The sequence below is a fragment of the Podarcis melisellensis genome, assembly GCF_964234715.1.
Source record: "Podarcis melisellensis genome assembly, chromosome: 5".
NCBI classification, from domain to species: domain Eukaryota; kingdom Metazoa; phylum Chordata; class Lepidosauria; order Squamata; family Lacertidae; genus Podarcis; species Podarcis melisellensis.
In genome coordinates, this window is record NC_138537.1 from 393,050 (window position 1) to 501,315 (window position 108,266).

Sequence of the window (108,266 nt, forward strand, 5' to 3'; positions counted from 1 at the left end):
GCATAAGTTTTCATGGCCTATTTTCAGAGCCCCCTTTGCCAGGTGCACAAAGTGTTCTTCTCGCTTGGTGGCAGCATGTAAATGAACCCGCCCAGAGATACAGCCAGTGCTGGATTTACATATAAGCTAAACAAGCTCTAGCTTAGGGCCCCACTCTCCTGGGGGCCCAAAAAACAACTAGATGTACATTTCCAAAATATAAGATAAAAAAATGAAATAAAACCTACATCCAGCAACAGTGTTTTGTATTGTGTAGGCTCCTCTGATGTAAGTCATGGGCCCCGCCTGCTAGCCTGTTCCCTCAAATATCCCTGCTTTGCTCATTTCTATATATAGGGTGCCTACATTCTGCATGGCCTTTGCATTCTGCATGGACTTCTCAACAATTACTTTGATAAAATACATATTTTGTTATGTGCAAATGGCTTTAGATACCTATTATGTCCATAAATTACCATAGAGCATATATTCAACACAAAAAACCAGCAACAATTTGTTGTTGACAAAGGACAGCTGGACATATAAATGGCCCCATTACCTTTAGTAGCTTAGGATCTTATCAAACCTAAATTTGGCCCTGGAAGCAGCCCTGGCGAGGGGGCTCTGCATTATGTCCCTTTCTGTTGCCTTGAGACGCTGCGCATCACTGAGCTGCTCTGTAGTGTGCTCAAGGCCAAACAACACGTGTCACTGAGAAGTTGTACAAAACTTTTTGCAGCTGCAAACAGAAGTTGTGTGTGTCTGTTACCAAGACTGGAGCCACTGTGTGAGAGAAGGGGTATGGGCATTTATTTCCTCCTCCATCCTGAAGAAAATCTGTCTGTAATTCTTGCTCAAAAAAAAAAAGGAAGGCACATTCATTGAAGTAATTTACTAAACCCACATGCAATGCTCTGACACATGATGTGGTTCTGTGCTAGAATCTCAGTCTTTGGCCCGAGGTCAATATGGCTTTGGAAACTTTAATAATAATAATAATGATAATAATTATTATTTATATGCCACCTGTCTGACTGGGTTGTCCCAGCAACTGTGGGCAGCTCCCCACAAAAAAATAGTAAAAACGCACTACATCAGACACTAAAAACTTCCCTGGGCAGGGCTGCCTTCAAATGTCTTTTAAAAAACACAATGTTTATCTGTTGACATCTGCTGGGAGGGCGTTCCACGGCACGACTACAGAAATTGGTATTTACAGGTGTTGATGTTGTACTGAGTTATTCACCCATCTTTTAGAACCTGGCAGAGGAACAATTTGACTGGCTTCTAAGGAAACACAGTGGCTACACTTCTCAATTCATTGGTTCTCAAAGTGGGTGGTTTTGCCCCCTGAGGGTTGTGGTGGCATCACCGGGGGGGTGGGGGGGTGGGTGCTGCTGAGGTAGGGGTGTGTGTGCAGGAGAGCACTGGAGGTATAAATAACTACCAGACTTTGAAAAGCTCATATTACTGGATCAAGATCATCAGTTTTGTTGAACTAATTGAATAGAACTGAATAGTTTAAACTGGATTTTTTTTTGGGGGGGGAGTGCAATTAATTGTTACTGTTCTGACTTTTACTTAGTGGCCATGCAAACCACTATTCTGGATAATGCTTTCTATAGGGTGGGGGCACTTTAATAACCGGATGCACAAATATAGGATGGGGGACACCTGGCCTACTAGCAAGATATATGAAAAGGATCTCAGAATCTTCGTAGACCACAAACTGAACATGAGTCCACAGTGTTATGCAGCAGCAAAAAAAGATAATGCTATTCTAGGCTACATCAGCAGTCTAGCTGCCCAGAGTGGCTGGGGAAACCCAACCAGATGGGCAGGGAACAGATAATAATAAAAATAATTAATAATTATAATAATTATAATTATAGTGTCTAGATCAAGGGAAGTCATAGTCCCACTCTATTCTGCCTTGGCCAGACCATACTTTAAACACTGTTCAGTTCTGGGCACCACAATTTAAGAAGGATGTTCATAAACTGGAACATGTTCCGAGGAGGGCAAACAACATGATCCAGGGTCTGGAAACTTTTATGAAGAATGATTGAAGGACCTGGATATGTTTAGCCTGAAAAAGAGGAGACTGAGAGGAGATAAGATATCCATCTTCAAATATCTCAAGGGCTGCTACATGGAGGAGGGAGCAAGCTTTTCTCCTGCTCTAGAGTAAAAGTAAAGGTACCCCTGGACAGTTAAGGCCAGTCACAGACAACTCTGGGGTTGCGGCGCTCATCTCGCTTTACTGGCCGAGGGAGCCGGCGTACAGTTTCCGGGCCATGTGGCCAGCATGACTAAGCCGCTTCTGGTGAACCAGAGCAGTGCACGGAAACGCTGTTTACCTTCCCGCCAGAGTGGTACCTATTTATCTACTTGCACTTTGACGTGCTTTTGAACTGCTAGGTTGGCAGGAGCAGGGACAGAGCAACGGGAGCTCACCCTGTCATGGGGATTCGAACCGCCGCCCTTTCAGTCAGCAACCCCAAGAGCAGGGGTGGGCAACCTTAGGCCCGGGGGCCGGATGCGGCCCAATCACCTTCTAAATCCGTCCCGTAGATGGTCCAGGAATCAGCGTGTTTTTCCATGAGTAGAATGTGTGCTTTGATTGAAACTGCATCTCTGGGTTCTTTGTGGGGCACAGGAATTCGCTCATATTTCCCCCCTTCAAAATCTCGTCCGGCCCCCGCAAGGCCTGAGGGACGGTGGACCGGCCCCCGGCTGGAAAAGAGGCTGAGTGGCCTAGTGGGAGGCGGGTGGTGCTGGGGGGGGGACAGGGGAGGGGCTGGACTCTCCTTCCTGGGCTGGCCCCCTGTCCTGCCTCGCAGGGGTTGGACTAGATGCCCTCGGGGACCCCTTCCCCTCCCACTGGGCGACTCGGCCACGTGCGCGGCCCCGACCAGGCCCGGGAGGAGGTCACGTGGCCCCTGGCCCTCCCCGCCGCCGCCTTTTCCCCGCGGCTCGGACGCCCCCTGGCGGCGCGCGGAATAAGCCGCCCGGAACCGCAGGTGGCCGCCAGAGGTTCCCGCCGGAGCCTCCTCCGCGACGCGCCCGGCCGCGCCCTCCTACTGGCTCAGCCCGGCCACGTGACGCGGAAGGAGTCCCGCCAATCGCAGTCCCCTTCCGGTTGGTGGCCGAGGGGCCCCGAGCACAGGCGGCATCATGGGGAAGAAGAAGGCGGCGGCGGGGCTGGGCCGGGCGCTCATGCGGGAGCGCAGCGGGGGCCGCGGGGGCCGCCGGGCGGCAGAGGGATGGGTGAGTGGCGGGAGGGAGGGAGCTCGACTAGATGGCTCTGGGGGACCCTTTCCAGCTCAAGAGGGTCTGGGACTCCCGGCGAGGTGGGCTGAGGCTGCCCTGGGTCGGGCAGGGAGGCTCCGCTGGGTGTGCCCGCCCACCTCCCCGGAAGCTCCCCTGCACTAGGAGCCTCTACAAAGTCTGTCTAAAAGAACCTTGTCAAAACGTGAATCGGTTGGCAGGTATTGATTGAGCTGCTGTATGCAAATAGGATAATTTTATAAGACATGAAGTTATATAATATGGAGAAAATAAAGTGAGGTGCGTATTCAAGAAATCCAATTTGAGAACATAATGGGAAGATCGGAGGTCATGTCAGAAATAGCTGCAAAATGATGTACAAAGCAAATACAGTATCAATTTAGGAACAAATGATTCTTTATTTGGTATTCTTTATTTTGTTTTTAACAATTACTGCTTATTTCTTTTATACAATGTTTCAACTAATAAAGCATGAAAAAGAGATAGTCTTTCTCTCCCCCCCCCTTCCCTTCACTTACTCTGCTCCCTGCAGCTCAGCCATGAAGAGTGGAGGCTTGAGGAGGTGGTGGTGGGAATGCCAGCCCTGTTTGCCCCCCTCACCCCCTGCCACTCCCAGACCCCCCTTCTCTGCTCCTGGGCCACGTGGGCTTCCAAGGCTCTGCATGCAGACAACCCTAGGCTCAGCCCCCGGCAGCATCTCCAGGCAGGGTGGGGAATCACCTGCCCCCCCATCTGAAACACTGGAGAGCTGCTGCTGCTGCCAGCCCTTCTCAGTGGGGGGCAGCTTCCCGTGTCAGGAAAGCAGCTAAAGCAGAACCTCCTTGTGCCAAGGCAGTCAGCCATTGGCTACCCAGCACTGGAGAACAGGTGGAGGTAGCCGTCTTGCCTTGCCCAGAAGCTTCCTGGAAACATCTGGCCAGGTGCTTCTGGAAACATGATGCTGGCCTAGGTGGGCCCTGCAGCTGGCCTGGTGAGGGGGTTCAAATGCTCTGCTCTTCCCTCACAGCTGCACACCAGCGAATTGAACGACGGGTATGACTGGGGACGGCTAAACCTTCAGTCCGTCACCGAGCAGAACTCGCTGGAGGAGTTCTTGGCTACTGCTGAGCTGGCAGGAACTGAATTTGTGGCAGGTGAGTCCTTGGCGAGGATGTTCCTGTGTTCCATATCCTGACACTTTTGCTGCTCTTGACAGCTTCTGTTGCTCTGCAGAGAAGCTGAACATCAAGATTGTTCCTCCTGAGGCTCGGACTGGTTTGTTGACAAAGGAAGAGACCCGGAAGATCCAAGAGTTGCATGAGCAGAACAAGCACTTCTTGTGCATCCCGAGAAGGTGAGTGTTGCAGAGTTCAGGGTGCTGGTGACCTTTCACATTCTGTGCTGCCACCCACATCCCCTGTGTTATTTGCAGCCTGAGGGTGCTGCCGGTTTAGTAGCATTTCTGTGCCACATAAAGCATGAGAGTGGAAAGAGAGACACAACCTGTAGTGTGGCTGTAATGGCAAGAGATCTCTCTAGTTTGAAAATGGTGTTTGCGGTCAAAGCTGTAAAAGAGAACATAATATTCATAGCTTTTGATATTTCTGTGTTAATGAGTAAAATGTAGCTTGCTAAGCTAAGCTCAGACTTGGTGGGATGACTCCTGTGATTGGGATGTAGGAATTGAATCCTGTGACTTGATCAAAAAGAATGAATGCAATAGAAAGGGAAACAAGGAAAGAGTGACTTAATTATCATTTGTTTGTTTATTACCAACCCATCACTCTTCGGTTGCAGGGTGGGATACAGCTTTATAAACAATATTAAAAATCTTAAAACAATAGAAATAAGTTGTGTCCTGAAAACATGGACCTGTACAGACTTCTGAGAGAGTGAACATGGTAGTTCTGTGGAGAGCAGTTGGCTAAATATAGAAGCAAAAGTGTGTCTGTTCTGAAACAAACTGCAGGTGCTTTAGGGAAGCAAGAATTTATGGTAACGTGGAATTCCACTATCCTGATATCCGCTGGGAGGCAAGTTCTGCAAAGCATGAAATCTCTATCCCTCCACCACCCCATACTAATAAAACCCCATAATCTGCCTTTGCTGATGGCTTCCTCTGTGTCTGGCGAGAGCAGGCCACGTTGGGACAAGCGGACCAGTCCTGAGATGCTGAACCAAGCAGAAAGAGACAGCTTCCTGGAGTGGAGGAGGCGGCTCGCCAGGTAAGTGCCCCCTGCTGCTGCTTCCTCTTGCGGGGCCTGGGCCTCTGGGGGCTTGCATTTCCCCTGACGCCACCTGGGAGCACAACATCTCAGGTTTCTTTCTGTGGAGGATTCTCACAGGGTGGAGCCATGAGCCAGTGTGGGCAGGGATCAAGAAGCCCACCGGAGCAGCAGCATTATTCAACAGGCGGTTCAGTACGCCTCCCTCTCAAATGCTGTTGCCTCAGTTAGAAAGCTGTTAGTCCAGATCAGAAGCCTCTGACCTGGGGAATCATCCTGGCCTCTAACACTCTCCTGCTTCCTCCTTTCCCGCCTTCCATTCCAGTCTGGAGGAAGAACAGAAACTCCTTTTGACCCCCTTTGAGCGGAACTTGGATTTTTGGCGCCAGCTGTGGCGAGTCCTTGAAAGAAGGTAAATCTGGTCCTTGCCCTGTGGCTCTCCCTTGCTTGGAAGCTGCTTGCTGGTGCTGGTGGTAGGAACGGGTTGGAATCCTGTTCCAGAGACATGGGAAAAGCTTAAAGAATATTAGGAAATGATTTATAATGAGTTGCAAAGCATGTTTAAAACAACATTCCTAAAAGGTCCATAGGCCTTTCTGTTATGAATAGTTCAGACTGAAGTTCCCAGATGTCAGAAAAAATTATTTATGTATGCAACAATGGCAGCTCGAGTTTTGTTAGCCCAAAGATGGAAAGTGAGGGAGATCCCAAGTATGGAGGACCGGCAGCTTAAGATGATAGAATTTGCAGAATGAGCAGGTTTAAAATATAGAATAAGAGAGCAAGAAGAGAATCTCTTTAAAGAAGAGTGGCAAATCTTTGCTGAGTACTTGGAAAATAACTGTGCACAGCTAAAGATGATGGCAGCATTAAGATAAATTCAACAGTGTGGTTAATGTTCGAATAAAGTAAGTTGCAGAATTGACTAAAATGGTTACAGTAAAATATGCAGGAATGATAGATAAGTAAAATGAACCATGGAAGGAGGAGGAGATAAGTCATTGGATATATGGTATTTTGTAAAATGTTTAGTTTGAGATGTATAAATTGAAAATTTAATTTTAAAAAACTATGAAAAAGAAAAAGATTCCCGTTCCAGAGGCCTCAGTGTGAAGGCAGCCAAGATGCCTTCTGGCCGCAAAAGCCCTTGCCAGGGGCTGCTGTGTGAAAGTGCCTGAATTGCTGGAGCTGGGATTCCCCCATCTGAATAGCTACATGCTATTGCTATGGTTGTCTCTCCAACCTGGGCTGCTCCTCCCTGACTGAGGCGAGGGGGGAGCTAGCGGCCAGTGAAGCAGCCACCCCTTCCCTTTCCTCTTGCAGTGATATTGTGGTTCAGATTGTGGATGCCAGAAACCCCCTTCTCTTCCGATGCCGCGATCTGGTAGGTGAAGCGAGCCGGGGAGCGGGATTTACTGGGCAGCTGTGGGGGGTGGGGGGTTGTCCTGTTCCCTGCTCAGTTGGGTCCTTGCTCTGTGCTGCAGCTCCCAGGTTAGGTGGCCGATGGCATCTTCCAGGAGGGCTGGGAGAGAGTCCCTTGCCTGGAAGCCTGGAGAGCCGCTGCTGCCAGTCAGTGCGGGCAATACTGAGTTAGATGGACCAGGGGTGTGACTCAGGATAAGGCAGCTTCCTGTGTTGCTGTGTGCCAAGCAAACCCAGACTCTGCCCAGACTCTTCAGGAGCACAGGAGGCTGTTTTATCCTGGGCGAGACCCTTGGTCCATCTAGTGTCTACACTGGCTGGCAGCAGCGGCTCTCCAGGCTTCCAGTCAGGGCAGTCCCAGTCCTTATACTGAAGTTGGGACCTGGGAACTCCTGGTTGCAAAGCCAGTGCTCTGCCTCTGAGCTCCTGTCCTTCCCCAGCATCTGGGGGAAGGGGAAGGGGAGCATTCTGGACCTGAGAAGCCCATCTAGTCCAGCCCCTCCCCCACCCAGGAAAGGAGAGTCTTCCAAACACCCTTAAATAGCGCAAAGCACCCTCCAGGGAGGACAGAGGGGCCCGCCTGTCAATCGCCGCACGTCCCAAGGATGCCCAGCCAGCCGCTTTGGCCTGCCACTGCATGGGCACTCCCTGCATCTCTCCCATGGGCCCAGTTGTTGTGGAGTGTGGGGTGGGTGGGGCTTGGCCATGCAGGGAGGCCTCAGGAGGACTCTGGGACGGAGGTCGCCCCTTGCAGGGAGAGAGGGCCCTCCCCCCCACAGGGCTCTTCTCCCTCTGCTTTTCTTCCCTGAGTCTGGAGGGTGATTCTGCTGCCTCCCCGCCTTGCCTCTCCTCCCAGGAATGCTACGCCAAAGAGATCAGCCCCGAGAAGGAGAACCTTCTCCTGCTCAACAAGGCCGACCTGCTGAGCGAGGAGCAGCGCTGCGCCTGGGCCCGCTTCTTCCAGGACGAAGGGGTCCGCGTGGTCTTCTGGTCTGCCCTGGAGGAGGCCAGGCGCCTGGCAGAGGACAGCTCTCAGGTAACAGACGCCTCGGGGGCAGGCAGCTGGGGCGGAGGGAGCAGCTTCCACAGGGGCAGCGCTCAAGGCTTTGGCTTTTCAGAACGCTCCTTTTTCTAAAGAACCTCCCTCCCGCTGGGCACGCAGGATCCTTTCCTTGCAAATACTCCCAGGATCAAAACACTTTCTGTGGAAGAGAAGTGCTCAGGCTCTTAGAAAACTCCCCAGACACCCTGCAGCACAAGAGAAGCCTTCCATGGGGTGTAAGCAGAGGGGCTCCACTTTAACCTCCATGGGGCATAAGCAGTGAGCCGGTTCTGTCAGAGTCGGCCTCCAGCCCAGCAGCCAGAAGATCTGGAGGGCACCAGGATGGGGAGGTGGCTCTGTAGCCCCCCGCTCTTCTCCCTTCCAAATTGGGCTTCATGTACCTGTGGATTTTCTTTTGGCCTCCCGAGGGAGGTGATCAGGCAGGCATTAGTTGGTATTTCATAGAATCCTAGAGTTAGAAGAGAGGGATCCCAGGAACCATCCTGTCCAGCCCCCTGCAATGCAGAAATCTCAGCTGAAGCCCCCCTGACAGGTGGGCACCTCAGCTCTGCTTAAAAACCTCCAAAGGAGGAAAGTCCGCCCCCTCCCCAGGGAGACTGTTCCACTGTCAAACGGCTCTTACGACCAGAAAGTTCTTCCTGATGTTGAGTCGGAATCTCCTTTTTGGCCGCTTGAATCCATTGATTTGGATCCCACCCTCTGGATCCGCAGGAAACAAGCTAGCTCCACCTTCCAGGTAACAGCCATTCTGTGTTTCGTGCTTCTACATTCTAAGTGTTTAATTCTGGTAGCCAGCCTCTTTGTTGCCGCTGCAAGAGGTGCGGTTCTAGACTTGTTTAATGAAAACCAGCGTCAGGGGTGTTCTGCTGAGCCTGCAGGCAGAGGCACCTGCCCTGAATTCTGTCCCATTTGCTCAGGGGTCAGAAGCTGCGCAAGAGCCAGGCCTGGACGAGGACCATTCCAGTGAGGAGGAGGTGCAGACCTCAAGTCGCCACGTGGAAAGGGGACCTGGCGCTCTCTCGTGGCCTCTTGGGAACAAAGAGCCCAGCAGCAGCGAAGAGGAAGACAGCGACGTCTATGAGGACTGTGCGGAAGAGGAGGAGGAGGACGCCTGGCTGACCTGCTCTGAAGACGAGGAGAGCAGAGCCCCTGTTGGGTCCGTGGGGCAAAGCAGGACTGATTCCCCCCAGGGCCAGAGGGCAGCAGGACCCCCTCAGGGCCTGCCGCTCAGGAACAGCAGCCGCTTAGTGCAAAAGGAGGAACTCCTGGAGATCCTGAGGACGCTTCACTCTGGGAGGAAGGTCAGGGAAGGCGAAGTCACTGTTGGGCTGGTGAGTTGGGGGACCGACTTGGAGCAGGGCTGCTTGTCCCTCCTCTGGTGCTGCGGGGAGGAGCCGGTGTGCCAGGCCTGCCTCTGTGCCAGCCGCTTCCTCCCTTCCTCTCCCTAGGTGGGCTACCCCAACGTTGGGAAGAGTTCGACCATCAACACCATCCTGGGCAAGAAGAAGGTCTCTGTGTCGGCCACACCGGGTCACACCAAGCACTTCCAGGTACTGCCTGGCTGACCGGCTGTGGAGGGTATGGCTGCTGCTGCTGCCAGGCCGGGAGGGGCAGGGGTGAGGGCTGGACCCGCTTCCATGGGAGGAAGTTCTCTGCACCTGCCAGGCAGCTCCCTCGCCTTCGGGGAAATTCCAGCTGTGGCAGAGTGGACGTGGCCCCAGCCCCAGCCCCATAGACCTCCCCATCTCCTAGGAGCAGGTTAGGAGGGCAGTGGGTGGGGGTGGGGTGGGCCCCAGAGTCTCTACTCTTGCCTTCTTCCTGGACTCCTGCCCTTGTGCCCCCTCCTGCAAGGAGTCCGGAGTCCTGCCGGCCTCTCATCCTGGCCTTGCCCTCCTCCTTGCTTGCTGCCAAGGCGCCTTCCAGTTTTTGATTTTACCTTAAGAAGCGGAGCTGGAGGGGAGGCCAAGGAGAGCCTCCAGGGAGCAGGGCCAGGAGCTTCCGGCAGCCCCAGCTGCTCTCGCCCTGCTTGGTGCTGGTCCTCCAGAGCTGCCTTCTCTGCTCAGCAGAGGCTACTTGGGCTCTAGGGGGCTGGTATCTGAGCGCCTCTGCTGCTCCCGCCCCCCTGTAGACGCTGTACGTGGATCCGGCCCTCTGCCTCTGCGACTGCCCTGGCCTGGTGATGCCCTCCTTCGTCTCCACCAAGGCGGAAATGATCTGCAGCGGGATCTTGCCCATCGACCAGATGAGGGACCACGTTCCCCCCGTCTCTCTCATATCCTTTGCTTTTTTCTGGGGGGTGGGTGGGAATAAACTCAGTCAGTTCTCCATCTGCAGAGCAGCCAAGTCTGGCCAGGGGTCCTCAGCTTCAGCCCTGCCTCAGACAGGAGTTGGCTGTTTTGGGGTGGGGGCTTTCTAGTCGCCTTGAGTTCCCCTCAGTTGCCTTTGGGTAGCTTGGCCGGGAAGGGCAGTTGTTCAAACTGAGATGGGCAGGAGATGGGCAGCTGCACCTGCTCCACTTCACAAAGACAGGGCATCTCCTGATTCGCTGCTGTTTCAGGAAAATGCCCCTCCAGATGCAGCAGAGGGGCAGGGCAGAGAGAGGCAGCCTCGATTGCAAGGGAAAGAGCTGTTTTGGGGGGTGAGGAGGGCAGCTGCCGAGGTGGGGGGCCTGGTCTCGCTTTGGGCACCCTTCTCCCCCCTCCCCACCGCTTGCTCCTTCACTGGCCCACGTCTGCCAGCGCATCCCCCGGCCGGTCCTGGAGGCCACCTACGGGATCAACATCATCCGGCCTCGAGAGGACGAGCCGCCCGATCGGCCGCCCACGTCCGAGGAGCTGCTGACGGCCTACGGATGTGAGTTGCCGCCCTGCGAGGGGCTGCGCGCTGGGGTTTGGCTCCCTCCGAGGGGCTGCTCCTCCTCTGGCCCAGGATGGCCTGACTTGATTGTGGATTTAGAAAAGTAACTTCTCTATAGCTTTGTCTCCACAAAACATAAAACAGAACACTAAAGATCCTGTCTGTCTGTCTCATGGGACCAGGGCCCTGCAGGATCTGATTTTTTTCCGCAGGGCCTGTAAGACAGAGTTGTTCCGCCTGGCCTTTGGCTTGGAATCAATTTGATTCCCTCCCCCTCTTTCTTTTTTCCTTTCTCCTTCTGTGTTGGAACTCCTTTTTGGGGACTTCCCTGGCTTTTTTCTGGCTCATGTAGGACCAGTCTGGAAAGTTAGCCTTGGTGAAGACTAGACGTTTTTATCCCCAAAAAAGTTTTTGAGTTTCCACTGAAATGAGGCTGCATTTTAATGTTTTAATGTTGTATTTTAATCTTGTTTTCTAAGCTGTATTTCATTCAATTGTTTTTATATTTGGTGTTAGCTGCCCTGAGCCCAGTCTTGGCTGGGAAGGGCGGGGTATAAATTATTATTATTATTATTATTATTATTACAAAGTTAAAAGTGGACAACGGGACGTCTTAGCCGCCTGCACAGGCCTGGTGGAAGAGAACCCTTTTCAGCAGCGCTTAGGCGTTGGCCCAGAATCCCCTGGCGCAGAGAGCCCTTCTTCTGCCAGAGCTGCTCCGGCTCATTTCTGTGGCAGCCTGCCCTGTCCCCTCCATACAAACATCAGAAGAGCCTGCAGCTGGATCAGGCCCAAGGGAACCCGTCTCTCCCAGCAGCCTCTTCTCCCAGGGGCCACCCAGATGCCCACAGTGGGGAGCCAGGGAGCAGAACGTGAGCACAAGAGTAGCAGCAGCAGCAGCAGCAGCTGGTATTCAGAAGCATGGCTGCCTTCAGCCGTGGACGTGGCACATTACGGCCGTGGCTGGGAGCCTTCAATAGGCATCTCCTCCATGAATTCATGGAATCCTCTTGTAAAGCTGTCCAAGGGGGTGGTCATCGCTGCCTCCTGCAGCAGGGAGTTCCAGGGTTTCACTCTGCGCTGTGTGAAGAAGGAGATTGTCTTATCGGTCCTGAACGGTCCTTTCAGTTTCATGGGATGCCCCTGAGTTCTCGTGTCAGGAGAGAGGGAGAACACCTTTTCTCTGTCTGTGTTCTGCATGCCATGCCTCATTTTACAGAGTTCTACCATGTTGCCTGATACTTGCCCTTTCTCTAAGCTAAAAGGTTCCTTGTCTCTTTCCTCCCTTCCTTCCGCCTGGCCCAAGACATGAGAGGCTTCATGACGGATCATGGGCAGCCTGATCAGCCCCGCTCGGCCCGCTATGTGCTGAAGGACTACGTCAGTGTAAGTGCTGGGGACTCCTGAGCCCCCGCCTCAAGGCTCTCGGGAGGAAGGGGGGCGTGCTGGAAATGGAGTAAATAAATGTGTTATGGGGGGGCTGGAATCCTTACCTTCTCATGTCTTGACTTTCATTTCTCCCTCTCCTGCTGCCTGCCTCTCCCCCCGCCCCCCATTTTCTCACAGGGCAAGCTGCTCTACTGCCACCCGCCTCCTGGCACTGACCCCCAGGACTTCCAGTTGCATCACGAAAGATGCCCCTTGCAGAGCAAGGCCGGGCAGCGTGAGGCCGGGGGGCTGCCTGGCAGGAGCCCCAGAGCAAAGCAGATCGAGAATGTGGTGGATTCAGCCTTCTTCCACCAGGTCAGGGGCTGTATGCATGCATGTGGGGGGGGGGGACACACCAGGCACCCGCTCCGCTCCGACGCCTGCTTGTGTGAAATATAGTGCACCTGGTCAAATCCTGCTTGGCCTCTTGGGCTGCCCCCTGCCTTCCTCTTTGCCCACACAACTTGGCCTCTTGGCTCCCCAGGTGGGCTTGTGCCCCTCTGGACATTGCTTGTCCGTCCGTCCGCCCCCCCCCCCCCGACACCTGGAGGCTCCCCCTTGACATGGCCTGCCTCTTTCTCCCAGGAGAACGTCCGGGCCCTGACCAGAGGCAGCCAGTGCCTGATGGGCAACCGAGCGGGAGGCCCCTCTTCCGCGACCGGCGCTGAGGACGCCCGAGGCAAACCCTGGAAGAAGCACGGCAACAGGAACAAGAAGGAGAAGATCCGCCGCATCACGAAACACCTGGAGGCTTGACTCTGTGCGCCTCTGCCCCTCTCTGGGCAGGATCTCACCTCCACCAGAGAAGAGAGGCAAGAAGAGGCGCCCCGCCCCTGTGGCTGAGCCCACGGGCTGGACTCCCCCTTCCCCATGCAGGGGACTGTCCCTTGGTGCGCCTGACCAAGGAGAGGCGCTCCGGCCCTGTGAGGCTCTCTGGTCAAAGCCCCTGGAAGAAGAGGAGCTGCTGCTTGGCACCCACTTGGCCTCGTGGCCCAAGCCTGGAGCAGGAGGCCGTTCTCCTCTTGCTGGCAATAAATTTTTCTTACCTTTGCCATCATTGTCTTTCTGCAAGTGTGGCAGGTAGATCGAGATGCACCCCTGTCCTGTCCTGACCATTCAAGTGCACTTTCTGACACCTCCCCCCCCCCCCCGTGGCACCAGACCCCCTCGCAGCCGCTGTTTCCAAGGCTTCTTAGAGGGAAGCTCTGATTCTGCTTTGCCAGCCTGACAGGGCTCCTTTCTGGGCACTGCCCATTCCCGCCTGGCTTCCGGGCAGGACTTCATGTTCTTTCTTTTTGGCCTGTGAAAAGGGCCCCCTCTGCCATCCAGCCTTTCCCCCCAGGATGTTCTGCAACTGCCAGGGGTCCTGGGCCCTCCAGCTGGGAGAGGGGCACCTCCAGAGCCAGATGGTTTTCTCCCAATGGATTGCAATGGCAAAAAAGGAAATTCGCACTAAACACCCAGAAGCTATTTCTGGCGGTGAGAGCTGCTCAACGGGAGAGCAGTCTCTCTCAGGAGGGGGTGGGCTCTCCTTCCTCAGGGGTTTTAAAGCAGCAGTTGGATGGCCGTCTGTCAGGGATTCTTTAGCTGGGATTCCTACATTGCAGGGGGCTGGACTAGATGGCCGTTGGGGGTCCCATTCTGCAATTCTGGGGTGATGGGTGCTTTGGGTAGCAGCAAAGGAAGAGGAACGATGCATCTCTCTACGGCTCAAGGAGACTCAGCCCGTCTCCAGCAGGAGAGGGTGCTGAAGGCCGAGGCTTGTGCAGTGGGGGCTTTGGGCGCACAAACAATCCTTGCAGCCCTCCTTGAATTTGTGGGCATCAGGGCCCCACTGTCGATACTCAGGGGCCAGGAGGGCAGGAGCAGAGACCTGGCTCTCCTTTGCTTCCTCTCCTCCTTGCCAGCCCGGTTGTGACTTGCAAACCCGCCTTGGAAGCCCCCTTCCTTCTTTCCTTGCTGTGGGGGTCTTCTCCTTGGCTACCTGGCATGGGCATGGGATATGGAGGGGCATCAGGGCTTGTGGCAGCTGCTGCTGCTGCTGGCAGTTCCTTTCATTTTCAGCCTAGTGGGAATTTGTGGGGTGGTTGTGTTTTTCAAATGAGCAGGGGTTTTTTTTGGAACTGCTCCCAGTTGCCTTTGCAGGCAAGACTGGCAGGGGCCTTGTCCTGGGAAGCCGGAGGTTCAGTCTGGGTGGGAGTGGAGGAGGGAGCTGGTTCTGGGTCCCCCTCTCCAGGGGGTTACGTACGCCAGGCTATTTGGGGGGCAGTTTTAAGAAGCACTTTTCTGCAAGCGAGGGAGTGGCAGTGCAGAGGGTAGGGGGCCCAAGGAGATGGGGGACTGGGCAGCATTGCTCCCTTTTTAACATGTGCTGGGGGGAAACTGATGCTTCCATTTTTAAAAACAGAACAATCTAACAGCAACCTTGGGAATCTCTTCCAGTTTCTCGCTTGTGGGCAATTCTTTGCCTAAATCTGACTTACATTCCTGCTGCAAAAACTGTGGCTGCCCTATTTCAGCCACTGGGAAGCATCTGTGGTTGTTCCTTTTTCACCACACGGGGGCACCTTTATTTAGGTATTAATCAGGAGAGAACTTCAGCGATCTGCAGTGTTAGGGGAATGCTTTGTGAATGAGCCTCAAAGCTAACTTCTGTTAATCGATCTGGAGAAAAAAGATGGGGTTTTTTTTGTTAGCTTCCAGACCCACCCCCACTTTATGACTGTTAACAGACACCCAGAGCAGGAGGAGCACTTGACCAGAGCTGCTTCAGGGATCATTGAATAGTATCTTAGAATGGTAGAGTTGGAGGGGGTCCCAGGGGTCATCTAGTCCAACCCCCTGCAGTGCAAGAATCTCAGCTACCAGGATGACTCTGTGCTCCTTCCATGATGTGCCAGTGTGGACCGGCTTCTGGGAGTCGCCATCGCAGCCTGTTGTGCTCCAGTTCTGGGCTTTTCCTCTTGGGAGCGTCTGCCTGGACACTGTAACCGGAGGCTGGACTGGATGAGGTCCTGCTTGGCCCCATCCTGTTGCTGCTGGGCTCTTTTTGGAGGTCCGCTCCCTTCCTCCTCCGCCTCCTCTGCACCCACAGCAGCTGGGTGGGCGAGAAGCCCATTGATCCCTGCCGGATGCCCTCCTGGGAGACTGGGCTGATAAGAGGCCCCTCCAGTCGCACAGCAGAGATGGATGTCCCGACCAGCGCCTCCCGGCAGCAGCAGCAGCGAGGGCCAGTGGACAATGGAGCAGCCGGGAGCCTCTGGAGAGAGGAAGTTCTCCTCCTGAATTGGCTTTTCCTATTGCGATAAGGGAGCGCACAATCCAGCCTGCGTCTCCAGGCAAGGCAGCCTCTGTGGCAGAGCTGTGGGGGGGTCTCTGGAAGGGGCGCAGGTTGAGGGGTGGGGGGGGGAGGCCTTGGGGGAGGACTTTGCTTGCAGCTCAGCAGGATCATCACGTTGTGCTTCGCCTGGGGGCTGTGAAACGGACAGAGCAGCTTGGTGGGTGGCATCCATTTTGCTAGTCATACAATCATGGAGTTGGAAGGGACCCCCAAGGATCATCTAGTCCAACCCCCCGCAATGCAGGAATCTCGGCTCAAGCATCCAGGACAGATGGCCACCCAACCTCGGCTTAAACACCTCCAAGGAAGGAGAGTCCACCACCTCCAGAGGGAGACTATTTCACAGGTGAAGAGCTCTTGCTGTCAGAAAGTTGAAACAAATAAAAAAGTCCAGTAGCACCTTAAGAGACCAACTAAGTTTGTTCTGGGTATGAGCTTTTGGGGGCATGCATACTTCTTCAGATACGAAAGCTTATACAGTGGTACCTTGGGTTAAGAACTTATTTTTTCTGGAGGTCTGTTCTTAACCCGAAACTGTTCTTAACCTGAAGCACCACTTTAGCTAATGGCACCTCCTGCTGCTGCCATGCGATTTTTGTTCTCATCCTGAAGCAAAGTTCTTAACCCAAGGTACTACTTCTGGGTTAGCAGAGTCTGTAACCTGAAGCGTCTGTAACCCAAGGTTCCACTGTACCCAGAACAAACTAATTTGGTCTCTAAGGTGCTACTGGACAATTTTTTTATTTATTTCGTCTGTGTCAGACCAACACGGCCACCTACCTGTCAGAAAGTTCTTCCTGATGTTTAGTTGGAATCTTCTTGTAACTTGAAGCCATGGGTTCGAGTTCTACCCTCCGGAGCAGGAGAAAACAAGCTTGCTCCCTCTTCCATGTGACAGCTCTTGAGAGATTTGAAGATGCCTCTTCTATCTCCTCTCAGTTTCTTCTTTTCCAGACTAAACATACCCAGTTCCTAGATCACCTTGGTTGCCCTCCTATGCACACCTTCCAACTTGTCAACCTCCTGCCCAGAACTGGACACAATATTCCAGGTGTGGCCTCACCCCGCAGACTGTTAGTTTCCTTGATCTGGATACCAGAAGCCTGTGGGTGCCATCTCGGTCACGTGTTCGCTTTTTTGCTGCTGCTTGAATTTAACCACCTTGAAGAACAGGCCTCTGTGCCTCCTGGCTGACCTGGACTCTGAATGTTCCCACTGGAGATGGGAAGAAGTTTCTGAAGCCCCCTTCTGCAGATCCAGGGGCTCCACAATGAAGGCCTGCCCCTCGCGCTCCCCACTTCCTCCCTCTTCCAGCCGGGGCTCCCAGGCAGGCTCTGCCCCTGAATGGGGTGTGTGCATGTGCAGAAACTGGTTTGTTCCAGGGGAGCCTGGCTGGGGCAGAGCTCCACACCTGCGCAATGGCAAAACGGAGCTTTGCTGGGTGGGGGTTAGAGCTGGCCCAGCGTGTGCTGGTGCCTGTGATGTGCAATTGGGGAGGTGGACAAGTCAGCCAGCCGCTCTTGCAGGGGGAGGCCAGAAGGGGCCCTCTTCCCCTCCCCAGTCCAGAAGGGCCCCTTTTGATGCTGGACAGCCTGGAAGGATTACAATCTCTGATCTCACCGCTGGCCCAGCCACATCTCACACGGGTCTTATCAGCTCTGCAAGGCAGGTGATAACTCACCACCCCCCAAGCCTGTGGCCTCAGGCCATTGTGTCTGCCCACTGGACAATGGGGCCGAGGGAGCCAAGGGAGGGGTCCCTGGTTTGCCCTCTCTGAGAGTCCACACGGCTCCTGCCCAGGGGAGGGGATGCACATGGCCCAGGACAATAAGCAGTTCTTGGGGGGGGGGGCAGCTGCTGAGAAGTCACATGCTGTGCTGCCCTCCGTTTTGTCTCCCCTTTTGTCTCCCCTTTGTGGGGTGGTTTGTTTCCCTCCTGATAAGATACAGGCCTGGGAGCCAGATAATGTTTTCCATGAGACAATGCTCACCCCCCTCTTGTCTTTGCCCTTTGCAGAGTCCAGTGGGGACTTGAGGCTGTTGAGTCAGGGCTCCTGGGCTGGGGGGTCCCGGTGAGATCCCAGAAAAAAGGAAGGCAAGGAAGCAGCCGGGTGTTCCCCAATGCCCTGAGCAAGAGGAGACGAGGAATAGATGAGTCCCTGAAGTCCAGTGGCGCAAAAACAAATTGGGAGCTGGGGACAATCTAAGGAAAATACTTTATCAAATTCTCCTAACCCAAAGTTATCAGCAGAGTGTTGAATTTGGAGAAAGAGCTATAACTCTGTGTCTGTCAGCAGCCGGTTCCCCCATCGACTACTCCGCTATGGGGCGAGAGACCCCCCCCCCCAGCTCTGATATTTGCTCCACTGCAGGAGAAGCTGGCTCTGCATCAGGGCAAGGCAGCAAAGGGGAGGGATCCACCAGATCCTGGCAGATCCCTTTCGGCACTTGCTAAATGCAGAAACCGGCACTGTCATGCTCTCAAGGATACATGGACCTGTGTGTTATCAATGAGTGAAGCATGAATGGATACAGATTATTTTTAAAAAGGGGAATAAAAATACATTTCACATCCACCACCCTTAATTGAGAATGAGACCTGCCTTGGATGCAAGACCCTCACAGCCTTTGTCAGCTGGGACCCTGGAGGCTGTGGCAAGAGGGAGCCACCTTGGAAGCCCAGGGCTTGAGGGCATTGGCTTCTTCGCTTTGCCATGGCTTCCTCCTCTGCCTCCCCCTCCCTCCAGCTGCTGCTTCTTTGGGCAGGGGTCTGCTCAGACACAGCAGGCAGTTCCTCAACCAAGCCTGGATCCTGAACCGAGAGCTGCTTAGGAGGAACAATGGCAGAGCGTGTGTCTCTCGCCTGTTCCGGGATCCGTCTGTCGGCAGGTGGCCAGAAAAGACAGTGGGTGGGCAAGGCGGTGGGAGAACTCCGAGGTGCCATGGTCTGCCTCTCACCTCTGAGAGGAGGGCATCCTACCCTTGGCTGGGAAGTGGCATGGCCCTGAACACCTACAGCAAGGGGCCCAGAGGCAACCGGTGGGCCTGATCCAGCTGCTGCTGCTGTAGAGTCCTCCTTGTCCTCCGGAGCCTCTGGTGCCCCCACAGCTTCCATCCTTGTGCCACGGGGCAAGGGGGCAGCTGCTGTCCATCGGCACTGGCAGAAAACCGACCCACTGCTTGCTGTGGCTCCTTCTCCCTTTCCCTCTTGGGGCCAAACTGTGCAGGGTGCAGCCCAGTTGGTAGCTGGGCACAAGGGGCGGAAAAGTCCGCAGGGGGGAGTTTGCAGGCCACAGCGCAAGGGAACGTGCGTGAGATGCATCCCTGCTTGGAGTCGCCTTCATTGCAAAGACATTTCGAAGGAGATGTGGCTTAGAATAAGAAAGCCGCTGTTCGTTATTGGAAGTGCGTTCTCGGCTAGGCAAGAGGACCAGGCTGGCTAACGGGTTGGAGAAACAAAGGCCACTGTGTTTGCCCACTTCGTTCCCCGAGGGAAAGGGATCCAAGGTGACCTCCTTGCCACTGGTGCTCCAGAAGAGAGGATGCCCCTCAGCCCACCAGCCTCCACTTTGCAGGACAGGTCAGCGTGGAGACCAAAGGGACAGGAGAGGCAGCTGAGGAATCAGAGTTCCCTCCTCCAGCTGCTATTTCACCCAACCTTCCCCCCAAGCCGAGCTTGCTTCTCACTTTCAAGAGAAAACCCCTCTTGGGAGACGCAGCACCATTTTAATTCTGGAAGGTCGGGTGCAGAAGCACCACTTGTGGACCCAGTGAGAGATTTTCTTGTGTTCTGAGGTCCCTTTTTATTTCCCTATGAGAAAAAGACAGCATCAAGGAGCCCCTTCACAGAGAGCTTGGAACATCAATTAGCAGCCCAGCAACAAGGACGTCGTTTGTCCAATTCCTCTTTGCCGCTGAAAGACTTTGAGGGGAAGCAAAGAACAGTCCTGGAAAAGGAAATAAACAACCACCCTGGATTTGCTGGTTGTAACACGTCAATGGCCAGAACCATGTGAGTAAATATTGAAGCTCCCCATCGAAAGCAGGCCCTGCAGGGGGCTGGGGGGGCACTCACAGCGCACTTGGATGGCCCGGGGGGAATCCTTCCCGGGGCTTTTTAAAGGGTCCCTGGAGGGATGCCAGGCAAGAGGCCAGAGAGAAAACATGACTCTCCTGAAGACCCGGGGGGGGCGGGGGCGGGAGGAGCAGGCAGTGGCTGGAGGGTGGGGAGGTCTTGCTCCAGTGGACAAGAGTCCATCCCGGGAACTGCTGCAATGCTGCAGGCCAATTGGGAGGGATCCAGCCTTAAGCAGCTCAATAGGCAAATTGCCGTATTTTTCACTCTATAAGACGCACCAGACCATAAGATGCACCTAGTTTTTGGAGGAGGAAAATAAGAAAAAAAATATTCTGAATCTCAGAAGCCAGAATAATGAGGGATCGCTACACAGTGAAAGCAGCGATCCCTCTTGCTGTTCTGGCTTCTGGGATAGCTGTGCAGCCTGCATTCGCTCCATAAGATGCACACACATTTCCCCTTACTTTTTAGGAGGGAAAAAGTGAGTCTTATAGAGCAAAAAGTACGCTAATTCTCCACCGCTGCTTAACCTGCACATCAATTCCCTACACAGTTTTAATTGCACATTACCTTCTTTGCTCTCAGACTGATTGATTTAGGGATTTGTGTATTCTTTATTTAAAAGATTAAGATATCACCCTCTCCTATGCACAAGATTGCTTAAAACAATTACCATATTTTTCGCCCTATAGGACACACCGTCCCATAAGGCGCACCTAGTTTTTTGGAGGGGGAAAGAAAGGGGGAAAATTATTTTTCCCCCAGGCGCGGGGCTGGGGCGGGGAAAGCCCGAGCTTCCCCCGACCCTAGCCCCCATAACAGGCAACTCTCCGCAAGGCGTGGGAGCCCAGTGCCGGCTCCCGCTGCTTGCTGAGAGCTGCGCGAAGCCTGGACGCGCTGAGCTCAGTGCGCGCAGGCTTCAGCATGCAGGCAACACAAGCGCCGGGCTCCCGCTGCTTGCCGAGAGGTGCGCGAAGCCTGGAGAGTGAGAGGGGTCGGTGCGCACTGACCCCTCTCGCTCTCCAGGCTTCAGCGAAAGCCTGCATTCGCCCCATAGGATGCACACACATTTCCCCTTCATTTTTGGAGGGGGAAAAGTGCGTCCTATAGGGCGAAAAATACGGTAAGTTCACAACCAACAGCAGCACTCTCTGCCTTATGCTCATAGTAGCTTTACAGACCCCAGCATCACTTCTGGAGGGAGCATTTGCTGGGGGAAACAGAAAATGCCCAGATCTGCCAGGATATCTCTGGGCAAGTGTGAAGTTTGAATGGAGGCCTCCAGAGGCGAACGTGATCCCTGTCTCCTTGCCTGAATTCCCAGGACGAGAGAAGAAAGGAGGGCCTGTTGTCTCTTCTTGCTGGGCATCAGGTTCCCTGGAAGAGGAAGCCCCTGATCTTCAGCTGGTGTTCTTCCTGGTTTCAGTGCTTGGAAGTTAATCTGGAGCGAGTCCAGCATCCTGTTCTCACAGGCGCCTGTGGGAGACCAGCAAGCAGGATTTGAACTCAAGAGCAACCGTTTTTTGGAAGCCTTGCTGCCTCCAATTGGGCAGGCAGAGCAGAGCCCTCCTGGCTAGTAGCCCTCTCTTCCTCCAGGAATCTGTCTAATCCTCTTTTAATGCCATTCCAGTTGGTGCCCATCAATGCCGCCGGTGGGAGGGAGTTCCACAGTTAAACTATGTGCTGTGTGGAAAAGTTCTGTCTTTTATCCTCGCTGAATCTCCTGACATCCAGCTTCATTGGACGTCCACCAGGTCTCGTGTGTTGAGAGTGTGTGGTCCAAGATTTGAAGGTGGAGAGTGGGAATGGGACGGACCGCTTTGTCTTGGCTGCCCTCGGAATTGGCTTGCTGAACCCAACGGCTATTTTCACGGAGCCCCAGGAGCCTTGGCAGAAAGAAAGGCGGCCCTTGGGAGACAGGTGATGCCCTCCTTCTGACGCCAAGGACATCTGATTAACGGGAAGTGGCTCCCATTCATCGGGCCGGATTCTGTTTTCCCCAAGTAGAGATCTGAGAGCTAACCTGGTCAAGAGGGGCTGAACCGGGTGAGGAGGAGCCAGCGGTGGGAGAAGACGGAAAGCCTTTGAGACTGGTGCCCCCCATAAGATGGCCCCCCCCATAACAACCCAGGCTGCCCGATGAGGATGCAGTCAGGCGTCTCTTATAGTGTGGGTTTCTATTGTTAATGGAGAAATCCTTGGGCTCCCTTGAACAAAAAAGCAAGGACACCAACCAGGAAAACTAGAGCAAAACAGCAGCCAGTAGGCTTGGTCTTTATTGAAACTGTCGTGACAGGACTCCAACTCACTGCAAGACGAAGCAAGATGGAAGCCCCGAACAAAAGAGCCCCAAACTTTTATTTTTTAATCCCCACATTACACCCCCCCCCAAACTACATCACTAATACATCATGAAAGGGGAGGTCTGGTAGCAGTAATCTGAGCATCCTGGACCCTGCCCTGCCCCATGTTTCCCCTTGCCCTCCACCAAACACCCATCGAGTGTAACAAAAGAGATATTTACTGTATTTTTTGCTCTATAAGGCTCACTTTTTCCCTCCTAAAAAGTAAGTGGAAATCTGTGTGCGTCTTATGGAGCGAATGCAGGCTGCGCAGCTATCCCAGAAGCCAGAACAGCAAGAGGGATTGCTGCTTTCACTGCGCAGAGATCCCTCTTGCTGTTCTGGCTTTTGAGATTCAGAATTATTTTTTCTTGTTTTCCAAAAACTAGGTGCGTCTTGTGGTCTGGTGCGTCTTATAGAGCCAAAAATACGGTACATTTCCGTTTCCCAGCCAAGTTCATCACACCCTTTTGTCTTCATCTGGGTTTGTTATTTCTGGAATGGTTACCTGTCTGGTACTCAGGTATCAGGATGCCAGGGATTATCACTCAGGCAGAGGGGCTGCTGAGTAGCTGAGCTCACATGTCTATAGGAATTTCTGAAGTTTTCCCAGTGAGCCAGTACATAGGTACATTTATCAGTGAATTCTTACATTTGGTATCGTGACCAAGTGTTTTGTGGGGACAAATCACAAAAGTCACAAAAGCGATGGTGCTGATTTTGGTAGTGGGCTGCATGTGCATGATATCTGCTGTAGGGGCAATCCCCCCCCAACCTATAAATTCCTGCAGCACTATCCTGTCAGCTGAGCAAGGGACTGGGTGGGCCTTTGGGTGGGTTGGTGCAGATCTGCCGCTGGGTGATCCCTGGCAGAGCGAATGCCTGCCCACCCCCAGAGCCCAGAGATCCCCCCCAAGACTCTGTCATGGAGACAGGAGTTTGCAGCTGGCAGGAAGCTGGTTGGGCTCCATGACTCCGGGGTTGGCATCCATTATTCTGCAATTCTGCATACCATGGTTGCCGTTGTGCCAGCGAGAAAAGAAGCATTCCGTGATCCCTTTCCTCTACTCCATAAAACTGCTTATGCAAGGACCTGTTTATGTGACCTGCTTAGCACAAGGACAGTCCGTTCTTCTGGGTCAGACCACAGCAGGCCCTCCTAGCGCATTGTCCCGTTTCCAAGATTCCCGCCGGGCGTCCCAAATCTTCACCAGATGCTGCACATGGAGTTCCCTGTTTGGAGAGCACACGGAACCCGCATGGGATCAGACCTAGGCAGGTCCACCCAGCCGGGCAGCCTATCGCCTCCCGCCTGATGCTTCCAGGGAGCCTGCAGGGCGGACGAGGCCACAGCGCTTGCCCCGCACATGGCTGCTGTGCAGAGGGACAGGCCCTTCCTGAAGATGGAGGATGCACTGGCTCACGGCTGAGAGCTGCCACCTCTTCCTCCTTGGGGAGTTTGTAACATGCCCCTTCCAAGCCCTCCAGGGCATCCTTAGGCCAATATTGCGGGGGGGGGGGCAGTGGCATAGCGTGGGTTGCCAGGATCCTGGGGAGGCCAAGGGACAGGGCTCACGCGCCCCCAACTGCCGGACAATGACCGATTCACGCAGGAGGCAGCAGCCTTCATGGGAGAGGCCGCCTGTTGTCCGGAGAGGCCACTTCCTGCTTTGTGTGGAGAAGCTGTGGTTGTGTGGAGGCATCTTAAGGATGTAAAAAGGAGGACTTAAATTGTAAAACAGAAAATTTAATTGAGGAAGGTGGCCGTGTTGGTCTGACGCAGTTGAAATCAATAAAAAAATAAGAAAATTGTCTAGTAGCACCTTAGAGACCAACTAAGTTTGTTCTGGGTATGAGCTTTTGTGTGCATGCACACTTCCTCATCTGAAAGCTTATACAGTCATACCTCATGTTACGTTTGCTTCAGGTTGCGCATTTTCAGGTTGCGTCCTGCGGCAACCCAGAAGCACTGAAAAGGGTTACTTTTGGATTTCACCACTCGTGCATGTGCGGACGTGCAAAATGACGACACACACATGCGCAGAAGCCGTGAATAGTGACCCACATGTGTGCAGGCTGTCTTCTTTTCAGGTTGCGGACGGGCCTCCGGAACGGATCCCGTTCACAACCAGAGGTACTACTGTACCCAGAACAAACTTAGTTGGTCTCTATGGTGCTACTGGACAAATTTCTTATTATTTTTAGAATATTTAATAGAAATTACACACACACACACACACACACACACATAGACACAGTAATACCTCCATGAACATCCGCCTTGCCTAACATCCATTCTGGCGAACGTCCGGGGCAAACCTGGAAGTACCGGAATGGGTTACTTCTGGGTTTGCTGCTCATCCATGCACAGAAGCACAAATTGCTCCATGTTTGCGCACAGATGTGGCACTTTGCCCTGTGTCCTTTTCAGCTAGCGGCTGGGGCTCCAGAACGGATCCTGGTTGTAAAACAAGGTATGACTGTGTGTGAAAGAAACAGGACACGAAATTAATTTTGCAGATTCCAAATTGCTCTTTAACATGGAACATCACCACAAGAGAATAATCATGGAAGCCATCGAGATAGAGAAACACCCTCACAACATGAACAAGCGTGACGACACATCCCGCTTGCCAGACATCTGGAAATTAGCCCTCCCCACAAAAACTGACACCAGATCCAGAGGCACACAGAACGCCATCACCAATCAACCACACCAGACCCAAACCCAGACCCTCTCCACAGATAAATTACAGACACCATCCAGTAGCCAAACCATGGTGGCACCTCCGGATGCTGCACCCCCCTGCAATCCCTACACAGATCTGGCTGACACAGGCCACAAAACCACAGCTCGCCCCTATACACGAAGCCAAGCCAGAGCACAACTAAGTGCAGTACAGCCATCTTCTCAGAAAAACTCTTCACAAAGTTCAAGAGGTCAAGACACAAAGACTTTAGCAACTAATCCACACCTAATGACCCACCTAAGTGGTACTCAGGATATCACTCAAGAAATCACTCAAGATATCCCTCAAGTAATTAAGGAACAAAAGAAGAAAAGGCACACTAGCCTGGGAACTTCCTCTCTGCCCAGAACATTGGAGGCTATACACCACACCCCCTCAACAGTATTTATAGGAACTCAAACACTGAGATCCTGCTCTGTTCCAGTAACAAGAAGCCGAAAGCACCAGCCTGAAGATGACGAGTGAGACCTCGTCGAAACGTCGCCTAGACACCCCAACTTTTACACGGGAAGACACCCGAGGACACCAAAACCTGCATTCCTGTACCCGTGAAAATCTACGAAAGCAAATATATATATATATATATATACACATACACACACACGTATATTTACACACACACACACACACACACACACACACGTATATATATATTGTTGTTTAGTCGTGTCCGACTCTTTGTGACCCCCTGGACCAGAGCACGCCAGGCCCTCCTGTCATCCACTGCCTCCTGCAGTTTGGTCAAACTCATGCTGGTCCCTTCGAAAACACTGTCCCACCATCTCGCCCTCCGTCATCCCCTTCTCCTTGTGGCCTCCATCTTTCCCAACATCAGGGTCTTTTCCAGGGAGTCTTCTCTTCTCATGAGGTGGCCAAAGTCTTGGAGCCTCAGCTTCACAATCTGTCCTTCCAGTGAGCACTCAGGGCTGATTTCCTTCAGAATGGAGAGGTTTGATCTTCTTGCAGTCCATGGGACTCTCAAGAGTCTCCTCCAGCACCAGAATTCAAAAGCATCCATTCTTTGGTGATCAGCCTTCTTGATGGTCCAGCGCTCACTTCCATACATCACTACTGGGAAAACCATGGCTTTTACTATGCGGACCTTTGTTGGCAAGGGGATGTCTCTGCTTTTTTTTTTTTTTGCTTTCCCCCCTGCTTTTTAAGATCCTGTCTCTCTCTCTCTCTCTATATATATATACACACACACCCAGATATAGATATATAGTGCTAAAGGACCCCTGGCAGTTCAGTCCAGTCGCCTGTTCCCCTGGGGCCTGTTCCGCCCCTCCTTGCGGGGTCCGACTGGATGCCCCCGGGGTTCCCTTCCGGCTCCGCCATTCCGGGCGGGGCGGGCGTGGGCGTTGCCGGGCAACAGCGAGAGGCCGCGCTCCTCCCCCCCCGCCGGCCGGCGAGCGGAAGTGGGCGGGGCCGGGCGACGTCGCATCCGGCGCGGCGGGTTGAGGCGCTTCCGGCGGCCGGGGGCGCAGGCGGAGAGCTGAGGCGAGGCCCCCCCCCGGCCGGTCCCTCCGTCCGTCGCGAAGGGGAGCCAGGAGAGGCGGAGGCCCGGCAGGGAGGCGGCGGCGCCTGCGCAGAGGGGACCCGGCCGGCGGCGGGCGTCGCGTGGGGAGCGGCTGACACGTGGAGGCGCCTGGCTCCCCTCCGGGCGGAGGCCGCAGGTGGGTGTCCCGGGGCGGGGAGGGGGGAGCCGGGCGAGGGTCCCGCGGGGTCTCGGGCGCCGCCTCCGGGGTCCGGGACTTCCCTCCCAGCCCGCCCGCCTCGCACGTGGCCCCGCTCGGGGACCCGAGTTCGGGCGCCGCGCTTCCTTCCCTCGCCTCCTCGATGGCTGCCTTCCGAGGCCCCCGGGGGGAAGCGGCTTGGGCAGGCGCCCCTCGGCCTCTCCGGCTCGGCCGCCCCGCTCGCCTCCCGGCCGCGTCTCCCTTTGCCCCCCGTGCCCGAGCCGGCGAGGAATTCTAGCCGGAGGCCGGATCGGAAGATGGCTGCGTGTTCCAGTGCCCGGCCTCATCCGCTGTTCTCACGTTCAAGTGCAGCAGAGCAGCAGCTGAACGCGGGGTTTTCTTAGGCGACGACAGCTTGGCGCAGGTGGCAGGAAAATGAATAAATAGATAGATAGATGATGGAGAACCGGGGAGGGGGACCGTCGGAGAGTCTCTCCCGCACAGAGGACCTTTGAGGGGATGTTTGCCGAGACCTTTTGTGGGGTTTGGCGAGGTCGCCCTGCCCTGGTGTGTTTGCCCCCAGGGCTTTCCCAGAGAGGGCACGGAAGGATACACAACATTGCACAACTTAGCTGGCACAGGTCTGCTTCTTTCCCTAGATCTTGCCCTGTTGGGAACTCATAGATCTTCGTATGCAGAGTGGGCACAACGAAATTGCAATTGAACTGCATGATGGTGAGATGGGGGAGCACCAGTGGCTAGAAGCATCTGGGTAGAGAGCCCAGAGTTCTTGCTGCTGGTCCCCTTGAAGGGCCTGCATGGAGGGGGGAACTGTGGTGGCCCTTCAGACATGGCCAGAGGGCAGCTCCCATCATCCCTAGCCCTTGACCACCCTGGCTGGGAGTTGGGAATCCAGCCACACCTCTGAGCGACATATTTCTCTCCCCCCTTGGCTTCAGGGGGCAGAGCTCCTCCCTCCTCAAGGTGTGAAGGGCGCCAGGCTCCCCGGTATGGCGTGGGGAGACCCCCAGCTGAAAATCCAGGCACCCCAGAGGTAGCAGGACCAATATAGAAAGAAGGCTGTTTCCTTCTCTCCTTGTGTTTAGATGGGCAGCTGAGGAACCTAGCATGTTCCCCCCAAAGAGGGTCTTCCACACCCTGGGTGCCACCAGAGGTTGGCACCGATAATGAAGAGGGCAGTTCCAGAACCAAGGTGGGCACTGAAGAAGTCCAAATACTCTGTTTCATCCAGGAACACTTGTGCCCAGGGTGCCACAACAGGCTTGATCACCTTGATCTAAAGCAGCCTGTTTGGCACCAGACAACCAGAATTCACTGAGGTCCACCTGGAGCAATTCTGTTTCCCCCCACTGCAGGAGGGGGGGTCTTACTAGGATCCTTCCTGTGGTTTCAGGAAGTGCCCCTTCCCTTAGGGAGGTACTGTCTGCTCCCACCACCCACAAAAGCCAAGGGCACCCATGGCCAGCCTCTCACCCCCAAGGCTGCGCAAGAACCTTGACCAGAATCTGTGGTCTTGGTCAACGTGTGTTTGAGCTGCTTTATTTGCAGAGTGTTTGCAGTGGGTCGCAAAGGGGAAGGGCCCCCGCCTTGCACACGAAAGGTCCAGTGGTCAGGCCCCAGTGGCAGCATCCCCAGCAGGGCTGGGAAAAGACACCCTGGCTGAAATCCTAGACAGCTGCTGCCAGTCAGTGTAGGCAGTACTGAGCTAGATTGTCAGTGTAGCTGCCTGTGTTGATTTGCAAGAGATTCCAGAAGTATGGTGTGTTTATTTTGCTCTTTATGACACCGTGAGCTGCCTCTGGCAGGCCCTGTCCAAAAAGGTGGCAGCATAAATGATTTTGTACATATATAAAACGTTTCTATCAGTGGAGGTGCAGTTTGGATAGAATACCAAGATTCCTCGCAGCTTCGCATGTACGCCTTGGGTGGTTGTCTCAGCGCCAGAATAATCAGCACCAGCCCTCCAAGCAGCCGCTGTGGAAAAAGCTGCTCAGAGAGGCTGTGGAATCTCTTCCTTAACCCCTTCAGAGGCTGGGGGAGAGAGGCTTCAGGATCTTGGGGATTGTGTTCCTGAGCACACAGCTGGTCTAGGTGGGCTCTTGAGTCCCCACAAGAGAAGCGTCCCTCCCTTGGCTCCCAACCTCCCACCAGCCTTCTTTGCGCATGCACGATGGCACAGGGCTTTCCTTTTCGTTTGCTTTCTGCCAAAATGCACTTGCAGCAATTAGAGGTGCTTGATAGGGGCGGCCGCTGGGATCCTGTCCAACGGGCTCTACTGGGAGCTTGCAGATCCTTGCCAAACTCCCTGGAGATTTTCCTCATTATGGGAGTTAAATTTACAAGGAATGGCAAAATGCAGAGGGAGTGATGACATACTGGGAGCAGGGGCATTCCATTAGGCTCTGTGAGAACTCCCCCCCCCCCCGTTGCTAAAAGACCTGCTAGTTCTCAGGGTGGGGGTCAAGTTATTAAATAACTTCTGAAGCCGATCAAAGTTTACTGGATTTCTGTGACTCACAAGTGCTAAGTGCTGCTTGGCCTTGAGTTGAACCTGCCCAGGAATAACCAGGGGTAAAGTGCGGGCTGAGGGACGCTGGTGGCGCTGTGGTCTAAAACACAGAGCCTAGGGCTTGCCGATCAGAAGGTTGGCGGTTTAACTCCCCGCGAAGGGGTGAGCTCCCGTTGCTCGGTCCCTGCTCCTGCCCACCTTGCAGTTTGAAAGCACGTCAAAGTGCAAGTAGATAAATAGGTACTGCTCCGACGGGAAGGTAAACGCTGTTTCTGTGCGCTGCTCTGGTTCACCAGAAGTGGCTTAGTCATGCTGGCCACGTGACCCGGAGGCTGTCTGCGGACAAATGCTGGCTTCCTCGGCCTATAGAGCGAGATGAGTGCCACAACCCCAGAGTCGTCTGCGACTGGACCTAACGGGCAGGGATACCTTTACCTTTAAAATGCGGGCTGAGTGCAAAAGTTTGGGTTGCCTTCCTGTGGAGCATTCACAGTGCTGGACCACAAGTAGTGTTTTTTTTTTTTTAAAAAAGGACCATACAGATTCATGGAAGAGGAGCGATGTCTGGCCTAGTGTACGCCGTGATGTGATGCCTGCCAGACATCATTGTGGGTGAAGAGGATGTGGCAACATAAGAGCTTCCAGGGGCATCTGCTTGCTGAAGTTGGATCTGGGGCAGGATGGATGTCCTGGGTCTGTCCAGCAAGGCGGCTGTTGCACAGGTCAGCAAGGCAAGCGCTGGTGCGCTTGTGGGTCACGTGTGGCTAGCAGATGGGGCAGAGGACCCTTCCGTGGTCCCTGGTGTGTACGTAGTAGGGGGCATTGTGCTGTAGTTATAATTTGCGTGGGAAAACATGGTGAGGATGCCCTGTTAGGTTTGGGGGGCCTGCCGGGGCTGTCGACTCAAACCTTTAGCGGTAAGCAAAGAGGATCTCCTTCGCACATGAGCAATTCCATCCTTGGATGTGTCATTGTGCGGAAAAAGGTCCAGTCAAAATCTGTGTGTGTTTTTTCTTGGTGTGCCCGTTAGAAGTGAGCCCTGCCAAGTCCAAGGAGGACTTGCTCCCAAGTGTCTGCTGGACTGCAGCCGTAACGCGTGACCAAGGATCACAGATCTAGGCACCAGCAGTTCCTGGGATTGTCACAATCTTTGCTTTCAAATCCAGCTCGGTCAACCACCAAATGCGGCATGCTTTTCGCAACAGAACATATATTTATGTAAAGAATCCACTTTTTACGAATGTAAATACCATTTTGGTTTGGTGCTTACTAGATACAATGGTCTTCCTTAAGCCTAAACTCTGAAACAAAAGCCCGCATTATACCAGAAAGCCCAAGATGGGAAGTGATAAAATGGGCATTGAGAGGAGGGCTTTGTTGAACCGATCTGGTATGCTTGCAAGATTTCCAGGTATTCACTGAGCAGTGATGTCATGCTTATTGTACCAGGTTTGTTAGTGGAGTAAAGTGTGAAGCTTTGTTTGCTGTTCGGCAACTGAGCCATTCTAGCAGCAGAAGTAGTTTCTTGGGAGGAGGGGGGGGGGGCTTGTCTGTACCAAGGCACGGCAGAGAGTCAGGGAGTATAAAGTTGGACGGGGGTGGAGGTGGGATGGGGGCTGGAAGCGGCAGCAGCAGCAGCACCTCCAATTTGGCTAGCTAGACTCCAGCTGGAGGAGTCCAAGGCGCTGGGAGGTCACTTCCCCCAGGCATGAGCTCCTTTGCACCTTCTGTCCACAGGAGCCTCTTGCAAAGGGCACTGGAATTAATCTTTGTTTGCAGGTACAAATAGTAACTTTTCAAAGATGTGCTTGCGTGGAAATTCAGTAGTCTCTTTGTATATACTGTTCAGGAACAATATTTGACATTTCAGGCAAAGCAGAAATCCCGAACAGCAGCACCTGGAGGCATCATTTGGGTGATCTGCTTAAACTGGAAAGGTCCACCACCCTTTCCCCTCGTTCCTGCACTCTCAGCATCACAAGGCCTCCTGACGACCTGGGCAGGTGCCTGCTCAGGTGGCCAGGCGTCTTCCCAGGGGGTTTGTCCCCAAGCCTTCCAGCACTCTGGGTGGAGGTGGAGCCCTTGGTTCCTCCTGGAGCGTTCTTTTCGGAGAAGAACCGCAGGAAGAATAATATCAGTTATTACACAGCGAGATGGACAAAGCCTTTTGGGCCAACAGCTAGCATAGCAGAACGAGGGAGGAGGAGGAGAGGCACCAGCCGGGTAAAGGGGGGTTTATCCTGCAGCAAGCCCCATGGGGTGTTTCAGAAAGGCCATCTCCCTTGGTGGCACCGCGTCTCTTCTGTGAGCGGAGCATTGCTGCGTTGGAGCATGACTTGCACACGGATGAAACTTTAGTGGTGTTTAGGGAGCTTGGAGCCAAACTAGCTGTGGAAAAGCAGAACCGAAGATCTAGGCCATATTTCAACTCATCCCCAAACGGTTCTAGTTGTTTGGCTGGCTGACTGCAGTAGCAGAAAAAGTGCTTATGGAGTTAATCCGGGCTGGACTCTTGATGGAGTTGACCACCTGAGAGGGATCTGACCAGGGTGCCAGTGGCTGCTCAAGGAGGATAAGGAGATTGTAGAAAAGCTGCGTCTGTCTCCACAGCAGAAGATAAAGGGCAGCTCCCAGTTGTGAACTTGCTTTTGCAGGAAGGGAGTCTGAGGAACTGAAGCAGGTGGTGGTTCAGGCTAGTGGTGAGCTGGGGAGGACAGGTGTAAAAATTGAGTTTGTGTGTGTGTGGGAGAAGCCTGCTTCTTGTGTTATAATAACCCACTTGGTGTGTCATTCAGTGAAGCTGAATGTGGGGAGATTCAAAAGAATGGATGCATTCATGCATAGGACCTGGAAGATCACTTAGATCACCTGGGGAGAGTCTGCTTGCAGTACTGCACCCCACAAAAGGTCACAGGGTGGTGACCCCAAAACGGTCATTTTGTGCTCTTCCCCATTTTCCTTCCTCTTCCCCGTTGCTTCAAGTGCCTTGTAGAGACAGCTGTTTCCCCCAGGCCCTGTTTTTATCTGTAGGAATTCCCCGAATTCCTGTTTCTGTCTGCTTTTGCACAACCTCTTTACTGGTTTTGTGTTGTCTTTTTGTTTTATTGGTGATGCTTCCTACTTTTATACTATATACCCCTTAGAGATACTAAGCCATTTAGAAATGTTTTAAGTAAATAAATATAGCACGTAGCTGAACTACCAAGAAGTGTAATGATGTACACTAACTTTAAAGCGGCTTTCGCAGAAGTTTAGACAAGTTGAGGAGGAGGAGGCCATCCAGGACTGCCAGCTATGACGACTCCACCTGCCCCCTGCGCCAGAGCCGCTTTCTGGGGAGTGTGAACAGGATGGAGCTGTTGTTCGGATGTGTGGCCTTGCTGTGGCCTTGGCTTCTGGCTGGTTGTGGTGGGAGATGCAGCGCTGGACCAGTAGGGCCTCCTTGCGTCTGACCCCCTCGCCAGACTCTTCTTTCTTAATGTGCTTGTATCACATCCCTGTTTATGTGACTCCCCATAACAGTGAGGTCTAGAAAGATTGCAAATTCTAGAGATATTGCAAATGGAGACCCTGGAATCCTCGCGGCCCTCGGTTCAGGTTCCTTGCCTCCGTTGACTCTTGGCCTCTTCCAGGAGGGTTGGTTCTCCAGCACTGACCGTGCGGGGCTTCATATTTATTCCACAGAGCAAATGATAACGGACAGTCGGGCTGACTTCATCTGCGAAGTGCTGGCGCCCGTTTCACCATTTTTGCGTCTTGCATTGTGTGTTTACTCCGGTTCCGAGCACAAAGCTGCCCATTGTGTGAGCGAGGAAGGGTTTGGTCGGCTGCATAATATCCTCAATGCTTTTGGTGATGGAGATAACATCGGGGCGAATGTGCCTTGTGCCGGGGCCGGGGGCTTGGCCCCTCGCGGGCCGTTAGGGCACTTTGAATAGAGGGGGCTGTGCCGTCCGTCTGGGGGCCGCAGACACGTCCTCCACCCCAGCCCCAGACCGCCTTGCAATTGTTGTGGGGGATGTTTTCCTTTTTCCTTTTTCCAAACAACCCTCCAGGGCGAGGGGTGCCAAAAGCGCTCTTGATAAGGCAGCCCAAGCTGCCCTCTGGATGCTTTCTTATTGAAGGGTTGAGACAAAATAGTTCATTGGCGGGGCTTCCCTTGTAGATAGGGGGCTGGCTGTTAAGAAGGGCTTCACGCAAGCCCCACTGATAAAAGCAGCTGCAGCTCCAGTGAGCCAGTCCTGTCTCCTCTGGCTGCTGGTCCAGCGAGGTGCAGCCTGCCTGCCTGCCTGCCTCTGGCCCCTCTTCTTTCTCCCTGGCTGGTGCTGTCCAGATGCTGCCCAAGAGAGGAAGGGCCCAGCTAGTGGCAAGAGAGGCAGCCAGGTGTGTGTTGTGTCTTCTAGACCCGGAAGCAGCGGGAAGCGTACCAGCAAACTCGGGGGCTGCCCTGAAGGGGCTGGCCATGTGCTCTTGCTTCACCTGAAGGTCTCGTGAGGTTTCTCCTGCCTTGTTGTGCAAAGTGCCTGGCTGCTGGCCAACAGCGGCTCCTAGGTTTCTGAGGTCCAAGAGATGGTGGGATTGTCTTCATTTTTGGGGATGGACTGTTTTCTTCCAGAGCTCAGGCTTATAGGGAAACTGTTTTCATTTCTCCCCCTCAGCCTTTCAAGTTCACAATTTCAAAAGTTGGTGCTCTATTTATGAATACTCAGCAGTGAAGCCGTGTTGCTTATGGGGCAAGTGTAACGTTATTTCAGGAGGAGATTGAAGTATTATTAATTTCCAAGTATTTTCTCTCTTTTCTCTACCAGATGGTGATGATGATGATTTTTAACTTCCTTGTTGCTTTCTGACTTGTCCTCTGCTGGGAGCTTGTCGGTTCTCTTACCTTGGAGTGGATCTGGGGAAATGGCATTCTGGTTACGGGACAAAGCAGGGCTGGCAACAAGACCCTGTCTTATGGAATTTCCCTGTGCCAGCCAGTGAACTGCGCCCTCCCTCATTCCATTCCTTCTTTTCTGTTTCCCATCCGACAGTCAGCCAGAAATCTGTGGCTCAGTCTTCTTGGGCCGATTTGGGGGCGTTCTTAAAAATACCTTTTGTCCTTCTGCAAACCTTGGGGTTCTCTTACACTCGCTGGGGCCTCTTGCTATTCTAGATTCATAAGGCTCAGTTGGCACTTATGCCGGAGGCGGACATTGTTGGCCTCGTGTGGCCTGAGGTGGGAGCCTCTGTCTGTTCTTAAGCGCTTTGTCTTTCCTTTTCCGGTTCTCCCCTTTTAAGGGTCAGGTGAACTCATATTCTTCGTTCTCTGTTCCGTTAATGCTCTTGTCAGCCTTTGCAAACAGCTGTTCTGGCTGCGATTGGTGGAACTGCGGCCCAGAGCATCTCTGGCTGGGGGCACCAGGCGGGTGAAGGCTGCTTGGGGAATTCTCCGTCCTCCATGCAGTGGAGCTGCTGCTCTCTGGCTGGCTTTAGGGGAGACCTCTGCAGGGTGCAGAGTGAGGCCAGGAGTGCTGCTGCTGCTGCTGCTACCTGTCATTTGTGTGGTTGCAGCGCCGGTGGCTGTTGCTCTCCTGGAGCGGCTGGCATCCGTGAGAGATGCGGGCTCCTCTTGGGCTCACGATGCCCAAAAGCCTTTCCTCCTCTTTCTCCTAGCCAGTGTTAGAAATGAGCCAGATGCCAGGCACGTCTACTGACTGGCGCGGGTCCACTTGCTGCGCCCAGGTGGAGGTCTCTGGATGCCTGGTTGGCAACTGGGGAAGGCCAAAAGTCACTGAGAAATTTCCCTTAAAGCTTTGGAATGGTTGTCTTCTGGATCGTTTGGCTTGATGTTTTCATGTGCTGTAAACCGTTTTGAGATTTCTTCTTTAAAATTGTGCTATTGAAATGAAATGAATAATAATAATAACTCCATCATTCCACTGTGGTGACAGCAACCTGGGTTTAAGGTCATTTGGGGATTAGATTATATATCTGAGCTTCTAGCCCTGCTGCTCAGTCCCGTGGCCTCCCCTCGACTGCTGGAAAAGGAGCAGCCGAGCTGTGGCTGGGTGCAGAATAGTTGGTGGGTGAACACTTGGCAGCCGGGAGGGAGGGTGTCTGGTTGGGAGTTTGTGCCCCTCTGGAGGCCTTGCTCCCATTCTCTTGAAGAACTTCTGAGGGTGGGGATGTTCAAAGAGCTGTGGGCAACTTGTGAACGGAAGCGGAGATGTTCTCCTGCCAGCTCTGTGAGTCCTGCAGACGTACTGAGTGAGGTTTGCCCAGGAAGGCACGCAAAGATACCCGGGGATGGAATGGGTTGATTCTAGTGCCCTTCTCTCAGCCGGCTGCTGCAAACTTTGATGTCGCTCTTGATTCTTGAGGCATCTGAAGCCTTTGATTTGCAGAGTGAAGAGAGGGACATTTGCCTTGGCTGGGCGTTTGAGCCCAAAGGGCGGCAACGCACGCATCCTGTGCAAAAACCCCTTTCATAAATTTAGGGCACTCAGCAAGATTTATAGAGCTATTTCATCTGGTGGGGAGAGAGGACCGTGTGACCCTTTGATTCCAGTGCAAATGCCTGGTTACAAGATGACTTCACTCTCAAAAGGCAAAACCCATGTTGACTACAGAACATAGTGCACCCACCCTTTTATAGCGTCACCTGCAAAGAAACTGTTTGGAAGCTAACAGTTAAACTCTGGAGGGTTCCTTCAAGGGGGCGGCACCTTGGTCACTTGAAAACACTCAGCCACAGGTAAGTAAGCACAGGAGGCCAGCTATTTCCCATGGAGTCATTTTTTGCCGTTTGGATCAGCTTGTGGACGCTGTGCCAGGTTTCGTTCTGAAAACTCTTGTCTTTCGCAGGAGAGGAAGCTGTAGCCTAAAATGAAGGCATGGGTGGCCTTAGGCCTGTTCAGCATTTTGTACATGTTCTGAGCTTGGTTTTGTGGTGTAGCAGGGATTTCTGAATACCGATGGGGGCTGGTCTGATATATTCGTAAGATAGAAATTCAGCATGCAGTGTGGAAAAACTGTATGAAAGCAACTCTCTCTCTCTCTCTCCCCCTCCCCCCCACCCTACTTGCAGCTCCAAGTATATGTGGAGCCCAGCTGAGCTCTTGAGATGTTTCCAGAGGGGGGAGTGAGAACAGGGATTTGGCTGAGTGTCTCTCAAGGCAGTCTCAAGATCTTAATAACTTTATTATTTATAAAGCACCTGAGATTAGGATGCCCTATACAAGAAATTAAAATACAGCAGCCCCTGCCTGCAGGTTCCTCATTCCCCTCTTTCTGCTCTTCTGGAAGTGCTGTGCTGCTTAGTGTTAGCTGGTTAGTGATGGGGGTGCAAAGTTAAACTCTGGAATTCACTCCCCCAGGACCACCATCTCAGGTGGCTGGAAAAAGGATTTGGCAAATGCATGGAGGATAAGGCTGAGAGGCTTCCAGGCCTGGTGGCTGGGCTCTGGCTCCCTAGTCTGGGGCAGAGGACTCTTGTGCTCAGTCCTGCTTGCAGGTTTTGCGCACGGTTGGAGCAGGATGCTGGCCTAGGTGGACCACGGGCTTGATCCAGCCCCAGGGCTCTTCAGATGCTCTTGCGTATATTGCTCATGCAGTGGGGATGCAGAGCTATGCAACGTTTATGGACAGACTGAAAGTAATTCAAGAGGTTATAGGAAGTGTTTGCCACAGGTGGAAAGATTAAATGAGGTGTTGATGGGGAATTTGCTAGGCGAGCTGGAATCCACGGTGACAAGAAACAGGAAAAGTCCTGTGAAACCCTCAGCTGAAGAACTCATGCATTAAGATGTGGAGAGTCCGGGTTCTGCTGCATTAGCAGGGTGGTCAAGGCATGTGTGGGTCAAGAAGGAACATGCTGGCCACTCTTGTGAAACAGCTCTGGGTGGGTGGAGAGGAGGAGAGTTGGAGCTGCTTGGCCTCCTTGGAAACAGCGTTGGCTAATACTTCACCTCTTGGTGTATCTATATATCTATAGACAGATAAAGATTTATAGATATAGAAATATTTGAAGAAATGCTTGTAAGCATCATGAGCAAAGCATTACAAGAACACACAGAATTCAAGGTATGCTTAGGAGTTTCACGCTAAAATTCTGCTGCATCTGTTCTGTTGGGATCTAGCTATAAACCTCCAGTTCCCCTGCCATGATTTTTCTTCTGGGTCGGGGCTGCAGTTGGCAGCTGATATTTAAGCAGACTTGTGCACAGAGCTTTCCGCAGTGTGTCACACAAGTGTTCCTCCAGGGTCTGGAAAGGGGTTAGTTTAACCTCCGGTTTGCTCGTAAAACTGAATTACTGTGTCGTGAAATGATTCATGTCTGAAAAGTTTGGGAAGCTGTGCTTGTGCTTGGTGTGCGTCCTTTGGTCTGGGGGGGGGGCGTCCTTGGAGAAAGTGTCGGCAGTGGCTGCAGGCTCCCCAAATCTTGGTGACATGTTTCTTAAAGGCTTCTTTTTCCCTCTCTTTCTCAGCGCAGGTCCGCTGGTGTCTGATCCCGTCACGCTGAACATGGAGAATGAGGAAAAGCTGGTCAACAAAGGCGAGGAAGATGAGATGGTAATTGGCTTTATGGTTTAGTTGCTTCCTTTTCAAACAGGGAGCGGAGCCTTTCCTTGCTCTCTGGAGTCCTCCTTGTGAGGCTTCTCTGTCTGCAAGCCCAGGACCTCTGAGGATAGAAGGGCTTTTCTTCCTTGACTGAGAAGATGCCTGGAGCCCCCTGCACAGAAGACTGGCTGCCAAGCTGTGGTGTAGTGCTTAAGAGCGGTGGACTCGTAATCTGGTGAACAGGGTTCGCTTCCCTGCTCCTCCACCTGTAGCTGCTGGGTGACCTTGGGCCAGTCACACTTCTGTGAAGTCTCTCAGCCCCACTCACCTCACAGAGTGTTTGTTGTGGGGGAGGAAGGGAAAGGAGGTAGTGAGCCGCTTTGAGACTCCTTCGGGTAGTGTTAAAGTGGGATATCAATCCAAACTCTCCTTCTCCTTCTCTTTCTCCTCCTGGTTCCCGTCCCCACGGGCTGCCCTCGAGGGTCTGGGGCATGGTGCCCGCAGGATCCTACCCCCTGCCCCTCCCTCCATGGAAATAAGCCTCTTTTCACCATAGACAACTTTAGCCTGTTTTTGGCGTGTGTGGTTTTTTGGGGGGTGGGGTTATTGGCTGGTGGGGGGGAGGTTGTGGCATGTGTGTGTTAGTGCCCATAACAGTTTCCCTGGTTTGCAAATGTGCCCACAGATCCCACAGGGTTGTTGACCCCTGGTGTGGGGTCTTTGCAGCAGCTTTGCCCACACAGAAGTACTTCCCCTGCCTCTTTCCTCCCTGACTTTGGTGTTGGGATCTGAAGGATCTGGCCAAGCAGGGAGGGAGGCAGGCGATGACAAGGCCAGGGAGGAACCCAGTCAGAAGGCAGCGTATAAGTAACATGATGGTGTTGTTGTGAGCAAGTGAGAAATGATGTCTTTAGGATGGCTGACCAGGAAAGGGATGGCAATGTCAATCCCGGCTGCGGCAGCCACGGGAAAGGCAGATTCCATCTCCTGGATCTTTAGGGAAAGGGGCCAGAAATCAGCCTGCCAATGTCATAATCCCGTTGTGCGCATCTGTGGTGCGGCCCCCCTTGGAGTGCCATTCAGTGAGCCTCAAAAAGGAAACCGTAGAGGAGCAGGAAGAGCTTTTGAGCAGGGCAGCTGAGAGGGGCTGGAGCAGCCACTCTAGGAGCAAGCTTACGGCACGTTGGGCTTTGGGGTGTAGAAAGAAGGAAGGGGGGCCTGGCACAAGTTTATAAAATGAAGCCTGGTATGGAGAAAGTGGGCAGGGGGATTCCCAGGCCGACTTCTGGTTGGTATTGAGGGTTTGCTCTGTCAGGACTGCCCCACCTTTCCCACCCCCTCTGTTGCTGTTGGAGCTCCCAGAGCCTCCCTGCAGCTGCTCCGGACAGAGTTCTGGCCCCGATTTCTTTCCATCTTCCTGTGGGCTCCCGCTGCTTCTGTTTCCTCTGCCGTGTGACAGTGGAAAGAAGCCTCTGGCCGCTCTCCAAGTACCTGCCTGATTGCCTGCCTCCCTTCCCTGCCACTCCCCCCTCAGCTCTTCCAGACAGTAAAATTCTGCCCAAGTTGAAGAGAGGAGGGTCAGATTCATTTGCGTCGTCATCTGTTCCCTGGCTGTGTGTTTCATCTCAGCTGGGCCTCATCCAGAAGTTTCAAGTAGGCTCCTCTTCTGAGGCTCAAGGTGGCCAGGCCAAGACAGCCCCCTCTGTTCTGCCATCCGTCATGGCCTCTTTCTGTGTGGAGGGGTCGCAGGGGTCTGGGAGCTGCTCAGGGCCTCCTCACTGGCTTCCAGTGTCCTGGGATTTTCTGGCAGTGGAGAGCAAACCAGAGATGTGGAATTTAAATACAGAATTGCAGAGTTGGAAGGGAACCCCAAGGGCCATCTAATCCAGCCCCTGGCAGTCACGCCCTGTGCCCTTACTGCATGTATCTCATGTGCAGAAGTGTTTCACTGGCCTGGTGTCACAGCCCTTGGCAGAAGGCTCACGCTCTTCTGCCAGTCAGCCCATCTGTGGGTTTATGGGGTTGAGTGCCCAAGCTGGAGCTTGCGAGTGAGTAGGTGGGTGCTTAGAAACACAGCTGGGGGAGAAATCTTGAGGGCCTTTTCCCCGGGGGAATCAGCAGCACTCGAGCACAAAAGCAAACTCCCTTCTTTTGCCAGAAGAGATTTTCCCAAAATGTTCTCAGTTGCCTCCCAGTAACTCTGCTTTGGAACTCAGGCGTAGGCTAGAGAGACCTCACTAGTTCCTGGTCACATTTTGCCGTTGATTTTATCCCTGGCTGTTTTTCTGCCCTCCTCTGACCCTGGGTGTTTTCCCCCCTGTCACCTGGTCAGCAGCCGGACAGGGTGACACGTGTGGCTTCTTTGTCCAGTGGCCAGCAAGAGTCTGATAGGACCTGCAGCTCTTGCGGCAGACAGTGTCTGTGTGTCTCACAGTTGCCCTTTCTCCTTGGCACAGATAGCTGGCTGCCCCTGGGCTCCTGCTGTGGAGCGAGCGACCTCCAGGAACGCCCCTGGTCCTGCCACAGTGAGGGAGAGCAGAGCAGATCAGAGGCATCCTGAGGCTGTTCTGCCCACGCTGCCAGCTGTGCCATTGCCTTGGTCTGATTGGTTCCCCTTCTTCCTTGCAGAAGATCTACGGCTACACGTTTTGCCGGTGGAAGATGGTCCTGGTGGCTGTGGGGGTGCTGTGCACGGGCGGCTTCCTCCTCCTCCTCCTCTACTGGATGCCTCAGTGGCGGGTGAAGGCGACATGCAGGAGGACTTCCCTCCGAGGCAGCAAAGTGGTTCTGCTGCGGACAACAGTGAGTGCCGCCCTCTTTGGCGGGGAGATCCCCAGGGAGACGTGGAGGACCAGGCTGGCCGTGGCCCCTGGGCAGGACAGGCTTCTTCCACTGAGCTTTCTTTGCATGGCCGGAGGAGCGTCTGATCCAGAGGCTCATCTCCCTGGTTTCTGCCTCCCCGCCTGGCTTAAAAACTGGCAGGAACTATTTAATTCTTGTGGAAGCTTCTGAGGGGTCAAGCGGGCTTGCTCTTAAAAGGCTCTGAAAGCCTGGACCTTCAGTAGCCCCAAGGACCCTGGGCTTTGGACTTCCCATGTGATCTGTGCAGAGATCTCCTCAGCTTAGGGACTGAGCACCACCCAAAAATGACCAGTTGCATGTCTGTCCAACTTCGTGCAGTTCTGCAGTCTGGCCAAGCGGTGCCTTCGTGGGCCGTATTCACAGCCTGGAGCTGTCACCTGTTTTTAGAGAAGCGCCGGGTGTTGTAGAAACACAAAGTGGCCTGGCCCCTCCTTGCAGGCTCCAGAGGAGAGGGGCAGACTTTGCTGGGGGAGATGGGAAGAAAGCAGAAAGTAAATTCTATGCAGAAGCCTGCTAGAGGTGCTAAAAGAGATTTAATAATATCTCATAAAATCACAGAAATGTAGAGGGGACAGCAAAGGTTGCGCATGTGCAGAATGCCCCTCTGCCTTCTGCACGTGTTTGGGTCCCTACAAGGTGTGGAGGAAGCTGGAAGCAAGAGGTCTTGTAGACACTTGGAAAGAAAGGCGAGTCCCTGTGTCTGTATCATAGGGTCTTGGTGAACTCTCAGCGCCTGAGGGCAGTCATCTCCTGAAAGTGCACCCCCCCGCTTAGCCCAGTGGTGTCATCCTGCTCCCCCCACTTCTGGGCTGGGGCTCCCTTTACACACCTGCCTAGAGTCATGTAGAGTTAAGCACCTTCTTCGCAGATATCAAATTGCCAGTGATGTTTGTCAGGTCATCCGAAAGTGCAGAAGCTCCCTGTCAGACTTTTGTTCTGAAAGCCCCTCTCTCTCTCTCTCTCTCTCTTTCAAAGGATGAATTCCAGACGTGGTTTTGTGCAAAGGTTCGCATTGTGCTATCTTTGGGGCCCAATCTGTTGCAGACTCCAAAATATGCATCGGAGAAGATGACAAATGGCTGCAGTGGTCATTTGGACATCAACCTGGCTGAAGAGGGCGAAAGTGATTTGAACAGACGTTCCCAGGCTCACCTACAGGAGGTAGGAAAGTTGTGGGATCGTCCTCTGCATGGCAGCCTCCAATGGGCAGCGTTTATCCGTGTGCCTTTGCCTCCGCCTGGTGGTTCCTTGGGAAGGGCTGCGCAAAGGCAGCTTGGGGGGAGGTGGTGGGGCTCTGGTGCGTGAGCAGACCCTGAAGAGGCCTCCCCCTCCCCCTCCTCTCAGCTGCTCCACCATTCGGGGCTCTGATCCCCCAAAGTGCTTGGAATGCCAGCATGCTGCAAGGGGTAGCAATGAGCCGGTGCCCCAGGCAGGTTTGTGGCCACAGGAGTGTGAGGACCTCTGATTTGAGAGCCAATGCAGTGGGCATCATTAGATTATTAAGCAATAAAAGTGGCAGTGTGGGGCAGCTGGGACTGCACACATTTTTTCATTTGACTTTCAAAATGGTCAGCAGCTCAGTTTGCATTTATGAACAGTCGCTGTCAAGTCACACACTCTGACGGCCTCCTTGTATTTATGCATCTTCCAGATCCGTTATTTCACCCACCACAGCGTGAAGTATTTCTGGAATGATGCCATGCAGAACTTCAGCTCCATAAAGTAAGAGCCACCGGCTGTTTTTCATGCCTCTTCGCTGAAAGGACTTTGGCTGGTGACATCTGTTTGTGTGTGTGTGCTCACGCTCCGTTTGATATTCTCCCTTTCCTTTAGGGGTCTGGATGATTCCACTTCCTGTTCGGAAATCCATAATGAACACAGCGCAGGGCTGACCAAGGGGATGCGAGATTACAGGTACACTCGAACACAAAAGTTGGGGGGAGAGGTGTACTGGAGCCTCTCAGGCAGCTATTTCATGAAAATTGAGCAGTTACTCTCAGTAGTGGTTTTGTGTATGGCAGTGCACTGTGTTAAGAGTGGTAGTCTCGTAATCTGGGGAACCGGGTTCGCGTCTCTGCTCCTCCACCTGCAGCTGCTGGGTGACCTTGGGCCAGTCACGCTTCTCTGAGGTCTCTCAGCCTCACTCACCTCACAGAGTGTTTGTTGTGGGGGAGGAAGGGAAAGGAGAATGTTAGCCGCTTTGAGACTCCTTTGGGTAGTGATAAAGTGGGATATCAAATCCAAACTCTTCTTCTTCTTCTTTGAAGTGCAAAAGGGGTGTGTGTGTGTGGAATTTTGCAATTAAATCTCTTCCCCCGCCCCCGATGCAAGGCCTGCCTTGCCTTGAGCCCCTGGGCCTGGGGGCCTCCCTGCCTGCCCTTCAGCTGGGACTGGGGGAGCCATTCTGGGTCGCTGGGTTTTGCAAAACACCAAGCTGCCTTCTCACCATTCTCCCCCCCCACCCCAGCCGCTGCCGCCGCTGCCCCCTTCTTAGTAATTTATAGATTGCTGTTCATGTTAGCAAGCAAAACACTTCCGTTTTTTAGAAATATTATTTTTATTTGGCTTCTGTTTTCATACAGAAAATTATTCTACGGAGTAAATGAAATTGCCGTGAAAGTGCCTTCCGTTTTTAAACTTTTGATTAAGGAGGTAAGAATTGCATGTGTCTTTGTTTGCGAGAGAGAAGGAGAAGGGGGCTCCCACCTGCTGCTCTGTGGGATCTGGCCCGGGGATTAACTGTGCATGAAAGGGTTAAAGGCTGTGGAGGGGAAACCTGCCTGGACTTGCCAGTGCAGCTCTAGGTTTCACCAGATAGGTTGGAGCAATTGTGGCAGTTTGTCTGCTTTGGGGGGGTGGGGGGGTGGTCTGTCTGTTTCTGTGCTTTACGGGGGCCCTTTCCTTCTCAACTGGCCAGTGTCACGTCCGCTCTCCGTCAGCCGCAAGCCTCTTAAGGAAAGCCAAGCAGACAGCAAGGCTGTTCTCTTGCCCAGGCCTGACATTAGGCCAGGGCATTCAAGTGGCAGGTGGTTGTGTGCTGCAGTCGCCAGGCCGTGATTCCACGGAAGATCCAAGGCAGCTGGTGGGGATGGGCAGCGTTGGAGTGGCACCATTTGAGTGAGGTGGACACTCTCTTGGGGGCCTCGGAGAGATAAGAACCAGCAGGTGGTGCCAGGGTGCTTAGCCCCTTGCTTAGACCACTCCTGTGCCCCCTCTGTGGCTTGTGGGGCCCACTTCCCCACCCTCCATTCCTCAGTTTGAAGGGTAGTCAGAGCCCCGCTTGCACAACGACGCTTCTCCTCCTGCTGCCCCTGTGTGGCCCCCAAATCTGCTCCAGAGGAACCCTCAACCCCTGGAGCGGATTTTGACGGGGCTGCAGGGCAATCGAGGGGGACGTTCCATTGCACAAGCGGAACAGCCGCGTTGAACGCAGCCTTTCGATCTTTGCACGCGAGCAGAGGTGTGTGTGAAAGTCAGATCCAGTCAAATTAGCCTGAACCTCAAAAGAGGGTGTTCCTCTTCCGACTTCCTTCTTCGGTTCTACGTGCTTTTCAAGGGAGAAGCACCACCCGATGGCCAAGGGGAGAGGAAGGGGGCGCAGAGGCTTCTTGGGTGAAGTCCTCAAGGGCACCATTAGCGCCCACTGAGCTGGCCAGCCCTGCCAGGAGAGGAGGGGAGCTCTGAATCCTTGCCATGTGCTCTTCTGGCACACTCTTCACTCCTCCCACGCAGACCAGGATGGGTCTGAATTCTAAAAATGTATGTAATAGGAGGCCCTGAAATTCTTGACCTTCAGACCAGAGAGAGGAGGGCGGCTCCTTCGTGCAAGAGGCATAATCCGTTGCTTTGTTTTGTTTTCTCTCTCACCCCAGGTCCTCAATCCTTTTTACATTTTCCAGCTGTTCAGTGTGATCTTGTGGAGCACAGATGAATATTACTACTATGCAGCAGCCATTGTGATAATGTCTCTGATCTCTGTTGTTAGCTCACTGTATACCATCCGGAAGGTGAGTTCCAGGGCTGCTTTTGAGCACCTGCCTGCCTGCTTACCTGTGGCAGGTGAGCTCCCCTGGGGCTGGCATCCCAGCGTCAAACTTCCGCTTCTGTGGCCTGTTAAGGTTTGCCGCTCTTGAGTGCAACTTGACCCCCAGCGGGTGGGGTTGTGGTCGGATGTTGACTCTTCTCCTTCCCAGCTGAGGGTGCGGCTCTGGAAACGCTTTGCAGCCTGCAGAGCTGAACCGGCGTAGCTTGAAATCTCCTCACGTGTTGTGACAGCTGCACATGGCGACTAGCGGAGGGGGGGGAGGGGGGGTCAGAAGGGCAGCCAGGTCTTCTGAAAGATGTGTGACTCTGGTGGTGCCAAGTGCTGGCCGGGGGTGAACTAAGGAGCAGAGGAGGCCTTGCCCAGTTCTGCCTAGCCCTCTCAGAGGGCGGCATCCAGGAAACTAGATCCGTCAGTGCAAGGATATAGGTGGGTGCTGTGGAACGTCTCCCCACTCCTTTCCTGGAGTACCCCCCCACGCCTGCCCCAGTCCTGCTCTGGGAGGTTTGGGGAGGAAGAGGAGAGGGGGAAGACGTTTTATGGGGCAGGCAGAAGCCCTTGCACTGATGGAGCTATTCGTTGGGGGCTGCCCAGAGTCCTTTGGGCAGCAGCGGTTGGGAGGAGAGAGGATTCGGAACTAGATTCCAGGACACACAAAAATGGTGAAGATACCCACGTTGGCCCTGAGAAAAATGTCAAAATCCGTAGCCGGGCAATACATCTGTTAGGGCAACCGAAATAGGGTGGGAGCTTTTGAGGATCCCAGAATGGAGCGGGGGGAGGGGGAGGCAGGTGCCACTCGATGGCAGCCCGGGCCCTGCAAGCCACTCTGTGACGTTTGGGTTGGCCTAGTGCTGGCAAGGCTCTGGTGAGTGTGTGGCAGAGGCGAGGGGGCTGGAGACTGAGCCAGCGACTCCTGGAGTTCAGTGTCAGGGCAGGGGGCAGTTCTGCTGCTTGCAGGCTGCTTTCTTGCTCCAGAGTTCCACTTTCTCCACAGTGCTTGTGGGGTGGGGGGCAGTGATGCAGCTGGGAGTCACTGGCCCATCCCCTTAGTGCCCCTTGTGCTGCTGACTAACGCCCCCCCTTCTCTCCCCAGCAATACATGATGCTTCATGACTTGGTAGCTGCTCACAGCGTCATCCGGGTGTCGGTCAGCAGAGGAAACCAAGGTAGGTCGGGGGGGGGCTGTGCTTATTTGAAAGGGAAAGTGGATCTGCTTCCTTGGAGGGAGGGGCAAGTTCTCTCTGGACTTCTCTCCCAGGGGACTGTCCTGGCTGGGCCCAGGGCTGGGGTCTGGCCATGCTGGGCCCTCCAGGAAGCACCAGTGGGGTCCAGCAGACTGCAGACCCATTTCTCCCTGTCTAGGGAAGTTTCTAATGTGTGATGTTTTACTGTGGTTTACAATTTTTTGGAAGCGGCTGGGGCAGCCCAGTTAGGTGGGCGGCAAGTAAGTAAGTGAGTAAATAAGTAAGTAAGTAAGTAAGTAAGTACGTACATACATACATACATACGACTGCAATCAGCTAAGTTTTACTTGCTGGTAATGCATTGAAATGAATAAGCAGGACTAAGTTAGGTCTGCTAATAGCAGGAGGTCTGTTCGGAGTAATGCTTCCTTGCTCACCGGCCGAGGTCTCCAGGGAGAGGCTCTGCAGTGCCCCCTCCTGCAAAGGTGTTTTCAGTCTGCAGCCAACCTCCAACCATCCTTTCAGACTACAGTCTCTCTCTTTTGCATGGGCCCATGGGCCCCTCTCTGTCTCTCCTGTCCCTTCTCCTAGCTGGGGTGTGTCTTGTACTCCAACCTTGGATAGCTCTCCCTGTCCCAATCCCTGAGGGATCTCTGTGGGCCAGGGGTCGCTCTCCTAGAAAGTAGCTCCCTTGGAGAGACGCCAGCCACTCTGGGCCCTTGGCCGAGCAGAAGAGCAGCCAGAGCAGCTGCCGGACCAGGATTTCACCCTTTGCTTCTCCCCGGCCTCCAGGTGTGGAGGAGATCCTTTCCACGGAGCTGGTGCCTGGGGACGTCATTGTGGTCCCTCTGAATGGGATGATCATGCCTTGCGACGCCGTGCTCCTCAGCGGGACCTGCATCGTGAATGAGAGCATGCTGACAGGTAACGGGGAGGGCCCGGCGGGGCCCCGATCGCAGCTGGGACCTGGGTGGTGCTTCTGGGGCTTGGGATCTCCGCCCTGTCAGCTGTGCCCTCGTCTCGTTGAAGGCGAAAGCGTTCCTGTCACAAAGACCAACCTGCCGAACCCGACTGAGGAGCCCAAGGGGGGCCTGGCGGACGAGGTGTACAGTCCCGAGGGCCACCGGCGGCACACCTTGTTCTGCGGCACGACCGTCATCCAGACCCGCTTCTACACCGGGGAGCTGGTCAAAGCCATCGTGGTCAGGACAGGTGAGACAGAGCCTTCTGCACAGGCAGCAAGTGTGTGTCCCCCCTCCGTCATGTTCCTCTGGGGATCTCTGCAAATATCCTGCACAGCATCTGGGCACGGGGCCCAGCTCTTTATTTGATTGATTTTGGGATTTCACTCTCTCTCTCTTGCTAAGCTGTGATGGCTCACAACAAGTTGCAGCATCCGACCTAGTCTAGCTTTGTGCAGTGCGGAGGCTGAGGTGTCCCTCTGGCCTCCTCCCTCCTGCCCCTCCGATGCTGCCCTCAGGGAGTCTGTGCAAACACCAAAGGCAGCCTTTTATTGGCCCGTGAGCTCAGGGTTGCCTGCCCTGAACGTAAGAAGGTGCTGCTGGATCAGGCCCACAGTGGCCCATCTAGTCCTGCATCCTGCTCCCAGGGTGGCCAGCTGGATGCCTGTGGCCAGCAGGATCCAACCCCAAGAGGCCTGTCCCCTCCTGCAACCAGTTGGCAGAAGCATCGCTGCCTCCGACCACCCCATGCCCTCTCCTCCATGGAAGCTGGCAGCAGGACCTCCCCAGGGCTTCAGACTCTGAGGTCTCTTCCAGCCCTACCTGCAGGTGCTATTTGGGACCAAGGCTGGGACCTTTTGCAGGCAGAGCAGGGGCGCTGAGCTGTGGCCTTGGGCCTGATCTCTCCAGAGGGCACTTGCTTTCTCCCCCCCTCACCTCCTCACCTGAAGGGCTCACCTTTGGAAGATCTGCATGTCTCCATTGATGAAGCCCTTTCTGCTCCGTTGTGGTTCTGAGTGACTTTCTTGTCCTCAAAGGTGGGCTTTGCTGCCGCTATAGCAGGGGCTTCTGCTGCCTGGCCAGCCGGCCTCGAGGCGGTCATAAAAAAATGCTGCCTTGGTTTTCTTGGGACTTGTAGGTTTGTGCTTCTGATCCCGTCTTTGAAAGCCTCCTTGCTTCCTCCTAGGCTTCAGCACTTCTAAAGGGCAGCTGGTCCGCTCCATCCTGTATCCAAAGCCAACGGATTTCAAGCTCTACCGAGATGCCTACATGTTCCTGCTCTGCCTGGTCGGGGTGGCAGGGGTCGGCTTCCTCTACACCATCGTCATCAGCATTCTCCACAAGGTAGGAGGAGTCCCACCCCTTTCGTCTCCATCACAGGCTGGGAGGGGGGCCGGTCGCTTCAGCCCCCCTCCTCCTTCACGGTCTCTGGGCAGAGCCGCATCTGGGCAAACGCCCAGGTGAAGCTGTCTGGGGACGTGGCTTGTTCTTTCCCCTTGCCCAGCCCCACATGCAGCACACCTGCCTGCCGCGTGGTCTTCTTGACCCAATCCGGAAAGCTCTCTGAGGAAATTGCCGACTCACGTAGTTCCCACTTGGTTGTGTTCAGCATGGATTGTCAGTTGTTAGTTTTGCTAGAGCTTCCTTTTGAAATATGGTGGTACCTTGGTTCCTGAACAAAAACAAAACAGCTCTCAAAGGCTGCAAACCCAGAAGTGTTCTGGTTTGCGAACGTTTTTCAGAAGCTGAACGTCCAATGCAGGTTCCACTTGTGTACAGGAAGCTCCTGCAGCCAATCAGAAGTCATGCCTTGCTTTTTGAATGGTTTCGGGAGGTGAATGGACTCCCAGAATGGATTCAGTTCTAGAACCAATGTTCCACTGTACCAGAAAGCAGTGCTACAGCCCCTGGCCCTCGGATGGCTGCGGTGTGCGCAATGCTTGTTGCAAAACCTGCATCTCAGGAGCATGGGAAACAGCCTTCTCCCAGGTTTGCATAGCTGCTTGTCTGCTCCGGCAGATAGTGCTTCCACAGGACCTGTGGCGGGGGCGGGGGGGGGGCCTTTGTGCCAGCAGCTGCCTGGTTTTGGGACATTCCACGCTTAGAGGAATGCTCCCCATCCCAGCTCCCAGTTCCCCTCCTTCCCCTGGTACAAGGTCTTGCCTGGGTGAAACGGTGCTGCTAGATCAGCAGGCTGCGGGTGTCCAAAGGCAACGCAAAAGCCTTTCTCGGAAATGCCTCTGGCGAAAGAGGTGGGTTCTTCCCACAGCACCTGCTGCAGGAATCTCTCAGCGCAAGCATTTGAAGGGCTGGCTGAACTGGAGCCAGCCTGGCCTCTGGGCAGCCAGCAGTGAGTGACCCTCTCACTTGTGGGTAGGCAAACTAAGGCCCGGGGGCCGGATGTGGCCCAATTGCCTTCTAAATCCGGCCCGGGGACGGTCCAGGAATCAGTGTGTTTTTACATGCGTAGAATGTGTCCTTTTATTAAAAATGCATCTCTGGGTTATTTGTGGGGCGTAGGAATTCGTTCTCCCCCCCAAAAAAAATAATAGTCTGGCCCCCCACAAGGTCTGAGGGACAGTGGACCGGCCCCCTCTGCTGGCCCCTGCTCTCACTCATCTTCCTCCTCTCCTCTCACAGGTCTCGGCCGACATCATCATCATCGAGTCTCTGGACATCATCACCATCACGGTGCCACCCGCTCTTCCTGCCGCCATGACGGCGGGGATCGTTTACGCACAACGGCGGCTGAGGAAGATTGGCATCTTCTGCATCAGCCCTCAGAGGATCAACATTTGCGGCCAGCTGAACCTCGTGTGCTTTGACAAGGTGCAGATCATTTGCCCAACCATTTTTACTTGAGAAATTCTGAGCTGAGTTCAGGATGAGGCTTCTGAGATCCTGTCACAGACTTCAAGGGGGGCTTGTGATGCTCAGTTTTGCGGAACGACGCAGACGGGTGCATTGTCCTGAGCTGAGGCCAGACCCAGGAAGGGGCAAATGTTGGACCCTGGCGTTTTTCTCCTTGCTTAGTGCCCCTCAGGAAGGTTCTGGGCAGGAGATTCATTCAGTAAGATACCTGCAAAGAAGCAAGTCACAGAGAGAACGCACTTGTGTTGGGCGGGGATTAGAAGGGTTTCTTCAGCTTCATTGCCCAACAGATGTGAAAATCTTTTAATAAGCATCAGGAGAGTGTTGATAACTTTTTGGGAAGCTTGTGCAGAAAGTAGCCAGGGAATTCTGACGTCACCCAGTGAAGAATTCCTTCGTGCATGTCTTTGGCCAGGGCCCAGATTCCCTCACAGCCTGTAGATGCCTGGCTTTGCTGAGGTGGGTGTTCTGTGAAGCTGCTGGTGGGCAGAAAAGGCTTTTCAGTGGAGCTCTTGCCATGCCCAGTTGGAAAGGGAGGAAGGAAGGAGAAGTTGCTGGTCTCTGGTGGAGAGGCCCTGCAGGCCCGTGACCACCTCTGGGATGGCTGCTGTAGGCGACTGGAGGGGAGGAGCCTAAGCAGAAGAAACAGCCAATAAGAGCCTGAATAGCTGTTGCATGTAGAATGGCAGCGTGGGAAGGGACCCCAAGGGCCATCTAGACTGACCCTCTGCAGCGCAAGCGCTCCTTCCCCGCTGCATCCGCGTGAGCTTGCCTCGGGGGGGGGGGGGGTTGCTACGTATGCAGTCACTCAGAAACAGCCCTCCCTTTTCCCTGGGGACTGCAGGTGTTTGGCTTTCTCCTCTTCCCCTTTAAGCCCAATCCTTCATTCCGCTTGAGCGCGCAGACGGAGTGGGAGGAGGAGGACGGAGAGACCACAGAGCCATCTTCCTTTTTGCTGGGGGGGAAGAACAGCGGAGTTTGAAGTGGCACAGCGTAGAGGGAAAGGTTTTTGGTGCTTTTGTAAAACTCTTTGATGACTCCTCCTCTGAGACTATTATAGCCACAAAAGCATGGCTTTATTTTTACTTTTTGGTTTTTTTCCAGGGCCCGGTGATCCTGCCCTGCACCCCTTCCCTGCAGGGTCAAAACAAAGCCTGAGCAGCCAGGCCCTCTAATCTCTGAATGCCTTGCTTTTTGTTTCTAAAATTGTTTTTCCTCCAGAGCTGATCACAGACCTCCTTTGATTTAGGAAAAAACAACAAAGCGAGCTGAGGGGTAGGAGATGAGGGAGGGTTCACTGGGGGGAACGGGCCTTGGAAAGCAAATCCTGCAGGGAGCTTGAATTCCTCTGGCTCTTCTTACGCAAGGCTAATTAATTTTAATGAATTGCACTTGCGTGTTCTGAGGGGCTTAGAGCTGGGCAGGTTGCCTGGGGCGAGGCCGGCGATGTCAAGGAAAGCCTTCCCTTCTGCTCTGCAGAACCTCTCCCTTCCACCCACTGCTGCTGCTTTAGGGGTGGGAGGGAGGGGCAGGCCTTGCCAGGCTGACACATTCACTGCCCACCGGTGCCAGGCGGCAAGACCTTTGCCGCAGTCCTGCTCTTGGCCTTCTGTAGTTGCACAGGGCCAGCATTTGGAAATGCAGCCACTGCTCTTGGCACAGGGTGATTCCTGGGCATAGAATGTGATCCCTCTAAACTTGACTGGGGCAGAGGGGCGTCTGTCTGGCTCCCTCCCCTCCGAGGGTCCTGGCTAGTAGTTTCACAGCCTTGCAGCGGGTACGAAAATAATTGAAACGGAGGTGTGAGGAAGGTGAAGAAGTATTTGCAGAAGCTCCCCTCTTCCTTCTCTTTTGGCCTCCCGCTGGTTAGCGCACAGGGCCAGGGGCTCCCTTCTGGTTTCCAGGTCGGCCTGCTCCCTTGGGGTTAGTCCAGTGCCTCTAGACGCATATTGAGACTGCGCTCCCTGTGCTTAGGCCAGTGGCCAAAGACTGCTCAGTATTTCTGGCTCTGCTTTTCACGTGTTCCTTCTCTCCTCCACAGACAGGCACCCTTACCGAAGACGGCCTGGATCTCTGGGGAATCCAGAGGGTTGAAAATGCTCGGTAAGCTGCTTCTGTGGAACGTCGTCCGCCTTGGGGGCTTTCTTACTGTTAAAATAGGGCCATCAGGCCAAACCAAAAGGGACCCTGTGTGCTCTCCTCTTGGCAAGCACCCAGTTCCTCTCCCAGGCTCCTCAGCTGGTCCTGCTCTGCTCTGCCAGGTGCCAGGGCTGCCCATCGGAGGATGCCAGGGGAGCCCCTGTTCGGAGGGGCTTGCAGCCCTCCCTTGAAGTTGCAGGATACAAGGCAGTTTGCAACATAAAAAAACAAAATGAATACACAGAATATGTAATGTAGTAACAAAAAAGCAACCCCCCCTCCCGGCCAAAAAACCCCACAATTAAAAAGCCATAGATTATTTAACCAGCCCAAGGCCCGGGAGAATACAAACATGTTCACCTTGCTCCTAGATATGTAGTGAAGACTCCAGGCAAGCCTCCCTGGGGAGAGCATCTCACAAGTGGGGAGCCACTGCAGAAAAGGCCTCCTCTTGCCAGCCCATGGCCCCTTGCATCTAAACCAGCGGTGCCCCTAGGGGCTGGCAGGACCTCCTGGGGTGGGATTCCCTAGGGGGCGCTAAGCGGCTGGAGGTGCAAATGACTCTCAGACCCTGGAAAGCTGGCAACCCTAGATCAAGTTCATCAGTTTGGTTGACTTGATTGAACTGTATAGCTTTAGATGGATTTTGAATAAATGGGCAATTAATTGTTACTCTTACAAATTTTACGGTGTCCATCTCTTCCTTAGTGGGAATCATGCTTTTTATAGGGTAGGGGGCACCGGAGATGAGTCTGTGGAACTGAGGGTGTGGCGGCCCCAGAAATCTCGGCAACTGAACTCCTCTCTAATGCTCAGTTCCTGGAAGCTGCAGGAGGGGAGGGTGCTGCTCCTGTGCTTAAATCCTTCTGCCTGGCCCCTGTGAGAGCAGGATGCCAGAGAATGTGGGCCTCCTTTGCCTGATCCTGCAGGCTCTTCTGGTGGTCTCAAGTTCAGCTGGTGCCCTTGCAAATGTTGGTTCCAGATAGAATTTATCCAGCTTTTTTGCTGAGTGGAATTTGGCTTTTCTATTGGTCTAGTCTGGAGGCCTAGGGAGAGAACTTCCCAGAACTAGCTCACCTGGCTTGTGAATGACGCTGTCTTCCCAATCCTCTTCTTTTTCGGCATCTAGTTTCCTCTTGCCAGAGCAAAGCGCCTGCAGCGAGAGCCTCGTCAAGTCGCCTTTCATTGCCTGCATGGCAACCTGTCACTCCCTGACCAAAATCGATGGAGTCCTTTCAGGAGATCCGCTTGACTTGAAGATGTTTGAAGCCACTGGATGGGTGAGAAGCTGGCAGTTCTCCTATTGCCTGCAGTTTGGTTTGGGGTTTCAGACTCCACAGGTGCAAATGAGGCATGGGTTTTAAGTGTATGTCTGTGGCTAAGAGGCAAGATGTAGGTAAAATGAATAAATATGCAGCCAGTTCTCCTTGCGGTCCACTTCTTGGGATGCATGAAGTTTTGCAAGGCAGCAGGGCCTCCCAAGCCATTGATTCCACCCCTGAAAGGCCATAGGGTGGGATTCACCTTAAGGAAGTGGGCTCCCACACCTACCTGGGGGGGGGTCGGGGGAACCCGCCGAGCAGCACACAGTGGGAGGAAGTGGTGGGTTGTTCCATCTGGCAAGAGGAAAGGGACGTTCTGTTGGAAAATTCCATTCCACCTTCAGTTGCAGACATGGAACTGTTGCATGTCACATGTCTGTTTACATAGCAGCACAGCTTGCTGGGAACTTCCGTTGGGTGTATAGCTTTTGCTTTTCCCTGTCTCGCTGCAAAGACAAAGAGAGAGATGACGTGTTTCTTTGTCCTGATTTATGATGAATACATCCGTAGTTGTGGTATGCTTCCACAAGCCTCACGCCTGTTCTGTGTGCGCAGTTCACTCTGCTGGTATAGTGTGCCCTGGCTTTGAAGCCCGGGTTGCTGATTTACATCAGAGCAGAGGCAGGTGGGTCTTTGCAGTGGGACGGCTGGAAGGAGACGATCCAGCTGCGGCTAGCCAGCTGGCCTTGTGACCCTCTGCATGCCGACACTTTCTTCACGCAGCACAGAGTTAGACTGTGGAACTCCCTCCCACCGGAGGGAGTGATGCCACCAACTTGGGATGGCTTTAAAAGAGGATTGGACCATGACACGGAGGAAGGGGATTGCTGGCTCCCAGCCAGGATGGCTCTGCTCTGCCTCCACGGTGCTTTGGAATCCCGGGTGCTGGAAACCCCTGCAGGGAGAGAGAGAGGCTCTTGGGCTCGGCTCGCTGCTTGCAGATTTCCCAAAGAGGCACCTGCTGGGCCAGAACAGGATGCTGGCCGGGAGGCGGTTGGGGGTCCCCCCTGGGGGGCCTGATCTGGCTGGGCTCCTCTCTTATGCTCCTCCCACTTGGAAGAGGGCATCTCTCACACATGCGCTTCCTTCCTTCAGAGCCAGTGTGGTGTAGTGGTTAAGAGTGGTAGATTTGTAATCTGGGGAACCGGGTTTGTGTCTCTGCTCCTCCACATGCAGCTGCTGGGTGACCTTGGGCCAGTCACACTTCTCTGAAGTCTCTCAGCCCCACCCACCTCACAGAGTGGTTGTTGTGGGGCAGGAAGGGAAAGGAGAATGTTAGCCGCTTTGAGACTCCTTAGGGTAGTGATAAAGTGGGATATCAAATCCAAACTCTTTTTCTTCTTCTTCCTTCAGATTCTTGAAGAAGCGACGGAGGAGGAAACCGCCCTCCACAACCGCATCATGCCCACCGTGGTCCAGCCACCCAAGCAGCTTCTTCCCGACCCCAAACCAGCAGCTGACAAGGAAATGGTAGTTCTGCGCAGAGCTTTCCCCCACCTTGCCCCCTCCTCCCTGGAGCCGGAGGCCTGCCTTGGCCAGGGAGCTGCAGTCGCCCAGCAGACCTGTGGCCTGTTGTCACACGGCTGACCAGTCGTTGTCGAGGGGGGTGGGCCTTGTTGAGGGGGGTGGGCCTTTCCCTATAGATGTCTCTCAGAGGAACCCCATGCTTGGAAGATATTGGGGGGGGGGGGCTGGGGAAATGCTGGTTGGGCATTTGGGCAGCTGACAGGAAGCTGCTTTGAGCGTCCAACGCTGGAGGAGCCGAGCTGCCTTCTCATTCTTCTGGAAAGCTGTTGTCCCCTTTAATGTTTAATAGGTTATTGTATTTTAGTGTTTTGTTGGAAGCCGCCCAGAGTGGCTGGGGAAAGCCAGCCAGATGGGCAGGGTGTAAATAAATTATTATTATTATTATTATTATTATTATTATTATTATTATTATTATCATCATCATCATCATCATCATCATTATTGCAGATAGTAATGATTTTATTTTTTCTGTCCCCTCTCCTCCCACCCCCTTTGCAGGAGCTCTTTGAACTTTCGGTGAGTGTTCTCTCTCCCTCCCCCCCCGCTTCCCTTTCTGCCCCCTTCCCTTCCTCTCCCCGCCTGTGCAGGCCCTGACTCCCCCCTTCCTCTCGCTCGGTTAGGCCAGTTACGAGATTGGCATCGTGCGGCAGTTTCCCTTTTCCTCCGCTCTGCAACGGATGTGTGTGGTGGCCAGAGCCCTCGGGCAGAAGAGGATGGATGCCTACGCCAAAGGGGCTCCGGAGGTGGTTGCCGGACTGTGCAAGCAAGAGACAGGTAAAGGGAGAGAGGGCTCCTTCCTCCTTCCCCCCCCCCAACCTTCACTTGAAAGGGGCTTCTTCTGATCCCTTTCCTTCCAATCCCCTTCCAGTGCCGGTGGATTTTGAGAGGGTGTTGGAGGAGTACACCAGGCAGGGCTTCCGTGTCATTGCCCTTGCTCACAGAAGGCTGGAATCCAAGCTGACCTGGCACAAAGTCCAGAATGTCGCTCGGTAAGTTGGCATCCCAGAGCAACGCAGTCCCGCCTGGCAGGAGCGCTGGGAGTGAGCGGGGGCAGGTGCCCATTTGAAGCCATGTGACTTCCCAGCCCTGTGGTGGGTCACAGGAGGCCTCTTCAAACACTCTTCCTTTGGGCTCTTAGCCCTGGTCCCTCCAGGCCTGGCTCTTCTTCCCCTTTACACCTTCCCAAGCACCTTGTGGGCAGCCTCTGATCCCTGAGATTTCGCTTTTAACCAAAAAGCCACCAACAGAGCTGTTTCCCACCAATTTGTCCAGTTAATTCAGTTTTTGAAAGACGCCTAAGCTAGTCTTGAGTGATTTGTGCCTTTTGCAAGGAAGTCTTTCTTGAACCTCCTTGTGGCTCCTGCTGCCCGTGGTGTTGCCTTTCTCAAGAGCCACCACAAGGCTCGGCCTCAGGCATTGGCGGGCAACACTGCTTTGCATAACGCCCTGCTTGTGGGATTCACACCCCCGGCCCATCCACTTCTAGGCCAAGTTCAAGGTTTGGGGATTTAGGACGCAAGTCCCTGCGCAGGTTCCTTAAGGGACCTCCTTTTCCCTCGGCCATCGGGTCCCGTGGGGGAAGGTCTGTCCTTGAAAGACCTAACGTGGCAGAGTCCCATTTTGCAGTAGCTGGGAGGGGGGCTTTCCGATGCACCTGCCCCTGGTCTGTGGAACCCTCTTCAGAAACAACGGGAGACATGTTTGTTCTGTCCACCTTGTCTAGCTCATGAAAAGGTCTCTGCCACTTTTGTATTGTTTCTGAGTCTTTAGGGTGGTGATACTATTTTTTTAACTGCCTTTTTATTTTTAAATCTTATGATATACTTGTGGATCACAATGAGATGCATGTAAAAGGGAATTCAGTAATAATAATAATAATAATAATAATAATAATAAATAGTAACAAGTGCAGTTTTACTGCCTTTTCACCCAGTTTGGACGGAGCCTTTGGAGCTGTTTGTGGGCTGCGCAGGATTTTGCTGCCATGAATAATGTGTTGGCCCTTTGCAAAGTGTCCCTGGAGTGACTTTTTCCTTGCAGTGCATCAGGTTCTGGGGGGAACTGTAGTTTTCCTAATGGTGTTTGTCTACATTCCCCCCTTTCTCTCCCCCCCCCCGTTTTGCTGCAGAGATGCCATTGAGGGCAACATGGATTTCCTGGGTTTAATTGTCATGCAGAATAAGCTCAAGCAAGAAACCCCAGCTGTGCTTGAAGTTCTGCACAAAGCCAATATCCGCACAGTCATGGTGACAGGTTGGTGAGCTGCTCTTATGAAGCCATTTTGGGCTGCCAGGGCCTCTGTGTTCTTCTTGTTGTTGATGATGTTGCTGCTGCTGCTGGAGTTTCTATTCCAGTGCAGCCCCCTGCAGCTGAGCTCCCTGGGTGGCCCCCTCCCCTAGCCAGACTCAGAGCCCCTCCGCCCCCCTCCCCAAGCATCTCCATCTTCTTCTGTCTACAAAGGCAGAAGCAGGTGGGGTGGAGGCGGTCCTTGTGCAGCCGCTGAGCAGGGCTGTCTAGTCCAGAGAGAGGTGTTACACTGAGATGAATGGAGCAACCTTCTGAAGAGCAGAGGTTGGACGGCCACCTGTCAGCGGTTCCTTTCCTGTGATACCTGCATTGCGGCGGGTTGGGATAGATGTCCCCCAGGTCCCTTTCAGCTTTGCAGTTTTGTGATCCTTCGAGATTGCAAACGGAAATGAGGAAACAGCTTATCCAGAAGGCGGGGGGGATGGCAGAGCGCGAAGAATGAGAAGGGCAAGGAAGGGCTGGCCAGGAGCGGAAACCGAGGCCCAGCGAATCATGCTGTGCTTTTTCTCCGCAGGTGACAACATGCTGACGGCCATCTCTGTGGCCAGGGACTGTGGGATGATTCTACCTCAAGAAAAGGTGATCATTGCTGAAGCCCTGCCCCCCAAGGACGGACAGACCGCCAGGATCAACTGGCATTACGCAGATGCCCTCGCCAAAGGCACCGATTCCCCACCAGCCATTAACTCAGAGGTAACGGCAGAGCTCTGCCGGTCATGGGGGGGGGGGTTTGCTGTTCTCTCCCCCACCCAACCCATACTGTGCTCGCTTGCAGCCCAACGTTATTTATTCATTCATTTATTCCACAACATTTAAACACAGCATGATTGTAAAAAGAACTCAAAGAAGTTTACAAAAAACAAACAGACCAAAAGATCAAGAAAAAAATGCAGCAGTACTTTAAAATGTACAAAAAGTTAGAACAAGATGAAAATGTGATCAGCTTTCTAAGTATATCTGGGTAGGCTTGCCTAAGCAAGGATGTTTTTAGTCCAGTGAAGGCGTCTGCCTGAGGAGGTCCAAAGTGTAGGAGCTGCCAGACGAAATGATCGGTTTCTTTCAAGTGCAAACTAAGTCTAAGGTGCCCCGGTAGAGCTGCCAGGTCTGTGGGTCAGGCCGCTCGAGGGGGCGCATGTGGGGTCAGGCCATCTCATAGGTGAACTGGTCCCAAGTTGTGAAGGGCCTTCTATGCTAATCGTAATGCCGTGAACTTGGCCCAGTAGCAAATGGGCAGCCAGGGCAGACCTCTGAGCCCCGGGGTTCTCTGCAGACAGGGCCTCCCTCCTGACAGCAATGGTTCTGCAGCATTCAGCACGGGCGGCAGCTTCCGGCTCCAGCGCAAAGGATGTCCCACATGGAGCGCATTCTGAGCGGGGAAGGCACTGGTTTGACTCCTTGGAAGGGAGGCGGGCAGTGCTTTCCACACCGGGGCCACTCTGAAGAGACATTCCCTCCTGCCTGGAGGACGAAGGTGGAAGGCCTCTTTTAAGGTGGCCCTTGCAGCTTTTCCTTTTCGAAAGGTGTTCCTCGTAGCATTGCTTAGCTGTTTGCCCGAGGAAATTGGCAGCCGTTTCTCAGGTGAGCCTGCTAGCTGATGACCGTTGCTGTTTTGTCGCAGGATATCCCCATCAAATTGCCCCCCGAGAGACTCGAGGACCCCCACGTGACCAAGTACCACTTTGCGATGAACGGGAAGTCCTTTGCTGTCATCCAGGAGCATTTCCAGGACCTCGTCCCAAAGGTCTGTATCTGGAGCAGCTCTCGGGGGGGGCCAGAGTCAGGGGCAAAACTCCCATCGCTGGGAGATGAGCGGGAGGAGAATCATGAAACGTCTCTTCTAACTTCCTATTTCACTCTGTCATGGGGGCATTTTCCCTGCTCCCCCCACTTTTCTGATGTCTCAAATAGAAAAAAAACAGATGAGATGATGACTTTTGCAGAAGAACATTTAATATTCTGTTTCCTCCCAGGATGAGCAGGAGCTTTTGAGAGCTCTGTTCTGCTGTTTCTGCCCATTGCAGCGTCGCATGAACCGCAGTATTGCTCTGACAGCCGTCTTGGCTGTGTAACCAGAGCTGAATGCTAACCAAGTTCATGTTTCCTAACTAAAAGGCAAAGTTTAAGTTTGGGAGCTGCTAAGAATAAGCTAACCCTTCTGCATAAAAAACTGAAGTTCCCATGTCTCCACCATGTGCCCCCTATTCTAGAAACTTCCAGGAAGCTTCCAGGCGAAGCGGTTGCTTCACAACAACACACTTGCCAGACCTCCTGTGTGGCTTGCCACTGAATAGCCGTGTTGACCAGTAGCCACTGATAGCCACCTCCCACCCCCAGTTTGTCTCACTCTTTAAAAAGCCACGCAACTAAGCCGCCGGCTGGCCTGTGGCAGCAACATCTACAAGTCCATGGTGCATTTTGCATGTAGGAAATTCCTCTTCTCCCTCCTGAGTCTCCTGCCAGCCCCATTGCATTGGCCAGCCCAGAGTTCCTCATTCATTCATTTATTTATTTCTGTTCCACCTTTTCCCCCAAGGAGGAAATAGGAATAAGAATAAGAATAAGAAGCCACCTTGAGCTCCTTGGAAAATGGGTGGGGTAGAAATGAAAGAAATAATAAGAATAATTTTACTATTTATATGCTGCCCACTCTGGGAGGCTCCCAACAAAATATTAAAAACACAATAAAACATCAAACATAAAAAACTTCCCTATACAGGACTGCCTTCAGAAATAGTAATCACTATTTTATTATTTATATGGCACATGTCCTTCCTCCCCCCAAACAAAAATTAATACAACAACCCTGTGAGGTGGGCTAGGTTGAGAGGCAGTGGCTGGTCCCCCAGGTCCTAGCCTGACCCTCCAGCCTCTACACCCCACAGAGACTCTCTTTCCCTCAACGGAAATGCCTTAGACTTTCCTCCCTGGAATAGTTTTGGTTCTCCTTCTCTGCACTTTCCCCAGCGATCTCCTTTGGAGGCACCAGGGGTGTGCATTGCAGGAGTTTCCCAGAGTGTGAAATGTGTCCCTGCCCTCGAAATGCTCCGTCTCTGCCCCCCCCATTTTAATTATGTTGCTGAGAGCCCACCTCCCCTGTTTTTCAGCTTGTGTTGCATGGCACAGTGTTTGCCCGCATGGCACCGGACCAGAAAACCCAGCTGGTGGAGGCTTTGCAAAACGTAGAGTAAGTACCCCTCTAATTTTGACGCTGCTGCTGCTGCTGCTCTTGCTGCTGCTTTGACCCGACTCTTCAGGCAGCCCCAAAGCTTCTTAAAACGCCGAAGCCGCAGTTCTCTGGTTTAAAGGTGAGGGTTGCCCTGCAGGGAGAAACCACGCGCCGAGTTTGGGGTATTACCCCTGCCCTCTGGGCCAGGGAGCCAGGAGCCAGTCTCCAGAGGTCAGCCCAGGCCACACCCCTGACCTCTTCCCAGTCGGGGATCAAGCTTCAGCTCACTTGGGGGCCGGCTGGCCAGTCCTCTTGGCACTAAAGGGCCACTTTTTAAGAATCTGCCCCTGCCCTTCCCCACAGTGCCTGCCCCCTGAGTTGTTGTGTCCTGTCTCTGGGGGGCGGGGGGAGCCAAGCTGGATCTGCTCTCCCCTGGACAAGTGCAATGCGAAGAAGAGGGCCGGGGGGTCTTTCTCGAGTCAGAAGGGTCAGGCAGAACATCTTGCCCACCACCAGCACGTGGTCTTGATGCCATGCAGAGCTCTCTGGCGCCCTCTGATGGGCACAGCAGCCCAGCCCTCTTGGGGAAAACGCTTCCAAGTTTCAGCTTCTTACTGAATGAGTCATTACCCAAAGCATTAGATGACATTTTGTGAACTGGAACTTGCTGTGGAAGTGATGTCAGAAGCCACATTCAGCTCAGCTCCTTGAGAGCGTAGTGAGAGCCTCCAGGATGAGGCTGGTGACCCAGCCAGTCCAGCGTCCTCTTCTCTCAGCAGCCACCCAGATGCCATTGAGATTGGCAGCCATCGCTGCCTCCGGGGGGAAGTGAGTTCCATAGTTTAAGTCTGTGCCGTGTTCTGAATCCTCCAGCATTCGGCTTCATTGGACAGAAGGAGAAAACTCGTCTCTGTCCACTTTCTCAATGCCATGCATAATGTTATACTTTTTGGCCCCCTCCAACGCTGTGAAGGGGGGGTCTGGGGGCCTTGCGTCCCGGCCTGTGTTGCAGAGAAGGCCTGTTGCTCTGGCAGTGGCTGTGCCAAGCAGCCGTGCCCCCTTGCCTGGCTTTGTGGGAGCCTGGAGCAGCGTGGAGACCTCTCTCTCTCTCTCGCTCTAGGGGGCACCAGCGCTCTTCCTCCTGACCATCTCTGGCTGCCCGGCTGCCCCTCACCCAACGATGCCAGGCAGCCCTGCTTCTTCATCACAGCCAACAGTGGTGATTTCTTCCCACTGAGAGTAATGCCCTGGCACCATCTTTGCTGCAGATCAGGATTCCCAGGCCCTGATTCGCCAGGCAGCAGAAGCGGGCGCTGCGGGGTCCTGGCTCTCCCTTGCTTCTTCACACAACGCATGGTGAAACTATGGAACTCCCTCCCACCGGAGGATGAGGCAGATTCATGGAGAGGGCTACCAGTTGCTCTTGTTCTGGGCTCCAGCTTGCGGGTTTCCCATTGAGGCCCTTGTGAGGAGGGGTGGGCTGCCTTGGGCTGGTGTAGCAGATTCCTCTTGCCTTCTCATGCTCTCCCTCTCTCTGCTCTTGCAGTTACTACGTGGGCATGTGTGGCGACGGGGCAAACGACTGCGGGGTGAGTAGCCTCTTCCGTTTCCACGCAATTCTCATCCGCGGCTCATTCGCTGCACCGGAACAATTAACCCTTTCCTTTCTGCTCCGTTTGCGACTGGGCAGGCACTGAAGAGGGCGCATGGTGGCATTTCCCTTTCGGAGCTGGAGGCCTCTGTGGCGTCTCCCTTCACCTCCCGGACGCCCAGCATCTCCTGCGTGCCAAGCCTGATCAGGTAAGGGCCGCTTGGAGGGTCTTTCAGGTCCCACCTGGGCACAGCTGCCCCCCTCCCTGAGAGGTGGGGGTGCCAGCCAAGAGGAGGGCCTGGTGGAGGAAGAATGCCAGGTCAGGGTGAAGGGCGGCAGCAGCAACCGAATCCCAGCACAGAATAGCCACGGGTGGTCAAGGCCCACTGGGGGTCCTGTGTCCAGTTTAAGAAGAATATCAGTGCGGCTGCAGGATCCTTGACAGGTGGGCACCCAGCTCCTGTTTAGAAACCTCCGGCGAAGGAGAGTCCTGCCTTTCCAGGGAGTCCATTCTCCTGCCCACCAGGAAGTTCTTCCTAAGCTCTTACCTGGTCTCAGGTATGCAGTTCTTGACTCGCCTGGATTTCGCCATGTGGATTTCTTTCTCTTCACAGGGAAGGCCGGGCTGCTTTAATAACCTCCTTCTGTGTGTTCAAATTCATGGCTTTGTACAGTATTATCCAGTACGTCAGCGTCACCCTGCTGTATTCTGTGAGTATTTGAGTCCCCGCCCCCCCCCCCCATGGTGGGGCTTCACAACATTGAGTGTGTCTGTGAAGCTGTCCTCCTCTCCCTTTGATTGGCTCTGAGGCACAAGCTCCCACCTCCTTCCCTCCTCCACTCTCACCTGATAGGCCCTGAACAGGTGAGGAACAGGAGGGAGAGTTTCACAGCCATCTTTCCCTTGTGCAAAGTCTGTGGCATTCTTTGCTTCTCTCTCATCTCCATTTCAACCAGGAATGCTTCATGGCAGGTGATGAAATGGGTTGGGGGGAAATCACCTTGCAGAAGGCCTCTGAGTAGGTTCCTGGTGGAGGTGGGACGTGAGCCCCCGAGCTTCCGAGAAGCTTTTTAGCTGGCCTTCAGGGCATAAAAGAAACCTACTTCCATCCCCTCTGAAACCCCCCTTGCGGTTCCTTTGCAGATCCAGAGCAACCTGGGAGATTTCCAGTTCCTCTTCATTGATCTTGCAATAATTCTGGTGGTGGTCTTCACCAGTGAGTATCCTTCTCCCCGCCTCCTCCAAGGCCCCCCTCCCTTTCTGGGGCAGCTTTGGCCGGCAGGCCTCTCTCCTTCACCAGCCCGAGCAGCTTGCAGAGTTGGGAGTCCTGCAGAATTCATTGTAAAGCTGATGCACAGGAAACAAGTGATACCCTTAGAAAGGGGGAGGCAACAAGCGATTTTGCAGCTGTAGATCCCAAACCCAGAATCCCGACTCCTTGCCCAATTCTGGTGTGTAGTTTCAGGGGGAAAGGGGGGGCTTCAAAATTCAAGTTTCTACGCATCACCATAGCTCTTTCCAGCGCCCCCCCCCCGGCAGGTAGCCTTGTGCAGAATGAGCAGCTCTGTGCTCCTGAGTTTGCCTGGTTTACTTGGTGCAGAGCTTTGCTTGGTGGCTGTGTGTTGGTTCTCCCTCTGGGTCTCAGCTCCTCCTCTCTCCGCAGTGAGCCTGAATCCTGCCTGGAAGGAGCTTGTGGCGCAGAGACCGCCCTCCGGCCTCATCTCGGCTCCCCTGCTCTGCTCCGTCCTCTCCCAGATCCTCATCTGCCTTGGCTTCCAGACCCTGGGCTTCCTGTGGGCCAGGCAGCAGCCCTGGTATGAGACCTGGACCCCTCACTCAGAGTAAGTTGCCCCGGGGGGCCACGTCTGGGGCCATGGCGGGGGCAGGAGAGTTTCCCTTTGGAATCTGTGGGACCCCACCTGCCCTTTTGGTGATGGAGCATGTGGGGGGGGGGGTGCTCCAGGAGGAACCATCTCAAAAGCGTCTGCCTCTTAATTTTGTTTATTTCTTATTTCATAAAATTTATGTACCCCTTGATTGTATATATAAGAAAAAGCCTCAAAGTGGTTTACAGAAAGAGAAAAAACATTTATTTATTTATTTATTTATTTATTTATTTATTTATTTATTTCGACAGACAGACAGACAGACAGACTCACTCACTCACTCACTCACTCACTCACTCCATGGTAGTCTGTCTCAGAAGATAACGGAGGAGTGGACCTCTGATTTAAAATACTCAAACAGATTAAAATGACCACAACTTTCCAGGCATCTGGACAGACTTGTCTAAACAAGATGGTTCAGAGTCCAACAGAGGCGCCTGTTTGATCTCCGTAGGCAGGGAGTTCCAGAGGGCAGCTGCTGCCACACTCAATGATCTGAGTTCTTACAGATGAAGAGTATATATATATAAATATATACACACTAATTCCTCCCCCCCCCCACTTGGGTTTTGCAGCGCCTGCAATGTTTCTAGGGGTCCCTTTGCCAACGCCTCTCAGCACAAGAACAAGACCCTCCACGACGAGCACAACATCAGGAACTACGAGAACACGACGGTCTTCTTCATCTCCAGCTTCCAGTACCTCATTGTCGCTGTGGCCTTTTCCAAAGGGAGGCCCTTCAGGCAGCCTTGCTACAAAAACTGTACGTGTGCCAGAGTTTGGCCTTGGAGGGAGAAGGGGCCCCGAGCCAGAGCAGCGCTGATGGGCAAGCAGGATGGGAGGGGGCTCTGTAGGGGGGCATTTCCTGCAGGCGCCCTCACCTTCCGTGGGGTTCAGCTTCCTGGCAGAGGAGGTGCTGCCATTCTTTGATGCCCCCTGCCCTGGAGAGAGAGAAGCAGTTGGGCTCTTGCCTCTCTGCTGGCGGAATTGCTTGCAGGAGAAGGGCAGAACATGCCTGGGATTAGAGGGGCAGAAAGGAGCTATTAAAGGGCCTGTCAAAAGACCCTTCTCTCTTATATATTGTGTATTATTGTGTATGTTATCTTGTCAAAGGCAAAAAACAGCAACCTCCAGCCAGCCAAGACTCCACATAGATACATTAGAAGCAAGGGGGGCAGGAAATCTAATACATTAAGAACACCACATCTAAGAGGCCACAGATACAGACTAAAGGCCTGGTTACAGAGTATTTTTTTCTCCTGGCGTCTAAAGAGAAATAGGGAGGAGCAGCCCACCAGTGGGGAGCCACTGCAGAAAAGGCCCGTTCTCGTGTTGCCACCCTCCAGACCTCTCATGGAGGGGGCTCTTCTACACAGTGGTGGGTGTTCTGGGAAGATTCTGGTTGGGCAGTGAGGGAGAGGGGGGCTCCAGGGCTGGCAGTGGCAGGGGGGGGGCTCCTTGGCTCAGAGGGGGTCAGGATTGGGAATGGGCTCTGGGAGATGCAACCTCACAGCCTCCAAATGACGGCACAAGGAGATAGTTTTGCCAAGCGAGACTGCAGGGCTTTGCATGCTCAAAGGTCTCTCTCTTCTCCTCCTTCTCCCTCCCCTGCAGATCTCTTCGTTATCTCTGTGATCGTTCTGTATGCCTTTGTCCTTTTCGTCCTGCTGCATCCCCTGCCGCCCATCGACTGGTTCCTTGAGGTAAGCCCAGAAGAGGCCGCCCTTCCATTCCCCGGTGCCAAGCCCAGGGCCTCCCCCCCCCCAGGGCAGCGCAAAGAGCTCCCAGTCGCTCCCCAGGGTGGGGCAGTGAAACCCCATTGCTATTGGATCTTTGGCGGTTTTTACAGTAACGCCATCTGAGACTTTGCCTGCATCAGGAATATCTTCTCCCTGCAGAATCAGATCAACCCCTTTGTGTGAATGAGGGACCAGCTGCTCCTTAGAGGCCTTACAGAACCCCCCACCCCAAGACATCTGTCCCTGCTGGCTTTCCAGTTCCTCCATGCGGCAGTGACTGTGTCACAACCTGCCATGTAAAGGCTCACTTCTGTGAGAGATCTTTATAAAGAGCCGAAGCAGTTATGGGGTGGTCTGAGGCAGCGTGTGAATGTATATTAGTCTCTCCCACTTGAGTCCACACATCATTAGAAATTTAGAAAATCATCCGCCCGGGAGTGCTTTCTAAGCTAATGCGAGAAAACGGTGTAATCTTACTCTTGGGGATGTTTTCTCCTGCCAAACATCTCTTAAGACTTAAGTCCTACAGTGGTGCCCCGCAAGACGAATGCCTCGCAAGACGAAAAACCCGCAAGACGAAAGGGTTTTTCGGTTTTTGCGACGCTTCGCTAGACGATTTTCCCTATGGGCTTGCATCGCAAGACGAAAGCCCATAGGGAAATCTCGGGGACCTCTTTTAAATGCTGGCGGTGGGGAGCAAAGCCTTTCCCCCCCCCCCTCCGGACTTCAGAAGAGGTCCAGGAAGGCCGGCGGGGGCGAAAGTCTTTGCTCCCCCCTGCCTGCCTTTCCAGGAGAGCGGAAAAGGCAGCGCTGCCTTCCCGCTCTCCCGGAAAGGCAGGCAGGGGGGAGCAAAGACTTTTGTCCCCCGCCCGCCTTCGGAAGAGGTCCAGGACCTCTTCCGAAGGCGGGCGGGGGGCAAAAGTCTTTGTCCCCCTGCCTGCCTTCCTGGGGGCTTTTAAATCGCCCCGGGACAGCGGAGAATTCCTCCGCTGTCCCGGGGCGATTTTAAAATGCTGGCGGGCGGCAGCGCTGCCGCCCGCCAGCATTTTAAGATCGCCCCGGACAGCGGAAAAGTCTCCGATGTCCCGGGAAGGCAGGCGGGGGGGGAAGCAAAGACTTTCGCCCCCGCCAGCCTTCAGAAGAGGTCGGGGGACAGACTGTCCCCAGACCTGGTCTGAAGGCGGTTCGGTTTCCATAGGAACGCATTAATTGATTAATTGACCATTTGGATCCCTTCCAATCGGGGTTCAGGCCTCATCATGGGACCGAAACTGCCTTGGTCGCACTGGTTGATGATCTCCGGCGAGCTAGGGACAAAGGTGAGAGTTGTTTCCTAGTTCTGCTGGATCTCTCAGCGGCCTTTGATACAATCGACCATAACATCCTTCTGGACCGTCTAGAGGGGCTGGGAGCTGGGGGCACTGTCATACAGTGGTTCCGCTCCTTCCTCCTGGGCCGTGTTCAGAAAGTGGTGGTGGGGGATGAGTGCTCAGACCCTTGGGCCCTCACTTGTTGGGTACCTCAGGGTTCCGTCCTCTCCCCCATGCTTTTTAACATCTATATGAAGCCGCTGGGAGAGATCATCAGGGGGTTTGGACTGGGTGTCCATCAATATGCAGATGATACCCAGCTCTACCTCTCTTTCAAATCAGAACCAGTGAAGGCGGTGAAGGTCCTGTGTGAGTGCCTGGAGGCGGTTGGAGGATGGATGGCGGCTAATGGATTGAGGCTGAATCCTGACAAGACAGAAGTACTGTTTTTGGGGGACAGGGGGCGGGCTGGTGTGGAGGACTCCCTGGTCCTGAATAGGGTAACTGTGCCCCTGAAGGACCAGGTGCGTAGCCTGGGAGTCATTTTGGACTCACAGCTGTCCATGGAGGCACAGGTCAATTCTGTATCCAGGGCAGCTGTCTACCAACTCCACCTGGTACGCAGGCTGAGACCCTACCTGCCCGCAGACTGTCTCGCCAGAGTAGTGCAGGCTCTAGTTATCTCCCGATTGGACTACTGCAATGCGCTCTACGTGGGGCTACCTTTGAAGGTGACTCGGAAACTACAGCTAATCCAGAATGCGGCAGCTAGACTGGTGACTGGGGGCGGCCGCCGAGACCACATAACACCGGTCTTGAAAGACCTACATTGGCTCCCAGTACGTTTCCGAGCACAATTCAAAGTGTTGGTGTTGACCTTTAAAGCCCTAAACGGCCTCGGCCCAGTATACCTGAAGGAGCGTCTCCACCCCCATCGTTCTGCCCGGACGCTGAGGTCCAGTGCCGAGGGCCTTCTGGCGGTTCCCTCATTGCGAGAAGCAAAGCTACAGGGAACCAGGCAGAGGGCCTTTTCGGTAGTGGCGCCCGCCCTGTGGAACGCCCTCCCAGCAGATGTCAAAACGATAAACAACTACTTGACATTCAGAAAACATCTTAAGGCAGCCCTGTTCAGGGAAGTTTTTAATGTATGATATTTTAGTGTTTCCTGGTTTCTATGGAAGCCGCCCAGAGTGGCTGGGGGGGCCCAGCCAGATGGGCGGGCTATAAATAATAAATTATTATTATTATTATTATTATTTAATGCATTCCTATGGGAAACCGTGCTTCGCAAGACGAAAAACTCGCAAGACGAAAAGACTTGCGGAACGAATTAATTTCGTCTTGCGAGGCACCACTGTAGTTTGAAATAATACCTGAGGGATCCTGCTGTCGTCATGTGGCCTCAGAATCATCCCCAATTCTCTCCATTTGCACATTCAGAACACGCTCAGGATCCCACCAGGAGCCTTTCCATGAAGTCATACAATTTTTTAAGAGTAGATGGTAAAAATTTGGCCGGGCCCAAGTTAGGGACCTAGGGAAGCGCAGAAGCTGGATTCTTGGGCCTTCCATTGTGTGCATCGTCTCTGCTCGCCCTTTTCATGCTTGCACACGCGTGTCTCTTCTGCTTTGCAGCTGGTGTGCGTGCCGTATCCGTGGCGAGTCCGGATTCTCCTCATCGTTGTCGTCAACGCCTTTGTCTCCCTTCTGGTGGAGGTGAGTCCTAGCAGCGTTTGGAGTGTTTTCTCTGGCCAGGTTGGAGGCAGTGGCTGCGTGTCTTCTTCTTAAAATCTCAGTCCAGCAGGCAGGGTCCTGATTTGCACAAAGCCCCACGAAGGGAGGGGGGCGGTGTTTCTTTCAGACCCTCCTTTGTCAGTGCCAGTGTTCTGGGATGGTGGGTGTTGGTGGTGGACCCTGTGAGGTGTCTTAAGTATGTAACGTCTGCGTATTTGCTTCATTATTCTGCCCTCCACTATCTGCTCAAGAAGGGTGTGGGGGGGGGGAGCAGGGCACTTGAAATCTGTCAGCCCCCACCTCTCTCTGGCTTCCGGATCCCAAAACATCTAGCGTATCTGTGCAGCCACCGTGACAGGAAATTGCCCCAGGGCCCTGCCCCACACACCACATTTCTCCTGCCCTCCCAGAACATGCTGCTCTTCCCTGTGCCCACTCCCGGCTTCGCCAGAGCCCCAGTTCTGCCCACGCTCTGGGACTGGGAACAGCCAGCCAGCCCCTCCCCATGAGTTGGAAGCCCCTGGCAGATGGAAGCGTTGAACGGATCTCTGCCTGATCTCTGTCAGCCCAGTTGTCGGAAAACATCAGGCCAATCAGTCAGGAGAAGTGCAAACAAGGACACGGTCCTCAGTGAGGGGGAGAGTGTAGCTCTGGGGCTCCAATCCCACTTGCAGGTTTCCCATTTAGTTGGCCACTGTGAGAAGATGATACTGGGGCAGGTGGGTCGTGGGCCCGATCCAGCAGGCCCTTCTGATGTCCTTCCCTCTTTCCTCAAAGGAGGCCTGGGCCAGAGACCCCACCCAGGCACCCCCCCCCCTTTCCCAAGAGCCGAGCGTTTGCTAGTCCTGCCCCAAGAGAGAGAGAGAGAGAGAGAGAGAGAGAGCCCTTTGTGCTGCTTTCTTCTGCCCCGACTGTGCTGTTGTTGTGACCTTCTTCTCGCTGACCTGCAATGATGGCTGCTCTTCCTGATTCTTCCCCGGAACACACCACAGAATTTCCTCCTTGACACCATCCTTTGGAAAGTTGTCTTCCACCGAGACAAGCAAGGGGAAAACCGCCTAGGCTCCTCCTCCTCCTCTTCTTCCTTCTCCTCTTCCTCCCACCCATCACAGGTTGGAACACTGTGCTTTACTCTCCCTTCTCCACGCATGACACCCTCACGGCTGGGGACGGGGTGGGTTTGTATGCTGGGGGGCGGGAGGGCCCACAGAGTTTGCCAGCCCCGGGGCCCGCCGGGTGCCTTGGCCCACAGCTCCCACCAGTCCCAGACACGCTGCGCTGGCTGGGGGGAGTTGTAGCACAGCGCCTGCTCCAACCCCTCTCTGGAGCCCCACAGAGCCAGGACTGCCAGTCGGGAGACCAGCCTTCCTCGCCCTCGGGACCCCAGAGGTGGTCAGACTACAACTCCCATCATTCCCGGCCAGCGTGGTCAGGGAAAATGGGGGCTGTAGTTCAGAAACATCTGGGGAGCCAAGGCCCAGAAAGGCTGGCATAGGGAAGGCGGAGCCCAGGGTCTGACTCTGCGTCCATCCACTTCCTCTTCAGAGGGTATCGGGTTGGGCAGCTCTGGGGGTCTCCCTTTCCCATAGCCTGTCAGTGTCTTGCCAGTGTCCTTAAGGGGGGGGGGCTTTAAACAGCCTCCTGGTGATGCTCACTGAAGGCCAGGGGGTGCAGGGGAAGGGGGTGTGTTAATTTGCATCAGGGTCAAGATTTGGGGTGTTGGGCTTCTCCTCAGGGTCTCTGCCGCCCCCTGCCCCTTCCCCCCAAAAGGTCAGGATGGCATTTACGTTCATCACAACATCCCTGTGAGGTAGGTTAGGCTGAGGAGAGCAGACCCTGACGGAGGGAACGTTTGAACCCAGGTTTTAATGATGAAGTGGGGGAAAGCTCAGGGCAGGGGCTGCCCATCTCCCGCCCCAAGGAGAAGAAGGAGGGGTGGGATGGTCCCCAAGGGGATCCCTGAAGGGGAAGATCTCCTGGGCTCAGGAGCAAGGAAGCTCCGCCCGGGTCAGGCTGGACCACAGCTGCTGCTGCTGCTGTTCTGGATTCTGACTGGGCCGCAGCGCAGGTTATGTGACCCCCGCCCTCCATGTCAGCCACAGGCCTGCTCCCAACTGCTGAAATTCAGCCAGCCTGGGAGCTATAGATATATAGAGACAGGGAGAGGACGTGGCGGCTGGGCAACGTGTGTTTGGTGGCACCAGGCGGGCACAGAGAGTGATGCTTGACGCCATGGCCTGCCACCTCCAGTCCTGTCGTGTGGCTCCCTCAGGCGCATGTTTCTGGGGCATTTGGCACTGCCCTGCTGCCACAGGGCCCTGCCTGCCCTGGGCAGATGGGGGTGCATCTGGCCTCTGCCCTTGGCTGTGGGGTCTCACCCTCTCTCTCTCCCTCCAGGAGGCCTTGGGGTGCTGCCGCGGCTGCGCCCTCCCCTCGGTGCTGGGCTTCCGGAAGAGGAAGAAGCCCCCGAAAGCCAAATACGTTCACTTGGCCCAGGAGCTGCTGGTGGACCCTGAGTGGCCGCCCAGGCCCTGCACCACGACGGAGGCCAAGCCCCTCCTGGCCCACCAGAACGGCGCCTGCCAGGTCATCACCGTCACGTAGCAGCGGCCTGGCCGGGCGCATCCTCTTGCCCTCTCTGGAGACACTTCCCCCTGTGGAGCACGTGTTCGGGGCCCTCAGGCCGCCCCCCTTGCCCCCTCCATCCCTGGAGTTCAGCGTCCCGTCGAGAGAGAACTTTTCACAAGCAATGCAAAACGTTGGGTGTTTTTCCAGCCGGCTTCTCTGAGCCTCATTCCGCTGGCCAGTTCTGGGCTCAGGCTCTGCTCCTCTCGCCCCTGGGGGAGATCTGGGCTCAGGGCAGCCCTGGCATAGCACTGTTTCCTTCCACCTCGGAGGCTGGCCTGGAGGACTTGTGGAGCCCAGCAAGGAGGGGGTGAGTTGCCCTTACCAGGAAGTGTGTGTGTTGTGTGTGTTTGCCAAACTTGGTGCTGGGTGCCACTGGTCTGCAGTGCGCTGCGGAGCCTGACCCCGGCCACCTTGGGCGGAGCAGAGGGTGCTGGACGTCACGGTTAGTTTCCAAGTCCCCTCCTGGCACCCCCCGCTCTGTGCCAAGGCTGGCAGTCCTGCGCCCAACTCGACTTCGCTACAGGCTCCGTGCAGGAAGCAGGCAAAGAATCTGCCCCCTGGCTCAGCCATGCTCTTTACTGAGAAACAGGAAAAAGAATTGCTCCACCGCCAGCACCAAGTGCTTTAAATCTGCTGAGGCCACGCTAGGTCTCTGGCCTGTTTACACACGCCTGTGCGCGCACACCGAGTTGCTCCAGGGGCCAAGGATCATTTGGCTACTCCTGGCTCCTGGGTGCCAAGGGCTGACCCCCCTCCCCTCCCCAGGCTCTGCCTCCGTCCTCAGAGGCCCTTGGCTTCTGTGGCTGGGCCTCCCTCTGGCCGTGGGGCACCCACCCCATCTGTGTGTGTGTGGGGGGGGTCTTTGCTTTGGAAGTTCAAGCCCAGGGGCCCTGATCCTGCCCTGGGGCTGCTGATGCCCATGGCAGAGAGGAGCCTTGCAGAGGAGGCAGCCCATGCACTGGGAGGGGCACCTGCAAAGCCTTCAAGGAGGAAATGACCCTCTGCGGACAGCGCCTCTTGAGCGGCAGCAAAACAACCGCGTCCATTTCCTGCCGTTTTATACCTCAACAAAAAGGTGTTGTTGGAAGCAGCGTCTGGGAGGCTCCTGGCCCCAGAGTCCTCCTCCTGCTGCTGCCATGTCTTGCGGGGGCCTGGCCCCCAAGGGGGCAAACCCCTTTGGCCTCTGCCGCCTGCTTCCTCCCCACCGTGGTGCTGCGTCGTGGAGGGTGGTTGGGATCCGGCACTGTGAAACCTCGGGGTGCGAGCGCGAGCCTCCTCCTCTCCCTGGAACAGGCTGACGGAGCCTGCAGCAGCAGCAGCGACTTCTCTCTCTCCCCTGTTCAAAATGCACGGTTGTTTTGCTTAAAAAGAAGGAAGAGGCCCATGAAGCTATGCATCTTTTGACCTTGGGACTGTGACCTGCCAGCACTTCATCGGACTGTACAGTAGCTCCGTTTGTGTGTGAGAGAGAGAGGCAGAGAGAGCGTGTTGCGTTTCAGGAGCAGTGCAGGAGAGATCCTGGCCAGGGGAAGGGAATGTGTGTCTGTTTCAAGGAGTCTCGCTTGCTGCCCCCATGCTTCCCACGGAAATCCGCTGGGAAGCAAAAATCTGGGACTGTCCTGGGCAGCCAGGTCTCTCTAAGGATCTTTGGGGGAAGCCATTTGCCAATGTGGTGGCGAGAAGTGATCTGGCCTGGGAGTTTGGGGCGCATTTGCTTTTGGCCTCCCTGAGACCTGGGCTGGGGTTTAGCCGCTGTTCCTCTTGGGGCGAGCTTGAAAAAGAGGTTCGTCTTCTGGCCTCTGGAATCCAGCTTGCACACCAAAATTCTGAGTTGGTATTTTTTTAAAAAAATAAATAAATTGAGGACTCCTTTTCTTGCTGAATCTTCCTCAAAAGCTTGTGAATTCAGGTGAACAAGATGGTTTAATGGGGGGCCCTTCAACACTCCGGAAAGTTCTTTTGCCTTTCTGCAGTAAAATCCAGGGTCATGTCGAGAACTTGGAATCTGAGTTCCTTATTAAATTATTTGCGTTCTGTGGACCTAAAGTCTAAATTTGTCCTTCTTTGTGTCAGGATTGTAAATATGGCCAATTAAACATTTTTAATTTAATTTTAATTATTATTATTTATGCACATATCTAAAGGACTAGCTCAAGAGAAGAATAACCAGATTTTAAAATGATATATATAGATATATATCGGTATCCCTCAGGGTTATTTTTAAAGCTTTTATCTTCCTCCCTTACCAGGTAGCTAATGATACGGTCATAGGATCTCTGGGTGCCCCCTTCCATGTGTCTGTATGTCTTTGGGGGTGGCGATGGGGCACATCTCTCCCCAGTCCAGGCTTGCACATGCGACTGGGGACGGCTCCCTGGGGCTCCAGCCTTCACGGTGGAGCCTGAAAAGAGTGTGTGTGTGTGTGTCTATTTGTGCGTGTGCCCTTCCGGTTATTAGTGCTAAAATTCTACTGTAGAATACAATGCAAAAAAAGCCACTTGATTCGAAAGTGGAGGATCAATTTCTTATTGCAATCTTCACATTGGAACTTTTGAACAAAATTGCACTCATTTTAAAATTTATTTATTTTTAGTAGAGAGCATTTATGAGGATTGCCCTCCTAACTGGATGAGTTAATCTACTGTAGTTATCAGGACTGTGTCTGCACAGGGTCCGAGTGAAAGAGATGAAGAATCCTTTTTCTTAAATGCTGCAAGTTCCTTCTGAAACGGTTTCCTCAGTTGTCTCAGGCCTCGAGACTTGAGAAGAGCTCCATGACTTTATCCCTCAAAAATCCCCGTTCCGAAATGAAATGTTTGTATATTAGAATACAAGTTTTATTTAATGGCTCCGTCTGACATGCTAGCTTTATGCCACATAATGTCAGGCTTTTAAAAACCCCATTTCCAATGAACTTCTAAACTCTGGGGTCGATGACGCAGCCCCACCGCCAGCTCCTCAGGTTCAGTTGATGGACGAGACCCGGCGGTCTCAGAAGGTTCCAGAAACCGGCCCCTTCGTTCCAGGGGCGCCGGCCATCTTCCTCCAGGAAATGTCTGTCTGTGCTGCTTTTATAATGGTACCGGTTGTAATAAAGGCATTTTGTGTCATTGTACATAGTCATAGCCCTGTAAAATCCTTTGTGTGCGTGTGATTTAAGCTATTTGAAATAAAGTTGTGATTCGCTTGCCCTTTCCATCCCCTGCCCCTTCATTTCCCGCCCACCACGGAAAAGGAGTTTCCTCCAATCTCAGGTCCTCCCGTAACCCGGGACTCTCTCAAGCCGTTCTCGAGAGGAAACCTGTTGGCTGGCCTTTCCGGCAAGCTGAAGACCACGGTGTCGCATGGCTCCATTTTGGGGGAAAGAGATGAAGTCATGTGAAGTGGTCAACACGGAGCTTGCAGAGATCTTGCAGAGGAGGGGAGCGAGGGCAAAATGAGCCGCGGCCGATGAAGTCACTGCAAAAAGGGCCAAGCGATGTGATTGCGGACAAATGAAAAACCCAACTTTGCCTGCCTTGAGCCGGGTGGCGGTGGGGGGGGGGGGAGACTGGTTTGGCTGTTGCTCAACCTGGGGAGGAATTTTATGCCTTGTGAAAATTACACCCAAAGAACACAAAGTTTGAGGTTCGCTGGAAAGCCTCAGCGAGCCGTTCATGGGGCTTGTGCAGGAGAGAGTGGTGGGCACCCACAAACCCGTGGAGGGGGAGGGCTGTTGGTGGCTGCTGGCCACAGTGGCTCTGCTGTGCCATCATAGATGTGCAAGGTTGGAAGGGCCACCCAGGGTCATCTAGTCCAACCCCCTACAAGGCAGGACCTCCTACCAGACGCTGCTCTGCAAATGTGCTAGCACTTCTGTTGCTCCACAACTAGATGGGCTGGAGGCGGCAAGGCTTCTGGATCCCAGTTGCTGGAAGCTGCGGGAGAGAAGAGGCTCTTGCAGTCGCATCCGACTTGCCAGTTTCCCACAGGCTGCTGTGAGAAGAGGGTCCTGGGCCTGATCCAGCCGGCTGTTACGCTCATCCCTGGATCTTGAAGGCTGCAATGTATGTGTGCAGCCCTCCCGTTCTGGAGCGTTGAGCCTTTGGCACAAGAGTCGGGCAGTTTTCTGAATGCTTGGCCAATGCTACAGTTTTCAGAAGACCTTTGTGGCTTCCTCTGTTGGCGGCTGAGTGGAGCCAGCTTCAGATTTGGCGTATCGGGTTGCTGACCGGGGAGGGGGAATTTGTGGACTTTGGGCTGGCTGAATATATTCTACCTTGCCCCACCCAGCAGAATTTGGGTTTGGTGACTTGTCGGTTCCTTCCCACCTTGGGCCAAAGACCAGCTTCTTGACAATGCTTGGGCTGAAGGGGAAATGCAGAGAGAGCCTTGCTGAGAAAGCGCTTTTTGTCAACTCTCGCATCCCCTTTCCCACAAATGGCCAACCTGGTGTTCTTGGGAAGCCCCCCAAGCAGGAGGCGAGCCATGGGTGTCTTTTCCCCCCAGGCTCGGGAGTCAGAATTGTAGGGTTGGAAGGCACCAAAAGGGTCGTCAAGAGGGGGATGACCCCAGAGAGCTGGAAGCCACGACCAGGTTGCTTTTCTCCCTCCCGCTTGCCCAGGTTCATCCAACCCCTTCTAAACCCCACCAAGTGAGTGGTTGCTGCCCCATCTTGGGCTGAGGGGTCCCATTGCCCAGTTGAGACTTTCAGGTTTTCATTTCAGGGTTTATTCCCAGAGCCACTTCATAGCTAACCTTCGTGGAAAGGGAAAACACGCCTGGAGCTGGCCGGTTTTGGCCCAGAGTGAGAGGCCATGTGGGATCCTGTGGTTCACGGCTGATTCTTCCCCCATGATGCGATTCCTCCTTTGTATTCATTGCTGGGTCTTCAGCCAGAACCATTTATAAGACGGTTCACTTAAATGAAACCTGAACCCTCTGAGCTGAAAATCTGAGGATGTTTCCCTGCTGGGATAACTTGGTCCTGGCATCACCCGGAGGGAGGAAGTGTGCTCAGCAACCTTCTGAGCATCAGATTAGCCCAGTGCTTCCCCAAGTGGGCGGTGGCACCCCCTGAGGGATGGGGGCCAGGGGGCCTGGAGGTGTAGGTGTCCAGCAGACCTTGAACAGCTGGTATCACTGAATCAAGCTCACCAGTTTTGTTGAATTAATGAAATAGTTTTATTCCTGCATTGCCGGGGGCTGGACTGGATGACCCTCGGGTCCCTTTCTGCGATTCTGTCTATTGGACTTTGAATAAATGTGCACTTAATTGTTTCTGCTTTGAATCTTAGTGTCATGCAAAGTGCTGTTCTGAATAAAGCTTTTTATAGGTTAGGGCTGCGGGTGCCAGGGAAGAGTTTATGGAGGAGCCAAGGGGGCGGGGGCCAAAAGAAGTTTGGGAACCACTGGCTTATCCTGAAGGAAAGTCAGGGCAGGTTGAAGGGCAGTCCAGGAAGCCTGGGGTTCCCCACTCCTTTTCTCCATGCAGACGCGTCGGCCTCCAGCACCAGCAGAGTTACAAACATCCTCAGTTCTTTCCAAGAGGGATGAGTCCACTTCCGTGCGTGCATTGCATCAGGCAAGTAGGAAATTCCAGCGTCCTGCTAATTTTTACCCATTGACCTCCCAGGGCAGGATTTGGCCCCCAGGGCTGCTCCTCTGCTCCCCCTTTCAGCCAAGGGGAGTATTGCAGGGCCACTGTGTCCTTAAACTCGCTGCTCCAGAATTAGCACCCATGACCCTCACTGGACACCCTCACCAACTGGACCCAGCAGGAACCAGAATCACAGACCTGGCAGCTGGGCTTTTCGTTTCTTGCTGATGACTTGCATCTCGCAGCTTGTCCTCCTTTCTTCCAAGAGACTTTTCCAAGAGACCCTTCAAAGGTTTTGTAAATCTAAAGACCCTGAAGAACAAAAAGTTAAGGCATCTGCCCAGAGGTGGGCTTGATGAGGAAGAGCTGCAGTGCAGGGCAGAAGAATAAGGCCCACGCTCTTGGGCTCCGCCTCCTGGCAACGCTCTCTGTGTGGCTTCCTGGGAGTAAGTGCCACGGCGTTCAGGGAGGCTTCTGAGTGCAGGAAACACCACAGAGGTAGAGTGAAAGAGGCACCTCAAATGCACCCATTTGCTTTTAATAATACAGTGGCACCTCGGGATGTGAACGGGATCCATTCCGGAGCCCCATTCGCATCCTGAACAGAACGTAAGACGCAACAGTTGCGTTTTGCCCCTTCCGCGCATGCGCATGACGTCATTTTGAGCGTCTGCGCATGCGCAAGCTGTGAAACCCAGAAGTAGCGCGCTACTTCTGGGTCACCACGGAGCGCAACCCAAAAATACTTATTCTGAATCGTATTTATCCCAAGGTATGACTGTAATAATAATAATAATAATAATAATAATAATAATAATAATAATTTGTTCTTTATACCCCGCCCATCTGGCTGGGCTTCCCTAGCCACTCTGCGCGGTTTCCAACAAAATATTAAAATACAGTAATGCATCAAACATTAAAAGTTCCCTAAACAGGGCTGCCTTCAGAAATCAAACCACCCTGCAAAGAAGCTGCTTGCCCAACAGCTGCTGGCATGAAAAGGAGTGAAAGGAGAGAAATTTCCAGCCTGGGCTTGGTGAGGTTTCTGATTCTCTTGCTTCCTCTGTGCTAACTTGTCGCAAACACATGTAAAATCTTCCTTATCCATGTCCTCATTTGTTCCTCTTGATGTGGGGAGGAAGAAAAAAACCAGCCCTCTGGAGTTTGTGCTCTGCTGCTTTCCTCTCCCTGCTATAATATAACAATAACAATAATTTATTATTTATACCCCGCCCATTTGGCTGGGTTTCCCCAGCCACTCTGGGCGGCTTCCAACAAAATATTAAAAATACAATAAAACATCAGTCATAAAAAACTTCTCTCAACAGGGCTGCCTTCAGATGTATTCTAAAAGTCAGGTAGTTTATTTCCTTGACATCTGAAGACTGGAGAGCAGCCAATGTCATCCTGGGGGAGGAGATGCTTCATACCCAAGGAAGCCCCAGCCAGCTGCGAGAACATTGGAACGGTCGCAAGTAACACACTGGCAAATGCAGGTTGCACAACTGGAGCGACTTTGGTGCTCTTGCACAGCAGATGCCCTCGTGTTTCCCCCTCCATCAAACCTTTCGTGGTAAGGGAACTGATGGCAAACAACTTAGGAAAGGGATGGCATGAGCCTTTCTTTAACCTCCCTGGACACAAATCAGAATGAATTCTCAGCGATGGGTGTCATCTGACCTCCTGCACTGCAGCGGGCTGGACTGAATGACCCTTGGGGGTCCCTTCTAGTGCTACAATCTACAATTCCAAGAGAGCTGTGGGTGGGATCCGGCACTCTCCTAACAAGCCCCTGTTGCCTGCACTGAAGTAGGGTTCACCTGGCTGCCCAGCTGGCATATGATGGCATGGCACAGGAGAGGAGAGACCCCATCCTCAGCCATGGATGTTTGCCTCTTGGCCTGGCCTGATCCTGCTCTACGGGCTCCCGTTGTGCATCCAGAGGAGCCCTGCTGGCCATCCCTGTGTGGTCAAGGCAGTGTGCAGCCAGCTCTCTCTCTCCCCCCCCCCGGCAGCTGATTTTAGCAGCTGTTCTCATGCGGAAGGCAGCTGGCTCTCCAAAGGGTGCCGTAAAGCCGTGCCGGGGTGGGGGCTGCTGGGAGAGAGCCAGGCGTGGGAGGGTCCTGATGGAAACAGGCAGGTCAGCTGGCCGATGGTCAGGCTGCCCCAGACCTCTCTCTTCAGACAGAGGAAACACGAGAGGATTGCTCATCGCTGGGCTGCTGGGCACGCGGGATTCTCCTGAGCAGAAAGAGAGAGCAGATGGAGGAAAGTCCTTCCTCATGCAGTTCAACTGTGGAACTCCCTCCCACTGGAGGCAGCGATGGCCACCAACCTGGATGGCTTTAAAAGAGGATTAGGCAAATTCAGGGGGGAGAAGGGGCTCGGGATGGCTCTGCTCTGCCTCCCCAGCAATGAAGGGAGTGGTGCTTCTGGGTACCAGTTCCCTGAAACCACAGGAGGGGAGAGCTGCTTGTGCGCTGGGATCCAGCTTGTGGGCTTCCCTTTGAGGCATCTGATTGGAAGGAGAGTGAAGACATCTTGCCGGTGTGACCCCTCCACCTTGAATGAACCCCAAAGAGGTGGACGCCATAGCTTTGCTTGGCAGCCCTGGGCAACACCTGGCAGGGGTCTTGGGGCTGAAGGGGCACCTGGTGGGGTAATTTTAGCCACTTAGAGAAATGCAGCTGAAGAATTCCTGGCAGATGGCCGTCCAACCTCTGCTTCAAAACCTCCAAGGAAAGAGAGTCCACCAGCACCTCAGGGAGTCCGTTCCCCTCTTGGCCGGCTCCTGCCCTCAGAAAGTTCTTCCTGATGTTCCTGCAGAATCCCCTTTCTTCCCATTTGATCGGGTTGGCTCAGGTCCCGTCCTCTAGCAGAGCAGCAGAAAGCAAGCCGCCTTTCAGGTCTCCTGTCGCCTCTTGGTTTTCCCCAGGCCAAACATCCCCCTCTCCCTCAACCGTGGGGATCCCACTCTACCATTCTGTGGTTCTTTGAAGGGTCCCAGCCATTAATCTCATGAGTAATCTGGCACCTGAAGACATCTCCAGAGCCCCCGGATCTCAAGCGCTGCTGGAGGGAATCCCCTAATCCCCTGTAGGCAGACCCTGAGTCTCGTTCCTTCTCTCTCTTCCTCCTTCTCCTGGCAGTCTGCGCTTTGCACAACTCCAGGACACTCCTGGGTAGGAAGTTCTTCCAAAGTCGGGTCCTCTTGCTGGAAGAGCACGTAGCTTCATCCTTGGTCAAACAACGGCTTGGCAACATGACAGAGAACAGAGCTGCTCTGGAGAATGTTTATCCCCCCCCCCTAAGTATCTCCAGATGTTCCTGTTCCTGACGTGCCCGGACCACCTCCGTCTCTGCTGAAGGGGAACAGGGTCCTTCTGCGTGTAGGGAAGGGTGTTTGGGGGCTGCCCTCCCGCCTCCCCCAGTCACTGCCCCCGCCTGCCGCTCCCAAGGGGAGGCAGGTGAACAGGTGCTCTTACGGAGAGGGGCAGGGGGTGTCTCCCCCTGAGCCGGCCTGGCCCTTCTCAAAGCTGTGTTTCGGAGCCCAAGGCGCAGCAGCAGTTGGGGTGCAGCCTGGGAAGGAGTGCCGCTCGCTCTCAGAGCATATGCTTGGGATGCAGAAGGCATCTAATCCTTGGCAGCATTGCCAGGCAAGGCCGGGAGAGAGGCTCCTTCCTGAAATACGGGAGACCTGCTGCCAGCCAGTGTATATGGCACTGAGCGAGAATCACAGAACTGTCGAGTTTGAAGGCACCTGAGGGGTCATATAGCCCAACCCCTCGCCAGGCAGGAATCAAGCTAAAGGGTCTCTGATGGACGGCCATCCAACCTCGGTTCAGAAACCTCCAGTGAAGGGAGCCTGTTCCACTGCCAAACAGCTCTTGCCCTCCTGATTTTGAGTCGGGATCCCCTTCCTTGCCATCTGAATCCATTGGTTCAGGTGCTGAAGACCAGCTTGCGCCTTCTTCTGTGGGGCAGCCCTCCAGATACCTGACCTTTGGTCAGACTCAGGGCAAGCCAGCTCCCTCTGCTCTCTTCACCAGTTCAGGCCGGCAGAGCAAAGGGCGCCTGGCCAAGCCCTGCTTCCACTTCCCAGTCCCCTGAGGGTGGAGAGAGGGGTGGGAGACTGGGAGGCGGGAAGACAGGTGGTGGTGGTGTGGTCAGAGGGGCAGGCTGGGACCTGGGAGACTGGGGCTTGAATCCCCACTTGGCCGTGAAGCTCCCTGGGTGTGACCCCAGGCCAGTCCCTGCCTCTCAGCCTAACCTCCCTCATAGGGCTGTTGTGGGGATTAAATGAGGAGGCGGAGAAGGGAGAAAGGTGGGAGATAAATATAGCCATGAATGAAGAAGCATCTCCACCCCCATCATTCAGCCCGGACACTGAGGTCCAGCTCCGAGGGTCTTCTGGCAGTTCCCTCCCTGCGAGAAGTGAGGCTACAGGGAACCAGGCAGAGGGCCTTCTCGGTGGTGGCGCCTGCCCTGTGGAGCACCCTCCAATCAGATGTCAAGGAAATAAACAACTACCTGACTTTTAGAAGACATCTGTTCAGGGAAGTTTTTAATATTTGATGTTTTATTCTGTTTTTAATCTATTGGGAGCTGCCCAGAGTGGCTGGCTGGGGTAATAATAATAATAATAATAATAATAATAATAATAATAATATCTGTTGCTGCATTGGCAAACGGCGGCCCATTGAGCATCATTGTGTCTGAGCCCTTTCCCTCTGTGCCTGGATTGCGCCATCATTGTGGTGACGGCCTCTCCTTGCATGGTGTGTCACATGCTGGCACCCCCGTTTGACCTGTCTCCATCACCAACGCCCACTGAGAAGTGCATAGTCAAATGAGGAATTGCTGCCTTCTGCTCCTGCTTCAGCAGATATTAACTGCAAGGGTGGGGCGGTCTGTGGGTGACACAGCAAACCCTCCAGGAGGACCTTTGTTCTGCCCCACAACCCCAGAGACCCAGGGTCACAGTTTCCAAAAAGGGCTGAGATGGGCCAATTAGCTGCCTCCAAAACTCACGCGAAGGAGATCTGGCACGGAGGTTAGAGAATCAGAGAATTGTAGAGTTGGGAGGGACCCGGGGGTCATCTAGTCCAACGCCCTGCAATGCAGGTTCAGGGTCCAAATTTCTTCTTTGCCACTGGAAGCCCCACAGCCACAAAACCAGGCCTTTAAAAGCGTCCCTCTGCCCGGTAGGGAGAGCCCAGCCTGGAAGAGATGTAGCGCCCAGGCTGTGGGTGCATCTTAAACTGAAAGCACTCCACCAAGAATTCTGAGAACTATAGTTTGTTAAGGGTGCTCAGATGGCCACCTGTCCGGGATTCTCTAGCTGTGATTCTTGCAGTGCTGGGGGTTGGACTAGATGAGCCTTGGGGGTCCCTTCCAGCTCTTAAGGTTCAGGCATAGGTGTCTGAGGCTCCCTCCAGGCAGGCTTAACTCCCGCCTCCCCCATCATCTAGTAACCAATTGCAGATTTGCGTTACCACTTGGTCACTTCACACACACACACACACACACACACACACACACAAACACACACACACCAGTTATCCAATTGTAGCCATTGATGAAGCCGGTCAGGAGAAGGAGCAGCCTCAAGGAAGTGGGCTGGCAGGAAGCAGCAAACAGATGGCTTAAAGTTGTGCAAATATTTTCAGCAAAAGAACAAGAAGAATTTAGCACTAATTAGATGAACATTGCTTCTGAAATGATGTGACAATGTGTCAAAGCGCCAAGCAGCAGCCAGGGGCTCGCCTGCGAAAACAAAGGATCCCTGTGCAGGTCCAGGCCCTGCTTCCCAGAGGAGGGCTCAGGTGATCTCAGGTGATCTGGGGGGGGGGGAGCAGGGCAGGGCTGGCTGCCGTCCCCTTCCCCCAAAAAGGGAGTGAGCAAAATGCCGCTCTTTATTTAGGGAGCCAATGCCAGGGACTCCCTTGTCCTTGGGAGCGGGTGGGTGTGTGTGTGCTTACCTGGAACACAAAACATTTGAAAGGGGGGCTTTCTGAGCTTATAAGGTCTCTCTGGGGGCTCTTGAGAGCTCTTGAAATGCCTGAAAGAGGCAGACCATCACCCAGGGAGGGTTGTCCTTCCTTGGGCATCACAATAGTTGTAAGAACATGGAAGATGGAGAAAGGGGGAACTCTCCTTCATGGGAGGTTTTTGAAGAGAAGTTGGCTGGCCACCTGTTGAGAATTCTTTAGCTGTGATTCCTGAATTGCAGGGGTCGGGATAAATGACCCTCTGGCGTCCCTTCTAACTCTACAATTCCCTGAGTCAACTATTCTATGCTACAGAGACACCTGGTTTATTCCACCTGACCCACTGTGGCTGCCGGACGGTCCGGCAGAAGTTCTGGAGCATAATTACATTTGGAAAGGCGAGCTCCCCAAAGCCATTTGCCTCTTGCAGAAACCAAGAAAGTCTGCAGAGCCGTCTTTTCAGCCTTTGCCTTTGCTCTGCCAGTCGCAGGGTAAGCGACATGACCACCATCCTTAGTTGAGTCTCGGTTAAGCCATGGCCTGGAATGGAATTCAGCCCTGCTGGACATTGACTCCCCAAGCAGAGAAGTCCTGGGAGATCCAGAATCAGAGGGTGATGGTTTCCCAAAGATGAAGAGGTTAAATGTGCAATGATTAGGTGGGTACAAGATTTAGGACATAAAATACAAATGGAAGACCAGGGGAAATTATGGGAAATGAACCTAAAGTTCACTGATTGCATAATGCTAAAAAAGAGAATTATATGAAAATGATGTGTCGATGGTATATTATGCCTGTAAAAATGGCAAAAATGCATAGAGCAGGCTGTAACGAATGTTGGAAGTGTAAAGAAAAAGAAATGATTTATAATGAAATGAAATGAATCTTTAAAATGACCTTTGTTAAAAGACCAGAAGCCTTTTTGTTAGACATTAGAGGACAAGACTTGCCAAGGGAACAGAAGAAACTATTCATGTATGCTACAGCAGCGGCTAGGATAATAATAATAATAATAATAATAATAATAATAATAATAATAATAACAGCAACAACTTTTATTTATACCCCACCCTCCCCAGCTGAAGCTGGGCTCAGGGCGGCTAGGATATTACTAGCCCCCAAATGGAAAGATGACAAGATACCAACTAAAGAAGAATGGCAAGGAAAACTGATGGACTGTGCGGAAATGACGAAACTAACGGGAAAAATTACAAAGACAATAGAGACTTTAAAAAAGACTCTGAACCATTATGTTAACTTTACAGAAATATTGTATAGAAGTGTACTCACTAGCAGGGTTTGATTAAACACAACGTACAAAACAGATAATCTGAAAACAATTATAATATAAAAATGACAGAAACGGAGGGTGATGGGAAGGGAAGGTGTTTGGCCCCTTTCTTGTTGCCTCAAGGCTTTGTGCAAAACCAGCTGCCCCATGGATCTTCTGATGGACCTCTTACATGATGGCATGGGGGCCAGATCCCTGGGACCCCGGGTGCCCAAGCACCCACATCATTCCCCACAAAGGGGTTGAGCACCCACACATTTCAGGGCCAGGGCCATGCATGCTGCATGACACCCACGGCCTCGGGTCCCCACGGTTGTGGGGCCAAGCTGGCCCTCCTGCATGATGGTGGGGCTGGTCCTCCAGTTCATCCTGCAGGACGTTGGCTGGCCTTGAGCTGTCTTGGGAGAACAACTCTGCTTTGTCTGCCTGGTTCTCCTCTGCAGTAACATCTGAACCTTTGAGCTAACAAGTCCCATCACTTGGCTCAGGTGGGGTTTGGGGTGAGGTGGGGAGATCTCTCCCCCCCCCCACTTCTGTTATTCAGAATCTCCATTCTTGAATACAATGACTTTGGGGTGGCCAGACTTGGGAGGAGGGTTTTAAGGTTCCTGGTCCTGCTTGGCTGTTGGCTCAGAGGTGCTTTGCAGCTTGTGAATCCCCTGGAGGCCCCGTGTCCTCTGGGTGTGAGAGCAGACCTGGGCCAAGAGAGAAGGGCCACCCACTCCCCTCTGTCTGACCCTCACTCCTCTCCATCTTGTCAAAGACAGATAACAGCCGCAGGAACAACCTTTGCTACTTCCTCCCCTCATTGGAGGGGAATTTGCGGAGGAAGCTCTTCAATGGAATGACTGGGCTGCAGGAAAGCCTCTTGCAACACAGCCCATATCCTGAGATTTGGGTTGCATGGAAAGGTTGCCGACGTCAAGATGCTTAGCCAGGAAGAGGCCTGGGGAAATCCAAGGTGGGCTGGAGGTGACGGGGGCTTGACAACAGGAGGAACTGATGGAGCCTGTCATCGAGTAGCCCAGTTCATTTGCAACTCTGCACATGCCCCAGAAAGAGGATGAGTAATCTGGCTCATTTGCTGGGTCAGACTCAGTGAGAAGAATCCCCTTTTGCATTCAGGATGAGACAATCAGATTTTCCTATCACTGGGTGAACAAGGCATCCCTCACTTTAGAAGAACATAAGAAGAGCTGGCTGGATTCGGCCAAAGCTCAGCATCCTGTTCTTCCAGTGGCCATTCAGGTGCCTCTTGGGGGGGGGGCAGCAAGCAGGGCTTAAGCACAAGAGCAGCTCTCTCCTCCTCTGCAACCCACTGCAAGTTACTGCTTCTGATCGTAGGTCTCCCTCATAACTGGGAGGCAAGGCCAGCCTTGCCTGCCATTGTTATGAGAATTATAAGGTCTAAGATATAAAATAAATGTTCACAAATGTACCAGGCAAACACATACATATATATTTAAACCACATGTCTGCAACAGTACAGGAAAACAGTCCTAAAGTCATTTTGACTGTTTCAGTGACCTCAAAAATTCCTCTACAGTTTGGATGGAAATGGGAAAAGCCTCGCGATTGTCTCTGTGCTCACAAATCCTGCCTTTAAGGGCACATTTGGGTATGAATAGGGTGAGCCTGTGACCTGGACTCAGGAATCAAGTATTGATCATCACAAAAGAATGGCCAGGCTCTCCAGGTAAACCCATCAATAGGTTTCCTGCCAGACAGGATTCTGCTGTAGACCCGCCTCCTTCTGTGATGTATGTATGATGTTTTTGGGGGTGGTCTTGGGCTACAGGGTGGGCAATTTCAAAAGTCTATATAAGGGCTTGCGCACCATTGTTCTGGGTTCCTCCTCCATCCTGTGTTTGGGGAGTGAGGACCCTGTTGCAACAGTTTAAGAAAGATCAGGCTTACTAGCTGCTTTGCTTCTCAATATTCTCTGCTTGGCCTCTGTTATTTTCTCCTATCAATAGAGAACCTACATAAGGACTCTATACAGCTCTTGGGTACCCCATTAGGGAAAAGGAGCAGTTTTTTCTTATTTTCTTATAACACCATGAATTTATCTCTTTTAATGCCATGGAGCCCGTTGCACCAAGTGGGATGAGGTGGGAATGGCAGGAACTGCCAGAGGAGGAGGAGGAAAGGTGTGGAGGCAGCTCAGGTGGAGGGATGGAAGGGAATCCACCTCAAGGCGGTAGGATGCTCCAGAAGGAGGAGGGTCAGTGGAGAAGGCAACACAGAAAGCACTGACACCCCCTTTGTTTCCAGGGATGCTGTGCCCTCCAGGGACCTGAAGAAGCCACAACTTGTTTGGGTGTGGCACTGCTAATTCCCCTTCCTTCCTTCCTTCCTTCCTTCCTTCCTTCCTTCCTTCCTTCCTTCCTTCCTTCCTTCCTTCCTTCCTTCCTTCCTTCCCCTTGCAGGACGGGTAATGCTTGCACCCCAACTCTTCCATCATCGTCTGTCTCCCGTCTCTTTCCTTTTCCCCACAGCAGAGCTGGAACTTCCAAGTCTCCACCTGACACTTCCTCACTGGGGGAGTCTGCCCCCCGCCTCCCCCATCATTTCTCTGCACAGGAGTTAAGCCAGTGGTGCAGGTGACCTGTGGGTGGACTCACCTGTGCAGGTGGCCTGAAGCCCTTCCCTCTGGTGTGTTCCTACAGTGGCATTTCTCGTTGCAAAACTGTTTTTGTTTTTCTGATAGTTCCCTATGGGCATGTTGCCACCTTTAAACCTCCATTCATTCATAAATGCATCTTTTAGTTGCAGCTACTGTCTGCTTATTTCGGACTCTCTGGAACAAGCCCACCAATTCTGGCCCATGCTAAGTTTCCCAAACAAAGTGAGGCTATCAGAACTCCAGCCTCCAGTCAAAAAATCAAGCTTAGTATGGCTGATTCTTTTGTAAGACGTGTGAATGTGTGGGTGAAGGCACTAGCAGATCACCAACAAAGCGGCCAGGTTCAAAGCAAGTCCTGGTATAAAACAATATGCCGCCTCCCCCTCCCCCCCCCGTCCTGCCGTGACTTCTAAAAGTAGGACTTGCTGATCTCATCCAAGTATGTCTGTTCAACTCGTTCTTGTGGAGCCTGTGCCAAAATGAAATTCATTGCGCCTGCTGTTGATTTGCAGCATCTCCAGTGAAACATCCGGAAATCAGGGCAGGAATGCATGTTCAGCTTGTAAGGAGGCTGCTGTCCCTGACAGCCAGGCAAGCAGGGAGGAAGGCCAGGGGGATGCTCATTTCCTTCTGTCTTCTCTTCCTCTTTCTCACTGACCCATCAGCCCCGTGGGCTCTGTGCACCTGGCCGGGCAGGTAGGCACGCACCCTTGCACCTATAGGTGCTAAGGAGCGTCTCTACTCCCATCGTTCAGCCCGGACACTGAGGTCCAGCTCCAAGGGCCTTCTGGCTGTTCCCTCCTTGTGAGAAGTGAGGTTACAGGGAACCAGGCAGAGGGCCTTCTCGGTGGTGGCGCCTGCCCTGTGGAACGCCCTCCCATCAGATGTCAAGGAAATAAACAACTACCTGACTTTTAGAAGACATTTGAGGACAGCTCTGTTTGGGGAAGTTTTCAATGTTTGATTCTATTTTTAATATTCTGCTGGGAGCAGCCCAGAGTGGTTGGGGAAACCCAGCTGGGTGGGCGGGTATAAATAAATAAATAAATTGTTGTTTTTGTTGATTTTTATTATTATTATTCAGACCGGAGAGCCTGAGGTGGGTTGGATGGCTGGTGTTGGCTTTGGGCTGGGAGAGGAAAGCAGCCCTTCCTGAGTCCACACACGGGAGTCAGCAAGGAGAGCCCAAATCTCGCCAGACCCATTTAGAGCAGAAAAGGTGCTTTGGGGCAGAGGGGTCCTGCTGGATGAGGACCAGTGTGCTGCTTCCCAGGACACAGAGGAGCACCTTCCCTTGCCTGCTGCTTGCCCCTTGCCCCCTGCTTGCCAAGGCGCCACTGCTGAGCTTCTCTGGCTGACCTTCCCTCCTCCTCTTACTCATTCCCCAGTTCCCTCTCCTTCAGCATGCAACCGGTGGCTCCTCTCCACTTCTCGGGATTCTGGAATGGGGCGATGTTGCTTCTGTTGGGCTGCGGCTGCCAGGCCTTGCGCTGGAGCCGGAAGAGGCAAAGTGGTGCAAAGAGTGTCCTGCTCCCCCCCAGACAGGCCGGCCTCCTTCCTGCCTCTGGCTCATCCTCCTCTCCAGCCTCTTGGCTGCCCCATCGCCTCCCGTTGCCACGTCAGCACATGTTGCGCCAGCCTCTTCCAGGGTTTAATGAGGCCAAAACAGCTCCAGCGAAGCTCATGCCTGCTTTCTATTTTTGTTTCCACTCTCGGCGATGAATAAGCCACTGGGGGCTGTTTTTGAAAGGGAAGGGAAGTCTGCTGTGTTGTGTGTGTTGAGAAGTTTGAGGAATGTGACCCCAAGAAAGAGATTGGCTCTGAACTGGAGCTGGGAGTCTCTGGGAGTCTTGTCTCCTTTCTTCCCGGCTGCCAAGAAGAGAGAGGAGCACATCCACCCCGAGGGTCAGCCAGGACTCTCTGCTCTCCAGGAGCAGAAATTGGCAGCCACAGGGAGCTCGCTTGTTCACAGGGACTCTTGGCTGCGGAGCCCGCGTTGGGAGACGAGCTCCTCGTCTGGTCCAGGGACACCCCCCTTGCTGGCGAGAGCAAGCCAGTCTTTTGGGTGGGGGGTTTGCTCTGGAAGCGGGGTGGGGCTGGCTGTCAGAATTCAGGGGGAGAAGGGGAGAGGGACGGGGTCTCTCTCTCTCACATCCAGATTTGGACAGCCTTGCGACCATCCTCCCACTTCCAGCTTGTTGGAACAGGGCTGATTCCTCCAATTGGTCCCCCAGCCCCTGCTGCTCTCCCCTCCAGCCCATGGGGGGGGACCAGATGACCCTTTGGGTCTTTTCCAACTCTACAGGGTTGCATTTTAACTCTCTCGCATCACTCCGCTGGAAGATGAAGAATGAGGCCACCTGGATCCGCACTCTGGTTTATACTACATTTGCTCTTGTAAGCAAAACCCAAGTGCAAAAATGTCCCGACTATTTATTCAGCTGCAGCAATGGAGGCAGAGAGAGATGAAGATGGGGAGACTGGGCCCTTCAGCTGAAGGAACAAGGGCTGGGCAAGGGGACCAGCTGGGCCCTGGGGGGGGGGGGAGGAGATGCTCTGCTTCCTCTCACAGGGCAGTAGGGAGAAATGCCACAGTGAGTTTTAGGAGCAAAAGTTCAACTGGCTGCTGTGAGAAGTGCACAGCAAGCCCTTAGCAAAACGGGGTGCTCAGAACATAGACAAACTGTGGAACTCCCTGCCACAGGAGGCGGTGATGATCACCAACTGAGATGACTTTCAAGTAGGGTTGTGTGGGCATGTTAAGGAAGGTAGGAGAGGATATATTGTTTTGTCATTCCCTTTGCAAACTTTCTCCTTTTATTTCCCTCTTAAAATAATAACAACACAACACAGTCTTCTTTAAAAATAAGAATAGAGTTTGGTACACATTCAGTTCACAGCAGTAATCTGAAGGCAGGTTTTATCTTGTTTTTATCTTTTATCTTGTTAAAGTGAAAAGAAGTGTGAGCTACATCTCAGGCTTTCTGCTTGTGGGCTCCATCCCATGTGAAGGTTGAGCCATGCGCTGGCGAAGAGCCAGGAGAGTCCAAGAAGAAGAGCGTCAGGGGCCAAGAGGGAGATGGTTAACAAATGAAACTGATCTGTAAAAAATGTAACTTGAAAAAAGAGATATACTTTTGTAAACTAAGAAATCTTTAATGAAAATACATTAAAAAAGAGAGGGAGATGGTTGTGTGACCAGTCCTTTTACCTGGTCAGCTAGGGTCACGCCCATCTACCTGGTCACACACAGGGGGAAGTCCCCCCTGTCTGGAGCCACATTCCCCTGGGTGTCCACTCTAGTTACAGATAGGTAGCCGTGTTGGTCTGCCATAGTCAAAATAAAAAAATTCCTTCCAGTAGCACCTTAAAGACCAACTACGTTAGTTCTTGGTATGAGCTTTCGTGTGCATGCACACTTCTTCAGATACCAAGAAGAAGTGTGCATGCACACGAAAGCTCATACCAAGAACCAACTTAGTTGGTCTTTAAGGTGCTACTGGAAGGAATTTTTTTATTTTGTCCACTCTAGGCAACAGGAAAAGGTTGCACTTGGCTGCTCTAGTCATAACACATCCCACAGATTGGACAAGTTAATAGAGGAGGAGGAGGAGGAGAGGGCTATGGTGGCTACCAGACATGGTGGCTGTGATCTTCCTTCAGCCGGAGGCAGGGATGCTTCTGAAGACCAGTTGCTGGAAGCCAGCGGAGGGGAAAGATGCTCTTGTGTTGGAATCCTGCTTGCAGGTTCCTCACAGGATGAGACCAGGAGGCTGGACTAGCTGGGCCATTGGCCTGATCCAGTGAGCTCTGCTTAGCTTCTTCTAGCTGCTCTGCAGCTTGCTTTCAGGCAGCCTCCTCCTCTGCAGGAGGGCACTGCCCCCCACCCAGAGAAACTCAATAGAAGGTTGCTGTTCTTGCAGAAGAATGGTCCCATAATCTGCAAGATGGATCAGCCCACACACTGGGGTCCTTGGCTCTTCCCTCTCTGTGGGGGCTGCTGTATTGCACAGGACCTGGGGGGGTGCAGGGGCTGCCCCTCTCTCTTTCCCCTCCTCCTCCTCCTGCTCTCCTCTTCTCAATCTCCTTTCCAGCTGTCCCTCCCATTCCCCTATTCCCTAAGCCAGGACCAGCCGTGGTGTTGTGCAAGGTCACGCCCTGAGTTTGCTGTGCACCCACACTTCTTCAGGCGGGGAACCTGGCACCAAACCAGCCACGGGTTTGAGTGTTGGACTAGGACCAGGGGGGAGACCAGGGTATGACCCCCCTCACTGGGTGACTTTGGGTGCCAGTCTCTCTTTCGAACCTACCTCGCAGGGATGTTGTTTTTCCCCCACAGGGGCTGGGGGAGTTGAAGGTCTGATCCATTCACCCAGCTCTGAGGCAGACCATACACAATCAGTTTTAAGCCATTAGCTCCAGAGCTGCCATTTTCCCCAAGCTAAAAATTTCTTTTTATCGTTACTTGACTTAACTAGAGGGGCCCCTTTAATCTGCATCCCCAGGAGATTTGCCTTTGCCCTCAGAATGTCTGGAACTTCCTTCCCACATTGTAGGAACATCAGAGCATGGGAGCAGCTCTGGAGCCCAGCATCCTGTTCTCACAGTGACTGCCCAGATGCCTGTGGGAATCCCACAAGCAGGATTCGAACGCAAAAGCAATACTCTCCCCTCCTATGATTCCCAGCAACTGTGGAAGCAGAGCATCACCAGGGTGGCCAGCAGTCATGGGCAGCCCTCTCCTCCTCCATGAATTTGCCAAATCCCTCATTTAAAGCTGCCCAGGTTGGTAGCCCTGCTGCCTCTTGTGGGAGGGAGTTCCACAGCTTAACTCTGTTCTGCATGATGAAGGACTTTCTATGTTCTGAATCTTCCAACAGCATTCAGCTTCCTTGGATGTCTGAGGTTTCTGGTGTTAGGAGAGTGGAAGAATGACTTTTCTCTGTGACAGGCATGATTTGCACACTCCTCTGCAATTCCAGAGTTCCTTGGATGAAATGAATAATAATAATAAATTTATTATTATTATTGATATCCCACATATCTGGCTGGGTTTTCCCAGCTACTCTGGGCGGCTCCCAACAGAATATTAAAAACACGATAAAACATTAAACATCCGAAACTTCCCTAAACAGGGCTGCCTTCAGATGTCTTCTAAAAGTCAGAGAGTTGTTTCTTTCCTTGACATCTGATGGAAGGGCTTGCTGTCCTTCTGCCGAGACCATAATAGTTTCTTTGGGGAGGCCTTTGGGGAGCAGATCAGTACTATTGTTTTTTTTAACGTAAATGGCTTTAAAATAGTGCTGTGTTGTTGCCATTACCTATATTTTAATAGCTGGGGTTTTTTTTGGAAAAAATATATTCTCTTTCATTCTAACCCTTTCTACACTTTTTCCAGCTTCACAATATCCTTCTCACAGAATCATAGACTTGCCATCTAGTCCAACGAACGCCTTGCAGTGCAGGAAGTCCAGCCTCCTGCAACGGGACAGCAAGACCAGAACAGGAAAGATCTTGCTTAGGGCTGCTACTCCTTCGGCTCTTTCATGATCTACACCAGAAGGAGGCAACCTAAGGCCCGGGGGCTGGATCCGGCCCAATCGCCTTCTCAATCCGGCCCACGGACGGTCCGGGAATCTGTGTGTTTTTTAATGAGTAGAATGTGTCCTTTTATTTAAAAATAACCTCTGGGTTATTTGTGGGGCATAGGAATTCATTCGTGTGTTTTTTCAAAATATAGTCTGGCCCCCCACAAGGACCGGCCCCCTGCTGAAAAAGCTTGCTGACCCCTGATCTGAACCTTTCACCTGTTCACCTACTTCCAAACTTCTGCTCACAGACACACTTCCAGCCCCTTCCCAGAGGACCACCATTCCTTGGATGCTATGGGAGTTATTGTTGTTGTTAATAATAATAATAATAATAATAATAATAATAATAATAACAGCCACACAAGTCCTGGGTGTGGCTATGGGTACAAAGTCACCCTCAGAAGAGCAAGCAACACTCAAACTCATGCTCATCCAAGGAAGCAGAAGGGTGGAAGATTGAGGGGGGTATTATTGGGTTGTTGTTGTTGTTTTTATTTTGATTATTTATTTTGTGGTTTTATATTCTGATTTTATTCTGAGACCTGCAGGTATAGAGCGATATATAAACTAGAAGAAGGAGGAGGAGGAGAAAGGATTTTTCCATGCAGCACTTAGTTAACCTATGGAACTCCCTCCCACCAGAGGCAGTGGGGGCCACTAACCTAGATGGCTTGAAAAGAGCATTGGGCAAGTTCATGGGAAGTTAAAGGCTATCTGTGGCCCCCAGTCCCAATGGCTGCGCTTGTTTCCACATCTGGAGGCAGCGATGCTTCTGAGACCGCGGGAGAGGAGAGCCGCTCTTCTGCCTGAATCCTGTTTGCGGGTTTCCCATTGAGGCCTCTGCTTGGCCTCTGGGAGAACAGGATGCTGGACTGGGGTGGGTGCTGGGCCTGATCCAGCAGCAGCATCTTCGTCTTTGAGGGGGGCCTGTGCTCACGGCTGCGCTGCCCATTTCAGCTGGGTGGGGAAGGTCTGCTAGGATCAGGCCTGTGGCCCCTCGCCGCCTCCTCTTTCTCTCTCCCAGAGCTGGGTGGGAGCTGGTCCCTCGACTTCATCCCTCTTTGCCCTTAAGCGAAGGCGGCCCTCGGGGGGGGGGGGGAGATCAAGGAGGGCGTCCCGGAGCCCAGCCGGCGGGGTGTGGGGCTCAGGGAGGCGGCAGCCCCCTCCTCAGTCGCTCCCACCCAGCCAGCCAGCCCCCAAACGCCCACTCTCCTCCTCCCTCCCTCCCTGTTCCAGAAAGGCGAATTCAGGAACCTGTGACGCTTCCCCCCTTTGCTGATTCATTGGTTTGGGGAGTTTAAATACAGGGAGGAGAGCGCCAGAGAGCCGGAGAAGCAGCCCCAGCCCGGGACCGGGAGCGCATCCTGCTCAGCCGCTGCAGCGCCTGAGGAACCACCGCCGGACTCCGCCCTCCTCCTGCAGCAGGTAAGTGTCGCCTCCCCTCCGAAAGGGGAGCTGCTGCCTCCTCGGCCCCCGCGGGGAAGGGGACTGTCCCGAGATGGAACCTGCTGGATGCTGTAGCAGCCACTCCTGCATCGCAGGGGGTGGACTGGATGACCCCTGGGGTCCCCGACCCGCTCTGCGATTCCACTCTGCACCTGGCAAATGGAAGGGGCGCAAAGAGAAGCGAAAGGACCGGGAATATCCGCGGAACTCTAGGCGACTGCAGCCGCGCGTCTGAATCCTCGGGGCGCCCTCGGGCTCGACGAGCAGCCAAATTCCTGTCTGCAGCAGCGCTGCTTCTCCCGTGTCCGGGATGCTCCGAGACCCCCCTCCCGAGGGAGAGCCGCTGCCTTTTGAAGTTTTCCTCCCCGGGGAGGGCTCGGCTCGCTTTGCAAGCCCTTTCTCTGTAAACAAGGCTCCTCTGCAGGGAAAACCGTTTCCAGATGTGCCAGGGAAAGGGAGCCTGCGGTGGGGCGGGGGGGGAGCGGGAGGGGGCGACTCTGCAGAGATTCCTTCCTCCTGAAGCCACTGTTTGCTCTGGCAGAGGAGCCGCGGAGCAGCAAGTGCCCCCATTTCCGCCCCCTTCTTCTCGCTCTGGGGAGCTGAGAGGCGGCGTGGGCGACGTGCAGGATCCCACCCGGGCAGGATGCGTGGAGTTGGAGGAGGTTCAGAAACGAGGGCGGTGGGGATGGAGCAGCTCCCCGAGGAAGAAAGGGGGCAGCGCTTGGAGGTGTTCACTTTGCAGGAAAGGTGAGCGAAAGAGGAGGCAACAGAATCATGGAATCGTAGAGCTGGAAGGGCCCACCAGGGTCATCTAGTCCACCCCCCTGCGATGCAGGAATCTCGAACCCACGACCCTGAGATTAAGAGCCCCAAGCTCTACCAACTGAACTTTCACCGTGGAAGTTTGTAAAACGTTGCCTGGCAAGGAGGAAGCGGGTAGAGAGAAGTTTTTCTCCGACCCTCATAACGTGAGAAACTGCTGGGCACTCCTGGAAGCTGGAAGATTCGGGATAGATTGAAGGAAGCACAGAGTTAAACCGTGGAACTCCCTCCCACAGGAAGCAGGGATGGCCACCGACCAAGGTGGTTTTAAAAGAGGATGAGGCAAGTTCCAGGGGGTTGGGCTAGATGACCCTGGAGGACCCTTCCAGCTGTGATTCAGGGAGGAGGAGAAGGCTAGCCTTGGCTGCCAGCCACAAGGGCCCGGCTCCTGCTGAATAGCAGCTGCTGGGAGCTCTTGGGCTCGGATCCTGCTTGTCAGCTCCACTTTGGGTCAGAGAATCCTAGAAAGGGAGAGTTGGAAGGGACCCCAAGGGCCATCTAGTCCAACCCCTTGCCATGCAGGAATGGGTGACCATTGGGGGAACAGGATGTTGGGCCAGGTGGACCTCCCATTCGTATGCCTCTCTAACCACTTGGAAAGCACTTCAAGGTGAAGAGGGGGAGCACAACAGCCCAGAAAAGGCACTTCCAGGTCCATTTGCTCTCCAACTTGGGTCTCCAAATGTTTTACTACAACTGCCATCATCCCTAGCTAGTGGTCGGGAATGATGGGGGTTGTAGTCCAGCAACAGCTGGGGACCCAAGTTGGAGAAACACTGCCAGAAGAGGAAGGGAGGGGGGTCCCTGGTGCTCCAGCCCCTGTGGGGAAACTGCAGCTGCCTCGCCTGGTAAGCTGAGCTGCCCCATGGCAGAGAGAAAAGGCTGGGGCCACAGGAACCTGCAAGTGGGGTGGGGGCCACACCAGCAGGCAGCAGCCCCACCCACTGCAATGCCTCCTGTGGCACCAGTTGCGCCCACCAGGCTGTCTGCCAACCCAAAAGGATCCTGCATGCTTTTCTTTCCAAGCTGGCAGGTGGCCACATGAAACTGCTGGCTCTGGCCTGGCTGAGTTTGCAGCCCTTCCTTCTGACTAGCGGCTGCCTTGAAATGGTCTGTTGCAAGGAGAAAAGCGCTGCCCCCCCCCCCCCAGCATGAGAGCCCTTCGCAGAACTGCAGAGTAGGATGCCTCAGTGGAAGGCCTGCAAGCGGGATTGGAACACAAGAGCCACCCTCTCCCCTCCTGATGTTCCCAGGAACTGGGATTCAGACGCATCGCTGCCTCTGGCAGTGGAGACAGAGCAGAGCCATCCTGGCTGGGAGCCCTTGGCAGCCTCCTCCTCCTCCTCCTCCTCCTCCTCCTCCTCCTCCTCCTCCTCCTCGTCCACGAATTCCTCTAATCCTCTTTTAAAGCCATCTAGGTTCGCAGGCACCACTGCATCCTGCAGCAGGGAGTTCCAGAGTTTAACTAGGCAATGTGTGAGGGAGCCCTTCCTTTTACCTGTCCTGAAATCTTCCAACATTCAACTTCCTTGGCTGCCCCTGAATTCTAGCATTGAGGAAAGCTCTCCTTTCCACCTTTTCTTTTTTAAAAGTCCCGGGTGCTTTTTTCCCAGGGGCTTCACCCCCTTGATCATTTTGGCTGCTCTTTTCTGAACCTTCCCTGTGTCTGCGATATCCTTTTTGAGGTGAGGCAACCAGAACCGTACACCATATTTACCCTGCCCTTCCCAGCTCTCTCCTGCAGGCCTGGGGCTGGCTGGCTACTGCTGGTGCTTCTGTGATGGGGTCTCCCTGGCATCATGCGCTGGTCCTGGCCAGCGAAGATGAGCTCCTGGGCCTGAAGGCAGAACAGCAGCCCATGCGCTTGCCAAGACTCAGCACTCAGCGCTGCCTCCAGAGCATGCCTTGGCTGTGCGCAATTACTGCAGCCACAAAGCCTTCTCTGACCACCAGCCTCACTCAGAGTTTCCAGCCAGGAGTCTCACCAGCGAATATTATTCCGCTCCGAGCCCTCAAGCGCGCCAGACATTCTGGGGAACATTTCGGCCTCAGGCGCTAATGAGGAGCACATTCAGGCCCAACCAAGGGAGGCAGCCTCGTAATTTTCTCATCTTGGAAGCGCTGAGCTCCGCTGGACTTCCTGGTGGATCATTTGTGAGAATGTTGAGGGTGGCAGGAGAGGAGATATTGTTTATTAATATCCTTCCTAACATGCACTAGCAACTTCCTTTACTTAGCAGAGTTTACATTCCCCTTCTTACACGCACAGCAGATAACTGGTTGCAGGCTCATGTGAGCCTTTCACTATTATATAATTCGGTCTGTCTCAGATTGAATTGCATGTTCCTGGTAAATTCCCTTTAATCCCTCTTAAAAAGAATAAAGACACAACAATCTTATTTAAAGTCAATAAAAGAAGTTTACTCACATCAGTTCACAGTTGGATTCCTGAAGGCAGACTTAGTGACAAATATGTACATGTGAATCTACCCCATATGGGGGAATAATCCCAGTGCTTCTGCCATCTGAAAGCATAGCAGTCCCTAGCTAAAAAGCTGGTCCTACAATGAAGGAAGTCAAAAAGAGAGAGAGAGTGCTGCGTGACTCGTTCTTTTGTTACCTGGACAGCTAAGGTCATGTCCACCTTCTATCACATGCAAAAGGAAGGATGCTCTAGCCAGGAGAAACAGGAAGTTTCAGCTGGCTGGACCAACATCTCCTTGCATGTCCACTCTAGGAATACAAGGAATGTTGTATTTTGACTGCTCAAATAATATCATAATAAATAATATTGGGGGAAAAGGTTGGCCCTCGTGCATGTTCACTTCATCAATTCTGGCCCTCTTTGAAAAAGTTTGGGCACGCCTGCCTTGTGTCCTTCTGCTCTTAACGCCTGACCTGTCTTTTGCCTGCAGGCCCCATGGATCCCAGAGGCCGTGCCCCTCTTCTGCTGCTGGCGGGTTGCCTGGCGCTCACCCTGGCGTGGGCTCAGTGCCCCGAGGAGTGCGCCTGCTCCCGGACGGCACAGGTGGAGTGCTCGGGACCCCACATCTCAGCCATGCCCGGCCCCCTGCCCGCCAACGCCATGAGCCTGCAGGTGATCGGCACCCAGCTGACGGAACTGGGGGCGGGGGCCTTTGGCAACGCCTCTCTGCTCATCGCCCTGCGGATGGAGAAGAACAGCCTGGCGCGCCTGGACCCAGACACCTTCCGGGGCCTGGGCTCCCTCCGCTACCTGAGCCTCTCCAGCAACCGCCTCCAGGAGCTGCCCGCTGGCGTCTTCCGCAGCCTGGACAAACTGGAGTCGCTGCTGCTCTCGGGGAACCAGCTCCTGCGCCTGCACCCGGCGCACTTCAGCCGCCTGGCTGCCCTCAAGGAACTGCAGCTGCACGGCAACAGCCTGGCATCCGTCCCTCCGGGGGCCTTCGACCACCTGCCCTCCCTCCTCAAGCTCAACCTGGCCAAGAACCGCCTCTCCCGCCTCCCGCCCGCCCTCTTCGCCCACCTGGGCCGACTGCAGGTGCTGCGTCTCTATGAGAACCAGCTGGCCGAGGTGGCCCCCCGCGCCTTCGCCGCCCTCCCGGACCTGCAGGAGCTGGGCTTGCACCAGAACCGCATCCGCCGCCTGCCCGACGGGCTCCTCTCGGCCAACCGCCGGCTGCAGAAGCTCCACCTGTCCAACAACCGCCTGGAGACCCTCCCGCGGGGGCTGCTTCTGGAGCTCCCTGACCTCTCCCGCCTCTCGCTCTTCGGCAACGCGCTCCAGGAGCTCCTGCCGGCCACTTTTGGCCCCATGCCGCGGCTGAAGGAGCTGTGGCTCTACGACAACCAGCTGGCCCAGCTGCCCGCTGGAGTCTTTGCCAACCTGACGCAGCTGCAGCTGCTGGTGCTGAGCAGGAACCGGCTGCGCTCCGTCTCCCCGCTGGCCTTTGAGGGGCTGGGGGAGCTGCTGGAGGTCTCCCTGCACACCAACCAGCTCCGCACCCTCGACGGGGAGACCTTCCGGGGCCTGGGCAAGCTGCAGAACGTCTCCCTGCAGAACAACCGGCTTGTCTCCCTGCCAGAGCGCCTCTTCCACAGCACGCCGCACCTGGTGAACCTCCAGCTGCAGAACAACTCCCTGGAGAGCCTTCCCGCGGGCATCTTTGACCAGCTGCCCCGCCTGAGGGAGGTCAAGATGCACGACAACCCCTGGCGCTGCGACAACGCCCTGCTGGCCCTCGGGCACTGGCTGAGGGAGAACGGTGCCCACCTGGGGGGCAGCCGCCCTGTCTGTGCCTGGCCTCCCCCCTTGCAGGGGCAGCCCGTTGCCGAACTGGAGGAGGAGCACTTTGGTCTTGCCCAGAGCCCAGAGGCCACCAAGGGGCCGACCATGGCCACCTCCAGCCAGGCGGATGTCCCTGACCAGGACACGAGCCCAGAGACGGGGATGCCCACGCGTGCCCAGCCGCCCCTGGACCACGAAGGCGGTAGTGCAGAGGCAGAGCAGGAGTTTTCCACGGCAGCCCCCAGGGTGCTCACCCCAGGTGTTGCGCCGGCCGAGGGGGGCATCTGGGGCTTGACGCGCACCCAGACGGGGGTGGTGGTCACCTGCCTGGTAGTGGGCTCTGCCTTGCTCCTGGGGACGCTGGTGGCAGCGGCTGTCTACGGGTACAGGAGGAAGGCCCGCCGGGACCTCGCCAAGGCATAGAAGGGCGCTCGGGAGAGCTGGCCAGCCAGACTGATGGATGGGGTCAGGGGGGAGGGCAGGGGGGGTGGGGGGAGATGCCGGGCTCTGTATCCCTTTCCCCAGACTTGCCACCCTCCCACCTGCTCACACCCATGCCCTCCTGAAGCAAGGGGCCTATGGATGAGTCAGAGAATTGGAAGGGGTCAACCCCTTGCCACAAAGGAAGCTCTTCCATAGATCCACTCATGTGCACCCCTATGTGGCCTTTGCAGCCCAGGCTAGCCGGGCAGGATGAGGCCCTTGTCTGTCCTGCTCCGCCAGATGCTCTGCATCCCGTGGTCATTCAGCCATGCAGGCAACCCTCCGTGGCTGGAGAGCGGGGCTGCTCTTTGGGCAGCTTTGCTGTCCCTGCCTTTCGGGAGAGGCAGCGGTGGCATAGTGGTTAGAGCACTGGACTAGGAACCCAGGAGAGTCCAGGGTTTGAATCCCCTCTCGGCCAGTCTCTGCCTCTCAGCCTCGACTGCCTTGCAGGGCTGTCGTGAGGAGAACCACACTCACTCGCTGGAGCTCCCTGGAGGAAAAGGTGCTACATAAATGCAATGAAATATATGAAATGTAACGGGTGACACCCCCTCAGGGTTCAGTCCTGCCAGAGGAGAGAAGGAGACTTGGCTCCTGGCCTGCCTTTTGTGGGCCGCTAGCCTGGGCTGAGCCGCATGCTGCTTGTGCTGAGGAAGGGTCCTCAGCCCCTGGGGGGCAGGGGAAGCTCAGGGGCTGGTGGGGGTTGCAGCGGGGGGAGGGGAGGCCCCTGCTGGGAAGCCAGACTGGGATTCCTGCAAAGTCAGGGGGCAAAAGAAGCCCGGCCGCTGCTCTCCATCTAAGCTCAATGCTGGCAACTCTGGCCTGCAGCATCTCCCTAGGCTGGGGTTCGAATCCTGCCTGTGGGTTTCCCATGGGGCATCCGGTTGGCCACCTGCTTTGGCTGCTCCAGCTGGCTCCTCTGATCTTATGGAACCTCCCTGTCCAGAGCAGTCTATCTCCCTTCCCAGGTTCTTTGGGGCATTCAGTCACTGGAGGACGGGCGCCACTCCTTGCTCGGTAGACGAAACACTCCGGACAGATTCACTTTGGGGGCGTCAAATTCCCTGGAGAAAGACCTCTCTCTCAAAGCCACTCTGTTTGTGGAATGCTCAATAAAAAACACATGTGGTTACGGTTTTAGCCCCGACTACGTTTTGTGAACTTTGGGTGGGATTGAGGGATCCTGCACTTCTCTTCCCCTGAAATCAAACACCCTGATCAGTGGGGTGGGGGTGGGGTGGGGAGTGTTGCACCCAGTGACTCTCAGGCCAGGAGGATATTTTTAGGTCTGCTTCATGACATCGGTGTACATACGGTGGTGAACTGGGTGCAACAGCCCTGCAGTGTCGGCCACTTTTGCAGGTTGGAGGCAGGGCTGAGGCTGGCATTTCCAGGCTGAAACTCACTATATATGAACTGCTTCTCAGGCAGCTGTGAAGTTCAGGGTCCTTAAATTGCCCCCTCCAGACCAAAATCTCAGAGTGCACCAGCCCTATACATTTAAAGCACATCCAGCACACATGGAATTGAATAATAGAATTGTAGAGTTGGAAGGGACCCCCAAAGGACATCCAGCCCAGCCCCCTGCATTGCAGGAAACTCAGCTAAAGCATGACAGCACCAAACCTCTTCCTAAAAACCTCCAAGGAAGGAGAATCCCCACCTCCTGAGCTCTTCCCGATGTTGGATCTCCTTTCTGGGTACTTGAATCTGTTGATTGGGGTCCTCCCTTCTGGACCAGGAGAGAACAAGCTTGCTCCACCTTCCATGTGGCAGCCCTTGAGATATTGGAAGACGACTCTCTCTCGTGCTGCCTCTAAGACACCTACTTCTCCAGGTTAATTACAATAACAATAATAATATTTATTATTTATACTCTGCTCATCTGGCTGGGTTTCCCCAGCCACTCTGGGCTGCTTCCAACCGAATATTAAAAACAAGACAGCACCAGACATTAAAAGCCTCCCTAAACAGGGCAGCCTTCAGATGTCTTATAAATGTCAGGTAGTTGCTTATCTCTTTGACATCTGGTGGAAGGGCATTCCACGGGGCGGGCGCCACCACTGAGAAGACCCTCTGCCTGGTTCCCTGTAACCTCACTTCTTGCAGCGAGGGAACCCGCAGAAGGCCCTCAGAGCTGGTTTGATGTAGCTGGTTTGTCTTCCAGTCCTGTGGCTGCTGTGAACTCTGGAGCCAAACAGTGGAGAATCTCCCAAGCCCCACACTTCTCACACTAATGCGCAAATCCCTCCTGTGCTCAGGGGGCTGCTGCGGGGTCCAAGTCCAAGCATGCAGGTGGCAGCAGCAGCAGGGCTGGCTCTCCTGCCCACGGGCCCAGCCGAGAGTCCTCCGGACGTGGCAGCAGGAGTGGCGTGGGGTGAATGAGTGCGTGACTGTCCTCGCTGCCCACGCGGGCATGGCAACTCCTGAGATACCAGGTATGGTGGGGTGATTCCCCTCATCCTGCATCTGGTCCTTTGAAGGCAAAACAGCCCTGGGTAGTTTTAATTGAAGAGCAGCCCAGACGTGTTTGGAGGGAGGGAATTAAGGAACGACTGGCGGTTTCTGCCGCATGCCAGGCCGGCCTCCGCATATTGCAAAATCAAACCTTCCTCTGTTATTTGCTGTTCTCCAAAAAGCGGAAAACATAATGATTAGGCACGGGGTGGGGATCCTCTTCTCCCTTTTATTTTCTGCACCAGATAAGGCAGGAGAGGCCCTTTGTAGGGGCTGCTCTTTACAGGAAGGCAATACCGCTATTAACTTTCCTGCCCAGAAGCAGAAGCTGCTCAGCCTCTCCCACTCGCTCCCCTCCAGGGTTGAAGGCACCAAAAGTGGTTCCCTAACTTTTAGGCAAGGGTGGAGGAAGGGGGTGTGGGATGCCCCGGGTGTCACCACTGAGGGGGTGACAAAATGCCAGGCGGCACTCACTGCGGGGCCTGCAGTGCGCCTGAGCCATGCGTCTCTCCTGGGAGCAATGCAGTGGCTTGGGCACCCGCAGGCTCCGCTCTGCCCCAAACGGTCCGCCTGCCACCTCCCCCTCAGCTGTAGGGCGGCTGAGGGGGAGGAGGCAGGCAGACTCCTCAGAGACCCCGCAAAGTGTCCGGCCCCGGCTCACCTGGCCCCACCCCAGGCACCCGATCGGCTTGCTCCGCCGCTGCTTTTAGGGGCCACCCCTGCCCAGTTGCCAGTGCCCCATTCTCCCATACACACTCTAAAAAGCCCTATTCGGAATAGCAGGATTGCACAACCAACTAAGGAAGACAATTGCACGATAAAATGCAAAGCCGTGATAACTAATTGCACAAAATCCAATGAAAACTATTCAGCGTAATTAATTCAGCAACAAAGTCTCGTTTTTACACCTCCAGCTCCCCCTCCTTCCCCCCCCTGGTTCTCACAGGAGCTGACCAGATTCCCCAAAGGGAAACCACAGCAGGATTCGAACACAAGAGCAACACTCTCCCCTCCTGTGGCTTCAGAAGCATCGCTGCCTCTATCTGTGGGGGCAGAGCAGAGCCATCCTGGCTGGGAGCCATCGACAGCCCTCTCCTCCTCCATGAACTTGTCCTAGGATACTTTGAAAGAGATCTTTTTGAGAGAGGCAGCTTGCCAAACCCTGGGATGGCAGGGCCTGCTCTCGGCAAGGGCAGAGTCGTGCATCCCCCCCCCCCGTGCCTCTGCTCCCTCCAGGCAGTCCCTCCTGCTGCCTGTTTGCCCAGAGGCCAGTGCCCTCCCCGCCCCCTCTGAGGCCACCGGCCCTGGCCCGGAATCTGCGGGGACCCAGGATGGGCCTCCGATAAGCAGGACTGCCAGGTCCATCCCACTTGGCGGGTCAGTGACTTCCCATCTTGGCTGGCAAACACCGCAGAGCGAGAGGCTTTTCTGGCAGGCAGAGGAGGGAGGACGGCAGCAGCATGGCTCTGCCTGAGGGCCTGGACCCGCCCAGGGTAAGTGCCCAGGGCCCCCCCAATATGGGCAGGAGCAAACCAAGCCCCCCTTTTAGCAGAGGGTGGGGTGGGCAGGGCAAAGGGGTCTGGGCTCTCAGTTGAGGGGCTTCTCTCATTGCTGGGGAGAGCAATGGGTCTCCTCAAAGGTCGCTCCTCAAAGGTGGTGGAGGGTTTTAAGCAGAATTGGGGGGGGGGGGATTCTGAAGCTGTGATTCCTCCATGGCAGGGCAACTGGGCTAGATCACCCTCCCACTCTACAATTCTGTGATTTGGGTGTGACTGCTCAGATTTGAGCCCTGCCAGCAGGGAGTGAGAACCCGGTCTAAGGCTGTTCCTGCACCAGATATGTGAAGCAGGTCAGAGGATCCTGGGAGCTGTAGTTTGTGAAGGGTGCTGGGGATTGTAGCTCTGTGAGGGCTAAACTACTGTTCCCATTGGTGTGTGTGTGTGTGTGTGTGTGTGTGTTTTAGGGGCGGAATGCACTTTGAACGTGCTTTAAGGGTAGGGCAGAGGTTGGTGCCCCTTGTGCCATTGCACAAGGACGGTCCAACATCCTGTGCCCCGATTTGTTATGGCAGGGGTGTGGGCAGAGGGAAGCCCCCCAGCCACTGGCTTACAGGAAAGGCAGGGGAGGGGACCTGGTGCCCTTGTCCATCGCTGGCATTTTTTAAAAAAAATTAAATGCCCTCCTCGTTCTCTGCGTTGCGTCAGAGGCCTCTCCCAACAAAGAAATGAGGATTTTCCCCTTACAGCAAAAAACCACCAATAGTGTCTCTCATACATATAGGAAGACACAGGGCTCTTGCCAGCAACTAAGTGCCCCTCCTGGGGGCAGAAAAAGGGCACCTAGATGAGGATATGGATATGGGATAGAACTCAAAGCCAGAGCTAAAGGAAGGAAACGAGTGCCCTTTGGATCCGTGCTTTCTGGGGGGGGGGGCAAGCAGAAGCCCCGACAAGCCCCCAGCCAGTGACACTGTTTAGCAGTCATGGCAAATTATTCATTATCATCATTTCATAAAATGTCTACACTTCTTAACTGTAAAAAAAACACACAAAACCATCCACACCCTCAAAGTGGTTTACATAAAGATGAAACTATAAAATCAAGAACAGTTTACAAGAACAGTTTTAAATCATATAAAAAGTTAAAATACTGAAAGAGCTTTAAATTCACACCAGCTTTTCAAGCATCTGGACAGACTTGAATGTTTATAGACAAGAATGTTTTTAGAAAGGTGTTAAAAAGAGACCAGAGAAAGTGCCTGTGTGGTATCAAGTGGCAGGGAGTTCCAGAGGGTAGGGGCTGCCACTTCTACTTATTTCTTTGGCGATCTCTCATAGCTGAGCAAGATTGTCTTCCATGAACACGGTTTTAACAGTGAGTCCGTAAGTGACTGTGGAGGCCAATTCTGGATCCGCACCTCATTCCACAGCGGGCAGCATTTTCTCTTTTGCCTCCTGGGCCAGCCTATCCTCTCCTGCCTTCCTGAACATCCCCGCACTTACTGGCCTTCCTTTGCCTTCCTCTCCCGCAGGGCAAATGGGTGGCCGTCGGGCACTTCCTGCTGCTTTGCCTCTCGGCCCTGGCACAGCCCGGTGGCCCCGCGGTTCCCTGCCCGGCTCTGTGCCAGTGCTTTGGGAACCTGACCGTCTTCTGTTCGGATGAAGGTCTGGAGGACATCCCCGAGGGGGTCCCCGCCACCGCCACCCAGCTCTTCTTCGTGGGAGCCCCCCTGTTCTCGCTTCAGAGCGGCGCTTTCGCCAACAGAACCGGCAGCCGCCGCCTCGCCAAACTCGCCTTCCTGGGCAGCCCCCTCGAGTCTCTGGGACGCGCCGCCTTCGAGGGGCTGCCCGAGCTCCGGGAGCTGGAGATCTCGTCCAGCCAGCTGAGCGCTCTGAGCGGAGAGGCCTTTCTGGGCTTGGCCAACCTCAGCACCCTCGCCGTCAAGTTCAGCCCCATCAAGAGCCTGGAGACGGAGCTGTTCAGCAACACGCCGCGCCTAGAAGCCCTCCACCTCCAGGGGAACGAGGTCGAGTCTCTGCCCCAGGACGTCTTCCGCCCGCTGTCATCCCTCAAGACCCTCACCTTGTCCCAAAACCACCTCGCGGAGCTGCTCGCGGAGGTCTTCGGCCCGCTTTCGGCCCTGCGAGTGCTGAAGCTGAGCGACAACCGCCTGGCTGGCCTCTCCGCCGGCCTCTTCGGCCCCCTGAGAGAGCTCCGGGAGCTCTTCTTGGACGGCAACGCCCTGGCAGAGCTGCCCCCGGGCACCTTCGCCCCGCTGAGCGCCCTGACGCGCCTCCACCTCCAGCACAACGCCCTGGAGCGCCTGCCAGCCGCCGTCTTCTCCGCCCAGCGCAACCTCACCTTCCTCTACCTGGACGGCAACCGCTTGGCGGAGCTGCCCGAAGGGCTCTTCCAGGGCACCCCTCACCTCGCCGAGCTCTCCCTGGCGGGCAACCGTCTCCAGAGCATCCCCGAGGGGCTGTTTGGCAACCTGGGCAGCCTGGCGTTCCTGGGGCTATCGCACAACCGCCTTGCCCACCTGCCCGCCGGGGTCTTCCAGGGCCTGAGCGCCCTTGCCAGGCTGCAGCTGAGCCACAACAACCTCACCGCCCTGCCGAGGGGCGTCTTTGCCAACCTCACCACCCTGGAGGCTTTAGACCTGTCCCACAACCAGCTGGCCACCCTGTCGGAGGGGGTCTTCGAGGGCAACGTCATCCTGGCCAACGTGGCTCTGAAGGGCAACCCCTGGACGTGCGACTGCCACCTGGCCCCCTTGAAAGACTGGCTCCAGGACACGGACCCCCTGATCAACGCGCGGGCCTTGTGCAGGAGCCCGGCTCACCTGCAGGGGCTGAGCCTGCCGGCCGTGCAGAAAGAGCAGCTGGTCTGTCGGCGGGGCCCCGCGCCCTCCCGGTGCCGGGCGGAGCCGGGGTTGGAGGAGACCTCCGCGGAACCCAGCGCCCGCCCTCCGTGCACCTACCAGGATCCGGCAGGTGCCATCCACCTGGCGTGCGACCGTGACGCTTGCCACCAGCTTAGCCTGAGTCTCCCGCCAGGAGAGAGCCTGCAGGAGGCAGGGCAGCGTTTCAGCAAGGACTGGATCCTGGACTCGGGCTGCGGCGCCGTGAGGGTCCGGGTGGCTGTGAGCATCGAGCCCCTGCCCGGAGGGGAGGCGGTGGCAGACCCCTCGGAAGCCCCCTGAGGCCGGCATCCCCTGCCCTGCCAGTGTGGCCCGGAGAGCAGGGGGGGGCCCTCCGGAGAGAGGGGGCTCCAGCCCCACCTGAGCCGTGCTGCATCCTCACTGCAGGGCTGTGTCAGGACGTGCTTGGTATCATCACAGACGCTAACAGAAACAGAAGCCTTTGTGACCCAAATCAGGCTTTGTCTGTGTAGTTTGATCTGCGGGTCTCCCCAGGATCCCAAAGGTCACCCAGTGGGGATTCTGAAAGCATGGATCCACTGCCTCCCAGGGCAGGGTGGGGGTCTACGTCTTGTAGGATTTGCTGCCTGAAGCAGCAATTATATATTTTGTCACTCATTTCATATAATAAACCAAGCTTTCTTTATTCCCTTTGTGTGGGAACTTCTTGTGGGCATGGGGTAAGGGTAGACACACATTCATAACTGGGCATAGGTTCAGTTACAGATAGGTAGCCGTGTTGGTCTGCCATAGTCAAAACAAAATAAAAAAATTCCTTCCAGTAGCACCTTAAAGACCAACTAAGTTAGTTCTTGGTATGAGCTTTCGTGTGCATGCACACTTCTTCAGATACACAGGTTATAACTCTAGCAAAATATACTACTACTACTGCTACTACTACTATTACTATATTATGAAAATGGCCCACAGACAGTATTTAACACCTACCAGATTGGCGAAAATGTCTAAAAAAGGAAAAAGGTATGTGTTGGAAGTGTAATGAAATTGAGGGATCTTTTATTAACATGTCCTGTAAAATAATTAAAGAATCTTTGGAAACTATATATAATGAATTATAAAAGATATTTAAAAATCTTTTCCCCAAACACCTGACATTTTTCTCATGGGGATGATAACAACAGAGGTCCCCAAAAAACAAGAGAGTTTACTACTATACACTACGTCCACAGCTAGAACCTTCTTGGCGCAAAGGTGGAGAAGTCTAGTACAACATTCCTAGAGTGGACATGCAAGGGGATGCTTTGTACCAGCCAGTAGAAAACTTCCTGTTTCCTCCTGCGCTGGGGCAAACTTCCTCTACATGTGCCTAGAGATGGGCGTGACCTTACCTGTCCAGGTAACACAAAAGGGCAAGGCACAAAGCCCTCTCTCTCTGTCTCTGACTCTATTCCTCGAAGAAGCAACATCTCTTTAGCTAGAGATGCCTTGTTGCTTCCAGCCAACAGAGCACAAAGGGACTATCTCCTTATGGGATAGATTCTATGTGTATATACGTTTGTAACGTAAGTCTGCCTTCTGGGATCCATCTGTGAACTGACTGAATGTGAGTAAACCTCTTTTACACTTTTTACATAAGTCTGTGTCGTGTCCATTCTTTTTAAGAGGGACATAAAGGAATTACCAGGAATCTTATACTGAAAGGCTAGAACTAGCCTGCTGCAAGCTAACCAATGTGCAATTTAAAAGGGGGATGTTAGAACTCTGCTATGTTATAGAACTTGCTAGTGCAAGTTAGGAAGGATATTATTCAACAATATATCCTCTCCGGCCACCCTGAACATTCCCACAGTACCCACTCAGGAAGAATGGCAGTGCAAAATGTTTGAATATGCTGAACTGGCTGGTCTGAGGAACAGGATAAGAGAAAACGAAGATAAGGAATATAAGGAGGAATGGAAAATATTTATTGACTATTTCAAGAACCAGTATAGACAAATACATACAGCTTAACAGGTCTTGAGTAAATCCAGCAGAGCTGAAATAGAGTATTTAATAGGTAACAAATTGGATGATTAAAAATATGTGGATTACAGGGAGTAGCAGAAAAGCAAAGGAATCAGGAAAAAGGCGGAAGGGAAGTCATTTGGTATATGTATACATGCTGCATTTGGTACGAAGTTTTAAGTGGGACAGGGGGATGGGAGGGAAGGGGAGGGGGTTAAATATGCTCTCTCTTCCTGTTTTGGAAAATACAAATACAAAATAAAAAACAAGATAGGAAAAGGTAGTAGGGGAACACCTAGCTACTTTTAAGGAATTCAAATCTCCAGGGCCTGATGAGCTTCACCCAATGGTACTAAAGGAGCCTGCAGGTGTAATTTCAGAGCCTGTGTCTATTATCTCTGAGAATTCTTGGAGAACAGGTGAGGTCCCTACAGACGGGAGGCGGCAAATGTTGTCCTCATCTTCAAAAAGGGGAGAAAAGGAAGACCCAGGTTACTACCAATAGGTGAGCTTGACATGGATACCAGGTAAGGTCCTAGAACAGATAATTCCACAGT

The 108,266-nt window shown here is 53.9% G+C and overlaps 4 protein-coding genes across 7 annotated transcripts; all 4 read left to right on the top strand.

The window, feature by feature from the left end:
• The first annotated feature begins 3,100 nt into the window (after positions 1 to 3,100).
• Positions 3,101 to 13,293, top strand: LSG1 (large 60S subunit nuclear export GTPase 1). Its single transcript, XM_081912222.1, has 14 exons — positions 3,101 to 3,249; positions 4,277 to 4,403; positions 4,483 to 4,603; positions 5,388 to 5,474; positions 5,800 to 5,886; positions 6,798 to 6,858; positions 7,753 to 7,932; positions 8,877 to 9,290; positions 9,408 to 9,509; positions 10,088 to 10,230; positions 10,688 to 10,812; positions 12,122 to 12,201; positions 12,382 to 12,558; positions 12,829 to 13,293. The coding sequence occupies exons 1-14, from the start codon at positions 3,157 to 3,159 to the stop codon at positions 12,997 to 12,999; spliced, it is 1,968 nt and encodes a 655-aa protein (XP_081768348.1). The 5' UTR covers positions 3,101 to 3,156; the 3' UTR covers positions 13,000 to 13,293.
• A 13,011-nt stretch (positions 13,294 to 26,304) lies between these two features.
• On the top strand, positions 26,305 to 73,971 carry ATP13A3 (ATPase 13A3). Of its 4 annotated transcripts, none has more exons than XM_081910739.1 (33): positions 26,305 to 26,428; positions 37,432 to 37,511; positions 40,128 to 40,301; positions 41,337 to 41,522; positions 42,013 to 42,083; positions 42,195 to 42,275; positions 42,944 to 43,013; positions 44,234 to 44,368; positions 45,500 to 45,572; positions 46,383 to 46,514; positions 46,620 to 46,802; positions 47,739 to 47,896; positions 49,193 to 49,381; positions 51,465 to 51,526; positions 52,692 to 52,842; positions 54,238 to 54,354; positions 54,910 to 54,927; positions 55,032 to 55,185; positions 55,280 to 55,400; positions 56,540 to 56,664; positions 57,233 to 57,411; positions 58,337 to 58,459; positions 59,823 to 59,902; positions 61,431 to 61,473; positions 61,575 to 61,684; positions 62,090 to 62,186; positions 62,620 to 62,692; positions 63,140 to 63,317; positions 63,938 to 64,125; positions 64,977 to 65,065; positions 68,047 to 68,127; positions 69,138 to 69,257; positions 70,543 to 73,971. In XM_081910739.1, exons 2-33 carry the CDS (start codon positions 37,464 to 37,466, stop codon positions 70,747 to 70,749), a joined length of 3,816 nt encoding a protein of 1,271 aa, XP_081766865.1. In that variant the 5' UTR covers positions 26,305 to 26,428; positions 37,432 to 37,463; the 3' UTR covers positions 70,750 to 73,971. The 4 variants fall into 4 exon arrangements, with proteins under 4 accessions (XP_081766865.1, XP_081766863.1, XP_081766862.1 ...); XM_081910737.1 differs by having other exon boundaries at positions 26,410 to 26,428; positions 37,427 to 37,511; XM_081910736.1 differs by lacking the exon at positions 26,305 to 26,428 and adding an exon at positions 33,277 to 33,341 and having other exon boundaries at positions 37,427 to 37,511.
• Positions 73,972 to 93,084: 19,113 nt separating this feature from the next.
• Positions 93,085 to 98,852, top strand: LRRC15 (leucine rich repeat containing 15). Its single transcript, XM_081911082.1, has 2 exons — positions 93,085 to 93,274; positions 97,033 to 98,852. Exon 2 carries the CDS (start codon positions 97,038 to 97,040, stop codon positions 98,805 to 98,807), a length of 1,770 nt encoding a protein of 589 aa, XP_081767208.1. The 5' UTR covers positions 93,085 to 93,274; positions 97,033 to 97,037; the 3' UTR covers positions 98,808 to 98,852.
• A 3,860-nt stretch (positions 98,853 to 102,712) lies between these two features.
• Positions 102,713 to 106,408, top strand: LOC309369784 (uncharacterized protein). The gene is made up of 2 exons (XM_081911089.1): positions 102,713 to 102,817; positions 104,356 to 106,408. Exons 1-2 carry the CDS (start codon positions 102,785 to 102,787, stop codon positions 106,024 to 106,026), a joined length of 1,704 nt encoding a protein of 567 aa, XP_081767215.1. The 5' UTR covers positions 102,713 to 102,784; the 3' UTR covers positions 106,027 to 106,408.
• Positions 106,409 to 108,266: the final 1,858 nt, after the last annotated feature.

Coding starts and splice junctions, on each gene's coding strand:
- LRRC15 (XM_081911082.1), top strand. CDS start 97,038: ATGGATCCCAGAGGCCGTGCCCCTCTTCTGCTGCTGGCGGGTTGCCTG.
- LSG1 (XM_081912222.1), top strand. CDS start 3,157: ATGGGGAAGAAGAAGGCGGCGGCGGGGCTGGGCCGGGCGCTCATGCGG. Junction 4,604..5,387: donor TTCTTGTGCATCCCGAGAAG/GTGAGTGTTGCA, acceptor TGGCGAGAGCAG/GCCACGTTGGGACAAGCGGA. Junction 10,813..12,121: donor GCTGCTGACGGCCTACGGAT/GTGAGTTGCCGC, acceptor GCCTGGCCCAAG/ACATGAGAGGCTTCATGACG.
- ATP13A3 (XM_081910736.1), top strand. CDS start 33,292: ATGCTGCCCAAGAGAGGAAGGGCCCAGCTAGTGGCAAGAGAGGCAGCC. Junction 43,014..44,233: donor TTAAACTTTTGATTAAGGAG/GTAAGAATTGCA, acceptor CTCTCACCCCAG/GTCCTCAATCCTTTTTACAT. Junction 61,685..62,089: donor TGCGTGCCAAGCCTGATCAG/GTAAGGGCCGCT, acceptor TTCTCTTCACAG/GGAAGGCCGGGCTGCTTTAA.
- LOC309369784 (XM_081911089.1), top strand. CDS start 102,785: ATGGCTCTGCCTGAGGGCCTGGACCCGCCCAGG. Junction 102,818..104,355: donor AGGGCCTGGACCCGCCCAGG/GTAAGTGCCCAG, acceptor CCTCTCCCGCAG/GGCAAATGGGTGGCCGTCGG.